Consider the following 144,179-nt stretch of genomic DNA (forward strand, 5'->3'; position numbering starts at 1 on the left):
CACCTAAAATTTCCTAAATCTGGAATTGTAACAATATTTACAAAATTCTGCAGATAGGATCAAAGCCTCTCCAACATATTCTACATCATTGAGTGGGATAATCTCAACTCCATTATTGCAAACTAAAAGGGGCAGTAGGTGTAAAGGTGCTGTAGCAACTGAAAAGGGAGTTGTAGGTATGGTGAAACATGAAGTGCTGGTGGACACTGTGTCAGGAGCACAGAGAAAGTAATAGGCATTGGCTCTGGGCAGCAGTCGGCTGGAGCTGAGTGTGGGCAGGTATGCAGCAAGTAGCTGCCATGTTAGACATGAAATATGTCATCAAGACAATATCCCATTAGCGCAGGAGGTGTAGCGCAGTAGATGGGTTGCTGTGAGAGCAGCAAGGTGCTGCTACAGGATGGACATGAAGACTGGTTCATAGTGATAATGACAGCATCTGATGTTGTGTATGGGTGGATGGGTTGTGATAAATGAAAGCAACAGGTAGTGGAAATAGTGGAATATGCGATGCATGATGACAGTTGTGTGTAACAAAGGTTCCAACATTGCTCAAAATGCCAGGATGGCGGCTACAGCAGTGGTTGTCACTGCTATGAGTGCTAAGAAAAAAAAAAACCCACAGCCAGCACTGTTATAACCTGTAGGGGGGTTACGGATGTCATACTGTAAATACGGAAGATTCAACAGTATGGTATAGGTGCTAATGTAATGGTGGCATATTGATGGATCACGGCAACTGTGAAATGGTATGGATGGAAATTCGATTTGGCAGACGCAGTGACAAATGGCACGATAATCGTGGACCATCGTCAAGGAAGATTTCTTTGCAGCAACTAATTTACTTGCAGGGGCTTTGTGAAAATGCACCTATATGACAACGAAGAAGTATAAGTGAAGCTGTAGCCAGGAGTGTACATAATGTAGTAAATCAACAAATGTGCATGCAGATGAAAGAAGGATTGTTGTAATGAAATGCAAGTTAACGTAGTGAATTGAGAATTGAAAATATATACGTGCTGAATCATGATTTGTTGTAACATAACAGGAATAATAACAGCACATATGCCCCCAGAGAGTATAAAGAGAATACATACCTGTAGATGTCTTCTTTCAAGGAAAGAGGGGCAACCAGACCACAAAGGAGATGTAAATGGCTTACCAGTGAAGTCTGGTAATTCCTGTTTAGTGAATTCCTCCCAATGTTAATTTATTTCTAATACCAACCAGCTAAGCAGCCACTAGTCAGCGCATGGATTTCCAACAATATAGCAAAAGTGTTTATCAGTCTCTCAAACTGGTTATGCATCACATATCCTAATCCTTTATACCATTCACAACAGCTTTACCATGTAATGGGTCCTTGTTGAGTAAGTTAATCCTCTCTGTTTGTTTGAGGGGTTAAACCTTCCAGATGTGCACCTTCAAGTCGCTGTTTATCTTTCACTGGTAACTCAGCATCAACATCTTGGAAGGATTCAAACTGCAGTCGAGATCTGTTGACGAGCTGCTAGGTCTATCTGCTTTCCTTTCATGTGAATCATTTGTCATCATGCCTTTGGTTATTATCATTTAGAGCATCCATTTCTGGTGAAATTTTCAACCAATTTGTTTATAGACCCCGACGAGGAGGGATTCTCTTTGTCAGTGTTTATCTCACCCTGTCCAACAAAATTCAGCAGAGTTTCAATAGATTCAGAAGAAGTAACTACAATCAGAACATTATTCTATAAGATTTTTCGGCGCTCACACCAAAGTTTATGTTTTGAGAAATTGGATTTAGCCCTAGAATATTGCTATCTTCTCTTGAATGGTCTTCGACCAGTGATCTTCAGTTTTATTTGGGACATCAATTCATTGTCATCACCTCTTTAGATTTAGGAGGAGGGGGAAGTGTATGATTTTTAGCAGGACACATGATGCTGGAGATGATATGCACATGCTAGCCCAAAAAAAAAAAAAGAGTTGCAGAAACAGAAAATGACATCAAACAATATATTGAAAACAAAATGCAGCTAATATATTATGGAAAGCACGAATTGTAATAGGGGTGACGAATGAAACTTTCACTCGTTGGTCCTTCAGCAATTCAACGAGTGGATTTATAAACATTCAGTGATAACTTCACATACCTCATAAATCTGGATTTGACCTTTTTGAAATGCCATTGCCGGCAGTGGGCTTCTTCCTAGTGCTTCTTTGCTTACCATCATTGAATAGAGCATATTAATAACTTACTCATGCGCAGAATCTGGTCCTTTCATGGATTCACCGTTATGGATACTAATGTGCAGGGACCAAATGCCATGGATATTTGAGATTAAAATCACAATATAACAGGAATATGAGAGACAAAATGGATGCTTATGATGGGCAAGTGGAATTTACCATAAATTGCAAAGAAATCAAAGAAACATGAAGATAGGGGAGATGTTGTCTATGATGCCTCAGAGGATGAGGTTAACCCGCAAGCAACATTATAGCTCATACCCGACTATTCTCTGCTATGTTTTCTTGATCTTCCAAAATATCTTCAGATTTCAGGAACGTCGACAAACTCTTCTCATGGCCTTATTAACCGGGAATTCATGACCCACATTAAACAAGAACTTAACCATAGATGACCGAAGATGAACATTATATGCTCCATTCCCCTTTATACAGCCTTGGGGATTTCATGAGTCGTCATATATCCTTTAATTGAACGGGCAAAATTGATATTCAATACTACTGAAATTGGGAGGTCGAGTGACGAATCCACAAATCAATATAGATTCCAGAGATAAATGGAAAATCCACAGAAAAGGGGAATATGGTATAAAATAAAGTGGAGGCACAGAGTTAACTGATATTCAAATTACTTAAATATAAAGAAATTTTGGAAAGGAAAAGAACGAAAATGTGTTAGAATCATAGATTCAGTTGATATTGCATGTCCATCGACTGAAGCTGCCATAGGCGAATCAGTGTGATGGGGAATGCGTTAACGGGGTAAAATGAAGGAGATCAAAAGGGAATATATGCATGAAAACAATAAATAAATAAATAAATAAATAAAAGAAATGACAAAAGGAAAAAGAAAGGAAAACCAGCAGATAAAATCGGCAAAAACAAGAGAAAATATAATGAAGAGGGAAGAATTCGGTAGAGAATCCAAGAAGGAAGAAGTGCTTACTTACCTGTAATTGCAGCAGAGATAGTTGATTTAAACCACGGATCGTTTGCCACAAATCGACCTCCTTATTTGGCAATGATTTTCAATAGATGAGAGCTCGGCTGTGGAACTCTCTTTAGAATCAGAGTGGAGAGGAAGGAATCCTGGAAGAGAAATGCCATGGTAGGATGATAACGGATGGCAACATTGGATTCACCCAGAAGCTAGGAACGCTGCAGAGATTTGGGTGAAAAGGGGTGGAGGTTTTTCCCCTTCAACCGCGAGGCCCTTCTTGGCGTTGTGGGATGATCAGTATCCTTCCGCTGTGCAGGGGAAAGCCAGGGAAGCGAGAAGAAATGAAGGCAGGTAAAAAAAAAAAGAGAAATCGGGAAGTAGAAAAGAGGGGGAAGAAAGGATGCGCGAAGCGATGGGGAGGTGAAAAGCGATGATTCTAGGGTTCCCTCGAGTGCTTCTCTTAAAGGGGAAGAAGGAGGTTCGAGAGGAAGGGGTTCGGTTGAGGATTAAGGGTTGAGGAAGAGGCCATCCCTGATCGAAGGGTGGATGGTGCGATGGAGGAGAGAGGAAGAGAGAGGGGCGAGGAAGAGAGCGCGGCCATCCTCTTCCGAAGTTTTTTTACCAAGAGAAACCCTAAGAGGGTTTCTTTTGTAAAAATTGCTGGTTTTTCCAAAAAGAGGCTCCGTTTAAAAAGATTTTTTATAAAACGTTTTTAAATTGATTTTTTTTTGGCAAAATTGATTTTAAAAAGCTAAAACCCCTTTGTTTTCCTCATAACTTTCCTATTTTTTTTTGGTTTTTGCATTATCTTTTCTATTTTTTTTTTTGTATTTTTAGAATAAAATCCTAAAGTTTGTGAGAAAACAAAAGTTAAAACTAATTTTTTTGTGTTTTTGCAAAAATATTTACAAAAAGGAATTTTTCTGAGAATTTAAAAACTATTTTGAGAAAATTTCTTCAGAAATGGGTTTTGATCTGAATTTTTGAGAAATAATCAAGGTTTATAACTTCGAACTGAGAAATATAGGGTCGAGGATCCAACAGAGTGCCGGACGAGCTGCCCGAGCCTTTCAAAATCATTTTTTTGGTATTTTCGTGATTTCATTTTGGAAATCGGACAACGGGGCTCAGATTTGGATTTAAAATACTGAGTTCAGACCCGGAACTGAATTTGAATATATCAATGTGGCATTTAATCCAGAAATCTGAAGAAAGACTGAAATTTAGCTTTTAAATCACTTTGATCTTCTCAGAAAATAGAGTCAGGGGCAAAAAAGGTCATTTTGTAAATCTTTGAAAAATTTGGGGTGTTCACAGATGCCCCTATTTGCTACTAAGCCGGTTGAAAGCCGAGCTTGGTGGCAAAGACAACACTCCAAATTTTGAAAATGCCCCAGTCAGCAGGTCTGAACTGGGTGTGGAAGAATTATTTTGAAAATATGATTTTTTAGGCTTTGAAACATTATCCTGAATGGTTTTGGGGAGACGAAATCCTCGAAGATGATATGATTGAGTAGAAAATGAGGAAATCGTGATGGGACTTCAGATGGAAATTCTGAAATGGTGGGAAATGAAAATTTTGATCAGGTCTTATGGGTGAGACAAGATACTCTCTGTGGAATGATTCGGGTTTAGCCCTTAACCTGGATGGGACGAAAATATATCAAGATGAATTTGAATTGAGGAAAGGGATACACGGGGACCTTGATGGGACATTTTGGGAAACGCCTCGTGAAATGAAGCCCGAGTATGATCCTTTCTTTGGATGAATGTATGAAGTATGGATTCCTTGATGGGAAGAGCCATAATGGGACTGGGAGAAATCAAAAAAACGAGGAATTTTGTAGGAACAAAACTCAGGTTTAACCCAAACCTGCAAGGAAGATACCTCGCGAGGCGAGGTTCCGGGTTAGCTTTTAACCTTGATAGGAAATCTACCATACGGATTTCTCAAATGGAGAAACCATAATGGGACCTTCGGAACTTGGATGAACAAAATCCGAAAGAGATTTTACGAGAGGAAGAAAATATAGGATTCCCTAAAGCTTTGAAAAGGGGAAGAAATTGGGCGTCTCTTTGCTGAGACTGAAATAGCTTTTGAAATCAAAGAATCTTTCGCAAATGGTTCAGGTTTAACCCTTATCCTGAGTGGGTCATCCATACGGAATTCGTTAATGAGAAAACCGTGATGGGACAGGAGGAGATACTTCTCCTGAGGCAACTCTTTTTGGGAAATACAAACAACGCTAGGTTGCATCAAAATGGATATTGAATGTTTATTTCATTCTTTGAATAGCTGGAAAATTTTGCCAATAAGATAAAATTATAGTTGATTCAAATGTTTGGAAATGTGTACGTATGTGCAAAGAGATTCCCTCTTTTACCTAGAGTATTTTCTCCAATGAGGTTAACTCATTAGTTCTAAGAGTCAAATTCAAAATTTTATCGCTGATGGTTTCCTTTAAGGAAGCTATCCATTTCCTTGATATGAGAAAAGAAGAAATATTCTTAATTTCATAAAAGCAGGAAATGAAGAGATATTGATAAAAGAATTTTGCATGAGAAAAGATGACTTCTGGCAACTTTGGCAGTTTGATATCTGGGTGTTTTCCCACTATGATCTTTTTGCACTCTTTTTGAGTCATTGGGCTTTCTCGATTTTTCTCATCATCCTTTATTTGGATGGGTCCTGACTTTTCTCTCTTTTTCAGGGAAGGGGACGTCACAAACTTCTTCATCTTGGAGATGTTCCGATCCTTCTTTTATCTCAGGGATTCTATTGATGATGTTTGGCTAAAAAGGTCTTTAGATAATAGCTAGAATCAAATATCTTTTAGGGTTTGTTGGTAGGTTCATCGCACTCGCCTTCATCTCGACGGTGATCCAAACTTTCCCTGAAGGATCCGTCACAAACTCCGTCATCTTGGAGATGTTTCAAATCTTCTTTGGCCCCAGGGATCTACTCGCTTAATTCGCCTTCATCTTGACGACAATTGAGAGATCCCTTTTGCGGATGTTTGATTGCAACTTTTTAAACGAAAATGAGAAGAGATGGGTTGAGTGGATTCTTTTTATAGCTCAAGATAATTCCACTGCCTGATTGCCAGAAAGTCATTTTAAAACATGCGTCATAGCTACGATCAATATCAATTTACTTCTGGCTTTTCAACATCATTGAAGATTTCTTTCATTGATCATATCGAGGACATTTCTTACATCCTTTTGGTTGATCAACAGAAAAAGATTTGAATTTTACCTCTTTTTCGCAAAAGAGTTTCACCTTCTTGGAAGGAAATACAGGAGATAATCTAAGGAAATTCTTTTTGTGTAGCAAGAATATTAGAGTCAATAACTGTTTTTAGCAAATTGGCATAATGTTCCAGAATTCCTTTGTGAAATAATCACTCAATATAGATTTTGATGCATCCTTTGGCTGAAATTTTGGAGGAAATAACATAAAAATATTGGTTTTATCACACAACATTGGCTCAATAGGGACTCAACCTAGGAGCCGTAAAGAATATTGGATCTATAGGGATTCATCCTACAGATTGAAATTTTGAAAAATAAAGTTTAATTCAATAGGAATTCAATTTAAGAATTTTGCAAAAGAATTTGTGGCAAGTAAGAATTTATCCAGATTGAATTTTCGAAGAATGAATTTAGTTCAATAGGATTTCAACCTAAGAACAGCAAAAGAAATATGGATCAGTAGGAATTCAAACTACAGATTGGATTTTTGAAAAATGAATTTTGGTTTAATAGGATTTCAACAAAAGAATATAGATCAGTAGGGATTCAGCCTAAAAAAAATGAATTTTTTTCGATAGGAATTCGACCTAAGAACTACAAGAGAATACATGTTAGTAGGAATTCAAACTACAGATTTGCTTTTCTAAAGAATGAATGTGGTTCGATAGGAATTCAGCCTAAGAACCGAAAAAAAAAACATGGGTTAGTAGGAATTCAACCTAAAATTTGGAAAACTGAATTCTGGTTTAGTAGGAGTGCAACCTGAGAACTGCAAAAGAATATAGATTGGTAGGAATGCATCCTACATGTTTACTTCTTGAAAGATGAATGTGGTTTGATAGGAATCCAGCCTAAGAACCGTAAAAAGAATATGGATTGGTAGGAATTCATCCTACAGACTGAAATTTTGGATAGAAATGAATTGTGGTTTAGTAGGGATTTGACCTAAGAACCTGCCAAAAATATGGATCAGTAGGATTTCAACCTACAGATTTACTTTTTAAAAGATGAATTTGGCTCAATAGGAATTCGACCCAAGAACTGCGAAAGAATAGAGATTAGTAGGAATTCAACCTACAGATTGACTTATGAATGATCTGAAGGGAATTTAAAATGAGAACTGCGAATTAGTAGGAGTTCGACCTGAAGATCGTGAATCAGTATGAGTTCAGCCTAAAGATCGAGGGAAGGAATGGTCCTAAAGGATTTCAACCTAAGGACTGCAAAGCAGTAGGTGTTCAACCTAAAGATCGCTGATCAATAGGGGTTCAACCTAAAGATTGAGGGATGGAATGGTCCTAAAGGATTTCAACCTAAGGACTGCGAAGCAGTAGGTGTTCAACCTAAAGATCGTTGATCAATAGGGGTTCAGCCTAAAGATTGAGGGATGGAATGGTCCTAAAGGATTTCAACCTAAGGACAGCGAAGCAGTAGGTGTTCAACCTAAAGATCGCGGATCAGTAGGAGTTCAACCTAAAGATCGAGGGAAGGAATGGTCCTAAAGGATTTCAACCTAAGGACTGCGAAGCAGTAGGTGTTCAACCTAAAGATCGCGGATCAGTAGGGGTTCAGCCTAAAGATCGAAGGAAATGGTCCTAAAGGATTTCAACCTAAGGACTGCGAATCAGTAGGTCTTCAACCTAAAGTTCGCTGATCAGTAGGGGTTCAGCCTAAAGATCGAAGGAAATGGTCCTAAAGGATTTCAACCTAAGGACTGCGAATCGGTAGGACTTCAACCTAAAGTTCGCTGATCAGTAGGGGTTCAGCCTAAAGATCGAAAGAAATGGTCCTAAAGGATTTCAACCTAAGGATTGCGAGTCAGTAGGACTTCAACCTAAAGTTCGCTGATAAGTAGGGGTTCAGCCTAAAGATCGAAAGAAATGGTCCTAAAGGATTTCAACCTAAGGACTGCGAATCAGTAGGACTTCAACCTAAAGTTCGCTGATCAGTAGGGGTTCAGCCTAAAGATCGGAAGAAATGGTCCTAAAGGATTTCAACCTAAGGATTGCGAGTCAGTAGGACTTCAACCTAAAGTTCGCTGATCAGTAGGGGTTCAGCCTAAAGATCGAAAGAAATGGTCCTAAAGGATTTCAACCTAAGGACTGCGAATCAGTAGGACTTCAACCTAAAGTTTGCTGATCAGTAGGGGTTCAGCCTAAAGATCGAAAGAAATGGTCCTAAAGGATTTCAACCTAAGGACTGCGAAGCAGTAGGTGTTCAACCTAAAGATCGTTGATCAATAGGGATTCAGTCTAAAGATTGAGGGATGGAATGGTCCTAAAGGATTTCAACCTAAGGACTGCGAAGCAGTAGGTGTTCAACCTAAAGATCGCTGATCAATAGGGGTTCAGCCTAAAGATTGAGGGATGGAATGGTCCTAAAGGATTTCAACCTAAGGACAGCAAAGCAGTAGGTGTTCAACCTAAAGATCGCGGATCAGTAGGAGTTCAGCCTAAAGATTGAGGAAAGGAATGGTCCTAAAGGATTTCAACCTAAGGACTGCGAAGCAGTAGGTGTTCAGCCTAAAATTCGCTGATCAGTAGGGGTTCGGCCTAAAGATCGAGGGGTTAAGAAAGAATTTTGGTTTGAGAAGGGATGTAACCTACGAGTCCTATTGGTTTGACAGGGGTTCGACCTATGGGCTTTTGATTCTATAGGAATTCAACCTAAAGAAAGGATTCAACTTGTGGATTGAAATAGACCATCATAGTTAAGCTGTATGTGGCCTGGTTTTCAGGATTAAACCCTTATTCTGAATGGGGCAGAAATAAAATTTTAGCAAGAATTGATAAAAGGTATGATAAAGGAATCAACGAAGCTTGAAAATTTGATAAAGAAAAAGATTTGGCAGAGATTAATGAAGCTCTAAAAGAAGAGGAAAGACATTCAAGACTATCCCTTGTTTTGAAGAAATGAAGACCTCGTAGGATGAGGTTTCAGGTTTATCCCTTAACCTGAAAGGGGAGGAGAAAGTAATAAAAATAATACCTCATTGAAAGGAGGCATCAGGTTTATCCCTTATCCTGAAAGGGTAATTTTTGAAATAAGAATTTTGACAAAAGAAATAAAATGAATGAATAAAATAAAATTTGATAAAGATGAATAAAACTGATAAGACTGAAAAGAAGATTTGATAAATGAAAATTTTGATAAAAGTTTGAAAAAAAATTTGATCCTGCCTGCATGTGGGATCTTCAAAATGAGAGAAAAATACGAGAAAATCATTTTTGGAAAAAAAGATTTTCTGCGAGAGCTGATCTTTTGAAAGAGGATCATTCATGAGAAATCATCATGAGGGTTAACTTTTGAAGCAATGATTTGAAAATCAATTTGTAGAAAATATGATCAACACGAGGGTTGATATTTGAATGCAGATGAAATCAATTTTTTTGGAAAATGACATCAACACAAGGGTTGATGTTTTGAGTGCAATGAAATCAATTTTTTTTGGAAAATGACATCAACACAAGGGTTGATGTGTTTGAATGTAATGGTTCAAAACTATTTTTTTTTTTTTGAAAATATGATCAACACAAAGGTTGATCTTTGAATGTAACGATTCAAAGTCAATTTTTTTGAAAGTATGATCAACACAAGGGTTGATCCATGAATGTAATGATTTGAAAACCAAATTTTTTAGAAAAAATGATCAACGTAAGGGTTGATCTATGAAATGTAATGGCTTGAAAGACCATTTTTGGAAGATATGATCATCTCAAAGGTCGATCTTTGAAATGCAATAATTTGAATTTAATATGATCAACACAAGGGTTGATCTGTGAAATGCAATGATTCAAAATCAATTTGTAGAAAAATATGATCAACGCAAGGGTTGATCTTTGAAAAAAAGGTTGTAATAAAATATTTGAACTAAAATTTTTATGATTTTCGAAAGACCCTCATAGGTAATATCATTTCTCTCATGAATGATGTCAGGATTGTCCCGTATTTTGAAAAAGAATAGGAATTTGGTGGCAAAAGAATACCTTGAAGTGTAAATGAAAATAAAAGGTGCCCCAATATTGCGAAAAGAAATAAGAATTGAACCTCAAAGAAAGGAGATTGACGTTTCATTTATAAGCAAAACTGATAGAAAAGACTGAAATATTTACAAGTATCTTTGACCAAAAGGTCGTAAAAAGACTCGGGCTGACTTGCCCTTACAGAAAAGAAAATGGAGGATAACAGAAAAGACTCTAGTGTCATCAGCCTTTTGAACGATCTGAAAGAGGTTATGCCAGGATGGCGGGCTGCTCTTCAGTTTTCTCCTCTATCAGAAGGTGTTTATCGATGCAGTCTTGTACGATATTTTTCAGAACGAAGCAGTGCTCTGTGTCGTGCCCCATTGCTCGATGATACTTACAGAACTGTTCCTTGAAGCTGCCCAAGACTACTGAAGGATCGCCAGCTTTTGGCAGACGAATCATATTCTTTGTGAGCATATATTCCAGAACTTCATCGAGTGTCTGCTCTAAAGGGGTGAATTCGCGGTCAGAACTCCAATCCTTGCGCTTTGGTTTTTCCTGATTCTTTTCTCGCTGCTGAGAATTAGGTTGGGAAGGCTTATTGTTGTTGGAAGACCATCCTTTTTGACCTCTGAATTGCTGACATGATCATCCTTGTTACCCTTGTTGTCGGATGAGGGACCAGCGGAAAGAGTGAAATGGGCTTTCTTCTTTGCATCTTGATTGCCCCTTGCCAGAGTGGTGCCATCATAGACTCCGTTATCTATTCCCATTTCAAGCCATTCAGCTCGCTCAGTCAACTCAATAAATGTTTTGGAAGGGTATGGGAAAATGAGGCTTTTCAGAGGTTGAGAGAAGTTATTGAGGATGAGTTGAAGGGCATGTTCCTCTGAGACGGGGGTTCTCATCTTGTTGCAAGTATCTCTCCACCTACGGATGAAATCTATGGCCTTTTCGTTGTCATCCTGCCTCAAATTGCATAAGTGATTGAGGGTTGGCGGTGCCTCAGTATTGAACATGAATCTCTCTACAAACAGGTTGACAACTTTATCGAAATCACGCAGCTCGACAGGGTTGATGTGCTCTGCAAACCACTTAGCTGCTACGCTCTCCAAACTGCGAGGAAAGCATAAGAAGTGGGTCTGATTGTCTTCACTGAACTTGGCACATTCGGCAAAGAACATTGCGAGATGGGCCTTTGGGTTGCCGGACCCATCGAACTTAATAAATTTTCGAGGGAGATCTTCCAAGCTGTTGTCCCCATCTAAACCAAGGTAGAAGTCTTGCCTGGTATATACTCTCTTTCCCTTATCTCGAGTCTGCAGGTCTTTGACCATCTTTGTCAATATTTGAACTGAGTCTTCTGCCGGAACTCCATCTTTAGGCTTGTTGACTGATTCAGGTTCCTCTGCCACCTTCTTGACTTGTCGCAGATGTTTCGGGATGAATACGAACTGCTCTTCTTCGGAATCCTCTCCTCCTGACTCTGAACCCTCTGAGGTGCTGTCTTGCTGGACCTTCTTCTTGCTGATCCTGACATGCTTCTTCACTGGCTTTCTCTTGGTATTGCTCTTAGAGGATGTCTTCTTTGAACTTGCCCCTCCTTGCTCAGACATCATCTTTGCCATCATTTTTTGAAAGATCTTATACATCGCAGGGTCAACATCATCTTCCTCTGAATTATGTTTTCGAGACAATCTGGAAGAGTTTACTTCGTTGTCATTGTGCTGCTGAGCTGCTCTTCTTCTTGCTCTCGTTTGAACCATGATGAAACGTTGACGTTTTCACTGATGAATAAATGGAGGGTTTTTTAGAAAAGATCTAGGAAGGAAATTTTAATAAAGGAAGAAATCACAATTTGACAATGAAAATATCCCATTACGAGGGATCGGGTTGTCACCCAAAATTTGCGACAATCGCATTGTTTTTCTGAAAAAGTAAAATATGAACAAAAGATTAATTTCGAAAAGGACATCTTCTGACAAAAGATGTTTTATTGTAAATGAGGGTAAGAAATAGAATATAGAAAAGGATTTCAAAATTTTTGAAGAATTGCAAGCAGGATCAAAAAGATTTAGAAGAAATTAAGAGAAGAAAAAGGAAAATACACCTGGGTTTTAAAACAAAGAGGAAATTTTGAATAATAATATACCTAGGGTTTTGGAAAATATAGGGAATATAAAATATCATACAATCATAGATATACAAACAAGGATGCACAAACAGCACTCCCTAAAGGCTGACTCTAAATGCAATATTTGAAAATGGCTTGTAGGACCTTAATCCTAACTCTAAGGTTCAAGTCATCTGATTCCAATCAAGATACGCCGATATACTCAAGCCGAAGCTCGAAGTACGTGGCATAGAAATATTTCTCCGGTTCTAAGGTAATGGCTTCCCAACATCCTTGAGCACCTACCGATATACCTCGGACTATGGCCCTTAGGTACGTGGTAGGGGGCGCGAACCCAAATAAGTGGCCCAGTTGTGAGGCTCTCTCCCAAACTATGGTTCAGTGAGACAGCCCAGCAACGTGAAGACTGGGACAATATAGGTAAGGGTTTTTTCAAAATATGCTCAACATACAAGAAATCAGATGGCTCTAATGTAAGTCCTAAAGAGATAGATTAAAATGAAGAGAAGCATACACTTGCATACATTGTTTTGCATTCAATCTCTAAAATTGAGGAGAGTTGTGTTTAAGACATAAGTCTAATGTGAACATGAATAATCTCCTCAATATGGTCCTACCAAACCATACTTAGATCCTATATGCAATGATGTCAGCTTAGGACAGAATCTAGGCTCCTAAGGTTTGCATGGAAAATGTAGCTGACATATGTTAAAATAAAGACTTAGATTATATAGAGACAAAGCAAAGGCATAGATCCAACCGGACGAAGACGAGTCCCATCACGGTCGCCAAAACTGTGATCATCGCAAAATTTTTCCTCTCGTAATGTTCTCTCTCTTCCTTCTCTTTTCCTTTTCAACCTCGTATTTTCCTCCTTTTTGAAGGGAGAAAAGATAAAAGACGGAAAGAAAAGAGAGAAGAAAAAAGAAAGAAGAGAAGAGAAGAGGAATTCTTTTGCGGGTCTCACTTGACCTTAATTTTTAAAAAAAATATTTGAAATAACTCGACTCCGTTTTGAAATATTTGCGGGAAAATTGAGAGACGGGATCCGCTCGTCGGTACGAGGTTCGACCGTTCCTGGCGCCTTTACCAGGGGTAATCGAACCAAGGGTCGAATTTCATGCCTTTTGCTTTGCTAAGGAATTATCTAAGTATTTATCCTACGTCTAAAATGCACAATGAATCATGTTTGTGCAAATGCAAAGATGTATGCTCCTTTTGAAAATGTTTTGAAGAAATCCCAAGTGAATCCGAAAAAGTGAAGAAATGTTTTCTAACTTAGAACTTAAGATTAAAGTTCTAAGTTTTTTTTTTTTTAGAATAATCAGGAGCTTGGGAAAATGAATCTAGATCTGGAAAGAGATGGTTTTTGAAGTTTTTGAGATAAAAGAAGAAGAAAGAAATCTTCTGAGTCATAAATGGACTTTGATTCAGAATAGAAATGAAAATGGAATTGAATCAGAAGGAAAGATAGAGTTGGGAAATTTGAACAAAATTGAGAAATGGAATTGATTTAAAAGTTGGATTTTTCAAGATGAAATCTGAATCCAATATCTGGATTTTGAATAGAGTTTTCAGTTGATTTTTAGGATCCAAAATAGGGACTTGGTTTGAATGAAATGGAATTGGCTTTAAGAATTGGAATTTAAGTGGAATTTTGGATTTGGAATTTTGAAGGGAATTGGATTTAAGACTTGGAATACGAGATGGTATTTGGATTCTGAAATCTGAGATCCAAAATAAGGTTGGACTCTGGATTCTAAGATAGAATTGGATCTGAAATCTGAGATCCAAAATAGAATTGGGTTCTGGATGAATTTGGATCTGAAGTCTGAGATCCAATGTAGGATTGGATTCTAGATCCTAAGAATTGGATTTTGGATCTGAATCTGAGACCCAAAGTAGGGTTGGATTCTGGATCCTAGGAATTGGAATTTGAATCTGAATCTGAGATCCAATGGTAGAATGAAGATCTGGATCCTAAATGAAATTTGGATATGTGATTGGAGATCCAAAGTGAAATAAGGGTTTGGACTCTAAATGGAATTTGGATCTGTGATGGGAAATCCAGAATAGAATAAGGATTTGAATTCTAAATGGAATTTGGATCCGTGATTGGAGATCTAAAGTGGAATGGAGTCCTATACTTGGAAATCTGGATCCAAGTTGAGACTAGGATTTGATTTTGGATTTGAGTTTTGAGAAGTTCAAAATAGGACTTTTAAAGATGGATCTGGATTTTGAAAACCCAGATGGAACTTTTAGGAAAGTTTGGATTTTGAGATTCAGAATCAATCTCAACTTTGATTTAAAACTTGAAGAAAACTTGATTTTGAATCAGAAGATGGATCAGAAACTTCAAAGTTAAATTGAACTTTGGAGGTTGAATTGAGTTGGAATTTTGGAATTTCAAAATTGATTTGAGAATTTTGAATTTATAAATGAACTTCAAAGTCAATTTGGACTTTGAATTTGGAGCTTGAATTTGGAATGAGTCAAGAATATAAAGATGGAATTTTGAAATTTCAAAGTCAAATTGAACTTTTAACTTGGAATTTAAATTTTTGAGATGAGATAGAAGAATGAATTTAAACTATAGACTTGAGAAAGATATTTGAGATCACTTGGATTTTGGAAAAGAATTTTGAAAAATATGATGTAATTCTATCCTATATGATGAATGAATTTGAATAAGTTTGAAATTGGAATTTGAAAATCATATCTCATTCTTCAAGTGAATTTAAACAAGACTAATGATATAATACATTCCTGACTATGGTCATTGAATGCATTATATAATAGTCATATCTAAATTCAAGTGAAGGATAAAATACCCTTTTGGTGCTTTTATAGAATTTAAAATAAAATTAACTCTCAATATACCCTGACTATGGCCCTTGGTATATATTTTGAGTTAATCCTAAGTTAAATTCTGATAAAAGAAAAAAAAATATTTTGAGAAAATATGATGGATTTTGAAAGTGGATCCAGTGTGGATCCAATGTTATTTCGTAAAAGATAAGAATTCTAAGTTTTGTTCACACCCCGACTATGGCCGTTGGTGTAAATCGTCAACTTAGAATTAACTTACCTCTTACGAAATGGTGCACGTGCCATTCGTGTTTCACCATTGTGGGGATTTTGAGAAATAAAGGAAAAATGCATGGAATAAACCATTCATGGTATTCTATAATGCTCATTCATTCTACCTAAAGCAAGAAATGTAAATTCTTATTCCAACCTAACTATTACAATGGATAAAATCAAATATACAACCCCAAATAATGATATCTTTTACATGTTTCCTGCAAAACAACCGGGTTAGTATGAAAAGGGAAGAAAAATCTACACATATCATGTGGATATCGATGGTAGAGAGGCCCATATAGCAAGATATTTATAATAGGAAGAATAAAAATGACATATATATCAACATGCCTACATATATATGTATATGTTTGTATATGACAATAAATATGAGATATATGAAAACCTTGCAGCTAAAACACCTAAAATTTCCTAAATCTGGAATTGTAACAATATTTACAAAATTCTGCAGATAGGATCAAAGCCTCTCCAACATATTCTACATCATTGAGTGGGATAATCTCAACTCCATTATTGCAAACTAAAAGGGGCAGTAGGTGTAAAGGTGCTGTAGCAACTGAAAAGGGAGTTGTAGGTATGGTGAAACATGAAGTGCTGGTGGACACTGTGTCAGGAGCACAGAGAAAGTAATAGGCATTGGCTCTGGGCAGCAGTCGGCTGGAGCTGAGTGTGGGCAGGTATGCAGCAAGTAGCTGCCATGTTAGACATGAAATATGTCATCAAGACAATATCCCATTAGCGCAGGAGGTGTAGCGCAGTAGATGGGTTGCTGTGAGAGCAGCAAGGTGCTGCTACAGGATGGACATGAAGACTGGTTCATAGTGATAATGACAGCATCTGATGTTGTGTATGGGTGGATGGGTTGTGATAAATGAAAGCAACAGGTAGTGGAAATAGTGGAATATGCGATGCATGATGACAGTTGTGTGTAACAAAGGTTCCAACATTGCTCAAAATGCCAGGATGGCGGCTACAGCAGTGGTTGTCACTGCTATGAGTGCTAAGAAAAAAAAAAAAAACACAGCCAGCACTGTTATAACCTGTAGGGGGGTTACGGATGTCATACTGTAAATACGGAAGATTCAACAGTATGGTATAGGTGCTAATGTAATGGTGGCATATTGATGGATCACGGCAACTGTGAAATGGTATGGATGGAAATTCGATTTGGCAGACGCAGTGACAAATGGCACGATAATCGTGGACCATCGTCAAGGAAGATTTCTTTGCAGCAACTAATTTACTTGCAGGGGCTTTGTGAAAATGCACCTATATGACAACGAAGAAGTATAAGTGAAGCTGTAGCCAGGAGTGTACATAATGTAGTAAATCAACAAATGTGCATGCAGATGAAAGAAGGATTGTTGTAATGAAATGCAAGTTAACGTAGTGAATTGAGAATTGAAAATATATACGTGCTGAATCATGATTTGTTGTAACATAACAGGAATAATAACAGCACATATGCCCCCAGAGAGTATAAAGAGAATACATACCTGTAGATGTCTTCTTTCAAGGAAAGAGGGGCAACCAGACCACAAAGGAGATGTAAATGGCTTACCAGTGAAGTCTGGTAATTCCTGTTTAGTGAATTCCTCCCAATGTTAATTTATTTCTAATACCAACCAGCTAAGCAGCCACTAGTCAGCGCATGGATTTCCAACAATATAGCAAAAGTGTTTATCAGTCTCTCAAACTGGTTATGCATCACATATCCTAATCCTTTATACCATTCACAACAGCTTTACCATGTAATGGGTCCTTGTTGAGTAAGTTAATCCTCTCTGTTTGTTTGAGGGGTTAAACCTTCCAGATGTGCACCTTCAAGTCGCTGTTTATCTTTCACTGGTAACTCAGCATCAACATCTTGGAAGGATTCAAACTGCAGTCGAGATCTGTTGACGAGCTGCTAGGTCTATCTGCTTTCCTTTCATGTGAATCATCTGTCATCATGCCTTTGGTTATTATCATTTAGAGCATCCATTTCTGGTGAAATTTTCAACCAATTTGTTTATAGACCCCGACGAGGAGGGATTCTCTTTGTCAGTGTTTATCTCACCCTGTCCAACAAAATTCAGCAGAGTTTCAATAGATTCAGAAGAAGTAGCTACAATCAGAACATTATTCTATAAGATTTTTCGGCGCTCACACCAAAGTTTATGTTTTGAGAAATTGGATTTAGCCCTAGAATATTGCTATCTTCTCTTGAATGGTCTTCGACCAGTGATCTTCAGTTTTATTTGGGACATCAATTCATTGTCATCACCTCTTTAGATTTAGGAGGAGGGGGAAGTGTATGATTTTTAGCAGGACACATGATGCTGGAGATGATATGCACATGCTAGCCCAAAAAAAAAAAAAGAGTTGCAGAAACAGAAAATGACATCAAACAATATATTGAAAACAAAATGCAGCTAATATATTATGGAAAGCACGGATTGTAATAGGGGTGACGAATGAAACTTTCACTCGTTGGTCCTTCAGCAATTCAACGAGTGGATTTATAAACATTCAGTGATAACTTCACATACCTCATAAATCTGGATTTGACCTTTTTGAAATGCCATTGCCGGCAGTGGGCTTCTTCCTAGTGCTTCTTTGCTTACCATCATTGAATAGAGCATATTAATAACTTACTCATGCGCAGAATCTGGTCCTTTCATGGATTCACCGTTATGGATACTAATGTGCAGGGACCAAATGCCATGGATATTTGAGATTAAAATCACAATATAACAGGAATATGAGAGACAAAATGGATGCTTATGATGGGCAAGTGGAATTTACCATAAATTGCAAAGAAATCAAAGAAACATGAAGATAGGGGAGATGCTGTCTATGATGCCTCAGAGGATGAGGTTAACCCGCAAGCAACATTATAGCTCATACCCGACTATTCTCTGCTATGTTTTCTTGATCTTCCAAAATATCTTCAGATTTCAGGAACGTCGACAAACTCTTCTCATGGCCTTATTAACCGAGAATTCATGACCCACATTAAACAAGAACTTAACCATAGATGACCGAAGATGAACATTATATGCTCCATTCCCCTTTATACAGCCTTGGGGATTTCATGAGTCGTCATATATCCTTTAATTGAACGGGCAAAATTGATATTCAATACTACTGAAATTGGGAGGTCGAGTGACGAATCCACAAATCAATATAGATTCCAGAGATAAATGGAAAATCCACAGAAAAGGGGAATATGGTATAAAATAAAGTGGAGGCACAGAGTTAACTGATATTCAAATTACTTAAATATAAAGAAATTTTGGAAAGGAAAAGAACGAAAATGTGTTAGAATCATAGATTCAGTTGATATTGCATGTCCATCGACTGAAGCTGCCATAGGCGAATCAGTGTGATGGGGAATGCGTTAACGGGGTAAAATGAAGGAGATCAAAAGGGAATATATGCATGAAAACAATAAATAAATAAATAAATAAATAAAAGAAATGACAAAAGGAAAAAGAAAGGAAAACCAGCAGATAAAATCGTCAAAAACAAGAGAAAATATAATGAAGAGGGAAGAATTCGGTAGAGAATCCAAGAAGGAAGAAGTGCTTACTTACCTGTAATTGCAGCAGAGATAGTTGATTTAAACCACGGATCGTTTGCCACAAATCGACCTCCTTATTTGGCAATGATTTTCAATAGATGAGAGCTCGGCTGTGGAACTCTCTTTAGAATCGGAGTGGAGAGGAAGGAATCCTGGAAGAGAAATGCCATGGTAGGATGATAACGGATGGCAACAGTGGATTCACCCAGAAGCTAGGAACGCTGCAGAGATTTGGGTGAAAAGGGGTGGAGGTTTTTCCCCTTCAACCGCGAGGCCCTTCTTGGCGTTGTGGGATGATCAGTATCCTTCCGCTGTGCAGGGGAAAGCCAGGGAAGCGAGAAGAAATGAAGGGAGGTAAAAAAAAAAGAGAAATCGGGAAGTAGAAAAGAAGGGGAAGAAAGGATGCGCGAAGCGATGGGGAGGTGAAAAGCGATGATTCTAGGGTTCCCTCGAGTGCTTCTCTTAAAGGGGAAGAAGGAGGTTCGAGAGGAAGGGGTTCGGTTGAGGATTAAGGGTTGAGGAAGAGGCCATCCCTGATCGAAGGGTGGATGGTGCGATGGAGGAGAGAGGAAGAGAGAGGGGCGAGGAAGAGAGCGCGGCCATCCTCTTCCGAAGTTTTTTTCCCAAGAGAAACCCTAAGAGGGTTTCTTTTGTAAAAATTGCTGGTTTTTCCAAAAAGAGGCTCCGTTTAAAAAGATTTTTTATAAAACATTTTTAAATTGATTTTTTTTTGGCAAAATTGATTTTAAAAAGCTAAAACCCCTTTGTTTTCCACATAACTTTCCTAATTTTTTTTTGTTTTTGCATTATCTTTTCTATTTTTTTTGTATTTTTAGAATAAAATCCTAAAGTTTGTGAGAAAACAAAAGTTAAAACTAATTTTTTTGTGTTTTTGCAAAAATATTTACAAAAAGGAATTTTTCTGAGAATTTAAAAACTATTTTGAGAAAAATTCTTCAGAAATGGGTTTTGATCCTAATTTTTGAGAAATAATCGAGGTTTATAACTTCGAACTGAGAAATATAGGGTCGAGGATCCAACAGAGTGCCGGACGAGCTGCCCGAGCCTTTCAAAATCATTTTTTTGGTATTTTCGTAATTTCATTTTGGAAATCGGACAACGGGGCTCAGATTTGGATTTAAAATACTGAGTTCAGACCCGGAACTGAATTTGAATATATCAATGTGGCATTTAATCCAGAAATCTGAAGAAAGACTGAAATTTAGCTTTTAAATCACTTTGATCTTCTCAGAAAATAGAGTCAGGGGCAAAAAAGGTCATTTTGTAAATCTTTGAAAAATTTGGGGTGTTCACAGTATTGCTACTTACATGAAAAAGTGCTGAGTTAACGGTTGTAATTATTTCCCATTATGAATAAAATAAACATCAAATCATGGAGGGAAAGTGCCATGCTGGCATAAGTGAGCTATAGTTTTTTCACCACTTATCACTTTCTATATATAAATCAATTCATACATTCCTTTAATGAAAACCTTTCACATGAGCTGAATTGGCAGGATTTTTTTTAAATCTTCATTCATTCTCATGGGAGAGAATCGTTTAGGGTGGTTTGGACATATTCGGCGAAGGCCTAATGATGCTCCAATTAGAAGGATGGATAAATGATAAAATATATTAGTTAAAAGAGGTCGGGGTAGGCTTAAGAAGACTTGGATGCAAATGATTGGAAAGGATTTGAATGCTTTGAACCTCACCGAGGACATGGCATTGGATAGAAATGATTGGAGGAGAAAGATTCATGTGGAAGACCCAAAATGATTTTCTTTTTTGGTTCATATCGCCGACCCCAATTGTTTTGGGATGAAGGCGTGGTTGTTGTTGTTGTTGTTGTTGTTGTTTGTTGTCTTCATTCATTCTCATACAAAGCCTTTCTTTTACATTGTAACAAAACAAACGAAATAACAAAGCCTAAGACTTTGTTTGTTTCATGCAACTTACATGCAAAAATGCTGAGTTGGCAATCCTAATGTAATCATTTTCCATCATGAATGAAGCAAACATCAATGCAAAAATGCTGAGTTGGCAACCCTAATGTAATCATTTTCCATCATGAATGAAGCAAACATCAAATCATCATGGTGGTAAAGCACACACAAGTGGACTTTAGTTTTTTCTCTCACCTATCACTTTTTATAGAAATGAAATATACGGCAATTATGATGCATTTTTTGAAATGACCTACAATTGATGCTATTCTTCTCATATCCAAAATCACAAATATCTGGTTTTAAGAAAACATTGTTACGTTTTGCACATGCGGTTTCCTAAATATATGCAAATTTTCTCTCAAATATATGACTACTTTTTGCAGAACAATTTTTGTTTTCAAATCTGTATCGCTTTGATTCGATATAAAAAATTTACATTTTTATAATCGTTGAAAAGCTGAGATATATGCCTATAACTTTTCTGTTTTGAGTCAGAATCAAAAACTCCTTTAAGGTTCTCGTTTCTGCATTCCAAAACCGGAATAGAAGCATGCTCTGTTGACTGAAATATGTACAATTATGATTTTTTAACTGTTTTATGCTATTTTTCAGTCACATGCACTAAAAATCAAGAAAAAAATAAGGATAAAGATAGATCAGAACATTAACTTCTCAACGCCACTAAGATCACCTTGATCTGATGAACGGTTGAAGAGAAACATTCTCTACAAGATAGACTGTTCAGTTTTTCCAGTCTATAGAACATGCTTATATTTCGATTTTAGAGCTAAAAAATGCGAACTCTAGAGGGGTTTTCGGTTCTGACTCAAAACATGAAAGTTATAGGCCTATGTCTCCCTTTTCCAACGACTATAAAAAAAACAGGTTTTCGATGTTAGAGAGAAGAGATATAGACTTGAGAACATACACTGTTCTAAGAAAATATATGTACGATTTTTGCAAATATTTTTTTGTAACTTTCTCTTAAATATATGTGAAGTTCCTCCTATATATGCGTTTTTTCTACTTTATATGTGATTTTCTTCCTAAATATATGATTTTTGCATATATTTTCTATGATTTTTTTAAAATATATGCAGAGTTCCTCATATATATGTGATTTTCCTCTTATATATGCTATTTTTTCCTAAATATATGTGATTTTCTTCTAAATGTTTATGGAGTCCTTCCTATATATGTGATTTTTCATTCATAAAAATCATATATATTTAGGAAAAATTACATATTTAAGAGAAACTCACATATAAAAGAGAAAAATCACACATATTTAGGAAAAAAATCACATATATTAAAGAAAAACAACATATATTAAAGGAAAAATCGCATGTTTATGGAAAAAATCACATACAAAAGAGGAATCACATATATTTAGGAAGAAATCACATATATAGTAGAAACTCCACATATATTTAAGAGGAAACCAAAGAAATATATGTGAAAATTGCATATATATTTTCTGCATAATAGTCTCTCTTCTTAGGTCTGGATCTCTCGATTCAAAGTCAAAAGCCTGCATTTTTATAGTTGTTGAAAAACTAAGACATATACCTATTACTTTTCTATTGTGAGTCAGAGCTGAAAACTCCTCTAGGGTTTCGGATTGGAACAACAAAGCAATCTATTTTTCAGACCCATTTCTCTCAAACTGCTCATCAAATTAAGGTGATCTTGGTGGTGTTGAAAAGCTAACGTCCTGATCTATCTCTGTCCTTTTTTATATATTTTTAAATTTCAGTGAATGTAGTTGAAAATAGTATAGAATAGACAAAAAAGGTGCAACCACGCTTGTTCCAGTCTGCATAACATGTTTCTCTTTCGATTTTGAAATGCAGAAATGAGAATCTTAGAGGGATTTTCAGTTTTGATTCAAAATATAAAAGTTATAGGCTTATATCTCAACTTTTCAAAAACTATAAAAATATAGGTTTTCGATGTCAAACTGTTTTGTAAAAAGCAATCATATAATTGAGAGAAAATTCATATGTGCGAAAGATAAAAAGGTCTTTTTACATCCAAATATTTACGATTTTAGACATAGAGAGAATATAAAAACTTATAAGGTTTTTAGAGAAATGCATCAAATTATCAATAGAGTATGATCATTTTTTGTAAATTTATTCCTCCTTGTGAAAGCTTTCACACGAGCTGAGCAGAATTTTTAAAAATCTGTGCCCATTCTCATGTAAGGTCTTTCTAAGAATAAAACAAAGAGGCCTAATGAAAACCAGCTTTTTCTTATTTGAGAAACATGTTTCTTATTAGTTTTTCTAGTGTTTTCCTTTCATGGGGTTCACGTTTCTCATGTTTGTTAATTTTTTTCTTCATGTTAAACGTTTGCATTGGTTTCCCCCATTCGTTTTCAAGTTTGTTTTCCAATTTTTTCCGTTTTCAGTTTCACGTACACATGAAAAACCTCGTTTCCCGTTTCCCTTTCTCAAGACGTTTCCGGTTTCCGTTTCCATTCTAACAACCTTCAAATACATGACGTGACCGAGGTTATCGGGAGAATCGCAGCCGCTGGATCGCACGGTTCCTTCACCAAACTTCCCTTGTTATATCCTAACCTCTGGTCCGGTCGCTTCCATCCCATCTCCCCACCAGTGAGCCCCAGGGAGTCCGGCGAGCGGGCAGAACAAAGGCACAAGAATCGAGGAGATTGATGGCCAAGCGAGGCTTTCTGGATCGTTTGATGTTGTGGGTCGTCGTCCTTTTGGCCGTTGCCGCGTCCGGTGATTGCATTGAGGACAAATGTGGAGCTTGCAATGCCGTGGCGGTAACCCATCCCTCTCTTTTCCCATGTTTTTTTTGGGTTCTTCGTTCTTCTGGTTTTGTTGGGGATGCATATGATCTTGTTTCTTAGATGGTGTGATATGTTGGTTATTTGACAAGTGTTATACTTTTCAATTTCTGAAATTTTCTTTGATCCCCAAATGGGTTTTCATGATGATGTTGGTATCACCGTGGTGAGAAGCTGTATATAAAGATGGGGAATGCATGATGGGCCTCATTTGGTGGTTGATATTGGTGGTTTGTTAGGTATACGTGGTGCTGTATTGTAGGATTTGTTTGGAATGATAAGGATGGTGTGATTCAATGTCACATTACCCTCTTGATTCTTCAAATTCATGCTGATTGTTGTTGCTGAACTGCTTTTACTGTCACCACCTTGTGCATGTGCATCGAAAACTACATCAAGATCCCTTTGAACTTTGGAGAGGGCCTGTATGGACTCCTTTGCATCCAAATATTCGTGATATTCTTTGTATGTTATTAAAGGATGATCATGAAGTGTTTATTGTCTGCGGAAGTGCGTCCTGAGCTGCCAAGAGTAGCATGAATAGTAACGTCCTTCTATTGATAAGTTCTGTCATGTACCATGTATGGCATTCAGATCATGGGTAATTCAGCATTCAGCAAAGGTCTGCAGTTTATAATTGGGCTGCTATATTCGAATCATGTGGTCATTTCTGAATTTCCAGAGATGTCTTTTCATTATAACAATCGATACTCACCCAGTTTCTGTACTAAAGAACCGTTTTCAAAATTTGGCGTTGCTTGATGTGATTGTTTCTAGCTCTAGGTTTCTTTGCAGATCATGGTTAATTCAGCATTCAGCAAAGGTCTGTAGTTCATAATTGGGCTGCTACATTTGAGTCATGTGGTCATTTCTGAACTTCCAAAGATGTCTTCTCATTATAACAATCGAATACTTGCCCAGTTTCTGTACTGAAGAACCCTTTGCAAAATTTGTGATTGTTTCTAGGTTTCTTTGGTTTTCATTCTAGAATCCTTTGAGTGGTCTGGAGTCTCTGGACCCAGCATATCCTTAGCATTAGAAAAATGTATTATCCTTAGCCTTAGAAGAGTCATATCCAATGTTTGGAAGCATGCCACTACGATTACATCATCTTTTATGTTTTGTATGGAAGAAGATAGTCCAGTCATGTTTTAGGTTTCCTATATATTTGCAATTTCTTTTTGCATATTATTTTTCATTCATGATGATAGTTTATGCTACATTGCTATTAAAGCATGAGGTTTATCATCAGCATTATCTTTCTAGCTTAGTAGTTTGTTTTGATGAATTTTGAAGCATACTTTATTTTCCCTTTTAGTTTAAACTATTATTTTCTGGTTGATAAAGTTGTTTAATCTGAGTTCTTATTTTGAAATTCTGTGCAGGCGGAACTAGAGATTGGTCTTTCCAATGTAAGGGTCCCTATGCTCTACATATTCTTTATCGTAATTGGTGTCAGTTGTTAAATGTGGTTTACTCCATTGTGTTATTTACTGTTACATTTTCTTGTCCCTTTTGACAATCAGAGAGCTGCTTTCTTTAGTCTGGTTCTTCCATCACCATATGTCCTTTCGGCACTTTGGTGCTTGGTGTTTCATGAAAGCTTCTTATAGTAATGTTGAATAGGGATTTTGACTATTTCTTCACGTACATCCATGCATAGATAACATACATAACATATATATGGGCATACACACATATACAAGTCAAACCGCCTATTCAAATGGATAGGCTTGAAAAGGACATAAACTCCACATACACACACACCACACACACACACACACACACACAATTGGGAAAACTGAGATAAAAAAAACAAAAGTATGAGAAAGAGGAGAGAGAGTCCAATTAATCATGATTATCAAAAGGATCAAAGCATACTTTTATCTCTTTTCCTCTCCCTCTGGCCCCATAACTGCCTCTGTTAAAAGTGGGGTATAGAAAAGCTTGGACTGTTATATGTCTCTTTCTCATTGTGCATTAGACCCATTCATGGTCCTAAAACATTATAAACACCAGAAGTCTGAAAGTAAATAAACTCATAGATAAACATGTTTCTTTCTTATTTTTAAATTTCCCATAAATCAAATGAGATCTACACCAAACTGCTCTCACTTCCAACTTTAACAAATGCACGTGTGTGTATTTCTTCTCCTGTGACACTGTTTGGAATACTGCCTTTTCAGCTGTAGGATTTAAAGTTTTAAACAAGATCATATGGCTAGAGAGATGTAATGCCGCATCAACTGTACGTCTTCAATTAGTATTTACCTTCCTAGATTATGGAAAATAATATAATTTGATTCTAGAAGGTAGTAAAGGAAGATTTTTTTTTCTTTTTCTCACTTTCATATTTGAGGAACCAACAACCATATCTAATCTAAAAAAGTAATATACAAGAATCTCTCTCTGTCTCATGTATTTCAAGTTTCAACCTGGATATACATCATAAGTCAAAATGGATGAATTTGAAAATTGAGTGACTAGGTCCAAATCAAATTTAAGAAGTTTTATATTAAATCTATGTTACAGAGATGCAGGTGTGTGTACATGGTTTCATGTGTGTACTGCAATTATGACAGAGGTGGTTTTCATGAAAAAGAGTGTAAATAAAAAACAAATATGATGACACAAAACATGTATAAAAATATAATGTGTGTGCATGCATGTTTTTGTGGTTGTATGTACATGTGCCGGCACCAGCACCTTGAAGTGTTAGCGTTGACAAGTGTATTCTAGGTACTTGAAATACCTGTGTTATAAATATTAAAAGGAGGTTTGTTTGCATTGGATTTGTGTGGGTCAAGGTTAAATATAGATGGGTAGTTGAAACCCCACTTTGGTGTTTAATACTTGCATGCATATGATATTAGGCTTACGGTTGAAGACTTCGTTGTATACGATTTACATTTATGCTTGACTTAGGTGAGATTAGATGTTAGCTTGCATGCATTAAAATTAAGTTGGCTCTATGTCCTCCAAAACCACTATCCATACCAGAAATCAACCTCCAAATGTTATCCACATAGCATAGTTGGTATGAAACTATAGCAATGATGCATAGAATTGACTGAGCTTTTAAGGATAAGGATGGCGTTGATGTTGTTTTTGTGGTGAGGCATAGGAGGATTGGCATTCCTGATTGTCAACTTTCTTATGAGAACCACTTTCATGGGAGTCAAAGTCACAAAGTGTGTGATGTGACTTTGAATTTCATGATTTTCTTATTGGCTAGGATCCTATTTTATTAGTTAGGAAAAGTCGATCCTAAAATTGAAGGCAAACTTAATTAGGTGAGAGTATTCACTTTCATATGAAATTGGATCACTTGCTCACATTTCAAAGTTGCCCTTAGTTGGGTCATTGATAGCTGTGTTAATTATTAAAATAATGCATCACCAAGGCATTTTGGGTTTGAATTCCATTAAAAAGCCTTCTTTTAATAGGCTGTGGGAATTACTTATAGCTTATAGATTTCTCATTATCTCAAAATTCAAAAAGGAGTGAGATGGATTGACAGATGACCAGTTGGATAACCGGTGCAACTTTGCTTTCTGAATCTGATTAAAGCTGTAGGTACTAGCTGGTCTCATTATGGGAAGAATGAGAGGCAAAACACATACCAGAGCTGCTTCATATTGGGGATGCAGTTCTGCTTCCGAATAAATCGTCTCTGATGGAGAAGTTTTTTAAATGTTATATAAGTGCTAGTTGCTTTCTTTATTTGTTGGTTCGTTACAAGAAGTCTAGCTTAACATCTTCTTGAAATAAGTTAACCTGGATTTACAACTTAATTGTTCTTTAAATATATTTGTTGGTTATTTTGTCGCTGATTGATACTCTTGGTGGTCTCTTTCTCTCTCTCTTGATTGTGTCCTATATTTTTTAGGAAAAACCAAGAAATCATTTAGATATGCGGCACCGTTTGGATTCCAAGGGCCAACGAGAAGGAAAAATGATCGACTACAGGTACAATCAAGAATAATGCAAACTAGCAGCACTAATGCATTGGAAGACCAGATAGGCTTAGCTGTTTTCTTGTTACTAATAATAAATTTTAAGGCTCTTGTGCCATACATCAGTTTTGATGGCAAAATTTAGCTTATATTTTACACAATTAGTGCATGTAATAAAATAGTATATGTATATTTAGCATAACATGATATTCCATAAACATACTTGTCCTCATGATTCAATATGATCTGATTATGCAGTATTGCTCTAGTTTCCTGCTCTGGTTTCTTGCTTCTATGAATCTGTTCATTTTGCGATAACTTCCACAAAATGCCTCTGAATTTTTATGCAACATTTGATACACTCGTTACAATGTTATTTGTGTTGAAGAATCTAAAACTACTGAGTTCAAGTTGCCCTACATAGCCTTTATGTTATGGTGTATATTTGGTATGTATAATAGTATTGTTTGGAATTTTTTATAATTTTGCGTTTTTGTCAAGGCATATTCTTATTTTCTAATCACCCTTATGTTGAAATTGTTGTGTGAAAGTTGACTGGACATTTCTTTTACTTTCATACTTGAATATGACCAAGAAGTTACTTGAGAATGGATGGAAACTTGTAAGTTCCTGTCATTTTGAGATGAAAGCTGAGAAAGAGAAATGACAGTCCATTTGAATGGTAGGTCCCACTGCTATATCCGGTGCTAATTATTTTTCTACACAGTCTACTTGCGCAAACTTTTCATTGAGTTCTCTTTTTTGAGTGAATTGCGTAATTCAGGAATTTTTAAATGTTCTGTATTAGTAAAGATTTTCATTTTTACACTGTTCTGTAATGTGGCAACTTTTAAATATCACATTTATTGAATTTTAGAACAATACTCTGTGTTTCATGTGGTTTAGCAAAGTATTTAGATAATTCAAATCTTTATAATTTTTTCTCCATCTTTGAATGGTTAACTATTTATCTTCTGATTTTTTTTCTGAATAGAGTCAGCGAGCTCAGAATAGTTGAACTCTTGGATGGGCTCTGTGAAAAAGTACAGGACTACACTTTTGAGAAGGTAACATTTGCAACATTTAATGAAACCCAAACTTAACTAAGATCAATGATTACTCAATTCCCATGCCTGTATGCTCGTGCATGCTTTCAAGCACACTCACACTACACTAGTGCACCTGCATAAGCGCACACACACACACACGTATATATATAATCTATGGTGACGAGAACATGCTAAATGAGTTTTTTTTGGTTTTCCGGTGCTTTTTTTTGCAATTCTGACCCCATATGTGTGTTTGACATGATTAATTTACTAGGAATCAACACCTGGATAATTTTTTAATGAAAAAAATGATATTTAGATCCTCAAAAAATTATGAAGATTTTGGGCTGTTGATTTTTCAAACCTTATAAAAACTTACCCATGTGTCGTATACAAAATTTTCAAGAGCTGGTCCTTATAAAATCAAGCATGTAGATCACATCTGTATGGTCAAAATTTAAAAATAAAACAAAAAAGACCTGAAAAACTCATTTAACATGTTTCATTTAGGATTTTTCATTTAACATATTTTCCTCTCTCTCTCTCTCTCTCTCTCTATATATATATATATATATATATATATATATAGAGAGAGAGAGAGAGAGAGAGAGAGAGAGAGAGAGAGAGAGAGAGATCAAAACATGCTAAATGGGTTTTTTGGGGTTTCTGGTACATTTTTTGCAATTCTAACCCCTTAGATGTGTTCAACATGGTTTATTTACTTGGAATTGACACCTGAATCATGTTTTCTCAATGAAAAATGACAGTTGGAGCCTAAAAAATTTACGAAGATTTTGGGCCATTGATTTCTCAAAACCTTATAAAAACATACCATGTTTTGGAATCAATCGCTCCATGGGCTGATCTCTATAAAATCAAGCATTTTGATCACATCAGTACGGTTAAATTTAAAAAATAAAACAAAGAAAAAACCAACCTAGCATGTTTTCATCTCTCTCTCTCTCTATATATATATATATATGTGTGTGTGTGTGTGGGGGGGGGGTTGCCATTATCCTTTTTGTAGTGACAAATCTTGTATATGTTCCCAAGAAAAGAAATTTGTGCTTCGAGCTCTCTAAATCATGTTAAAATGTATTATATACAATTATAATATATATATATATATATATTTGATTGGTTATGTAATTTGGGTATATAATCAGGGGTATTTTGGTCATTTTGCACATGTAATAGGTGTTGTCTATTAGGGACAGTCTTGGAATTTTCTTATATTTTTTATAATATGTATTTTTTCATTTTCCTTTAGGGGCTCTATGGTCAATATGACCATAGAGCTGTTGGGGCTCTCCAACGGTCATAAATATGACCGTTGGGGAGCTCCCAATGTCTATATTGGGAGCTTCCCAATACTTCCTCTTGCATATAAAGGGGCTGTTGGCCCCTCTTTGTAACTATGCTTGTTCTAAGCATATTGAAATATATTTTTATTTTTATTTGTATTTTTCCTCTCTTTTGAGAGGTTTATGTGTTGGCCCTTGGTGGCTCTTGTGTATTTGGCCCATAAGTGACATTTATATTTGTGTATGTATACATTTGTAGCCTCTTTATGGCATTGTGATAATGCACTTGTTGTTTCATTACATGGTTTCGGAGCTAGAAGCTCTTGAAGCCTTGTGGATTCAAAATGAAGAGGTGTTGAAAGCTCAGAACAAGTAAAGAAGCCTACGATGCATCTACATCAACTTGGGACATCTCCTCTTCTCTCTCTTTCTCTTTCTCCTCTTCTTATTCGCTATGGCTGATAAAGAAATTGTAAAGGTTGTTCCCATCAAATTTGATGAGAAAAACTACAATATGTATGTCACGGCGCTTAAAAGAATTCTCATGGGTAAAGATGTGGCAATTTATTGATGGTTTTACATTGGAACCTCAATCAATTCTCATAAAAATAGTTGCTGGAGAAGTTGGTGAGTTTAAGGAGGAGAGCCTTAAAGGAGTTGAAATAGAAAAGGCTTTGCTTGAATATAAAAAAACTATAAGGTGTGGGAAGTTAGCCATATCAAGGTTCTTTCCCTCTTTATGGGTAGTATGCATGAGGAGCCATGCTATGATATTCTTGAATTTGAAAGAGCCGATAAAGCTTGAGAATATGTTAGGCAAACATATACCCCAAAAAGATGTGGCTCACAAGTGAGATCTCAAAAACAAAATACATAGTTGCAAACAAGGTGATAAAACTGTGGGGGAATACTATAGTACCCTCAAAAGGCTTTGGGATCAATTGGCTAAGCTTGAGCCTATATGAGAGACTCCTAATGATGTTAGGATAAAGACCTCTGGGAGGGGCTGCACACTCGACTTAGAGGGCTGGCTTGCAGGGTGAGGCAATGGCGTGGAAAGGGAAGGGGGGGTGCGTGGAAGTGAAGATGGAACGTGAGAGAGGGGGAGAGAGGGAAGCGTGAGAGGAAGAGAGATCTCTTTAGGCAAGAGTCCTAAGGAGCCAATCTTCTTCTAGATGGAAGAAGCCAAATCCTGCCAGAGAGGTAAGCCAAGAAAACTTTTACTAATCAGATAAAAATGAAATAATAACTTAAATAGAAAAGAAACCATAAATGGAGGACTCCAAGCTGGTCGACCCTATCTGTAGGGGAGATATTCTTCTTCATTTTCCCCATTTGCCCCTAGGGTGGTGCCAATACTGAAAGTAGACATATATGCCCCCCTGGAAACTCGATAATGCATGAAAGACTGTCTATTTTGCCCCTGCATATTCTCTTAATTGTTTTATTTATCCTCTTATTTGAAAATGACTTGAATATCCTTTACCTAACCCAATTTCCCGCTTACACTCATATGAATCAACATACCCATTTATCTAATTAGGATGTCCAAATCCAAACACCTAAGCTAACTGGGCCGGGATGCTATCAATCCTCCTGTTCAAAACGACCTTGTCCTCAAGGCCGGTTGATGCAATTTTTCTCAAAGGTATTTTTAAAAGATTTTTTTTATGAAAAATTGTCAGTGTAAACCGTGCATCAAATTATAAATAACCAGTTCACACTAGTGGTGAAGTCCGGATCGAACACAAATAAACGGGTCAAAACCTTGTAGTCTAAACAAAACACATTCTTTATTGCCTTGAAAATAAACAAATGTGCAATGAAACCTATTACAAATGTTCGAGCGAAAAAAAAATTAATACAACCCAAAATAAATAATTGGCCTAATGCCCTACTAAAAAAATAACAAGTCTTTGTCTGCTCGCGAACTAGCTCCTATTGTCCTCGTGCGTACGGGTGTGCCTCGATATGTCCACCTTAGCCCACCCTCCACCTAAACTCGATCAAGCTCACACCACCTGCAAAACAGGAAACAAACACAAAAAACAAAGACAAATTAGACTATCTAATCTCGCTACGGTTAGTGTTAGAGATTGAAGGTTCTGAGGTTCAGCCACAAGAATAGAGAGAGAATGGAGGGGAGAACATGTGCTGCTGAAAAAACCCACAATAGGGATCAACGTGTTAGGCTTTTCTTTAAGTACATGTAATACAAATATTAGGGTACTAAAATACCCTCTACACAATAGACTAAAATACAAGTGAGCCATTAATGAACATGTGACATAATGAACTTGAGTTGGGTCTGGATCTCAAATCCAAACCCAAACCCAGATAGGAATGACGACTTCTTTTTACCCTCCCTTAAGTTTTACATGGTTTTGAACCACGAACAACTTGCCTTTCAACATCCAAAATCTGTCCTTGATGAGTCTTTTTGTAAACAAGTCAGCAACTTGATCAGTAGTCCAAACAAATTCAGGTTCAATTTCCTTCTCTTCAACTTTCTGTCTTACAAAATGGGGATCTATTTCAATATGCTTGGCACGACTGTGGTAGATGGGATTAAAGGACATGTTAATGGCACTTTGATTGTCACATAAGAGAAGACATCGAGATATCGATTCTCCTACTTCTGTCAATAGGTGTCTGATCCAAGTTACTTCGGTTGTGGCAGCTGCCATTGATCTATATTCGGCTTCTGTACTCGACCTGACAATGGTCTTTTGTTTCTTACTGCTTTAGGAGACTAGATTTAGGCCAATGAAAACACAGTATCCTGAGACCGACCTACGCTCATCTGGATCTCCTGCCCAATCTGCATCTGTGTAAGCAAGAAGTTCATGCGCGTCATGCTCATTCATACCCTTTCTATATAAAAGACCATCTCCAATAGTTCCCTTCAAGTATCGAAGAATGCGTTTAACAGCTTCCATATGCCCAATATGCGGCTCATACATGAACTGAGATACCTGATTAACTGAGTAGACAATATCAAGCCGAGTGAAAGTGAGATATTGAAGCATCCCTTCTATCCTGCGATATCCTGTAGGGTCCTCGTACAACTCTCCATCTTGGGAACTTAGTTTCTGATGGAGTACACTGGGTGTGCGTAGAGGCTTGCAATCTTTCATACCTGCCTTGCTGAGAACATCAATGGTATGCTTATGTTGAGTAAGTGTCGTGCCTTCAGTGGTCCTGTCAACTTCAACTCCAAGAAAATACTGCAGTTTACCAAGGTCCTTCATCTTAAACCTGTGATTTAAAAGCTCTTTGACCTGCTCAATATGCTCATTAGAGTTACATGTAACGATAATGTCATCTACATATATCAATAACAGTGTAACTATATCTTTGCATTTGAATATGAAGAGAGAATGATCAATAAGAGATTGACTAAAACCATTTTTCTCTACTTCAAGAGAAAAACTGTCAAACCAAGATCGAGACGCCTGCTTCAAACCATATATAGCTCTCTTTAACCTGCACACATATTCTTTGGAGTTTCCTTCTGCATATCCAGTGGGTTGCTCCATGTATACTTCCTCTTTTAGATTTCTATATAGAAAACACATTTTTGACATCCAGTTGACTAACAGTCCACTGTTGCTCAAAAGTCAATGATAATATAATTCTGATGGTGCCTATTTTTACAACCGGACTGATAGTCTTGTTCTTGCTCCTGTATGAAGCCCTTTGCAACCAGTCTAGCCTTGTATCGCTCAATAGTACCTTCTGGCTTGTACTTTATTTTATATACCCACTTTGATCCAACAACATTTTTATCTTGTGGTCTGAGAACAATATCCCAAGTACCACATTCATGAAGAGCCTCCATTTCTTCTTTCATAGCTTCGATCCATCTTTTAGAATTCGTTGCTTGATAAAATGTTGTGGATTGATCTTCCTTACTTTAAGAGGTTAAAAAGAACTGGAAGTCCATCGTGAAATTCTCATAACTAACCCACCTTTCAATTAGATGTCGAGAGCGAGTGGATCTTCTGGGAACATAGGATGTAATAGAAACAGAGGAAGAGTTCAACCCCTGATTAGAGATAGGAGAAACCTCCTTTTCTCGTCGAGAGTAAACAATGCCTTTATACCTTTCGGGAGGCAAGAGTGGTTCCGATACCACGCTTTCCTGAGTCCTTTGTGTGGCCATCAAGCATGATATTTCCCTCATTCCTTTGATCACGTTCTGAAGGACAAATATCATCAGTACTAGAAAAGAGACCAGAGTTCAACCAAGGACGATAAACCTCAATTTCAGAAGTATTAACATTATGATCAAAGTTTGATTCATCAAAGACAACATTCCTGAATATTTTGATGCGCTTACTCACGGGATCATAACATCTCTGCCCTTTATAATCTTCAGCGTATCCTACAAATCTGCACTTCAAGGCCTTATCCTGAAACTTGTGCCGCATTGAACTGTCAATATGAACATAACATACACAACCGAATACACGCAAATCATGATAATTTGGATGAACGCCATACAAAGAAAAATAGGGTGATTTATTTTTCAAGATATTCATGGGTAATCGGTTTATGACATATACTGCTGAATGAAAAGCTTCTGCCCAGAAGGTAACTGGAAGATTACTATCATGCATCATGCTCATAGCACTCTCGACAATATGGCGATGCTTTCGTTCAGCAATCCCATTTTGTTGAGGTGTATGGGGGCAAGACACCCACCTACTTATTCCATTAGTTTGGAAGAAATTAATAAAATCATTTGAGGAGAATTCACCCCCTCCGTCATATCGTAAACAAAGAATATTTTCAGAGAATTGATTCTTAACAAAGGAATGAAAATTCTAAAATAACTTGAAAGTTTCATATTTGCATTTCATAAAGAAGATCCATGTGAAGCGAGAATAGCTATCAATGAATATGAGATAATATCTAATTCCAGACATAGAGAAAACTGGGGCAGGACCCCAAACATCAGAAAAGATAATTTCAAACTGTCTTGAAGCTCTTTTATTAATAGAATGAAATGGAAGAACATGACTCTTACACTGAAGACAGCTAGAACATTTTTTATTATCAACACTTAATCCTAAACTTGACTTGGGAATAAGACTGTTTGAAACAAGCTTTTCAATAAAATGACCACTACAATGACCCAGACGACCATGCAAAAGATTCGACTCAATATATTCGGAAAGACTAAAGACATTCTTAGGAAGTACTGAAGAGGACGGTGCAGTGAGTTTGAAGGTGGAACCAACAAGCCGAACACGAGTAGAAGGATTTTCTTGGAAGACATACATATTGCCTTGTTGTTTTCCTTCAACGAACGTTTTCCTCGTGTGAAAGTCCTTGACACGAACAGAAAAAGGAGTAAACTCAACTGAAGCATTAATATCATCAACAAGCTTAGAAACAAAAACAATATTTTTTTTGATGTTAGGGGCATGGATGACATTCGAAAGAGTGAGCGAGGATTTTGATATAGGAATAACAAAGTTTCTAATGTGAGAAATGAGGTGGTGAGATCCATCCCCAGTGACTATACTATTTCTACCAACATAAGGAACACGAGTTAGGAGCTTACCAAGTGCCCTGATTATTCTCTTTTAGGTTTAATTCAGCTAAGGCGGACAATAACAACTCCTTGACTTCTCCATTGTTCCTCAAACTATCTGTCCCCTTTCTTGTCTCTGATTGCTTTCCTCTATTTTGAGGGTTGAACCAACAATTAGCTTTGATGTGCCCTCTTTTGTTGCATAAAAAACAAGTAGGTATTGTCCTTTGTCTCTGCGGATTGGGAGGAATGTTGAGTGTAGGTAATATGCCACGACTTCCTTGTTCATTCCTTCCTTGACCACCCTTCTCTCTAAAATCATACCTACTACGTCCTCGCCCATAAGCAACCCCTGTGGCAAGCACGTTTTGTGCTCCAATGGGAATGAGTCTCTTCAGAAAATCCTTTCAAAGTCATTTTTGTAACGCCCCAAAAATTTTAACCTTAATTATAGTTCAAATATTGAAATTTCGAGACTATTTTTTTTGATAAGTATAAGTAAATCAGATCTTATAATGCAGAAACGATTTTAAAAAATGGTTAAGACTTTGGGCGCGGTTACGTTAAAGATAACAATCAAATAAAAATGTACGGGATATACACATTTCAAACCACGTACAATATAAGACTGAAATATGAAGAGTTTTAATTTCATTTCAAATCAGAGTATGAAAACAATACTTCAGTCTCTACATAATCAAGTACTTAAAACAAAAAGATCATGAATACCAAGATCGCAAGGTAAGAGTGAACCCTCGAGGATGCAGCTCGACCAACCCTTCGCTTTAACTACTCATCATACTTTACCTGCATTACCTGTCCCCCATAAAACGGGGTCAGACTCGCTAAAGTCTGGTAAAGCAACCCAAATTCAAACTTAAAGAAAATATATCAAGCATTTAAAGGTAAATATATATTATTCATCCATCATCAAGTGATAAACAAGGGAACAACGTCCTATGAGTCATTCATTTCAAGCATTCAAACATAAAACATTTAAAAATATTTCATCACTTAATTTTCTATTCAACCTTAACTTACGTAATAAAGCATAATCTATATGCATTCAAGTCATACAAGTCATCGAATAAATAAATAAATATATATATATATCTAAGATATTCAGATCATTGTATCATTTTCATATGCATTCATAATTCTTATAAACAATAAGTCAAATCACATTTGACTATTCCAACGCGAAACACGCGCACATATAAGAGTCATGATAATGAGAATTTGGAGAAGTATATGATAGCAAAGAAGGAAGCTAAAAAAGTAGTTCGAAACGTGAGGGATAAGGTATATAAAGAGGTTTATGATAAGTTGGATACCAAAGAAGGCGAGAAAGATATTTATAGGCTTGCAAAGATGAGAGATAGGAAATCAAGGGATCTGGGTATGGTTAGATGCATCAAAGATGAAACACAAAGAGTTTTAGTTAAAGATGAGGAGATTAATGAGAGATGAAAAGATTATTTTGATAAGCTATTTAATGGAAGTCATGCTCAGGATCTTGGGGACTTCTCCATCCCTTTTCATGAGATGAATCGTGACTTCATGCGCAAGATTCAAAAGAAAGAAATTGCAGAGGCTTTGAAGAAAATGAAATCAAGAAGGGCAGTTGGCTCAGATGGTATACCTATTGAGGCTTGAAAATGCTTGGGAGAGAAAGGTTTAGAATAGTTGACAAATCTTTTTAACAAGATTTGGCGGACAAATAAGATGCCTAATGAGTGAAGGAAGAGTACTTTGGTGCCTCTATATAAGAATAAGGGTGATATACATGATTGCATAAATTATCGTGGTATAAAACTCATGAGTCATACTATGAAACTTTGGGAGAGGGTGATTGAGTCTAGGTTGAGGAAGGTTGTCATGATATCAGAGAATCAATTTGGTTTTATGCCTGGAAGATCAACTATGGAAGCTATACATCTTCTTAGACAACTTATTGAGAGATATAGAGAGAGGAACAAAGATTTGCATATGATTTTTATTGATTTGGATAAGGCATATGATAGAGTACCTAGGGACGTTCTCTGGTGGACAATGATGAAGAAATGTGTTTCTCTCAATGAAGGAGTAGTAACCAATGTCCGCACTTGTGGAGGGGTGATAACCAATTTTCCTATAACGGTTGTGTTAGATTAAGGATCTGCTTTAAGCTCTTTCCTATTTGCTATAGTGATAGATGAGCTTACGAGATCAATTCAAGAAAATGTGCCGTGGTGTATGTTGTTTGCTGATGATATTGTTTTGATTGATGAGTCAAGAGTTGGGGTTAATGCTAAGTTAGAATTATGGAGACAAACATTGGAAGCAAGGGGTTTTAAGTTGAGTAAGAGTAAGACAAAATAAATGGAATGTCGATTTAGTAAGCAACGAAGTAGTGATGGCAATGTAGTGAAGCTTGGTGAGCAAGAAATATCGGTGGATGATTGTTTCAAATATTTGGGATCTATCATTCAAAAGTATGGAGAAATTGATGGAGATGTAAATCATAGGATAAAGGTTGGGTGGATTAAATGTAAAAGTGCAACTGGAGTGTTATGTGATCGTAGAATGCCATTGCGGTTGAAGGGAAAGTTTTATAGGACGACTATTAGGCCCGCTTTGCTATATGGTACGGAATATTGGGCTGCCAATAGACATCATATTAAAAAAATGAGTGTAGTTGAGATGCTTATGCTTAGATGGATGTGTGGAAATACAATAAAAGATAAGATTCAGAACGAGGAGATACGTAAGAAGGTAGACGTTGCACCCATTGAAAATAAGATGAGAGAAAATCGTTTACGGTGGTTTGGACATATTCGATGAAGGCCTAATGATGCTCCAATTAGAAGGATGGAGAAATGGAAAAATATATTAGTTAAAAGAGGTAGGGGTAGGCCTAGGAAGACTTGGATGGAGATGATAGGAAAGGATATGAATGCTTTGAACTGTTAAATTATGTAAATAATTATGTAATGTAATATATATATATATATATTATATATATATAAGGTAATACATATACATATATTAATATATATGTATACGTATCTACCTATTATATATATAAAATATATATTTCTATTTGTTTAGCTGTAGGGGTAGTTTAGTTTTTTCCACTGTATACCTTCCTGGTCTTCGCGGGCTACTCGGATGATTTGCCTGGTCTTGGACAATACACTTCCTCACAGGAATATACCGTCTTCGCGGGCTACTCGCTCTTGGATAATACACTTTCTCACAGAGACTTACCGCTCTAGCCGGATTACCTGATCTGGTCATGCAGACCCTCACAGAGAATCCTTTGGGAACAACTCCTCAACGGGTACCATATCCAATGAAAACTATTGTGATACATCTATTAATACAATTGGCCACTCTTAGGGTCGATAGCCATCAACACGGGAATAAGCATGTATACAATCAAAGCATCACTTCATATGACATTAAAATTATAAAATCACATATTTAACCAATAAGGCTTCATGAACCAAAGTCCACTATTGAACTTAAACATTTATCGCATGTATTCATAATTTCATTTCACGTGGCATTTAAATCATATCATATATAAGCATATTATCCTACGCATCATATCATCGCCATAAAACACATTTCACTTCGTAAATTGAACCTCGAAGCATGCGTAAAAAAAATGAGTTCTATGCATGCATACGTGAACATACACATTTTATAATACGAAGCAACTAAACCTCAACATACATAACTCCTACGTAGTTTGAGATTTGCACACACGATAAAAGTCATATGCATTTTTTTACCACATGAATCGATATATCACCTTAGATATAATTGTGTAAGGGTTGGTCAAAATCTCATTGATCATCCTACCGTACATCATACGTATATATTTTTCAAGCAAACAAGACATACACGTTCAAAACAATTTATAACATTCGCATGCATTCTTCTATACAAGAATAAATGAGTCCATCATATGACAAGACAATATATATAACATTCACAGTATGCATCGAACACGACTTATACATATCCATAGTAGTTATATGTGCACCATATATCAAATTCATATAAACGCACAAAGCAACATAGTATGCGCAAACCAAAGTATGATGACACACATTGCGTATATATTATACATTCATAAGTGCACGGGCATTCAAACTCACACATAGGTGTACCTGCAACAAACACATTCTATATTCCGCTAACTACAAACATGACAAGCATAATCTCCGAATTACAATCACAAGAGTCCTAGATATCAATAACTAAGTGAAGTGTGTGGGCATAACTTATATTTGCAATTCATTTAAATATTCAGTGAAACGACAACGCACTTACACAATTAGTGCCTAAACATGCTCTTTAAAAGTTCAGTTAAGGTATCTTACCTTAATAATATGAAGAACAATGAATCGAAACTCAAAAGATTGAGAAGTTTCAAAGTCCGCAAAGACTGCTACCCAAGCAATACAACGAACCCTTCGTGTGCGATCGCAAATGCCAAAAACTCAAAAAATGCCAATTATAACAAGATTAGCCAAAAATAACAAATTACCTTATAAATCATTACCAAGAGCCAAATAACACACAAATACACTCCAATAATCTTCATCAAAAAGTATATTTAAAATATATATATATATATATATATAAATAGTGATTTATAGCCCAAAATAGTTCTACAAATGCAAATTATACCTTGATTGGCTTGAATGAATAAATGAATATGTAATAAATAAATAAATAAAATTCAAAAGCTAGAAACACATCTCTAATTTGGAGATAAAAAAATGAGTTCTTTATTTATTAATAATCCTTAAAAATTACGGGTTTTACATCCTACCCCCCTTAACAGAAATTTCGTCCTCGAAATTTATACAATTATTTAAACAGGTAAGAGTATTCATCAGGTCATTGACCCTTCTTACCAAAACCATCTAGCAAAGAAAAAATCACAAAATAATATGAGTCTTAGGCATATTTTTAAGTTAACATCAACAACATTTCAAACATCACAAATCATACAGGATTTAGAAACGAATACCTTACTTGCGACGGTCGTCTTACTCGCATCTCGTGGCCACTGTTACCAAACTGCTCTGATACCATTTGTAATGCCCTAAAATTTTTAACCTTAATTATAGTTCAAATATTGAAATTTTGAGACCATTTTTTTTGATAAGTATAAGCAAAGTAGATCTTATAATGCGGAAACGATTTTTAAAAACGGTTAAAACTTTAGACACGTTTACATTAAAGATATCAATCAAATCAAAATGTACGGGATATACACATTTAAACCACGTACAATATAAGACTGAAATATGAAGAGTTTTAATTTCATTTCAAATCAGAGTATGAAAACAATACTTCAGTCTGTACATGATCAAGTACTTAAAACGAAAAGATCATGAATACCAAGATCGCAAGGTAAGAGTGGACCCTCGAGGATGCAGCTCGACCAACCATTCGCTCCAACTACTCATCATACTTTACCTGCATTACTTGTCTCAATAAACGGGGTCAGACTCGCTAAAGTCTGATAAAGCAACCCAAACTCAAACTTAAAGAAAATATATCAAGCATTTAAAGGTAAAGATATATTATTCATCACAAGGGAACAACGTCCTATGAGCCATTCATTTCAAGCATTCGAACATAAAGCATTTAAAAACATTTCATCACTTAATATTCTATTCAACCTTAACTCACGTAATAAAGCATAATCTATATGCATTCAAGTCATACAAGTCATCGCATATATATATATATATATATATGCATCTAAGACATTCAGATCATTGCATCATTTTCATATGCATTCATAATTCTTATAAATAATAACTCAAATCACATTTGACCATTCCAACGTGAAACACACACACATACTTTATAAGTAATTTAGTTAGATATTCATGATACATATCAATCATGATACATAGGTCTGATATATTTACTCAGATAATTATAATGCAATCATTTGCAATGAAACTATGTAGGCGTGATGTATCATTCACCTAATAAGTCAAAACTAGTCATTTGTAGGTGTGATGTGTCATTCACCTATACGCTAACATAAGCGTCGCAATCATAACCTCATATCAAGATCTAAAATCAATAAGGATCTGATTATCGTATCTGAGTTCAATATATAATCATGCTATAATAGAAAAGCCAAATCTATAAATTCATAAGTGGCTATCTCAATCAACTTAGAAGATCATCACGATTCATCATAACATTTCATTTATTCATAATAAAGATTTACAAAATCCACGCCGGATCACCTGGTCTAGGAAATGTACAACCTCACAAAGAGTTACCGTCCTAGATGGATGGTTTGCCTGGTCTTTGTGAACACCCCAAATTTTCCAAAAAATCCGAAAATTCTCTTTTTGCCCCTGACTCCCATCTTTTGAATAATCGGATCAACTTCTGACCAAAAATTCATTCATTTCTCGGATTCATTGGAATCCAAGTTCAATTTTTATTTTTTTTGACCAAATTTCTGATCCAAATCAGATATCCGGATCCCATTTTGATCCCGGATCTTTTATTGTTCAAAAACTCAAAAAAATCAATTCTTTGAATCTTCTCGGATATTTTATCTAAATCCAATCTCAATTCGAGATCCAAAAATCCTTATTTTCTCAAAATCTTTGATCTAAATCCATTTTGAGGGTCATTTTCTGAAATAAATCATGTATTTTATAAAAAACCCTATTTCAGAAAAACTTACAAATTCAAAGCGAATATTTTATAAAAATCTTTCAAAAAACTCGTCTGGATCCCATTTTTTTAATCCCTCTTAGATTCCTCGTAGATTTAAGTTTCTCTTTAAAAAATGCAAAAGAAAAATGTTATAAAATAGCTTCATCCCCTTTTCTGAAAAAACCTCGTAAATATGACCACCTTTTTGAAAAACTTTAAAAATTAACCCGTTTTTGTAAAATACCAGCAACGACTTTCTGTTACGAAAGTCGTTCGCTCTCTCTCTCTCTCGATCAAACTCTCTCTCTCTTTCTCCCCCTGGAGCTCTCTCGATCGACCCTTCGATCGATCTCCCTCTTACATACACCATCGATCCCCAACAACATCCTCCCTTCCCGAATCTTCCTCCCCCTCTATAAAAAGAGGCACAGGGGAAGGGGTTCAACACCGCTTCTTCACTCCACCATATTCTTCTTCTTCTTGATTTTTTTTCCCTTTTGGGGAATCAGAGTAAGCTTGCAGTGAGACCAAAGGAGTGATAGCCTTCACCCCTCCACATCGTATTACTTCTGATCCCATTCCCTTCTTCCCAACCTTCTCCTTCTTCAGGTTTTGAAGTCCCACAACTGCAAACAAGGTAGGAACCCCTCTTTCTTGTTTATGATTTTTTTGCGATTTCCTTCATTCCTGCCCCATTAGAGCACTACCGTGATATCAGTTTTGCATATAGCAAACCTTGATTCACGCACATTATGCAATATCAAATGGAATCCTCAGATTCCCACATCTAATTTCTTTAATTACAAAATTTTCTTTAGCCTTAGACTTCTTATTTTTTTTACTGTAATTCATGGTGTTAAGATACTCTTCCTTTCTGGTATTAATATTGTCTGCTGTGTGTTATGTACGTTGCATCAACATCCTTCACTTCGCATTAGCATTTCTATCATTTGATTAAAGTTCTGTCGCATTCCTGTTATTTATTTCTTATTACGTTTTTTTTATTTTTATTATTATTATTATATCTTTACCTATGTTTCATTCACATTTCCTGTTATATTCTAGTTAGTTTCCATTCTCCTTTATATTTGATTGATTTCCTGCTATGAATCCTTATTTCGGTTTCTTGTTTTCTTGATTTCTACAATCCTTTTGAGTATAGAATTTCCCTGTTTCCCCATTTCATAGATTTCCTGTTTTCCTGATTTTTGATTTTTTTAGAATCTTCGTCTCGATCTGAATTGATAAGGGAAGGTAAGTCTGTATGTCCGGGTGCTTTGGTACTCGAGCAGATGGGCTTTGGTTTTGTGGTTTTTTATTGCTATTGTTATCAATGGGGAGGGAAGAGATAGCCAACCAGTTTGATCAACGGCCGAAAGATATAATAGAATCTGCATATAGAGCGTGGGAACGGGAGCAGAGAAAAGAGTTGAGTTCAGATGATCATGATGGGAGCTTCATACTACCCTCGGTGCCATTAAATGACTGTTGGACGAATTTGAGAGGTATTGTGTAGCTGTGGAGAAGTTGGGACTTGATCGGCAACTTGATCCTCATGCCTTGAACCATTTTAGTGAATGGAAGCAAGTCCCAAGTCATATTGATAAGGACCTCATTGAACGTATTGAGCCAATTGGGGGGGGGGGGGCTGAAATGCCAGTCACATATGAATCTGAGCTATTTTGATGAAACTGCTAAGATATACATGGAAAATCGTCTGCTAGAACAAAAAAAAATCATAGTTCTATTGAAAATTCCTGCAACAGAAGGTGTTACTATATACTGGTTCTCTCTGTTGTGAAGCGTAAGAGCATTTCAGGAGAAGAATTGACTTCAATGAAACTGGATGAGACACAACTATTAGAAAGCATCTTGTTAAAAAATTTTGGAGGTGCTGAAGATACGTTTCTTGGAGAGCTGCAGTTTATCTTTGTTACTTTTCTGATGGGTCAATATTTTCAAGCATTTTTTATTATTGAAAAGCTTTAGTTACTCTTCTCCTCAGCTGTACAGATGCACCACCACCATCCAACGCATCTTATTCATTTGCTATATTCACTGTATATTCCCCTGTCACCTACACATTCCACCATGCTTTTCACAGCATCAACACTCATTTTGTATATTATCTCTGCACCTCACACTGTATGCCTTCACATCACATCCACCATTTCCTGTGCACCTATAGTCACTATTCACCTCAGTCACCTCTATCACTATCTATCCATTAACACCCATCACCTTTTACTTTTACATATTAAGCAATGCATTTGCATGTGTCGAATCTTTGAGTATCTCACGGTATATACATTGGTAATGTATGCGTACTTGCCAACCACTGAGCCTTCTTATTTTATACACATTTTCACCTGTTAATTGTTGAGCATCTCGTAGATCATATATTTGCAATACACTTGTATCTTCCAAAACCTTCCCGCATCTAACATCCTTTAAACACAGAATTCATACTTCTGCACATACACTCTGGGTTATCACACCCCCTACATATTCCATCTCATGTTACTTTCACAAGGCACCTTCCCTGCTCATCCATACAACAACCTACTTCTGTACTCACCCTTCTGTCTTTCTGCACTTTTGTCTTCTCACCTTCTCACAATAACTCCCCTTCTCCTGTGCACGGTACCTTCAGTCCCTTCAGCCCCAGCACGTCCATTTACTGGGAGCTGGGTGATGAACCCAATTACTCGTGGTCACCCAGATTCATTTTGTGTGAATCTCACTCAGTCTCATAAGGTGTGCCTATTTGGATCGGCTATAAGCAGTTCAGTTGCTCATACTGGATCGAATACGAATCAAGGGTCTTCAGCTCAGCTCGTGAAAAAATGTTAGAAGTAGGGTGTATGTTAAAGAGAGAGAGAGAGAGAGAGAGAGAGAGAGAGAGAGAGAGAGAGAGAGAGAGAGAGAGAGGAGCCGTCCGGATCCTAACCAACATATCTCAACCTGTGATTTTGCCTCTCTTACCTGTGCATTTCTGTTATTTTCCCTTCACCTTTTCTTTTCTCTCCTTTAATAGCTGGGCTACATTATCACAAAAGAAATGCATATTGTATCTGTTGTAATGTTTACAATTCATATGACATCTATGATAGTCTTTACGTTTCATATCACATGTGCCATTTAGCTACAGACATGCCACCTGCCACTATAGTATTTGCACAACACCCACACTTATGATACCCTCCACAGCAGGTCATTTAAGTCTCTCATAAACATGTCATTAGCTAGTTAGCTTGTCTGCCATTAATTAGTATAATGTTAGTTAATCTCATATACGGGCTAGTTCACAACATCTCACCCTAGTTGGTTCACCAACTATGCATACACATTAGTCGTGTCTTTACAAATTCATTTACTTATGCAACATGATAACTCACCCATCATATACTTAGATATAGGTCTCACTTGTATGCTGTCATTTCCTGCATGTTCATTACCATATATTGCATTAAAAACCTCCCCTCAGCACCTATTACACAACACATCATAACCTTCTCCTTCACTGTTTTCACACACACCTCACCTTCAGCCTTTATATCATTTGTCAATTGCATCATATAGCACTTTCCTCACCACCTAACACCTGTTAGACACCCCTTCCACATGTATAGAACAGCTGAGTTAGGAGCACCTACAACCTTCCTACACATGCACCTTGCTGCACACTGTCATCCACCTGCACATTCCTGCAAACTGTACTGTTCACCACGCAACCACACTGTTACATCACCTGCACCCCTTGCTATATAGTTACAACAACACCCCTCATCACTGTCTATGCCTGTATATATCTAAGCAACCATAATCCACTTCTACACATTCCAGCATCTCCTTCGTAACCTCACTGACACCTTTGCTTGCTATACAGTCTTTTCCTCACTTCACCGCATTCCTTCACAGCACAGTGTTGTTCCACCTCTTCTCCACTTCCAATGCACAACATACCCATACTTTGTCCTTCATTCTAGCCTCAACCACTTCAAGAGGGTCCAACGGCAACCATTCTCATATCACCCAGCCCATACTACCTGCTGCAAAGACCATGAATCCAGCAAATCCCTGGAAGTGTTGTTACTCAGCCACAGGCCTAGGCATCGGTTGAGATGATGGCTGCCCCATTAGTTTCAATTTGCTTGCTTAATCCTTTTGATTTCAGCATTGCTTCTTTTTGAGTTGATTTAAGGATTACTGGGTTGTACTTCCTCTCATAAGAAATGTTGGATTAGCAGTATGGATTCCTTCTATTGCAAACTAGTCATACTATTCAATATACTTTTTATCTGACAAGGTATTTTATTAGTACTTTTTATATATCTAATTCATTCATCATTCTATATATATATATATATCATACCATTTAGGCATCACATATGCTTCGTAATAAGTAATTTTCTCATTAATTTGATGCATCTCATACGCATTTTAAGTCCATTTCATCATTTGTGTTCCAAATCCAGTATGATATTTACCATCTCTCTCTGTATTTATACATCATGCTAACCCCTTTTGCAGGAAAATATATGAAAAATGTCATTTTCTTCCTTAGTTTAGAAATCGTAATTTCAATTCCATTTTTCAAGTTGTAATAGCTAGATATCAATGGGAATTTTCCTTTTCAGTACTAGATTATAATGGATGAGCATGTAAATATTATCTGTTTCATTATTTTCTTTTATTTCTGAAAATCCACAAATGGGAACACGAATGACACATGCACCATTCTAATAAAAGGTGATTAAATCATAAGTTGATGATTTGCATCAATGGCCATAGTCAAGGTGTGAATAAAACTTAAGATTTTCATCTTTTATGGAATAACATTTGATCCATACTAGATCCTCTTTAAAAAATCATCATATTTCCTGAAATTTTCTTCCTTTATCCGAGTTTAACTTGAAATTAACTTTATATATATATATATATCAATGGCCATAGTCAGGATATATTGAGAGTTAATTTCATTTTAAACTCTATAAAGGCATCAAAATATATTTTATTCTTCATTTGAATTTAAATACGATTATTATATAATACATTTTATGACCATAGTTAGAAATGTATTATATCTTCAATCTTATTTCAATTCATTTAAAGAATAAAATATGGTTTTCAAAATCAATTTTCAAACATTCTCTTTTTTTTTTCTTTTTTATTTCATCATTTAGGATAAAATCACATCATATTTCAAAATTCTTTTTCAAAATCCAAGTGATTTTGAGATAATTCTTCAAAATACCTTTTTCATTTCTCAAATCAATTTTCATTTATAAACCCAAACTCATATTCTCAATTCTATCTCATTTCAAAGATTCAAAATTCAATTTCAAAGTCCAATTTGACTTTGAAATTTCGAATTCACTTCAATTTCCAAATTCAAATCCAAATCCATTTTTGAATTCCAGATTCCATATCCAATTTGAATTCCTGATTTCATATCTATGTTTTAACTCCAAATTCATATTCCATCTGGATTTCCCAAATCCTATTCCATTTCTAAATTTCATTTGGATTCCTCAAATCCAATTCCATTTTCAAAATTTAATTTGGATTTCCAAAATTCAGTTCCAAATTCCAAGTTCCATCTGGATTTCTCAAATTCAATTCCATTTTCAAAATCCATTCTCAGTTCTGGATTTCAAATCCAATTCAAGTCCATCTTCAAATCTCATCTGGATTTCTTAAAATCCAAAATTCTATTTCCAAAATCCCTTTAGACTTCTTAAATCCATTTTATTTCCAAATTCCTCTGATCTAAACACCTGAAATCCAGAATTCAGTTCCATTTTTTCATCTAGATTTCCAATTTCACCTTTCAAAATTCAAAGTCTAAATCCAATTCCAAAGTTCCAGATTCAATCTCCACTTCAAATTCCATTCTCAGTTCTATTCCAATTTTTTTTATTTTTAATACTGAATCTTCCTTCTTCCAAAACAAACCTGAAATCATTTCAAGTCTTTTGATCCCAGATATGATTCTAACTTCAGAATTTTGAAGTTGTCTTTCTCAAAACTCAAGTTGATTCTAAACTTTGAGTTTATATTCATTTCAAGTCAAACTTCAACTTTCAAAAACCATTTCTTTCACCGTATTCTCAAGTTTATTTCAAAATTACTTGGAAAATCCCAAAATTTCTAAACTATTTTCTCAAAAGCATACATTTTTGCATTTACGTTGCACAAGCATGATTCTTTGTGCATTTTAGACTTAGAATAAATTCTTAGGCAATATTTAGGCAATGCGAAAGACATAAGTTCGATCCTTGGTTCGATTACCCCTGATAAAGGCGCTAGGAACGGTCGAACCTCGTACCGACGAGCAAATCCCGTTTCTCCATTTTCCCACAAATTTTCAAAACGGAGGCGTGTAATTTCAAAACATTTTCAAAATTAAGGTCAAGTGAGACCTTTGCAAACGAGTTCCTCTCTCTTTCTTTCTTTTCTCATTCTCTCTTCTTTTCTATCCTTTTATTTTCCCCTCCAAAAAGGGAAATAGAGGCTAGAAAGGTAAAGAGAGGAAAAAAGAGAACCAAGAGGAAAATTTTTGCAATGATCACAGTCTTGAACAATGCACTTCCTCACAGGAATATACCGTCTTCGCGGGCTAGCCGCTCTTGGATAATACACTTTCTCACAGAGACTTACCGCTCTAGCCGGATTACCTGATCTGGTCATGCACACCCTCACAAAGAATCCTTTGGGAACAGCTCCTCAACGAGTACCATATCCAATGAAAACTATTGTGATACATGTATCAATACAATTGGACACTCTCAGGGTCGATAGCCATCAACACGGGCATAAGCATGTATACAATCAAATCATCACATCATACGTCACTTCATATGACATTAAAATTATAAAATCACACATTTAACCAATAAGGCTTCATGAACCAAAGTCTACTATTGAACTTAAACATTTATCGCATGCATTCATAATTTCATTTCACGTGGCATTTAAATCATATCATATATAAGCATATTATCCTACGCATTATATCATTGCCACAAAGAACATTTCACTTCGTAAATTGAACCTCGAAGCATGCGTAAAAAAATGAGTTCTATGCATGCATACGTGAACATGCACATTTTATAATACGAACCAACTAAACCTCAACATACATAACTCCTACGTAGTTTGAGATTTGTACACACGATAAAAGTCATATGCATTTTTTTACCACATGAATCGATATATCACCTTAGATATAATTGTGTAAGGGTCGGTGTGATCATCGCAAAAATTTTCCTCTCTTGTGTATTTCTCTCTCTTCCTTCTCTTTTCCTTTCCAACCTCTATTTCCTCCTTTTTGAAGGGAGAAAATAAAAGACGGAAAGAAAGAGGGAAGAGAAAAGAAGAAAAAAGAAGAGGAATTCTTTTGCGGGTCTCACTTGACCTTAATTTCGAAATTTTTTGAAATAACTCGCCTCCGTTTTGAAATATTTGCGGGAAAACTGGGAGACGGGATTCGCTCGTCGGTACGAGGTTCGACCGTTCCTGACGCCTTTACCAGGGGTAATCGAACCAAGTGTCGAATTAATGCTTTTTGTTTTGCTAAGAATTTATCTAAGAAATTATTCTAAGTCTAAATGCAGAAAGAATCATGTTTGTGCGAAATGCAAAGATGTATGCTCTTTTTGAAAATGTTTTGAAGAATTCCCAAGTGTTTCTGAGATGAATCTGATAAAGTGAAGAAATGATTTCTAATTTAGAACTTAAGATTAAAGTTCTAAGTTTTTAGAATAGTCAAGAGCTTGGGAATAAATCTTGACTTTGAAATAAATGACTTTGGAATTGAGATAAAGAGATAAGGAAAGAAATTTCAAAGTCATAAATGGATTTTGAATTAGAATAAAGATGAAATGGAATTGAATTCTTACTTTTGAAGTTTTGAAATCAGAATGAAAATGTGGGAAATCTGAATGGAATTGATTTAAAAGTTGGAATTTCATGGAATTTGAATCCAAAGTTAAGATTTGAGTTGAGATTCGAATTTGAATTCTGGATTTAGAATCTGGAAATTGGATTTGAAATCTGGACTGGAATTTGGATCTGAAATCTGAGATCCAAAATAGAATTGGATTCTGAACCCTAAGATGGATTTTGGACCTGAAGTCTTTGAGATCCAAGGTGAAATTGGAATCTGGATCCTAGAATGGATTTTGGATCTGAAATCTGAGATCCAAAGTAGAATTGGGTTTTTGGATCCTAGAGTGGATTTTGGATCGGAATCTGAGATCCAAGATGGAATTGGGTTCTAGATCTTAGAATGGAATTGAATTGAATCTGAAGTCTGAGATCCAAAGTAGAAGTGGAATTCTGAATCCTAGAATGGATTTGATCCAAGATTTGGAATCCAGGATAAAAATATGGATCTGAAGTCTAAGATCTAAAGTGGAATTGAATTCATACTTGGAAATCTGGATCCAAGTTGATATTAGAATCTAACTCTGGATTTTTGGATTGATTTTGAGAATGAATTTCAAAGTCAATTTGGACTTTGAACTTGAATTTGGAATTTTATAAAATGAATCAAGTTAAAATTTTAAACTTTGAATTTGATTTCAAAGTTTGGATTTTAAGAAATGAGATAGAATTGATAAATTGAAATAAGAACTTGAAGAAGAGATATTCAATCACTTGGAGTTTTGAAAAAGGAATTTTAAAAATATGATGCAACTCTATCCTAAATGATGAATGAAATTTGAATAAGTTTGAAATTGGATTTTGAAAAGCTATTCCATTCTTTAAATGAATTAAGAATGAGGTTGAAGATATAATATATCCCTGACTATAGTCATTGGATATATTATATAATAACCACATTTAAATTCAAGTGAAGAATAAAATACATTTTTTTGTGCTTTTATAGAATTTAAAATGAAATTGACCCTCAATATACCCTGACTATGGCCATTGGTATATATATTGAATTAATTTTAAATTAAATTCTGATAAAAGAGAAAAATATTTAAAGAAAATATGATGATTTTGAAAAGGGATCCGGTGTGGATCCAGTGTTATTTTATAAAAGATAAAAATACTAAGTCTTGTTTACATCCCGACTATGGCCGTTGATGTAAATCTTCAACTTAGTATTAAATTACCTTTTATGAAATGGTGCACATGCCATTCGTGTTTCACCATTGTGAGAATTTTAAGAAATAAAGGCAAAAATGCATGAAAACAAACAATTCATGATATTTTACAATGCTCATTCATTCTACTCTAGTGCAAGGAATGTAAATATTTTCATTGATATCTGACTATTTTAATGTTTCAAATTCCTGAATAAAGATTAATTCCTGTAAGATTCCAAGTTAACATAAAGCAAATGAGAAACGTTATGTCAATATCCGAATACATACATCTATATCCAACCCCCTGTAAGATGTACATACAAATCACTTGTTATTGACAATAAATACTTATTGTAAAAGTCAGCAATCAAGGAGAGTAACAGGGCATTGAGAACCATTATTGGTGCTGTGTATAACACTGTGTGTAAGCAATATGCAGGAAGTGAAAATGCAGTGGAAATGATAAGTGCAGAGTGATAGTGGAGTGCTGGGCTGAAAGTAAGTGAATGCCATGGGTGTTATATGCTTAGTGGGATGATGGAATGAATGTGAAATTGTAGAAAATGAGAAGTGGAGGAAGAGCTACTAGATGTTGGTTGTCATAGCAGGCAAATAAATGAGTGAAGTATAATGTGCAAGAATGAGATATTCTTAAGCAAAGGTAATGCACATTCAATATTGTGAGGGTATAATTCAACTATTGATAAGGAGATGCTTAAATAAAATAAAAAATCCAGAAGATATAAGACTGACAGGAGAAATAAGGTAATATATGATTGAAATCAAATTACACCTAAATTTCTGTCTGAATGGATAGCCTGCATTAAAAAAAATATATATATATATATATATATATATACAGGCATGGAACGCTGCCTTAGTCCTATCATCTTCAAGAATTGCGACCTTCCAGCTGCACTTTCTGGATCAGAGATCGTCCAGGCACATCCAACTAAATGATTTCCAGGATTAGCATTCTCTTCAATGCCCAGGTTCCATTCTGACAAATACTCTGTGCGACAGGCTGCAGCAATGCTTGGCATTGCTGCAGACGCCTAAAGGGGAAGGAAAGCATGGCGATGCCTTGGCACTGCTGCGGGCGGGTGGCTGCTACAGAAAAGTGATGAAGGAAGCTGGTTCTACCAACATTGGTTTGAGTAAAAAAAAAAGTCAACATTATTTTATTGGAATAATCCCTTGATGACAACATAGCAATGCCTCAAATAGGACAAATATTAACAAAAGCCTCAGGTAATATTCAATATCTATGATGGAATGCTTGACATACCTGTGATCAGAGCTTGATATAATGGATTGAACTCTGTTGTTCAATAATTCAAGAGGATTCTGCACTAACTAGTATTTCAGACGTTTGACAAATTAAGACCCCCGATCCTTGAATCGAGAATGGGTGACACAGGGGCCTTTAGTTGCTCTTCCTGTGCATGCGCGAAGCAGAGCTTGTTAGACACAATAAAAATATATCTCAATGGATGATGGACTTCCTTCATCAATCAGCTGAAACATTTATAAAACAACAGGAAGTGGGGAAACTTCTGGACAACAGAACTCATTAGTGATCTGAGAACTAAAATTTCTGACAGAGTTGCTTAAAACAGGTTTCATTAGATAATCACGTTCTTCATCAGCACTTTCCTAAACATGGTGAAGTATCACCTTCCCCATCCTCATTGACAATCGGGAGCCGAAGCAGTCTAAGCTGTCACACTTGCTTTACCAAGGCTTTCAAAACCATTTCCATCAATTTGCATATATGTTGAGCAAAAAAAAAAAGATACAAAAATTACCAATGATCACATACATGTAATGCGAATGTATAACCTGAGATAAAAAATCAAGAATAAATTAGAAACTAGAACTTGATGATATCAACAAGAGATCATACGTGATATGTGATTTAAACTAGAAACAGGGGATTGACAAATATATAACAAAAAAAAAATGTAACTAGACAATTTTAAGATCACCAGAAAGGTAAAATAATGGAGGAAAGAGAATGAAGAGGACTATCATAATGAAACGGACAGATCAGGGTTAGATCGACAAACAAAACAAAAAAATGAAATCGAGTGAAACCGTAAGTGATTGAATAAACGGACTGTTGGATCCATGGTTTTAACGCAATTAATGCTCCAGCCCATGAGGAAAAGACGCCTGCTGAAGTTCTGATTTATCTGTAGTGATAGCATTGGTACAGGAGATCCCTTCATCATCATCAGGCTAAAGTAAATTGACATCTCGGTGCATAGGATCCAGCCAGCTATTCGTGGGCCACCACAATTACCCAACAACATTAGATTCTAGCACTTTCAGTAAGAAATAACTTAAGTAAATCAGGGTGAAAAGGCTGGAAAAGGGGAAAATCTTAATTTAACAAGATTGAACCAGCATATTAGATAGATCGATAATGAAGTAAGTGAACACATAAAGTAAAGCATCAAAATGACTAAAAGAAAAAAAAAAGAAGATGAGGATAAAAAAAAGTGCATCGTGGGATGCTAAAAAAATGTAACAAACACTCTTGTGATGCAGAGATTAGTGTACAGTAACAAAAAAAATGAAGACAAGTGCGTGCAAGAGCATGAGGCACGAAAAAGTATTAATAAGCTGATATAATGGGGATGGCAATGATAAAAACAGAAGATGATACATTGCTATAGAACAGTTTTGGATTTAGGAATATAAACAGGGATTATAGGCGAAAAAGGAGTTTTGAAAATAAAAAAAAAATAAAATCAAAGAAATGTAAGGACATGGTGATCCCTTTGATCTTGCACGAGAGGGGTCGGTGTTGCTACAAGCAAACCGAAGCCCTCAGTGGTGCGTTAATGGGGAAAAACTCAAAAAAAGAAAAAGAAAAAAAGAAAAGAAACGAGATGCTGGAAGAAGAATAAAACAACAACAATATAAAGGAATATCTGCAGAAAAATTGGAGGTGAGCAAGGGGTTTTTACCTACTTTTTGCAGAGGAAATGGTCCCTTTCGAGTAACTGCTGCGTTCTTACAGAGAAGTCCCTCTTTTGTTCTTGCAGGGGAAGCTCCAAAGGGATGAAGGAAGGGGATAAGGCACCTACCGTAATGGGGATCCGGTAGTCGACTTCGGTTATCTTTCGTAGCGATTGCCGGAGGTTTTGATTTCCTTTGTCCAACCAGAGGGAATTTTCTCAGAGTGTTATGATTGCTGGAGATCCTTGCAAGGATAGCCAACCTTCTATAGCTCACGGGAAGGCGCCAGAGGGAAAGAAAGATAAGGAAGGGTTTGGTGAAAGAAGGGTGCTGGGGTGGAGATGGATCGTCGAAGGAGAAGAAGATGGTAGGGTAGAAGACGGTTCCTTTACCCCTTCTCGATACCTGCTTATATCGAAGCAGGAGAACCATCGAGAAGGGGGGGTTCGTTCCGGATGGAAGGTGGAGATGAGGTGGAGGCCGTTGGGCAGGAGGGGCTCGATGGGGAAAGAGGGTTTCGTGAAAGGGAAGCCTGAGAAGGGAAGAGAGGCGAGAGTGAGGGGGCGGCGGTCTTTCGCCCCTTCCTCGTTTACGAAGGGTTTTCAAACCCTAAAACGAGTTTTTACCTATGTCACATGGGTGCGGGTGCGGGTGCGGGTGCGGGTGCGACACGGGTGCGGCGCAATTTTAAAAATTTTGGACACGGGGACTCGGCTATATATATATATATTTAAAAAAATATATATATATATATATATATATATATATATATCCAGTGTGTGCATATGTCTATATAAATTTTGGACTCGGCTCGTGACTCTTCCAAGTTGTCTCAGATCCTCAACTAACTGAGTTAAAATAGTAGTATAACTGGGTTAGAACCAAACTAGGCTGAGTTTATCATTGACTCAGCCGAGTCTTAGCTACCATGGGAATAAAACATCATCAAGGTATTAATTAAAAGCATTAACTAAAAGCATGTTCTGGTAAATGCATTAAATATCTTTTGCTAAAATTCATAACATTAATTAAAAGCATTAAAAGCTTTTAATTTTTCAAAGCTAGATTTGAAAAAGAGAGAGAGAGAGAGAGATCTCGGTGGATGAGAAAGTGTTGCTACTCGTGGATGAGAATTTATTAGCTTTTATAAGAGAGAGAACTTGGTGGATGAAAAGTGTTGGTACTCATGGATGAGAATTTATTAGCTTTTAAGATTGAGAGAGAGAATTAAATGATAATATTTAAGAATAATTTTTTTTTCTGGGCCTAATGTTTAAGACTCATGCTATATATATATCTTTTTAAAAAATATATAAAAAGATCTTTTTTTTTTATTTTTTGTACTAAAAATGGGCATTTTTGGACTCGGTCAACGTTGACCGAGTCCAAAATTAAGACGGACTCGGCCTGGACTCGTTGACCGAGTCCGACTCGGCGTTGACCGAGTCCAGGCCGTGTCCGAGGCCGCACCCGTGTCGGGGCGTGTCGACTCGGGTGCGGCACCTCCCTAGCCGAGTCCGTGTGACATAGGTTTTTACAGAAAAACCCCTTGGATTTTCAAGATTTTACAAAGAGGGGCTCCCCTTTTAAAAAAAAAAAGCTTTAAAATCATTTTCTCGTAACTCTTTCCAATCTTTTGTTTTTTTTTGTGTTATTTTTTTCTTTTTTTTGTACTTTTAGAACAAAATCCTAAGATTTGCGAGGAAACAAAGATTTAAAATTGATTTTTTTTTGTATTTTTGCAAAATATTTACAAAAGAGAGTTTTTCTGAGAATTCAAAGCAATTTCTCTGAAAAATTCTTTAAAAAGTGAATTTTGACCTTAAACACCGGGTTCGGCTTCGAAATTAAGTTTAAATGGAATTTTGATCCCGAAAATCCGAAGATCAAACCGAAAATTAGCTTTGATTTTCTCAGAAGACGGAGTCAGGGGCAAAGAAGGAATTTTTGGATTTTTGCAAAATTTGGGGTGTTCACAGTTGGTCAAAATCTCATTGACCATCCTACCGTACATTATACACATATATTTCTCAAGCAAACAAGACATACACGTTCAAAACAATTTATAACATTCGCATGCATTCTTCTATACAAGAATAAATGAGTCCATCATATGACAAGACAATATATATAACATTCACAGTATGCATCGAACACGACTTATACATATCCATAGTAGTTATATGTGCACCATATATCAAATTCATATAAACGCACAAAGCGACATAGTATGCGCAAACCAAAGTATGATGGCACACATTGCGTATATATTATACATTCATAAGTGCACGGGCATTCAAACTCACACATAGGTATACCTGCAACAAACACATTCTATATTCCGCTAACTACAAACATGACAAGCATAATCTCCGAATTACAATCACAAGAGTCCTAGATATCCATAACTAAGTGAAGTGTGTGGGCATAACTTATATTTGCAATTCATTTAAATATTCAGTGAAACGACAACGCACTTACACAATTAGTGCCTAAACATGCTCTTTAAAAGTTCAGTTAAGGTATCTTACCTTAATAATATGAAGAACAATGAATCGAAACTCAAAAGATTGAGGAGTTTCGAAGTCCGCAAAGACTGCTACCCAAGCAATACAACGAACCCTTCGTGTGCGATCGCAAATGCCAAAAACTCAAAAAATGCCAATTATAACAAGATTAGCCAAAAATAACAAATTACCTTATAAATCATTACCAAGAGCCAAATAACACACAAATACACTCCAATAATCTTCATCAAAAAGTATATTTAAAAAATATATATATATATATATATATATATATAAATAGTGATTTATAGCCCAAAATAGTTCTATAAATACAAATTATACCTTGATTGGCTTGAATGAACAAATGAATATATAATAAATAAATAAATAAAATTCAAAAGCTAGAAACACATTTCTAATTTGGGGATAAAAAAATGAGTTCTTTATTTATTAATAATCCTTAAAAATTACCGGTTTTACATATTTCATACCGAAAAAGTTTGGCACGAAGATCACGAAGATCTTCAAATGTAGGTAAGTCTAGTAAACATAACAAGGAAGTAACTATCATATGGTAATCTGGTCCCAGCCCGCTCAAAGTTTGCTGCACCATATCCTTGTTACTAACTGCACACCCCACGATGGCTAATTGATCTGTAATAGTCTTCATTTTATTCAAGTATTCAATGATAGTCATAGAATCCTTTTTCAACATTTGAAACTCCTTTAAGAACAGTACTCTGGCCTGAGAAACTTGAGAATATGTCTGAACCAGTCGGTGCCATAACTGTATAGCGGAGCAGTCATATGGAATTGCCACAAGCACTTCTTGCGACAGAGTAGAAGTGATATAGGCCACCAATGCCTGATCTCGCTTCATCCAGGATACATATTCTTGATTTCTGATATATGTAACATTAGAGTCTCCCTTACCATTCTTGTCTTGTGATATGAACTCTGGAGGAACTGGGACAAAGCCATCCATATGTTTGGAAAGATCCTGACTTCTTATGAACGAAATAATTTGTCTCTTCCAGGTTAGGATATTGGAGTTGTTCAATTTCTCAGACACGAGTTGACTGAGAAAACTTGAAGAAAGACCAGATTGAGGAGGAAATGAATCCATACTCTAGAGATGAAGGAAAAGTAATAAGAAACAAAGGAGAAATATGATTTTAGAACAAGGTGGCAAGTAAAAGTTTGACTCAAGAAATTCAGAACAAAAATTAGATTCCAAGCAAATTCTGCTTCACTCTTTTTTTTTTTAATAATTCAGACGATTTGCACACCAGAAGCAGTAAATCAGATTTTGCTGTAAAATCTGTTTCGAATAAGACTCAATCAGTATTGAGCACGTCACTTTGAAAATGACGTGTTTTTTGAATTAGAGGAAAAGAAAAGAGAAATTCAAGAGATTGATCAACAAAGAGAATTATGATTAATTAAAGGGAAGAGGAGATCATGCCCAGATCAAAGTTTGGCTTTGCATCTATTTTGGAAATCAGAAAAACAAAACAAAACTTTGACGTGATCCTTTCAATTTTGAAATCACGCCTAGATCAAAAACTGATCTTATGCGATTATCGAGAATCTTGTTTGTGAAAGATCACATTCAGATCAGGAAGACAATCAAGAGGAAAACAGATAATCGAAGGAAAGAAAAAAAAGCACGCCTAACAAATCCAAGATTGTATTTGAAAACCAAGAAATGAAAGAAAGGGTTGATAAAATTGATAAGAAGAGAGAATACATGAAGGAGATTTGAGATTGAATCGAAAGCTACCTTAGAAGAAGACGGGAAATTAGATTTTGATGAACACAAGAGATCACGATCTTCAATGCTGGATCTGCTGCTCTGATACCATGTTAGAGATTGAAGGTTCTGAGGTTCAACCACAAGAATAGAGCGAGAATGGAGGGGAGAATGTGTGTTGCTGAAAAAACCTACAATAGGGATCAACGTGTTAGGCTTTTCTTTAAGTATATATAATACAAATATTAGGGTACTAAAATACCCTCTACACAATAGACTAAAATACCAGTGAGCCATTAATGAACATGTGACATAATGAACTTGAGTTGGGTCTGGATCTCAAATCCAAACCCAGATAGGAATGACGACTTCTTTTCAGTTAGTCCCAATAAAGCAAATGATTGAAATAAATCTAATTATGACAAATGGCTGCAACTAAATCTAAGAAAAGAAACAACTTTAACTAGGAGAAAAAAAACTAGAACACGATTTTGCCAAGAACCACTTTCAAACATGTAAAACTCGGTTTTATGAAAACTGCACAAAACCATATTTTTTTTATCAAACTCACGTGGATCTTTTGCAAAACCGTTACCCTAACATGCTGACCACTAACTAACCTGCTAACTTAATATAAAAATTAGTAAAACTAATAATCGACCACTAAAACTAATAAAAAATCAACACAAACCAGGTCTGGCCAACCGTTTGTGGCTGATCAGACCTGGCCGACTGGCTCCCCTAGCTGCCGGTTTTCAAAAAACAGGTTTTAGCAAAATTTAAAAAAACTACTTTTAATGCTGAAATAAATGTAAAAATCCCTAATCTATATGCAACAGAGCTAAAGAAGAGGTAAGAAATAACATACCTTTCGGCATCTCCGAGGAGCTTGGGGGAGAAGAGAGCGGTTTATACCTGTTCACGCACCTGGCTACCTTGCTTTTGAGTCGAAATCCATAAGGTTTACCATTCCCTCGATCGCACATCGCCTTCTTTGCAGAGCAACGGATATGGGAGAAGTGTACTGGAGAAAAGAGGATACCGGCTAGGGAGAAAGAAAGGCTCGGCCAACATCATGGTAGTATCTAGGCTGGAGAGGAGGCTCTGATGGCACGATCGAGGTAGGGCCTTGGGTGAGAAGGGGGAAGAGCAAGAAGGAGGGGGCGGCAATTCCAAGGCGGCAAAGACGCCTCTCCCATGTCCCATCATAGCTTAAATAAGCTAATTCTAGGGTTAGATGGGTAGTTTTATAAAATTATTAAAGAAAGGCTTGTTTTTTCAAAATTTACAAAACACCTTAACTCAACAACTATTTTTTTAAAACAATGTTAGAACCTACACTAATTCTAAAGGGTGGTTGGCGCCCCACTAGGGGTGTTTAGGTATTTTAGGTCCTCTAAAGAATGGATCGAATCTCAAATTTTGGATTTTGACGGGTACTTACCTCAGGATTTGATCTGAATATCTTCAAACTGCTCCAAATTGCTTGTTTTAGCTCCGTTTTTCGTGAAATTTGAACCAAAGCTTCCCTACCTAAAACACACGTAAAACAACTAACCATGGGCATTTAAACATTAAATATATGCACAAGATCATGCATAAGAATGTATAAAAATATGCGTAAAATATGCATGATCACGAGTGATTGGGGGTGTATCCCAAGTCTTTGGTCCTTTACGTCCTCCTGTATCAAATATCATTGTTGACCCTTCTCTCTGTTTGTAGCGGCAACTTTTTTCCCTGCATAATCTGTTATCTTTTAAGTTGAGGGGACATGTAGTGAGCCTTTTGTGTTGGCTTCGTTTCTTCCTCTTATGTGTTGCCTCGAATTCCAGGGCTTCTTCAGGTGGGAGCTCAGTTGGTCCTTGTTGCATAGGGTTGATCGTGGATTGAATCCCACGATCTCTAGATTGGGTTGGGGGCCAATGATCTTAACCCACTTGTCTCCCTGGTCGAATTTCATGCCCATGGATTTGAAATCCCATATGATTTGTCCTAGGGTCTGCAACCCTTGCTTTCCCAGGACTAGAGCTGCCCCTTTCATGGGTAGGACGAGGGCATCTATTTGAGAGTGGGTGCCTTGGATGTTGATGGCCAAGTTTGGGCACTTGGCTTGACACCGAAGCTTGCTCCCGTTACCTACTATCACACCGAATGGGACATGTGAATTGGCTGGTATGTTTGGGCACATAGAGAGTCGTGTGTGATGCTTGTGTCAATGAGGATAGCTATCCGAGTGCCTTTGAGAGTTCCTAAAACTCGCTTTGTTGGTGGCACATCCACTCCATCAGGTGCATGGGATGAATTTTTCATGACTTGCTCTTGTGGCAGTTCCTTATCTTCTTCCTCCTCCTCTACCTCCTTTTCAATTTTATTTTCACTATACATATGCAAGGTCTTACAATTGTGGCCGGGGTGCCATGTTTCCTCACAGTTGTAACATAGCCCCTTGTTTTGCTTTTTGACCATTGCATCATTAGAGGCCTTTTTTACATTTACATGTACATTGAAATAATTAAAAGGTAGATTAGAAATGGGCTTGGCCCAACTAGTGTCAGCTATTGCACTTGATCCGCTCTTTGAAGGAGGACGAGTTTGACAGGGCTGCTTCAGGTGGTTTCCCTCGTTGGCATGACCAGATTGGTGATCAAGAATTCCAGGTATGCGTTCGAGGGACCCTTGAAAGAATGTAGCAATCCCTAACAAGGATTGTTTCTTCAACACTCACAAAGAGGATTTACGAAACAAAGACATTCACACAAAAGAGCTCACACTCATACACAATACCCCAAAAAAGGGTATACATAAAATGAAGAACAAGATTTCATAAACTTGGGAGAGAACTCCCACAAGAACAAAGAACAAAGAATTACTTTACAAGGGGAAACAACCCCATATTTATAGAAGGGAAGAGGAGCCTCAAGGGAGTCATTGGACTCCCAACGGCTCCCTTGGAGCTGCACCTTTTTGACTTGGTCAAAAAAGCCTTTTTGACTAGTAAAAAAGGTGAAGCCTAAAGGTGTCCTAAAATTGGGTTTTAAGTGAGTTCTAGTTGGGTTTAAGCTAGAACTAAACTAACTAAAAGAAAGAAAAACATTATAAGGGATTACATGAGCTGTTTATGAGATTACATATGAGATATGAGCTGTCTATGAGATTACATATTTTAACAACCCTCCAAATGTTCCAAGCCCTCCGCGGGTCTGGAACTCACGCATCATCGCTACTAATTCATCCAATTTTTTGTTCACCTCGTCGACTTTGCTGTTTGTCACCCTCGGGTAGTGTTGGGTTTTAGTCTATAGATCGTCTACAAGCTCTTGAGCTCCACGAGTCACCATAACTCTAATTCAGGTGCTGTCTGCTTGCATGACAGAATTCTGCCTGTCCGAAGTTCTGCTGGTGTAGAGGTTTAGGCTAGGTTTTAAGGCTGGTTCTGGGCTTGGTTGACCAGTGGGAGGTCTCATGTACGTAAAACATATTTTTTGGAATTTTTCAGGGTTTTAGGAGATAAAAAATAATTAATTTCCAGGATTGGTCAGGTGGTTACAGGTTTAGTCTGGGATTTGGGTTCTAACAGGTTCCAAAGCTAACAGGTATGCACTTTTATGGTTAAATTTTTAGATTTTTTGGCTGTGGGGTCTGGCCTAGGGAATTTTTGGAAGTAGACAGTCGAAACCTGGTCAGGATCCTGACGCTTTTTTCGTTAGGGTTCAGTAAAAACACGATATCTACAGATTGAAAATTGATTTTCACGATCTGTAAATTGGGTTCAGTCAAGGTCTGGTAGGGCTAGCTACGTTAAGTTTTTTTTAATGTTTAGGGTTGTCTAACTATATAAACCCAAATTTTGAAAGCCAGACTGGTTTGCCGGCTTGTGTTGAATCTTCCTGTAAAGAGGCCAGGTGAGGCCTGTCTTCCAGATGTCGGATAAGGGAGATCCGATATCGGATTCTAACAAATAAATAGTCGATTTAGATGTATGGAATATGAAGAACCTGATACCGAAAGCACAAATGCAGATCTGATCTCTTGAGATCAGAGAGAGACGATCCAAACTCTGGTAGCCGCGATTGGCGAAGAACACCTTTGGTGGCAGATAAAATTGAACGGACAAACACGTGAAGGGCTTGGGCCTTGTTGTAGAGGTTGTACGACATCTCCGAGGTCTAGAGAAGAACCTACTCTGATACCAAAGCAATGGCGTGGAGAGGGAAGATGGAACATGAGAGAGAGAGAGAGAGAGAGAGAGAGAGAGAGAGAGAGAGAGAGCTAAGGAGCAATCTTCTTCCAGATAGAAGAAGCCAAATCCTACTAGAGAGGTAAGCCGTAAAAACTTTTACTAATCTGATAAAAATGAAATAACAACTTACAATAACTTAAATAGAAAATAAACCACAAATGGAGAACTCCAAGCTGGTCGACCATATCCGTAGGGGAGATATTCTTTCTCATTTTTTCCATTTCCCCCTAGGGTGGCACCAATACTGAAAGTGGACATATATGCCCCCTTGGAAACTCGCTAATGCCTAAAAGACTATCTTTTCTGCCCCTGCATATTCTCTTGATTGCTTCATCCATCGTCTTATTTACAGATGACCGAAATATCCCTTATCCTAACCTAATTTTCCATTTACACCCATATGGATCAACATGCCCATTTATCTAACTAGGATGTCCATTTACAAACATCTAAGCTAATTGGGTCGGGATCAGAGTTACCAGAAGTGCCCCTATAGTAGGGGAAGCACGCTTCCCTAATACGCGCTTCGGAAGCACGAAACATCGCGCTTCCGAAACGCGTGGGAAAGCATCCCCTTTTTTTGGGAAGCGTGCGTCCCTTTTATGGGAAGCGTGCTTCCCCCACGCTTCCCTCTTTTTTTCATTTTATTTTTTATTTTTTATTTTTTTCTTCTTTTTTCGCTTCCCCCTCGCTTCCTAGGTCGCTTCCGAGACGGTTCGTGACTCACTTCTAAGTAGTCCCACGCTTCTCGCTTCCTAAATTTTTGAAAGTGCTTCGCTTCCCGCTCCGCTTCCTCAACTGGCAACCATGGTCGGGATGCTATCATGCTCAAGAATGGAAGAAATACAAGCATGAGGAACAATTGTTCCAATTTTTTAGAGGTCTTAGACCCGAATTTGAACAAGTTCGGGTCAATATCATTTATAGGGAAAAACCTCTTCCCTTATATGAAGTCTTAACTTAAATATGTATGGAGGAAATAATATTGAAATCTATATCCGATTATAAGGAGATTAAGGATAATGTTTTAGCCGTTTCAAGACCGGTGCCAATACAAATGTTTACAAACTACCACATTTTTCAAAACCTTACTATGGGAGACCTAGATATGATGACAACAAGAGAAAAATATAATAACATGTCATAATTGTGAAGAACCGAGACATATCAAGCCCTATTGTCCTAAGCTCAAAGGAAGAGAAGATAAAAATGTGGCATCCGTGGGAATGTCTCACAAAGAAAGAAGTGGAACCAATGAAGATTCAAAATCTATTATAACCATGTTCTCTCGAATCATAGAGACCCTTCATCCACTAATCAAGAACTCCTCTTCCTCTCTTTTGGGAGCCACAGTCTCTACATCTTCACCTCCTGTTTAGGTTTATTGGCTTTTAGATTTTGGAGCTTCATTTCATATGACTCCACATATCTCATTGTTTTCTGAATGTTGCACTAATTCAACGCAAAATAATGTTTTTACCAAGGTTACTGGAAGTGCCATGGGGCATGGGGAAGCGCGCTTCCCCGAAGCACATTTTGGAAGTGTGAAACGTGTTGGGAGGCAGCAAAAAAAAATGGGAAGTGCGCTTCCCAATTTAGGGGAAGCGTGCTTTCCCTTCTTTTTTTATTTTTATTTTTTTGTGTTTTTATTTTTATTTTTTTTCTCTTTTTTCGCTTCCTAGCTCATTTACGGTTCGCTTCCTAGGTCGCTTTCAAGACGATTCGTGGTTCGCTTCTAAGTCGTCCTGCGCTTCTCGCTATCTAAAATTTTAAAAGTGCCTCGCTTCTGCTTCCCGCTCCCGCTTCCCTGACTGACAACTTTAGTTTTTACTGTTAAAAATTGTAAATATATATAATTATATATATATATATATTATGTATATTTATTTATATAAATATATATTTTTTAACTAGGTTAGAATAGTTAGGTTAGTTTTTTATTTTTGGTCTTTTTTGAACTAGTCAACACTTGTTGACTAGTCAACAAGAGAGTCATTGGGAGGCCCAATGGCTCTATTGCCGTTGGGCCCTCCCAACAACTCTCTTGGAGCCTCTCATGTTTGTGTATGTATAGGGGTTGAAACCCCTCTCAAATGTAATGCTTCTTGCATGAAGGTTATCAATAAAATATTATTTATTTTTAAACTTCTTATTTTGCCCCTTGTGTGGGTTTTGTGAGAAAGCTCATTTGTGGCCTTTTGGTGTGTTTTGTGAGTGAGCCCATTTTGTAGCATTGTGGTGAATCTTGTTGGTGGCTTCCGTTTACTTTACATGGTACCAAAGCAAGGTTTGCTCTTGACTCTTGAGGATTGCATATTGTCTCATTTGTCTCATCTTTCTCATCTACTTCTCTTGTTCTTTTTTCTTTTCTTCTCTTTCTCTCTACTTTGTAAGGATGGATGACAATGAGTCACCATCGTACACATGAAACTCAATGATACTAATTTCGTAATGTAGTCTTCAATTACGAAGCACAACATATGGGGAAAAAGATTGTGGGGATTAATTGATGGTTCCGATCAAAAGCCTAAACTAGTCCTCACAAAGGTAGAGAACAAAAAAGCGGTGCCTTTTATGGATGGGGAGAAGACTAAGGCTCTAACCACTTATGAAAAAAAGTGAAAAGAGTGGAGAATGAGGCATGCCAAGATCATGTCTTGGTTAATCAATAGCATTGATATTAAAAAATGCTCCAGTCTTGCAAAATTTGAGCATGCTAACAAAGCTTAGGAATACCTTAAGAATATATACTCTTAAGCTATGTCACAGACTCTTCTAACAGGGCATTGCACCTGCACTGCGACACTTGGACACAACTTCCTTTGTGTTAGGTGAAGTCAACCACACTGAGGTCCATTTCTATCTAAAAGTATATTCAATTAACCCTAATCATGTCAATTTTTATCTATATTATATATATAAATACATAAATGCACACAAATATACGTAGTGTTAACTTAAAACTGTTAAAAATTATATATATATCCTCCCCGCACCCCTTGTACCCAAGTTTTTTTAAAGTGCCGCATTGCCGCACCCACACCTATGTGACAACTCTTAAGGATATTGCTCATGTGTGCAATCTTCAAAATAAAGTTTGGACAATGACTCAAAAAGACAAAAGTATTAGTGAATACTACAATGAATTGTCCGAACTTTGGGAAGAATTAACTATTCTTGAGCCTAAGTAGCATTGCGGGAAAGATATAGAGTTTCGACAAAAGTAACTTGATACGGAACATTTCTATCAATTTATAAATGACTTGAGACCGGAGTTTGAAAGCACCAAATATGCCCTTCTTCATTGAGGAAAAATACCCTCTAGTATTGATACTATTAAAGAGTTGAGTATGGAAGAAAATAAGTTAAAGGGACACTCTTTAAAAAATGAAGATGACTCAGTTTTAGCTGTCTCTAGACTGTGAAACTACATGCCCCCTTACAAACCACCTCATTGGAAGCAAGAAAATGAACATGATAACAAGCCTTATTTGGAAACAAGGCAATGATTATGACAAGAGAAAAATTATTTGTTATAACTGTCATGAAACCGAGCACACTAAGCCTCAATGTCTAAAGTTTAGAAGTTCATACTAGAAGGTCATCTAAGATTTCAAAACCACATGGAAAGTTTGTATCTTATGATTTTTTTTCTCCAAAATACAAGGCATTTATTGCATTAATCCATTCATATGTCGAACCTTTAACCTATACCCAAGTTGAAGAACATTCTGAATGAGTAGAAGCCATGAGAATAAAGTTAGAAGTTTTAGAAAAGGCTAATACTTAGACAAGAGAAGAAACCTATAGGTTGTAGGTGGGTATACAAAATTAAAACAAAGAGTGATGGAACTCTTGAAAGATATAAAGCCAGATTGGTTGCCAAAGGATATTTTCAAGAATATGACAGATTACGAGAAAACATTTGCCCTAGTCGCTAGAATGACCACAGTTCGAACTCTAGTAGAATTAGCCTTTGTTAAAAAATGACCTATATTTCAAATGAATGTTAAAATTGATTTTCTTAATAGAAACCTAATTGAAGAAGTTTATATGGAGGCATCATAATAAGTGTTCTTAAGGGTAAAACTCTTTGTTTGGAAAAGGCTCTCTATAGACTTAAACAATCCCCAAAGGTTTGGTATGACCGGTTTAGTCGAGTTATGTTTGATTTTGGATTTAGAACTTATTTGACTGATATTGCATTGTTTGTTAAGATTTTTAATGCATGTATTCTTCTTCTTCTTCTGTATATAGATGACATGATCATCACCAGAGGAGATAAACAAGGAGTTGAAAATATTAAAAAACTTCTCAAAAAATATTTTGAAATAACTGATTTAGGCTTCTTAAAATATTTCTTAGGAATCAAAGTTGTTTACTCTCATAGAGGATATTTATTATCTCAGTCTAAATTTGCTTTTGACATTGTTTTCAGGTCTGGTGTCACAGATGATAAAAAAAGTTGACACCCCTAAGATTGCTAACACCACAATGTGAATTGATGATGGAGAACTTCTCGAAGAACCTACTCCTTACATACAACTTATTGGAGCATTGTCTTATCTTTCAATTACTAGACATGACATAACACACGCTGTACACACATCTAGTCAATTTCATCACGTTTCCACTTCTATTCACATGGGACCGTTTTGCGTATTATTTAGATATATTAAGACTTCTTTTTCTCGGGGCCTCTTTTTGTTTGCTTCATCTTCTTTAGATTTACTTGCTCATACTGATGTTGACTGGAGAGATGATCTCAATAAAAACACTCAACCATGGGTTTTTGTGTTTTCTTAAGTGAATCTATGATTTTATGGCGATGCAAGAAGCAATAGAAGATTTTGCTTTCATCAACTGAGGCTGAATATCGAGCCATGACAACTACAACAATAGAGGTAGTCTGGCTCAGAAGGTTGTTGGCTAATATGGGAGCTCAAGTGACAGAAGCCTCCCACATGTGTTGGGACAACAAGAGTGCAATCTATATTGTTAGTAATCATACTTTTCATGAATGTACTAAACATATCGAAATTGATTGCCACTATGTTCGAGAGGAGTATCTACATGGGACCATTGATCTGCCTTATGTTACATTAGAATACCAGTTAGCAGATTTCTTCAACAAAGCTCTCGTTGCTCTCTGTTTCCACTTCTTATCAGACAAACTTTGGGTTATTGTGCCATAAGTTTGTGGGAGAGTGTTAAAAAATGTAAATATATATATATATATATTATGTATATTTATTTATATAAATATATTTTTTGTACCTAGGTTAGAATAGTTATGTTGGTTTTTATTTTTTGGTCTTGTTTGAACTAATAAACAAGAGAGTCGTTGGGGACCCTCCCAACGACTCTCTTGGAGCCTCTCATGTTTGTGTATATATAGGGGTTGAAACCCCTCTTAAATGTAATGCTTCTTGCATGGAGGTTATAAATAAAATATTATTTATTTTTAAACTTCTTGTCTTGCCCCTTGTGTGGGTTTTATGAGAAAGCTCATTTGTGGCTTTTTGGTGTGTTTTGCGAGTGAGCCCATTTGTGCCTTTTTGTGTTCACTTTAGCATTGTGGTGGATCTTGTTGGTGGCTTGGATCTTGTTGGTGGCTTCCATTTTCTTTACATTTACGACCGATGGGTCCTCTCTTAATATAAAAAGCATTGAAAATCTTCTGTTCTAAAAGTTAGACATGTCCCAAGATTAAATTTAAACCTTCTCTCTGTTTCTCAAATTACTGACATGGGTGTAGTGCCTCATTCTCATCTAAGCAGTGTTTGTTGCAGAATCTCCTGTTCAAGAAGGAGACTGGGGAAGGACATAGAGAAGAAGATCTCTACTACATGGATCGTCTTCTTCTTTCGAAAAACAATTTCTGTTATAATGCTCAAAATGTAGACTTAGTTTTATGGCATAAAAGATTAAGACATTCTAGTTTATCAAAGTTATCTCATGTACCTAATTTGAACAAATTTTGTAATAAAAAGTTCCATTGTGAAGATTGTATTTTTGGCAAAATGAAAGCTCCTTTCTTACCCAAAAGGACGTTCTTTTCTTCTAAATCATTTGAATTGGTGCACTTTGGATGTATGCATACCTTTCCCTATCTTATCTAAAGGTAGTTATTGAAATGAAATGGGGATCTTCGAAACACGAGCTTAGATTAACAAGGGCAAGTGTCAAGAATGACACTAAAGCATAACCCTTAAAAAGGGTATAACTGGAAACAAAATAAAAATAAAAATGTATTCTTTATTGATATGAAAAACCAATTGCTTAAGAAGCATTGGAGTAAAATACAAGAGGGGCTGCACCCCTTTATATACACAGCTGAAAGAGGACTCAATAGAGCTGTTGGGCACAGTCCAACAGCTCTATTACGAGCTGTTGGACTGTGTCAGTCCAACAGCTCTATTGCTAGTCAAGTCTGGACAGGACTTGACTAGCAACAGTCATTCTAGTTCAAACTGAACTAGATGACATAAAGACAAAAAATAAAAATAAAGGAAAAAAATTACAGAAAAGAAAGAAATGAAAAATGTATTTATATATATATATATATATAATAATATATTATTATTATATATACATACATGTACAATTTTACATTTTAACACTGCCCCTCAAACTTACGGTACAATGAGCGAAAGTTTGTCTAAGAGAAAGTGAAATCGGGGAGCAGCGAGAGGCTTTGTAAAGAAGTCTGCTAACTGATATTCTGAAGTGACATATGGCAGATCAATTATCCCGTGTAGATATTCCTCTCTGACGTAGTGACAATCCATTTCGATGTGTTTGGTGCGTTCGTGGAATGTTCTGTTACTGGCAATGTAGATCGCACTTTTGTTGTCACAACACATTTGTGAAGCTTTTGTTGCTTCAGCTCCCATGTCAGCAAGCAGTCGTCGGAGCCAAACTACTTCCATGGTCGTGGTTGCCATGGCTCTGTATTCAGCTTCGGTGGTTGAGAGAGATACCTTCTGCTGCTTTTTACACCTCCACGAGATTAATGATTCCCCTAAAAAGACACAAAAGCCAGTGGTTGAGTGTCTGTTATTGGGATCACCTCCCCAATCAGCATCAGTATATGCAATTAAATCAAGAGAAGAGGAGGAAGATAAGAAAAGTCCTCGTGAAAGAGAGGACTTGATGTATCTGATAATACGCATGACTGCTCCCATATGAACAAAAGTAGGAGCATGTTGAAATTGACTTGCTGTATGAACAGCATGTGCTATATCTGGTCTGGTAATGGATAGATAGGAAAGTGCCCCGACAAGCTGTCTATAAGGAGTAGGGTCTGCAAGAAGTTCTCCATCATCAATCTTCATTTTAACATTAACAACTTCTGGAGTGTCAACTTTCTTATCATCAGTAATACCAGACCTGAAAACAATATCAAAAGCAAATTTAGTCTGAGATAATAAATATCCTCTAGGAGAATAAGCAACTTCAATGCCTAAAAAATATCTCAACAAGCCCAAATCAGTCATTTCAAAATGAGATTTAAGAAGTGTTTTGATTGTTTCAACTCCCTGTTTATCGCTTCCGGTGATGATCATATTATCCACATAGAGAAGAAGCACAATGATCCCTGCATCAGAATTCTTAATAAACAAAGCAGTGTCAGTTAAATAGAATTGAAAACCAATATCAATCATAACACGACTAAACCTATCATACCAAGCTTTTGGTGCTTGTTTAAGTCCATAAAGAGCTTTTTCTAAGCGAAGGACTTTACCCTTAGGAATACTTAGACCAGGAGGGGGTTTCATATATACTTCTTCAACTAGCTTTCCATTTAAAAAAGCATTTTTGACATCCATTTGAAAAATAGACCATTTTTTGATAGAAGCTAAGGCAATTAAGGTTCGGACAGTAGTCATACGAGCCACCGGAGCAAAGGTTTATTCATAATCAATCCCATATTCTTGGGCATAACCTTTGGCTACTAAACGAGCTTTATATCTTTCAAGAGTACCATCACTCTTGGTTTTAATTTTATAAACCCATCGACATCCTATAGTTTTCTTCCCTGGAGGAAGATCTTGAATATTCCATGTAGAAGCCTTTTCAAGTGCATCTAATTCAGCTTTCATGGCTTCTATCCATTTGATATCATTTTTTGCTTGAAAATATGTGGATGGTTCTTCATATGAGTGAATTAATGCAATAACTGCCCTATATGTGGGTGAGAAAGACTCGTATGATACAAACTTTCCTGGAGGCCTCGAGATTCGGGATGATTGTCTAGTTGGAATGTTAGAATATTTCTCAAGTGCACATGGAGGATTAGACTCTTGTCGCCTGGAATATTGAATACTAGTATCTCTATGAACTTCTTCATTTTCAACATTAAGATCAATAATTCTTTGATCATCATCAAAGTTACAGTCAAGGTCATATTCATCAGATGTTGATGTTAGATCTAGCAAAAAGGAGTACTCAGTGACGTCTTTTAATTTTCTAAAATCAAAGAAGCTCTCCTTTTCAAGAAAGGAAACATTTCTAGACACATATAGTTTATTATTTTTGAAGTCAAAACATCTATAACCTTTCTGGTTTTCAGCATATCCTAAAAAGGCACAGGGAATCGCACGAGGTGAAAGTTTATCATTTTTGTCAGTAAATATGAAACATTTGCACCCAAATATTCTTAGTCTAGAATAGTCTGGAGAAATGTTCATAAGTTTTTCAATGGGAGTGATATTTTGTAACGAAGAAGATGGCATCCTATTAATGAGATAGGTGGCAGTTAAGGCAGCTTCTGCCCAAAAGTCTTTCGGGACTTGATTTGCTATTAATAAAGTCTTAGTGGTTTCTATAATATGACGATGTTTTCGTTCTGCCAGTCCATTTTGTTGAGGTGTATAAGGACAAGATTTTTGATGTGTGATGCCATGCAATTTAAGATAATTTTGAAAATCTGTGGATAAAAACTCTCCCCCTGAATCTGTGTGAAAAATAGTAATATCATTTTGAAACTTGTTTTTAACCATATTATGAAAAGTTTGAAAGTATGAAAATACTTCAGACTTATGTTTGAGAAAGTACATCCACGTATGTCGGGAGAAATCATCGACAAAAATAACATAGTAAACAAATCCTCCTTTAGAAATTACTGGTGCAGGACCCCAAACATCCGAGTGTATTAATTCAAGTGGTCTTGAAGAGAAAAAGGTTCTGTTCTGAAATGGTAATCTTTTCATTTTGCCGACAATACAATCTTTACAATCAAATGATTCAGAGTTACAAAATTTCCCTAGATTTGGAAAATGTTGGATTTTGGCTATATGTGGGTGACCAAGTCTCTTATGCCACAATTTCAACTCTATTTTTTGAATATTATAACAAAAAGCTTTCTTCGGCATTTCCAAAAAATCCATGTAATAGAGTCCTCCTTCTCTATGGCCTTCCCCAATCAGCTTGCCTGACTGGCGATCCTGTACCCAACAACCATGAGAAGAAAAAGAAATATTACACCCATAATCAGAAATTTGAGATACAGATAAAAGATTTAAATTTAATTTGGGAACATGTCTAATTTCTGGAATAAATTTTTTTTTGTTTTATAAATTTTTTCAAAATTTCCTATTCCTTCTATTTCAAGAGAAGTCCCATCAGCAGTAAAGACCTTTGACACACTTGTTTTATTTTTAACACATTTGGATAGACTTTGATTATTTGGGGTCATATGAAAAGATGCACCAGAGTCAAGAAGCCAAGAAATTTTACCTAGATCAGAAAAAGATGAGGCTGCTGCGCCGGTTGAAGCTTCAGATGAGGAAGAGGCACCTTTGATGAGAGGCTGAAGAATTTCCATTAGTTGGGCCAGGGAAACTGGTGCATCTTGATCTTTAGGCTACGATCCAGCAATTGCAGCTCTTTTGTCTCTCAGCTCCTTAAGTTTGGGACATTGTGGCCTGTAGTGTCCCAGTTCATGACAGTGATGACAAATAACTTTCTTCTTATCATAGTCACCATTTTGTCGGTTAAAGTGAGGAGGCCTATATGATCGAACATGATTCCCTAGTCTAGACACGGCTAAAACGGAATCATCTTCAATTTTTAAAGAACCTTTCCGGAGACGATTTTCTTCCATTGTTAACTCTTCAATAGTTTCAACAATAGAAGGAATTTTTCCCCGGTGAAGTAGGGCCGATTTAGTGGTTTCAAATTCCGGCCTTAATTCAGTGATAAACTGGTAAAAATGTTCAACATCGAGTTGTATCTGACGAAGCTCGATGTCTTCGGCACAATGCCACTTTGGTTCTAAAAGGGAAAGTTCTTCCCAAAGTTCGGACAACCCATTGTAATATTCACGAATAGTTTTGTCTTCTTGTGTCATTCGAACTTTTTCTTGGAGGTTGCACACGTGTGCAATATCTTTAAGGGAATACATATTCTTAAGGTATTCCCATGCCTTATCGGCATGATCAAATTTGGCAAGACTTGAGCATTTTTTAATGTCAACGCTATTGATAAGCCATGACATTATCTTCGCATGAGATATTCTCCATTCTTTCCATTTCTTCTCGTATGAGGCAATAGCCTTGATTTTCTCTTCTTCCGATAGAGGGACCTCTTTATCTCCCTCCTTTTTAGTAAGAGATAGCTTAGGTTCCGAATCGGAACCATCCATAATCTTCCATAAGCCTTTTCCCCATATATGGTACTTCATGATTGAAGCCCATGTTACATAGTTCGTATCGCTTAGTTTCATAGGCATGATGGTGACTTTATCATTGTCATCCATCGATTACAAGGAAAGAAAGAATAGGGATAGAAGAAAAACAAGAAGGAAAATGAAAAAGAAAGAAAAAAAAAAACAATACAACAAGATGTGAAATCTTCTCCAATGAAGTGATAAAACACTTCTCTTCAAGTGGCGAACACTTTTGCAAATGGGCATGGAAACCGAGGCAGCTTTTTCTCAAGATTTAGTACTTTCGCGGCTCTGATACCATGAAATGAAATGGGGATCTTCGAAACACGAGCTTAGATTAACAAGGGCAAGTGTCAAGAATGACACTAAAGCATAACCCTTAAAAAGGGTATAACTGGAAACAAAATAAAAATAAAAATGTATTCTTTATTGATATGAAAAACCAATTGCTTAAGAAGCATTGGAGTAAAATACAAGAGGGGCTGCACCCCTTTATATACACAGCTGAAAGAGGACTCAATAGAGCTGTTGGGCACAGTCCAACAGCTCTATTTAGAGCTGTTGGAATGTGTCAGTCCAACAGCTCTATTACGAGCTGTTGGACTGTGTCAGTCCAACAGCTCTATTGCTAGTCAAGTCTGGACAGGACTTGACTAGCAACAGTCATTCTAGTTCAAACTGAACTAGATGACATAAAGACAAAAAATAAAAATAAAGGAAAAAAATTACAGAAAAGAAAGAAATGAAAAATGTATTTATATATATATATAATAATATATTATTATTATATATACATACATGTACAGTTTTACATTTTAACAGTTATTCTTATTATATGATATTTGTTAATGAGTATACTAGATTTTCTTGGATATACTTTCTTAAACACAAATATGATGTTTTTGAAAACTTTAGAAAATATCATAACCTTATCAAAAATCAATTTAACGCTGAAATTTCTATCTTTCGCTTGTACTCTTGGGGAGAGTTTATGTCAAATTATTTCAAAACTTATTTTGAAAATAATGGAATTGTACACCAAAGATCATGTGCTTATACACCTCAACAAAATGGATTAACTGAAAGAAAATATAGACACATAATTGAGACCACTAAAACTCTTTTAATTTCAAAAAATATTACAAAACATTTTTGGGCTGAAGCTTGTTTAATTGTTGTGTATCTTATTAACAGACTTTCATTATTTAAGCTTCAGAATATTTCTCCTTATGAAAAACTCTTTAAAATCTTTCTTGATTATCTTAAATTAAGACTTTTTGAATATAAGTGTTTTTTTCTTACTAATAAAAATGATAAACTCTCTCCCAAAGCTTTCCGTGTTCATTCTTTGGATATGGGAAAGTTAAAAAAGGATTCAAATGTTTTGATTTAGAAAGAAACAAACTATATATATCAAGGAATGTTTATTTTCTTAAAAATCAAAGTTTCTTTCAAAATGTGCCTAAGAAGAATTCTGAGTATTCGTTTTTACTTGAATTATTACTCAAAGTAGCAATGCCTCTTTATTTGAGAATGTTTCTAATGAAGAGCCTCATGATGGTGAAAATATTGAATCGGAAAGACATAGTATAATTCAATATAAAAGACTTGAAAATAATAGACAACCAAGTACTCTAGAAAATTACTCTACCTTAGAAACACAACAACTAGGAGTTAGAAGATCAGATCGGACCTCTAGATCCCCTGATAGATTTGTTTCATATGAATCTTTTTCTCCACTTTATAGATCTCGTTTAGCTAAAATTCTGTCCTATTTTAAACTTGTCACATATAAACAAGCAAAGGAATATCCCGAATGAATAAAAACTATGAATGGAGAATTAGGGGCACTCGAAAAATGTAAGACTTGAGAAATATTTGATTTGGCTAGGGATAATAAAACTATAAGTTGTAGATGAGTTTATAAAGTTAAAACTAAAAGTGATGAGACCCTATAAAGAAACAAGGTCAGATTAGTTGCCAAGGGTTACACACAAGAATACGAGATTGACTATGATGAAACTTTTGCACCTGTAGCTGGGATGACTTCAGTTAGGACCCTCATAGCTGTTGCTAGAGATGCACATGATCTGAGATCGAGTCCAAGCTTGGCTTGCTCACTTAACCTAGTGTTCAGGCTCGGCTCGAGCTTGAGCTCAGTCCGAGCTTGAACTATGGTGTTCAAGCTCGGCTCGTGTTGAGTTTCGAGCCGAGCCGAGCTGAGCTTGTTTAGCTTGTCTTGAGCAAAATGGGCTGAGCTAGCTCGGGCTCAACTCGTGTACAAGCTCGAAAAATCATTTTTAACCCATTCGATTGGGACCACTGTTGCACCAAAATGAGTTTTGCATTCTCTGTAAAATGATAAGACAGTCCCAAATGAGTTTGTAATAGAGCACAAGAACCCAACACATTACATAGTTTCTGCTAATTTTGGTGAAGTTTGGACAAGGAAAACAATGTTTAACCAAAAGAGCACAAAAGCCCAGAACATTAGCTAATTTTGGTGAAGTTTGTACAAGAAAAATAATGTGTAAGCAAAAGGGCACAAAAGCCCAGAACATTACATAGTTTCTGCTAATTTTGGTGAAGTTTGGACAAAAAAAACATGTTTAAGCAAAAGAGCAAAAATAAGTATTCTCTAGCTGGATGGACAGCAAAGACAAGTTCTATGCTTGAGCTTTAGGAGGTTTTACATGTGCATCAAACTTGTAAAATAAAAAAATCAAAAAAATCTTTATCAAGAGGAGAGTAGAACAAAATCAAGAATATATACGAGTTCAAGGGGTTGGAAAACCTTCAGCAAGAAAACACTATAACAGATAATCAAGTTAGAAAAGAAATGATACAAAGAAAATTTCATATCAACAGCCAAAGCCTTGTATTCATAAACTATATCATTCAACCTGAAAATATCATTTGCAGCCTTCTCACTCATTTCAGAGAGCAGTTTTGTCTTATAACATGCAAAAAAGAAGTGAAAAAGAAATATCTGCAACTAAAACAGTCTTTTCAACTTTCAAGAAATAGGAGGATGCAAAATCGCAAATGCTTGGTAGCAAGTGATGTAAACAAAAACTTGTGTCCTGCAGCCAAACACATTAGTCATCTCAAAAAAATTATTAGGTCATTTGTGTAAGAAATGACTCATTACATCAGCTTTTGTACTCCAGTTACTGTGAAAGACACACAAGCACATGCATGAACACACAGAGAGGTATGCACAAACACCTATCACCTCTGCATGCACAAACTCGACATTTCTCTTGATTATTAATTTGTGCAGAACCCACTAAAATGCTTTTGGTAAAATTGTGTTGAATGATTGTGAATATAGAAGTATTGTTGGACCTTTCAATATTTAGCACCAAGGCTCATTACTTGGGTCATCAATCAGGCAAGTAAATACATGGATGAACCTAGAGCAGAACATCTCCACTGTCAATAAATATTAAATAAATTAAAACAAGCCTAATCATAGCCTAGACTATTTAACAAATTTGATAATATTTCTCTTTTGGTCATAGCTATTTTCTGATCTCAATTGTGTCGCAGATCATAATACAAGGAGATCTACTTCACGTTATTATGCACTATCGGGTCACAATCTCCTTAATGTTAAAGTTGAAGATAACTACAATGATGGCAAAATCAAGGTCGAATCCTAGCACAAGGACATATACTACAGGCTAGTGGTTCACAAACTCCCTTCCTTTGATAGCAAAAGGCGGGCAATGGTGGCAAAATCAAACACAAACTCAAAATATAGAGGAAGCACAGAAACTACTACCAAAATATTTGGACTAAATTTTTTTATTGCTTCAGACAAAGTAGGTAATAAGAGTCATTGCAATGTAAACTAATCCATTATTCATTATAGATGCAAACTAGACCATCATTTAGAATATGGCAAAGTGGAAGATGGTGAAATGAAGTTCATTCAAGTGGAACAAAAAAATCAGTTCAAATGCTGACCCCACCAATTAGTGGCTAATAATAGTTTTCCCCACCTCCTCCAAAAGTGTATCTCCCAATCGTTACACTCACACAGCATGGTGTCAATGACTAGGATGCTGTACTGCTGGACATGATGAATTGATGCAGTGCGAGTGGGATAGCAACGGTCACGCATGGATGCCGACGTGGTAGGTTGGAAAACAAGGACGAGATCGGCACGGTACTGCTAACTGCTGTGTTTGCTGCTTCGCCAATGCACAGTCGGTGGGGGGGGGGGGGTCGGCTGCAAATCACCTGTTGGTTGAAATAGCTGACACGACCCTTTGATCGTGCGATGTGTAGTAATGAGTGGGAGAAAAGAAAACCACCCAAACTGTGGGTGCTGTATGTTTTCTTTATTTCAATGGAACTTCAAATAGACAATTGATGAAATAGTTGAAAAAAAAAGAAGAGCGAATGTGACGTGAATGAAACAAAAAACAACAACGCTAGCAGTGAAGAAGATAAAAGGAATATCAACAAAAGGTAAACTGCTGAAAGGCAAAAAAAGAGGCGGCTGCAATTGTCCATCTGTCCCTGCGCATGCAACCCTAGAGGGGCTTTTAAAGGCTTCAGTTGGATCTAGGTCTCGGGTCCGGACCCGCAACAACGTCTGTGTGTTGGTGGGTCTGTGACGTCTGGGATGTCCCGGACCTGCTCTGCATCATTCTCCCCGGGTTGGGAAGAAGTCGGCTCTGACGACTTATGTTTTCCGTAAAATCCTTACAAAACCCTCCTCCATCTATACCAGCCTTCTTGACTCCAAATTCCTTGACAAATGTCACCCGGATCATTCCCTTAAAATCCTGTTAAGACAATAGGCTCAACTGACTAAATGTATCTTCAACAATTCGATCACGTCTTATTCTCAGTCGATGTCTAGTGAAAACAGCATGAGCCCCATTTGACTGTTGTATAGCTCCCAACTGGGAAGTGTAAATTCTGAAGCTACTCATAAATGGCTCTAGAAAAGGAGATTGCTTTAATATGTTATTGGCTCCCGGGTTTTCAATTACAACCAGAGAAAAGAAAATTTTGCTGATTGCTTCATGAGCATGAGAATCATCAGGTAATATAAATTGCCGCCTGCTACTCCAATCTTGCAACTGTGCCAAAAGCTCAGATGTCACCATACTAACTCTTTTGTCAATAAATTCACTCGAAAGCCGCTTGCGACTATAAAGACTTGCGATTGTGATGGATGAGCTTACGAGATCAATTCAAGAAAATGTACCGTGGTGTATGTTGTTTGCTGATGATATTGTTTTGATTGATGAGTCTAGAGCTGGGGTTAATGCTAAGTTAGAATTATGGAGACAGACATTGGAAGCTAGAGGTTTTAAGTTGAGTAAGAGTAAGACTGAATATATGGAATGTCGGTTTAGTAAGCAACGGAGTAGTGATGGGAGTGTAGTGAAGCTTGGTGAGCAAGATATACCAGTGAATGATTATTTCAAATATTTGGGATCCATCATTCAAAAGTATGGAGAAATTGATGGAGATGTAAATCATAGGATAAAGGTTGGGTGGATGAAATGGAAAAGTGCTACTGGAGTGCTGTGCGATCGTAGAATGCCATTGCGGTTGAAGGGAAAGTTTTATAGGACGACTATTAGACCCGCTTTACTATATGGTACGGAATGTTGGGCTGCCAAGAGACATCATATTCAAAAAATGAGTGTAGCTGAGATGCGGATGCTTAGATGGATGTGTGGAAATACAATAAAAGATAAGATTCGGAACGAAGAGATACGTAAGAAGGTAGGTGTTGCACCCATTGAAAATAAGATGCGAGAGAATCGTTTACGATGGTTTGGACATATTCGGCGAAGGCCTAATGATGCTCCAGTTAGAAGGTTGGAGAAATGGGAAAATATATTAGTTAAAAGAGGTCGGGGTAGGCCTAGGAAGACTTGGATGGAGATGATAGGAAAGGATATGAATGCTTTGAACCTCACCGAGGACATGGCGTTGGATAGAAATGATTGGAGGAAAAGGATTCATGTGGAAGACCCAAAATGAATTTTTTTTTTGGTTCATATCGCTGACCCCAATTGTTTTGGGATGAAGGCGTAGTTGTTGTTGTTGTTGTTGTTGTTGTAGAGTTCTTTATAGGAACCACCCACATGAGATGCCATAAAGCCTCATTCAAAATGATTATTAAGGTCTCGACACCCTGCAGAGTCAGTGGGTTCTGTTGTTCATAAAACTCTTTGTTGACTATTATCATCAGCATGTGCCTCATGACCTGCTGAGGGCATCGATCTCTATCGTCCTGTGATGGGCGCTGTAGGCGCGCTGGCTCACGTTGTACCTGTACTATGGCTGCTGGAGGCGGTCTCAGTCGGTTCCGAGTAGGAGGAGGAACTGGTTGAAATCATTGCTGAGGATCTGGTGGGGGAGGTGGTCCCAACAAAGGTGGATGGACTGGGTATTTAATAGAGTTAGGGTTTGGATTTGGATGATAGGTTTGGTTTGGGTTGCGGTTTGGGTTCAGATAATAGTTTGGGGTTGGATTTGGATAGGGTATAGGGGTTGGACTTTGGATTGGAATAGGGGTCTGGTTTTGGGTAGAATAATGGGTTTGGATTTGGGTTTGGGTAGGGATTTTGGATTTGGTGTTGATTGTAATTTGAATTTGAACCCGATTGGATTTGGATCGGGTGTGATCCTAAAGTAATCGCTGGACCCAGATTTGGATAGGTTGGATCGGGGACCGAGTTGTGGGGATAAAAGGCTTGGTTTAAACTCGATCCACGATCCATATGATTATGGGTCTGGTTTTGACCTGGCTCAAATTCAAACTGGAGCTCTGTCCGGGTCCGATATGGGTTTGGGTCGGTATTGAATCCATTTTGAGACTCAGAAATAGTGGGTTGTGTCTGATCCGGGGCGAACCGCGAACCAAACCCAACTGGGTAGGTCGGGTGAGGGGTTTCGAAACTCGGACCCGCTCTCAGGGACCCAAAGGATGGTCCTCGAGATCCGGGTCCAGGTCCCGTTTCCACGAACTCGGGTCTGGGCCCTCTCGGGTCCGAACCCGTCCAAAAAGTTCCGCTGGCTGCCACTCGTGGGTTGGCTGCCTTCTTGCTTCCACGCACGGGGTCATGGGGAAAAATGACTCCCTTCCCGGGTCGGGTTGACACACCTGGGTCTGCAGCAAGGCCCAACAAGACGCCGGGGCCCTGCAGGTCCGACCCACCTTGTTGTGCGATTCCCCTAGCGCGAGGCCACGAGCCCAGGCCTGGGTCAGGACCCAAGGTAATGCTGTGGTCTTGCAGCTCGGGCCCGGCCTGCGATACAGTCGCAGAGACTTGCTGCCACGGTTGGGGTACACATGCACCTTGAAGGTTTGGTGGGAGGATACCCAGAACTGGGCGACCCATGATCATAGCTGGTTCAAGTTGGAGGGTCCTTCTCGTTGCGCTGCGTGTTGGAGTGTCAACGGGGCTGGATCGACGACCGTAGTATCAACGGGGTTGATCGCGCGTGTGCTTGGCTTATTCAATAGCACCGCGTGCGCATCCACCTTAGATTCAAGCACATCCATCCGTGCTTCGACCCCATCCATGCGCTTCGACAGACCGACTACCTCCTTTTCCAGGCATAACATATCTTTCTGCATCTCCGTCAACTTGTTGAGTAGTTGCTTCATGATCTCCTCTTGTGCCTTTCCGCTCATAGGACCGTTCTTCACTTCTTGCGTAATGTCGTTGACGAAGGAGGAGGGGCTGAGCTCTGATACCATTTGATGCAGTGCGAGTGGGATAGCAACGGTCACGCATGGATGCCGACGTGGTAGGTTGGGAAACAAGGACGAGATCGGCACGGTACTGCTAACTGTTGTGTTTGCTGCTTCGCCAATGTACAGTCGGTGGGGGGGGGTCGGCTGCAAATCACCTGTTTGTTGAAATAGCTGACACGACCCTTTGATCGTGCGAAGTGCAGTAATGAGGGGGAGAAAAAAAAACCACCCAAACTGTGGGTGCTGTATGTTTTCTTTATTTTAATGGAACTTCAAATAGACAATTGATGAAATAGTTGAAAAAAAAAGAACGAACGTGACGTGAATGAAACAAAAAACAACGCTAGCAATGAAGAAGATAAAAGGAATATAAAAAAAAGGTAAACTGCTGAAAGGCAAAAAAAGAGGTGGCTGCAATTGTCCATCTGTCCCTACGCACGCAACCCTAGAGGGGCTTTTAAAGGCTTCAGCTGGATCCGGGTCTCGGGTCCGGACCCGCAACAACGTCTGTGTGTTGGTGGGTCTGTGACGTCTGGGATGTCCCGGACCTGCTCTGCATCATGAATAATACCAAATCAACACCAAGAAACAAATGTATATTGAAGCATTCAAAGGGTATGCAGTCCCGGTACACCCCACTAACATGATACCACATGGTTATTAGAGAAAATGATTAACCAATAAGTATTGACAATAATATAACATTGTATACTCCAACTCCGCTTTCACCACTAAACCTTAAGCATGCAAAAAAGAAAGAAGAGAGATAGAAAGCCACAACCTCATTAAACTCCCTTGCAGTTAATATTTAAATCAATGAACAACAATCAAAAGTTATATATACAGATGAAGAACCATAAGAAGGAGAAGGTGAACAAAAAACTATACTTGTATAAGAAAAAATAAGGAGGAAATCAAACTGTATGCGTCGTAGGTAGTGTCTGCCACTGCCAAAGACATTGTCTGGCTGCCAGCAACGATATGAGAGGTGGAGGCCAGAGGGGAGCGATTGCGGGAAAGGAGGGGAAGACCTAAAAGGGGAAAGGGGGGACAAAAGTGAAAGTGAAACCCTACTAGTTTCACTTTCAAAAATCAAAATAAGGTTGTAATGTGTGGTGGGGCGGGGCAGGGCGGGCAAAGCGGGTCAGGTCCTAATACCCGGTCCAGCTTGAGCGGAGCCTTATCGGGCCCTATCGAGCTCGGCTCGATAGCTCGTCCGATCTTTAGCCTACTGTTCATGCTCGACTTATTTAAAGAACAGACAAGCCCGAGTTGAGCCTTAACCAAGCCGGCTCGGTTCGTTGTGCATCCCTAGTTGTTGCTGCTGTTAAAGGCTGAGACGTAGAAAATGCTTTTTTAAATAGATTTAAAACAAGTTTATATGGATACACCTCTTAGATATGAAGCTCCTCTTGGTAAGGTGCTTCAATTGAGAAAGACTCTTTATTGGTTTAAAAGAGGCACCCAAAGACTGGTATGATCATTTTAGCTCTGTTATGCTAAAACTTGGTTTTAAATCTTTCTACACCGATTCTGTCATATTTACTAAGAAATTTGATGCAAAGATTGTAATTCTTTTTCTTTATGTTGATAACATGACAAACCGAGAGTAAAGCATATTAAATGTATTCTTAAAAAATATTTTGAAATAACTAATCTTGGATTTCCTAGAAATTTTTCTAAGAATTGAGGTTGCATATTCTCCTAGGGGATATTTACTTTTTCAAATGAAATTTGCTAATGATATTATTGATAGGTCAGGAATTACTAGTGAAAAAATGATAGATACCCCTGAAGTTATTAATGCCAAAATGAAGATTGATAATGGGACACTTCTGGATGATCCTACTCTATATCGCCAAATGATTGACAACTTATTTAACTATTACTAGGCCTGATATTGCTCATGCAATTCATACTGCTTGTCAATTTCAACATTCTCCCACCATAGTTTACATGAGTGTTATGATGAAAATTGTTAGATATTTGCAAACCTCTACCTCTAAAGGTCTCTTGTTATCCTCCTCCTCTTCTCTTGAGTTGATTGCTTATTTTGACTTAGATTGGGGAGAAGATCCAAATGATCAACGCTCAACTACTTTTATGTATTTTTAGGTGATTCTCTTGTGTCGTGGAAGAAAAAACAACAAAAAATATCTTTATCCTCCACTGAAGCTGAGTATCGTGCAATGACTACTACAACATTAGAGATTGTTTGGTTGCGATGATTACTTGAAGATATGAGTTTTGTCTACAAACACTCTCCAAACTGTGTTGTGACAATAAAAGTGCAATATTCATAGCTGACAACCATACATTTCATGAGCAAACCAATCATATTGAAATGGATTGTCAGGGTGAAGAGTACCTGAAAAAGGCCATCATCTTACTATATGTTACTTCTGAGTATCAACTGGCGAACTTCTTCACCAAGGCGCTTTCGTCACCTCGATTTCATTTTCTTCTTGACAAACTTTCGGTAATCACACCGTAAGTTTGAGGGGGGTGTTAAAATGTATTTTTTATAATTATATTTGTATCTATTAGGTATCTTGTTATCCTCCTCCTCTTTTCTTGAGTTGATTGCTTATTTTGACTCAGATTTGGGAGGAGATCCAAATGATCGACGCTCAACTACATTTGTGTATTTTTAGGTGATTCTCTGGTGTTGTGGAACGAAAAAAACAAAAAAATATCATTATCATCCACTGAAGCTGAGTATCGTGCAATGACTACTACAACATTAGATATTGTTTGGTTGCGACAATTACTTGAAGATATGAGTTTCATCTACAAACACCCTCCAGACTGTGGTGTGACAATAGGAGTGCAATATACATAGTCGACAACCGTACATTTCATGAGAGGACCAATCATATTGAAATGGATTGTGAGTATGCGGTGAAGAGTACTTGAAAATGACCATCTTATCATATGTCATGTCTGAGTACCAACTGGCAGACTTCTTCACCAAGGCGCTTCCGTCACCTGGATTTCATTTTCTTCTTGACAAACTTTAGGTAATCACATCGTAAGTTTGAGGGGGGTGTTAAAATATATTGTATACAATTACATTTGTATCTATTAGGTCTCTTGTTATCCTCCTCTTCTCTTGAGTTGGTTGCTTATTTTGACTCAGATTTGGGAGGAGATCCAAATGATCGACGCTCAACTACTTTTGTGTATTTTTAGGTGATTCTCTGGTGTTGTGGAAGGAAAAAAACAAAAAAAATATCATTATCATCCACTGAAGCTGAGTATCGTGCAATGACTACTACAACATCAAATATTGTTTGGTTGCGACAATTACTTGAATATATGAGTTTCATCTACAGACACCCTCCAGACTCTGGTGTGACAATAGGAGTGCAATATACATAGCCGACAACCATACATTTCATAAGAGGACCAATCATATTGAAATGGATTGTCAGTATGCGGTGAAGAGTACCTGAAAATGACCATTATCTTATCATATGTCACTTCTGAGTATCAACTGGCATACTTCTTCACCAAGGCGCTTCCGTCACCTCAATTTCATTTTCTTGACAAACTTTCGGTAATCACACCGTAAGTTTGAGGGGGGTGTTAAAATGTATTGTATACAATTACATTTGTATCTATTGGGTCTCTTGTTATCCTCCTCCTATTCTCTTGAGTTTTACTTATTTTGACTCAGATTGGGGAGGAGATCCAAATGATCGACACTCAACTACTTTTGTATATTTTTAGGTGATTCTTTTGTGTCGTGGAAGAAAAAACAACAACAAAAGTATCATTATCATCCACTGAAGTTGAGTATTGTGTAATGACTACTACAACATCAGAGATTGTTTTGTTGCGACGATTACTTGAAGATATGAGTTTCATCTACATATACCCTTCAGTTTGTGTTGTGACAATAAGAGTGCAATATATATAGTTGACAACCGTACATTTCATGAGAGGACCAATCATATTGAAATGGATTGTCAGTATGTGGTGAAGAGTACCTGAAAAAGTCCATCATCTTACCATATGTCACGCCTGAGTATCAACTGATAGACTTCTTCACCAAGGTGCTTCCATCACTTCGATTTCATTTTCTTCTTGACAAAATTTCGGTAATCACACTGTAAGTTTGAGGGGGGTGTTAAAATGTAATGTATACAGTTACATTTGTATCTATTCATATATATATATTCAATTGGTTATGTAATTTGGGTATATGACCATGGGTATTTTGGTTATTTTGTACATATAAAAAGTGTTGTCCATTAGGGACAGTCTTCGGATTTTTTTTATATTTTTTATAATATGTATTTTCATTTTCTTTTAGGGCTTTATTGTCAATATGACCATAGAGCTGTTGAGGCTCTCCAACTATGACAATTGGGGAGCTCCCAACATCTATATTGGGAGCTCCCCAATACTTCCTCTTGTATATAAAGGGGCAGTTGGTCCCTCCTTGTAACCATAGTCACAAATGTTAAAAATGGCAAAATCTCATTTTTCAAAAACTCCCAAGAATTTATTTTTTTCATAAATCTTGCAGTTTTCGTCAAAAACTCGACAATAAAATACAACAACAACAACAACTACGCCTTCATCCCAAAACAATTGTGGTCGGCGATATGAACCAAAAAAGAAAATCATTCTGGGTCTTCCACATGAATCCTTCTCCTCCAATCATTTCTATCCAATGCCATGTCCTCGGTGAGGTTCAAAGCATTCATATCCTTTCCTATCACCTCCATCCATGTCTTCCTAGGCCTACCCTGACCTCTTTTAACTAATATATTTTCCCATTTCTCCATCCTTCTAACTGGAGCATCATTAGGCCTTCGCCGAATATGTCCAAACCACCGTAAACGATTCTCTCTCATCTTACTTTCAATGGGTGCAACACCTACCTTCTTACGTATCTCCTCGTTCTGAATCTTATCTTTTATTGTATTTCCACACATCCATCTCAGCATACGCATCTCAGCTACACTCATTTTTTGAATATGATGTCTCTTGGCAGCCCAACATTCCGTACCATATAGTAAAGTGGGCCTAATAGTCGTCCTATAAAACTTTTCCTTCAACCGCAATGGCATTCTACGATCGCACAACACTCCAGTTGCACTTTTCCATTTCATCCACCCAACTTTTATCCTATGATTTACATCTCCATCAATTTCTCCATACTTTTGAATGATAGATCCCAAATATTTGAAATAATCATCCACCGGTATTTCTTGCTCACCAAGCTTCACTACACTCCCATCACTACTTCGTTGCTTACTAAACCGACATTCCATGTATTCTGTCTTACTCTTACTCAACTTAAAACCTCTTGCTTCCAATGTCTGTCTCCATAATTCTAACTTAGCATTAACCCCCGCTCTACTCATCAATCAAAACAATAGCATCAGCAAACAACATACACCACGACACATTTTCTTGAATTGATCTCGTAAGCTCATCCATCACTATAGCAAATAGGAAAGGGCTTAAAGCAGATCCTTGATGTAACCCAACCGTTATAGGAAAATTGGTTGTCACCCCTCCACAAGTGCAGACATTGGTTACTACTCCTTCATACATATCCTTAATTATACGAATGTACTTGAGAGAAACACCTTTCTTCATCATTGTCCACCAAAGAACGTCCCTAGGTACTTTATCGTATGCCTTCTCCAAATCAATAAAAACCATATGCAAATCTTTGTTCCTCTCTCTATTTCTCTCAATAAGTTGTCTAAGAAGATGTATAGCTTCCATAGTTGATCTTCCAAGCATAAAACCAAATTGATTCTCCAATATCATGACAACCTTCCTCAACCTAGACTCAATCACCCTCTCCCAAAGTTTCATAGTATGACTCATGAGTTTTATACCACGATAGTTTGTGCAATCTTGTATATCACCCTTATTCTTATATAGAGGCACCAAAGTACTCTTCCTCCACTCATTAGGCATCTTATTTGTCCGCCAAATCTTGTTAAAAAGATTTGTCAATCATTCTAAACCTTTCTCTCCCAAGCATTTCCAAGCCTCGATAGGTATACCAATAAAATAATAAATTAAAAATATAAAAATTATTTTTATAAGAAAATATTAATATAATTTATTTTAAAAAAATACACAGTTTTTCACGATAAATAGCTGTCTAAAACGTAAATATCGCGTTTAAATCACGGTATTTATGTTTTTTCATAAATCTCGCGATATTTTGGAAATATCACGAGAAATTGCCGTTTTAAACTTTCATGCAATTTCTCGAGATATTATCGCGAGATTTTCATAAATCTCGCAATATTTGTCACTATGCTTTCTTCTCTTTTGAGAGGTTTATGTGTTAGCCCTTGATGGCTCTCGTGTATTTGGCCCATAAGTGGCATTTATATTTGTATATGTGCACATTTGTAGCATTGTGGTAGTGCACTTGTTGTTTCATTACAAATCAAAAGACATGGAAACACATAATAACTCAAATGGAAAAATTTCAGTCCAATATTTCAATTTGGACCATTTTGGAGCATGTTCGCCTGAGTCTATCTTGAACTGTTAATTTTTCACTGTTTCCAAATAATGAACTTACAACTTAGTGATCATGATCTAGCCTATTGGAATAGTGAATAGAACGTGGAAAATATATTTGTAAGGATAACAGCAGTTTTTGGTGACTTCCATGCAAACAAGAGTCTAGTACCATATAATCCGTAGTGGACTCCGTGTGTGTTTGTGTGTGTGTGTGTTGACATTCTTATTGATATTGTAATGATCATGCTTTTACCTTCTTACAGTTGGACTCAGGCAAGCATGCATGGATCAAAGTTGTGGACTGGGATAATTACACCCTCAAGATTGGTAACTTTTCCAATTTGATTTAAATTTCAAGAGAAATATAATTTTCTTGCATCATTTATTAGCTATTTCTCATGTTTCACGTTAAAAAGCTCAACCTTTAGCTGCATGCAATTTGTAAATGCCAGAGCATAGTATCATAAACATGATCAGATTCACTTTTGAGATTGCCATATCCAATGCTTAAATTGATTACAATTATTCCTCCAAAAAAAAAAGATTGCAAATATTGCCGAACGGAAATCAAATGGAAAATCTGTATCTTAATGGATCAGTCAAAAAGAATCATTTGACCTTAAATCAATATGCACTTCAGCATAAAACTTGAGAATGACAACTTATCAGTTGATTCCTTTGGGAAAATGGCCACCCTGCTCCATAGTTGTTTTCTCTTTTTTTCTAAAGTTTTCTCTCCATGTGTCATAAATTTATCCTGGCCATTCTTATTTGACTGGGCATGGATGAATGGATGGTACTGATTCAGTACTATCTTTCTCTCTCTTTCTTGCAAGTATTCTGATTGCTGCCTTTTAAATGTGATATTAGACAAGCAAGAAGCTCGGGCTTATTCAAAAGACATATCCTCCTATTGCGGAAGGTAAGTGGTGGAATGATTTCAACTTCCTATAGCCAGTCATTCCTTTTTTCTGTTTTTATGTTCCTGTTATGATCTTGTATAGCATGTCCACTCATTGAATGCTGCCAAGTTTGAAACTTAAGAAATTATGGATCACTTCAAGTTTGGTTCATTGAATAATAGGGGAAACTAAAGAACATATACATGCCTAAAAGAAAATTTGCATAAAGCTTGATTATGTTTTCCTTTAATTCTGATTGTGGTTATTTTGTTTACTGAATTGAAAGTGAGCTTAGGCTTCAGGTCTTAACTCTCAAGATATTGGCTTCTATTATTCATACAAAGATCATTTCGAACTATTTGTTGGTGACTTTTTATGTTATTATGTTTAATGTTAGTTCTTGATTTTCACAGGTTGTTGGAGGAAACAGAAGATGAGGTTAGTCAACCAGATCTTTGCTCTTTTTCAGAATAGTTATCTTGAATTACCTTCGGAAGATGGGGTCACTTTGGTGTCAAAAAGTTAATCTACTTGTGCAACAATAATTTTTCTAATTTGTAGATGCAACAAAAATAAAATGGAAGATCTCAATAACTACTTAACCTGGTGCAAAGCCTGGAAATCTCATGAGGATTTTAATACTCATAAAATGTTGAATATCTAACCCTTGAAAAATGTTGCAATATCTAGAATTTTTTTTAGGGAAATTAAACGAAACAGAAAAAAAAAAGTAGCAGAAAAAGAGTCAAAGATATCTAGGACTGTAGTTGGTTGGGATATCTTGAAATATGGTTGACAGAAAAGGGGCAAACCTTAAAGTATCTCCTGCTGCTGATACTGGTTCATTCTTCCAGTCCTATTGTATGTTGTGAGAACCGAATTACCATCAAGATTGTTTTTAGCCCCGTACATCATGTAAAGAATAAACATATTTATATAGATCAACATTTCACAAGAGAGAAAGTACAAGACAATGAGGTTGAGATTTAGTAGGTTAGAACCAAAGCCATATTGTTGGCATATTTACTATTGTTTTTTCTCAAAAAGAAGTTATTCATGATAAAGAATGATTTGCAACTTGAGAAAGGTCATCAGGAGATGTTTATCTTTTTGGCAGGGAAAACAATACTGCCCCCACCACAAATGGTTCTGGTCCAAAGGCAAATGTGGTTGCCTACTTTAACCTACTCATGTTTTATATCCATCTATATGGAGAAAAATATGAATTACATTGAACATTACCCCCTTGTATGATAAAACATCGATATGTCTAATGGATGGCCATCAGAATCTCCTCCTACATGACCTATTTCATTATATGACCAGTCTCTACAACATACCCATGCGGTTTTATGCATTCTTCTCATTGATGGTTTTGTTAGTGCTAGCGATTCAGTTTTCTGCCAAGAACTTGTTGCTTCATACCCTTGTGGTCATGGAAATCAAAAGCTCAAAGTTTGTTACAGAAAATACAGTTGTAATTTTCTGTCTACCCTCATAAGTAATTTTGTTAAGGGGAACACAAACATTATTTCATATAAATTTGCCTGTCAGATTATTTGTGTAGCACATCGTCAATGTGTTTTGTATCTTTAGGTTTCAGCCCTTTGGTATATCTGGATGTGATGGATTTTGACCCTTTTTGATATATTTCTGTTAGTGGTTGATCTTACATTATGGTAACTAGCAACTGCTCATGTGGACCTTGATCACACCATTTTAATGAGGTATCTAAGCATATGGTATGATAGTTTTAATTTATATATACAGGAAATACAAAACAAGAATTTTGTTTTTAAGTGATGTAGATGAGAATAATTGTCCCATAACTATTTGAATTGATGGATTGCTTCTACATGTTTGATCGTCTTGTTTGCTATGTCTTCAAATTTTATGGCAGTTGGCTGAGATGATTAAACGAGGATCTGTAGGGTCATCGGACATAAGAAGAGTTTTATGTGAAGATCTAAGCAAACATTGTAGAAAGTCAAGGTATCCTTTGATTAACGCGTGGAATGTGACAACCCTAAAGTTCACTTATCTTTCGAAGTTAAGCATGACTGACTATTAACTTTTTCTTTTCACATTTTCAATCTACATGAGAACCAGCAGTGAGTCTGAGTCATCAGATGGTGGGTTCGATAGAGAAGAACTCTGACATCAATGAGAAGAGCCATTTATTTTCCTGCCAGACATGAGAAAATTTCTCCTGTTTCCATGACGGGACTCATCAATCATCATACCATCTTATGATTAATTTTGCTCAAGTTGAATGGTGAAGCCTTCGGATTAGTAGCACCGAGTCTTGGTTTTCAGTTTTCAAATTTCCAATTGTTGAGGAGGAACTCTCTCAGTTCTCTGACCATCTTGTAGAGGACAGTTTCATACTACAAAGGAGATTTTGCATTATCTAATTTATTACACCAAAAATCTCGTTCTAAAGTTATTAATGCTATTATTTACTAGCGTAGAGGCATTGCTTTTCATAATAAAAAACAGCCGTCTTTGAATGGTAACTGCAAGTTTCTCTTGGGACTTTGGTAATTCATGGAAGATATTAGTAGGTAGCATAGCGACCATAATCGTAATGCTGTGGACTCCTTGAGATTTTTACTTCAGTGGATTACCGTCGTTGATTTCCACTGGGTTGTAGTCTCTAATGTACTTCTCTTTAGGTGACATTTGGTAAGTAAGCCTTATCAAATACAGGAATATATTATCTGGGATTTCTGCCAAATGGAGAGACATGATGTATTGGAAATCCGGTGTTCGTGTTGCGGACACAACCTTGGGAGCATTGCCCCATGTGCTTGTAGTCATTGTTAGTGCTCTATAACAGGTAAAAAATTATCACCATGGAATGACAACATTTCTGTGATAAGGAGGGGGTTATTTAATCCCCCACAGGATTTATTGTCTGTTAGGCCATAAAATGTGGCCGCTCTTTCCCGATTAAATGATAGGGCGTCCTTACAACCAGAACGAGAAATCAAGCTTGAACTTGGTAGCGTTCTAGGGATTAACAAATAGGTATATGATGAAAAAACAGTCATGGCTTTACATGGGGTACCGGATGGTTGTGGGACTTTATATTTCAAACTCAAAATATTGCACACACATTCGCACACACACACACACACAGCAAATTCCAAGTTTCCAACCAACCGCACTACTGAGTTTTGGTTTTGAAAATGAAGAGAACATTGATTATCTCAAGCTGTGTTCCTCTCTTCTATTTGAAATGCTTTCCATAACTTTTTGACGTGAAAAGATGGAGGAAGAAGGGCACATGAAACCACCTTCTGTAAAAGAAATGGCAGTGTTTTTTAAAAAGAAAAAAGATGGTGCTTCCTATTAATACAACAATGCAACCTCAGATGTACAATGGTTATTTCCACAAGCATTTGGACCGAAAAAATTACATCCCACAAATTTTACTCCCACTGGAGCTGAATGTCAGCCAGGCAAGAGCAGGAGATGACACCATCCACAATCCCCCTTACTCAAATTTTATAACTAAAAATGGAAATAAATGAAATGAAAGCAGTAGTAATTCAACTGTTTTCAGTGTGTCATCTCTTTAAGCATTTCTGTCCAAAACTCCCTTGAGGAAATTCAACCCCTCAGCTGATATACTTCTCCTCACTCGTGGTTTTGGTATCTCAACTCTAGGAGGCGGATCAGCTGAGAAACACACGACGACTACAGTCAAGTTGTCGCATGTATCACGCTTCAGAGCTTCCCTCACCAGTTCCCTTGAGCATCTCTCTGGATCATTATGTAGCATTAGCTCCTTCCTAGCTATTGTTACTGCACACTGGCTGCTCATCACATCCCAAAGTCCATCACATCCTATTATCAAGAACTCGTCTTCATCTGTGAGTATGGCCTCTTGCAATTCGGGCTCTGCACTGAGCGGGCACAAGGAGCCTTTTGGGCCTTTCATATACCAATCCCCTAGAGCCCTTGCAACTGACAACTGACCATTCAAATATCCATCATAAACAGTTCCACCTAACTTCTCTATTCTCTGTTTTTCAATGCTGCAATTGGGTTTGTGATCTCTTGACAATTCAACAGCTCTACCTCGTCTCCCTAACACAGCTCGGCAGTCACCAGCATTGGCAACAAGCAGGGTCCTATACAGCAGAGGTATAGATCAAATGTTAGACAAACCTTTTGGTTTCATTGGAAAACCATAGGCTCCATAAAATGGCTTCCATGCAGGTGTATGTAGAGAGAAAAACATTGGCACTTATCAGTTATATGTCAAGGAGATTGTACCTTCCAAAGATGAGTGTAGTCAGTGCAGTTGTTCCGGAGGAACCGTCAAGAGAGAAGGCATCTAACAATGCATGATCGGCTTTCAGAAATGCATTACAAATAGCTTTATCTATACAAGTAGGGAACTGTGCATCCTCAACTATAAACCTGAGGATGTTCTTTCGAATAAAAGCTGCTGCATCAGAACCACCGTGTCCATCAAATACCTGCCCACATGACTAACATGTCAAAATTGCAGAGGGTGGTTGTTTAAAACTGCCGATAGAAAATCAATCCACTGAAGGGAATATGCTCATGCGCATGTGTATGCATGTGTGCCACATGCACAATCAGGATTCCACTTTAGCAACTGACAGAAATTGTATTTATCTTGGTCCATGGGTATGCAAGTGAAATGATGCTATCCAATAACATGGCTCAAAGCGTTAACCCATCAGCTCATAAGGTGTCTTCATGAAAAGCTAGCATAGAAGATCATTTCTTCAGAGATGGAAGTGCACTTCGTGCCTCTTCCTTCCAACCCACAGTTGGAAACTTCAACGCAACCAAATGAGTAATATCACTAAAAAAAAGATGTACATGAGCAGATATGCACTGACCTTGCAGATTCATGCAATCAAGAAGATTAATTTTAAGTTTCTGAAAAAAGGTTTTTCATTAGAAATCTGGGAATGAAGCCACACAAGCAATCTTAAGTTCCCTAACAATTGTTAATCAGTTGGATAATCATCACAACCGAAAATACATTAGTTCAGCAAAAACTCATCGGAAGTGTTAGGGTGGAGGAAGTTGTCAATGGAATTATCTTAGGTCTTAAATAATTTTCTTTATATCATTGAAAACAACTTTCAGTTATACACAAAACAGTGATGATGCTTTGTCACGAGTAAATGATATGATAACAGTAAAACTCTAGTTGCCTGCTACAATATAAAAGATTTGACATCACATTCTAACTTAGTCCCTCATCCTTTCTATACTTGTCCTGGGTTAACATAGGGTTTCATCTTGGCATGATTAGGATGATGAAATGGTTCTGCCTTCTCAAAATGTGTGATAACTTTTCAACCATGTGAACTGCCAGCAGATTGAGAGAATCCACCTTTTGGAAACTTACTGCCATCTTCATCACCTACCATGAAGTCACGATGGCAACAATAACAATTCAATGGACAGCTATTATTGCACATTCTAAGAAACAATGTTTTTCAGAGGTCCCAAAATTTGTGGTTGACTGATACCTTTACACGAACCACAATTTTGTGGTTACATTAAAGGCCTGACCTCCCTCAGATTTTATGTGATAAGGATCATCTTGCCAATGCCTAAGCCAACTGGAACTGTTCTTAACCAGTTCCAGATGGTTTGAGCCAAGCTCTCTAAAATTACTAAACATGATAGGAAGGAAGAAATTGATGTGGGATTGCCTCCATCTAAGGCAAATAATTGTCAGCCTGCGGAAACTAATTATTAACATAAACATGATAAACTGCAATTTTAGAAGTCAGAGAATCACCTATTTTCCTACTGTCATTTGCAGGTTCCAAAGTGACCTTTATTAAATCATCTATTTCCTACTGTGATTTGCAGGTTCCAAAGTGACCTTTATATATGTTAATGGGACTTCTCTTTGAATCTTCAACTGCCTTCATGTTCTGAGAGTCCAATACCATCGTCTCCATTTATCCCCTAAAGAATGTGGAAGTTCTATTTTTCTTTCAATACCAGAAATTTCATAGACAAAAATAGCTCACTGCAGAACAGGACTATGAGTGTGTCTAGCACTTTGACTGCATAATTGTAAAGGTGGACTAAAGTGATGCGTATGCATGGGTAAGGAGCTGAACCTTCCTATCTAAAATTCTAAAGCCGCCCATGAAACAAAAGAGGAGGAAAGGCATTCCAAGAAAGAATAACCCTTTTGATAAATATTTCTTCACTGCAAAATGTACATAATGTTATAGAGCAGATTGTGGCTTTGGTATATGACCATTCAGAAAAAGTGCATTCCATCTTCAAAGCAAGGATATCTACATGAATATTCTTGAAGTGTAGAGATTTCCAATCCCAGCAGAAAAAGGGGGTAAACTGATAGAAGACATTAGTCTTCATCCAAAATTATCCAAATTTTGTTTGTCATCTTACTTCTATTGAATCAGATCAAACTCTGGAACCATTCTTCTAAGCATACACTCAATTCTAGATGTTTGTCATTATGCTAGTCTTTCCTAAACTCCCATACATCTTCCCTTAAGGCCTCTCATCCTTATTGGAACACCAGAGGTTGTTCAAGAGTTACAATTTGTTACATTGGACACTTTCCTCTTAGGTTACATGGACTTTGAAAAAAACAGGAAAAAAAATTAAAAGATCCAAGTAAGATGGTTTATGCGTTCATTTGTGTATTTAGCTTAATACTATCAGATATTAATGAATAGAAATTCTATTTTGTACCTTTTCTTTCTTGGTTCTGGATCCTTCTAAAGTTAATCAAATATACCTTTTCTCCTTATGAAATTTCAGAGACGACTTATTGTTCTGATTCAATTATTCAAACAATGTCAGCTATTGGCAAAAGAAAAACTAATATGACATTAACTCACCCCATAGAAAGCACCTGAGCATGGGCAGTCCACTGCAGTTCCTAGATGCTCCACTAAATTATCAATACAGATATACTCATCTTCCATATATGGTTTTGGCCCTGCCTCACTACAGCTCCCAGAACGAAATATAGGTAGAAAACCACCCTTCTCATCAGATGGTGACTTCAAACTCAAATTTCCAACATCTGCATCCTGCAAGAAAATGATCTGAATTATTTGTTTGATTGTTGACAAGTATAGCTATAGATAATTTGACAAGAGGGGAAGATCTGGAACTGGATATGTAATTCATAGAAATGCTTTATCACTTTCATAGAAACAGAACATAACTGTAACTTCTCATCAAAGTATTCAGTTAATGTGTCACCGGAAAATATTCAACACCACCCACTTAAAATATCATGGACTACGTCACATGGGCACTACACTTAGCATGTGCATCTCGTGTCGATACGACACGACACTTGGACACCTCATAGATGTGATACGACCAAGGTTGTAAAAAACATATCACAACCTGTATCGGTCAGGCCCAAAGTAAGATACATATCGTATTGTAAAAAATCGTATGTTTTAAATAAAAAAAAATCAGAAAAAAATCTAAAAAAATTATAACACAAGAAACAATGATGAATTGTATAAGATAAAACTATAATGTCACATATCAAAACAATTATGTGCTATGAATGACATGCATAAGACATTGAACATTCAATAATCAAGATAATATGCTATAAATGGCATGCATATCTTACAAGAAAAATGCAAACTATGAAATAATATGCATATTAGATAATGAATCTATGCTAATAAATCACAAAATTCATAATAATGTGTTTACATAAACAAAAAAAAATCATAAAGTGTTTTTTCAATACATAAAATTTTACATAACAAAAAATTTTCAAAATTCAAACAAAAATGAATTAGATAACGTCAATTATGAGTATCATCATCATCTTCTTCTTCCTTTTTTTTGCAAAAAATCTCCCTAAATCACTCTTAAGCTCTTTAGGGATGAATATGAACTAGCCCCAAGAGGCCTTATATGTTTTCGAAAAAAAATTGGAATGAGTGCGCTTAAACTGCATTTATAGTGTATCTTAAGATACGCCCCATATCAGAGTGTTTTGTAAGATACAGGAGTATATTGTAAGATACACACCTGTATCGAGATGCATGTGTGTATCATATCGGAACACCCCATAGAGACGATATGTATCATAGCCTATCATATGATAGGCTACAATACTTACAACACTGGATACGACACTTCATGGACACAGTAAAACCAGTTTCATGCATAGCGAGCATTGCATCATTAACTTTATCTTTCTTTTTATAATCCTATTTACTTATTTCTTATGTCACACGGACTCTTCTAACAGGGCACCGCACCCGCGTCACACCCGCACCTAGGCGGGTGCGACACTTGGACACAACTTCCTTTGTGTTAGGTGAAGTCAACCACATTGAGGTCCATTTCTATCCAAAAGTAGATTCAGTTAACCCTAATCAAGTCCATTTTTTTTATATTATATATATATATATATATATATATATATATATATATATATATATATAAATACATAAATGCACAGAAATACACATAGTGTTAACTTAAAACTGTTAAAAATTATATATATATCTTCCCCGCACCCTCGCACCCAAGTTTTTTTAAAGTGCCGCATCGCCGCATCTGCACGCGTACCCGCACCCGCACTATGTGACATAGCTTATTTCATATTCACTTGAGTTCTTTTTCTTTTAAAATTTTTCATCAATTACATCACATTTCAGTTTCAACTTAGTTTTCATTATTTGATGTTCATAATTATAGTGATTTATAATTGTTATTTTACACATACATCTATATGTGTGTACAGCCATATCCCCATGTCCTAATTTTTTAAAATGATTTACCAAGTGTATCCCCCTTCAGCATCCGTATCCATGTGACATAGACCATTGATAGTACCAGTTGCATCTACTTAAAGTGAAAACATGTAAATCTCAGTGCTTGCCAACAGTAAATCATAAAATGGAACCCATTAAGTTACTCTCTACTGGGAGCATAAAAGCTGCCAAACTTCTATTTAATCATTTGAGGTTCTGATTTTAGCAAGCTTAATATTCTTCTTTTATTCGTGTCTATTTAGTATATATCCATCTTAGGAAATTTTTTTATTTTCCTCAAACCACAAAAGTTCAGTCTCAAAGACAATTACATGAACCAAATAAGTGAATAGAAAGAGGAAAAGCATTAATATCCAACCTATGCCTCAGAAAATAAGAAAGAAAACCAAAGCAAGCACAAAGTCCTTTAAAATATAACCAAGATGATAAATTTAAACCAGAAAAAGGAATGCAGTCAATCCACAACTCTTCTCATCACTAGTAGAGTTGGCGAAGCATGTCTGGAATTTCCAAATCAATATCAGAAGAAATAGTAGAATTGATATGAGGCTTGTCCTTCAATTTATTTATAGTGCCTTAGAAAAGCATTATAAAGAGAGATATAGGCTTAAGCATTTCCTGGAATTTTCACAATTTCTTTTACAAGGATTTGAATGTGAATAACAAATTGTATAGCACTCTGAGAAAATGAAGAGTATTTGGGATCCATATAGCCCATAGTTTAAAAAAAAGTGGGAAGAAGATCACAGGGGTGTGGGAAGGCTGATAATACATTGAAAACTCTCTTAAAGATCCAACCCTTCAACAACAATTCATAAAGGAGCCCATCATTACTGTATCTGGAGGACCAGAAGTCAGAGGAATAAGAGGCCGATTGAGAATGTGGATGTTATCTATCACTGCTATTGGCCCTTGACAACATCTGTTATTGAATGACATTTCTTTACTGGATTCAGAGCCTAATTTGAATCTGTCCAACAGGATTCAATTTGAATTCGAGACAAAGTTAAGGGAAAAAATACATACATATTTCCTGGGTAGATAAAGAGAAGTTTAGGAAAACGGTGCAGGAAAAGGAAACTGGATTAGTTCCCTGTTCCATTAAATAATTATAAACACCAATAAGCAGCGATGAATAGCTAAGAAGATATCAATACCAGGAGAAGTATATATTGAAAATTTAAATATGCAATCCATCCGATAGAAATAGTAACTAATCTAATGAGAGATATAATCCTGAAGCAGTTCAGATCAAACATATCAGGAAATAAGAGCATACAAATACTTACCAAGTCAGCTGAACTAGTCAGGCGGGCAGTGCTCACGCAATGCCGGATGGCCGGAAGACAGCGGGGTGGCTTTCCAGCCTTTGATTGCCTCACAGTTTCCTGATTATTCGAATTCGAATCTTCCATAAAAGGTCCATTCTCTTTGCCATACCCACTTTCCAAAACCGTTAAAGGTGGTGACAGACCAGCACCAGCAGCCATTTCTCTCTCCCAAACATAAATTCCTCCTCACCCTGGGTTACGAAAAATGCGAACAAATTTGAATACCACAGAAACTCAATCTGCTGAAGATATTCCGCTTCTCTTCAAGCTTCAACAGATGCCAAATAAAAAAGATAAACCCTAGAAATGGTGTTAACAACAAACAGATCCAACCAACACTTGGTCCGGATTCAACCAAAACTCAGCCAAATTCCGCACAGCAGTGTATAGCAATCAAATCAAAATTTCACCAACTCGCCAACAAACCCAAATTCCTCAAGATCTCCAAATACCCACCAAGTTCCTAATCCAAAGAACCAAGCTGCTCCAGCACTAGAGGAAGAACCAGAAAGAACTTCCAAATACAGGAATAAAAACCAATTGAACACAAACCAAATACCCCAATTCAGCAAAAAAAAAAACTCCCCTCGTGACCAAAAAATCTACCAATTACAAGAACCCAGCAAAATTATCATCAAACCAACCGAATCCAACCATGAAAACCCAAAGAAAATCCAGAATTCAGACAAATCCAAACTTTCCCACAATCAAACTACCCCACAAGAACCACAAGATGTCAAAAAACATAAACTAAAACCAAATCCCCAAAATCCCAAACGCAAGTACAAATCTTAACCAAATACCTCCAAAACAATCAAAATTCAGACAAGAAAACCCACGGATGTAGATCCTGAGACACCAACCAATGATCTGAAAATTCGAAGAGAACAGTACCAATGAAAACGAAGCGAAATTTCTTCTGATTTTCCGGCAAGGATGGCTTCCTGTGTTTTCCCTTCTTGGTAAATTTTGAGCTTTTATTTTTTGTTAAAATAATATTTTATTGAATAATTTTGCCGTGCGTGCCGCCACCCTTCCTTTTCGCATCCACCCATTTTAACTGCCGCTTCCTACCCTCATCATTGATCGCTTCTGGCTGGACACGTGGCAGACCCCGCCCCCCTCTAACCAAACCCCTTGTTTTTTTTGAAAATTCCATACGTATCCCTTCAGTGAAGTCCTGATCCGATCCACAACCACTTAACCGTTTCGAGTTGGATCCCAACCTGGATCATCTCAAACTCAAGCCCAATCCGTTTTTGTAACGCCTTCCTAGACCGTGTTTGCAAATTTTTCCTGGACCCGACCCGTTTGATGCTGAGTGTTACAAACATCATGATATCTTCAAAAATACGGCAACAATATCAAGATATCTTGTCAGCTATATAAAATGTTCAAGATATTTTGAAATATCACAATATTTTTTGTTTTTTAAACTCAGAATTTTGTCATGACAGTTGTGTTTTTATCAGCTATTTTTGGATTAAAAACAGTCTCTTTTGTTATTTATATATTTTTAACATTTATTCTTTTTACACATTTTCAATTAAATAATTAATTAATTAGATAAAATTGTCCAGATCAAAAGGCGAGAAAAAACCAAAAATCTCAATTTCTCACAAGAATTTGGCTGCTTTTTCTGTGGGTATGACAACTTTCGAACCTTGGTCCTACAACCTGGTTATAGATCTGAACCCTCAAGATCCGATCCGTGTTTAGCTTGGTTCCATAAGATAAGTAGTGGGGGCAGTAAAGATATTTGCTTGATAAAGTTGGACCTGGACCATGTCTCGTCGGTTTAAGACCGGACTTGGGCCCAGTTGTCTGCACCAGATCCACTAAGGGTCCCTCAATGTTTTAGGTGGGGCCCATCAGTCCACAAAGTCAATATGCATGGTTATCTCTGTACCTGAAAACAGGTAAACCCAAGCGCCCAATGTTTCGATTAGCCCTTAGTTTCTCAAAAGTGAACAATAAAAAACTGTTTTGGGGAAAAATCATAAGAAAATAATGGTATTTGTAATATTTAAAAATATAGAAAATTTATAAAATTTTAATATCACGTTAAATCAGACCATAAAGATGTGATCCAAATAGTTTTTTTAATAGAAAAAAAGTTTTGAATTTTCAAGGGTTTTAAAATCAACGGCTACAACGTGCTAAAAAATTAACGATAAAAAAAACAAGTTCTTACATAAAAAAAACATAATTTAAGGTATGAACTCTATCAAATAAACCCTGTTAAATAGATTAATGTGGTTAGATTAAGTCAATACAGCTTGCACCTATAATTTCTAGCTCATCACTAGGGGTGGCAATCGGGTTGGGTCTGCGGGTCAGCATACTTCAACACGAACCTGAGCCGTTTATTAAATGGATAACCCGACGACCCGGCTAACCCGTTTAATAAATGGGTTGGGTTGGGTAAACGGGTTGGCGGGTTAGCGGGCTGGTTGGCAGACAGGTTGGGGTCGGGTAAACTGGTTGGCCGGTCGGGTTCGGGAAAACGGGTTGACCCGCCCGCCTAACCCGTTTATTAAACGGGTCAGCCGGGTTGGCATACCCCTAACACGAACCCGACTCGTTTAATAAACGGGTTAGACGGGTCAACCAGTTTATGACACGAACCCGTTTAAGCCAAACCCGAACCCGCCTAAGAGGTGGGTTGGTGGGTCGTGTCAGGTTTTGCCACCCCTACTCAGCGCACTATCGTACCTTCAATAATACCAAACATTTAACTATGTGTATGTTTAGGGATTGCAGTGGACCAAACATACCCCTTCCCGTTTGAATTGGAGACTGAGGACAAAAAATGAGTATAGAGGTGGGGATGAATGTTAAAATCAAAACCCATGGGCGAAGAAGTACTTAAGCTTTCTCTTGTCCCGCCTTGCCTCGCCCCATCCTTGATCACCATTAGCAAACCTTCTTTTCTTTCTTTAGGAATGGCAATGGACTGAGGGGAAATGGGGTCCTGCCCCGCCTTGTCCCGTTTGGATCAGAGATGGAGGACATGAAACGGGGATGAGGCAAGTAATGATGGTTAAAATCAAAACCTTTGTGGGGATGAAGGCAGGAATTTTGAAACAGGGCAGGGTTGGAGACCTTGTCCCCCACCCTGGCTCCGATCCACTGCCATCCCTATGTATGTTAAACACACAAGTGTAAGGTTGGATTAATATTTTTTGTTGGATCTGGATCAGGAAATTCAAAGCATAACCTGCTGCTTACATATGGTCAGTAACATTCAACCCATAACCCAAACCTTTCTTTTGTATCAAGTGGCCATTTTTTTTTCCCAAAAAAAAAAAGACTAGAAGAACATGCTATTTGATCATTAATATTCATAAGATTTAATTGGAATAAATATTTTACAAAATTTTCTTTTTCATTTTACTTGGGGTTCCAATGGCTGATAAAAGAGTAGCAACAGTAGTTAGTAAAGCTCATGAGAAAGAAATACAAAGGTTTATGGAAGCAAGAAGCCTTGACTTTTCAAACATGTCAAGCTTAATGCGACCAAGTTCATGAACTAGTGCAGAAACGTTGAACTCAATCATGATTTTGGTAGTGGTAACATTGGACTTATGACATTGGTGATCATGCTGCACTTAACATTTGGCCTAGAAGGAGACTTGGAAATATAGCCACAAATCTTGTTCATTATGATAAAAGAGACAAATAGTTTTAGGGAATATAGGGATGAATTCTTGGTAAATCTTAAAAAATAAAAACAAAAGTTATAAGAATATTTCATTTAAAAAAATAAAGAAAATGATAAAAATAAGCCAAAAGCATATTATATTGATGAGAAAATGTTTGCTACCCTCAAGGGCTCCAAACCCTCTAGTGAAAAACTTTAATATTTTTATTTTTTATTTTGCACACACCTGATCTTGTAGAATTAGGTATATTAGATGTTTGGTTTAGTAGAATTAGGTATATTAGATGTGATCTAAACTTTAATATTTTTTATTTTTTATTTTGTGTTTTCTAGAATTTTCAAGAGTTGAAAAATCAACAACATGCAATATACCAATTTTTGAATCTTAAGATTCCTATTATGTTGATTAGGTTACACACATCTCTATAGGGTGAGATTTGTCAAAACTACCTCTTCCTATGTGTTCCAACTAAGGGGTTGAAACTCACTAGAATATCCAATATTTTCCCAATATTGAAAATAATAAAAAAATCTAATGCAAGGAAATGAAAATCGGGATTTCACAACACAAACGGAACAGTAACACAAGTCCAAAAACGGTTCCCTCTTACTCCATGGGGCATCCCAAATCAGGTTTATCCATCCCCTAACTAATATGGATTTGGATCCATACCCACTCATATCTAACCCGTTCAAGGGGCCTATGTCACGGGTGACGTCATTAGTGACACCAAAGGCTTACCAAAACATGCATCTGTTGGAATCAGATTGAGGGGAGAAATGGTTCAATTGCCACTTGGAAAGCTGCCATTGGTGGGCAAAGTATATCCTTAGCACATAGGAATCCTCCAATGCCAGCTCAGCAAGGCCAAGTTGGGTTTACCTGCGTTAGGTAATGTGCCTACAAATTGGAGTTGGTGCAGTTTTGTTTCTTCTCTGGTGGATGATTTTTTCATGTACAAATACAATAACCTAATTCTGGATGGTAGAGTGGCACTATCTTAAAAAAAAATCACGTGCATTTGTTTGTTTTGGTGAGGCGTTTGATGCCCTGTCCACGGGATGCCCAGCACTTGGGCCCGGTGCAGGTCGACATGACCACGCAAACGCCCTCTTGGTGCGTCCAGTGGGCAGAATAATGGCATCCACTGCCGTTCTGTGCCCCCTCCCAGAACAGTGCAGCACAGACGCTAAAAAAAATTGCTTTTTTGGGATGTGTGGAAGCTGGAAAGGGCGGGACAGCGCATCCTGTCCTGTCCTCTTCTGTCTGCGATTCAAATGCCCTCCTACGGGCACATTTGAATTGCCGTCCATGGGCGGACAGGACAGGATGCTCATCTCACTGGTGGCCCTTAACATGCAAGTGCCATGTTTCATTGGAGGCCCAAATGGTATGGTTGTATAACTGGTAGGGGTCTGCCTAAACCCAAGTTTCTCTGTAACAAAAAAAAAAAGCCTACAACGCAGCACTATCCCTCAACCTCGATCACTGGATCTGCTCCACTTACAATGATTCATTATGACTTCAGAGTTCAGACCCAATCACCACCTGACTCACTATTCTTAAACATTTTAGTAACAATGCTCATCTTTTGATTGACAATTTTTTTCCTTGGATACTACACCAATAATATTAGTTCTTCTATGCAGTTCCTATTCTGCTCTTTTTTTTAGGGGGGTAAGGAAGAAAACCAATGACTTTTTTGTTAGCAGGTACTGTCATTTAACGAGCCCTATCTTCATATAACTTCAGCCTAAAACCCATAGTTTCCAGGAAACTAAATGGATATGAGAAACAATGCAAGAAGAGAATGTGAGGAAGCAAGTGTTAAAAAGTAATATGAAGCAGGGTAGGATATGAAGCGATTATGCAAGTGCATGAAAAAAATGAAAAGAAAACACATAAAAAGCAATATAAAGCTAAAAAATCACATGAATACAAATATAAATAACAATATAAAACTGTTATAAAGAAATTATAATTTTCAAATATGAAAAACAGAAGAAGTGAGAGGAAAGTGACAAGAAGCAAGAGAAACTTTATGGAAGTGAAAAGGAATAGATTGGGAAAATGAAGAAGCATGCTTTCACTAAAGGCAATCTAGTTTTTTTATATTTTAGAAGTGTGTTTCCCAAAAGGTTCCCCTCCTCTGGTAGAAGCAAGGAGTTTCTCTCTTTCTAAGCGAGCTTTTGGGGAAACAAGTTTCCCCATGTAACAATAAGTGTTTTGTAACTATGGTAAAAAACCCACGAAACACCTTGCCTATTGAGTGGAGACCTTAATGAGAGAGATCCAGGGATCTTTTAAGTGTTTGCCTATGTGACATAGATCAAAGACATGACAACATTTTGAGTGAGGTCTGTTGTAAGTGTAAATTCATTTTTTATTGTAAGTCAAAGTCAAGCGTTGAATTTGTTATGTAATTAAGAATAATGAGTAGTTTTGCGAATGTGTGGTGTAAAGAGGTAGGTTATTTACCCACATAGTGGGTAACTCTGAAGTTATGTAATGTATATAATGAGTCGTGTCAAGTGTAGAGCAATTGAGATGGCATGTGAAGAATTGCGATAAAAGCTATATGAGCTATGAGTTATGTGAGTTAAGGCATGCAAATATTGGTCATAGTGGTGCATGTCATTAGTAGCCATTAAGTGAGCTATTAAGATAAAACTTTGTACTTAGATATTAAGCACATTAAAGGGAAACCAAACTCTATATATATCTATGAGTTATGTATTTTGAACATGAGTGAAGAGTATTATCTAATAAATTGATGTTTTTTTAGTGTTTATGTAGCATTTTTTTGTAAGATTGAGAGCCCTTGTAATATTTTGACTTCCTTGCATTCTGATTGATATGTATCACATAGTCAGGCACTTAACCGATCCTTATATCCCCGCACCCTAGGCAAGAGTGCGGAGCACTCATGTGCTATTCTAATATAATATTAGTGAAACAAGTAAAAGAAAAGTTACTTGTTGGTACCCTGCATTTCTTTTTAGTCAAATAAAAAACCCAAGTTCGTTGCGTTTATTTGATGAAAACGTGGAAATTTAATATAATGTGGAAGATAAATTACTACATGAAGGGCATCTGTTGAAATTTAAGGGAACTGATTCATTTTGGTTCTACTTTCATTTGAATGAAAAGTCATTAGTAGACTCAACATAAAAAGAGTGATTAGTAGAATTTTGAAAGCATGCGGCAGCCTCATGATACATGTCACCTACTATAACCAGCACACGTAAACCTTCAAAATATTAGAACACTTATTGTTTGATAAATATACATTATGCATACATTCTCCTAACTTTAATCAGGTTATTTTGTCATAATTCCAAATCTAGTAAGGGTTTATAAGTGTTTGATGCCTCAAATATCACCAAGTTGACAAGACATCACAAGTTCAAAACTCACGGGTGACGTCCCTTGACGTCGAAACTCCCCAGTGGGTACGGGGTGCTCAAGGGTTTTACCAACTGGAGGTCAGCCGATGTGTGGCCAGTGATGGTTTTTTTTTATTGGATTATAAAAAAAGAATGTCTCAACTCTCAACCCAAGTCCTGATCATATATCCAAATATATTTAATCTAGTTGTGTGTGGCCCATAGTGACAAATATCGCGAGATTTATTAGAATCTCGAGATAATATCACGAGAAATTGCATGAAAGTTTAAAACGTAATTTCTCTCGAGATTTTTAAAATATCACGAGATTTATGAAAAAACATAAATACCATGATTTAAACACAATATTTATGTTTTAAACGCCTTTTTATCATGAAAAAACTGTGTATTTTTATTTTTAAATAATTTTTATTAATAGTTTCTTATAAAAAATATTTTTTATATTTTTTAATTTATTTTTTATTGCCAAGATTTTGCCAAAAAACACAAGATTTATAAAAAAATTCAAATTCTCACCAGTTTTTGAAAAACAAGACTTTGCCGCTTTTAACGTTTGTCACTATGGCGTGGCCCCAAACTGAATCCAAAGCATTATGTTTGTAAGTTATCTTTTACATGCTAAGGTGTAAAAGCTAAACTCACTTATTATATTGAAAGGGTTGTGTAGGCGATAATTTTGCATCATACTGCTAAGGATTTGAACTCAAAACCAACATTTAAGTCAAGTTAAGTGGGGCTTTTAGATTTGTTAATCTCTAGGCAATTATCATGAATAGGCACAAAAAAAGGATCCATATTGCATCCAAGGCACTAGTTTTTGGAATTAATTTTAATTAGATTCTTCAAGGAGGTTATATTAACACTAGCATAATTAAGTTCAATATTAATACTTAATCAAACAATGACTACTATTTTAAAGAATAGCTTAACAACAATATAACAAATTTTCAAATACACAATTTTAGGCGATAAAAAAAACACAACTAAGTTTTCAATGTTAAAAACACAAACTTTTTTATGGTCAAAGAAAAAAACACTAGTTTAATTTCGTCAAAGTTGTACCAAAAGTTAGGTATTTTCTATCATTGTCAAAACTGTAGGTGATTTTTTTTGAAATTTGTCTACAAAAGTTGAGAGTAAATTAGCAACTTTATCCTCTTAACTCAACTTGGCTTAATGGTAACCCAAGTTAAATTGAGGAAAGTGTATTTTTGATAATAGAACACAAATTTAGGTGTATTTTTACTAATATAAAAAACTTAGATGTATTTTTAAATTTTTTTTGACAGAGAAACCTACCAGTTATACAAATATACCATTGGGATTCGAACTTGCATCGTCTCAACACAAGGTGGCGTGTACTAACTGCTCCTGCCAGACAAGCGGAGCTCCCTTTGGTATGTATTTTTAATTATTGCCAAAATTTTACATGTGTTTTTAAAAAAAAAAAATCTTAATCAATATATTGATATTTTCTAATTTTCTCTGCAAGTGATTCAACTTTCATTTTTAAAATTCATTTTAAACTCTTATTGTTTGTTATTTTCTGTTTACCAAGTTTTATGAGATTTTCTTGCAGTCCTGAGAAAGATCCTTACTGGCATTCTTGTGGTGGGACTCAGTATTTTTGAAATGATGCTGATAGACTGTTTATGATGTGGCCACTCATACACCTTTATTTTCCACTGGCAATAAAGAACCCTTGCTGAGAAAAGACAAAAGAAAAAATATTGTTGCCAAATCTCGTGTAATTGAATAAGGAAAATGCCATTTAAAGGCCTTTTTTGCCATTAATTCTGAAAAATGTGACCTTATTTTTATTTTGAACTAAAGTCAACATCCATCGTATTAAAAAAATATGATTCTTCTTTGGTTTCCTGTATATATATATTCATTCAACCTTATAAAGAACAAAAGGGTAAATATTTTAAATACTTGATTGGAAAGGTTAATATTGTAATTTGACTCAAAATTTAACCTTAGTTAATACACAATAATAAAGGTAGTCCTCCGGTGAGCAGTTTTCAAGAAAACAGAAGTATATATCAAGAATTTCAGAATGCCCATTTTGTGAAATTAGGGATAAAGGGTTAACCCCTATACAAAATTTTCCCGAAAAGGAATAAAGCCAAAAAAAAAAGAAGAACCAAACAGTATAACGAAACCACCATTTGAGGAAAGAATCAGAGAAAGGTCATTGATCCCATTGAAGAAAAATTTATGCTACTTTGCCTTTCAAAAAAAAAAAATTATGCTGAAGCAAAGGGTGCCCGGCCGTTCTTTTGGAAAAGTTTGTTTAGGAAAATCATATACGATACTGATGCCCATCATAAAGATATTTGGTTGTATTTACATGAATCACCTCTTTACCAAAGAAGTGAGACAAAATATAAAGAGATTGATTGTGGGTAGGTATACATTCTAATCCATGATATAACTTTTCTCCGCTTTTGTGCCTCTTTGTTTGCTTCAACTTTTTTCCTAAGGGGTCGTTTGTTTCACATTGCAAACCGAGGTCGGCAAAACCCAAAATCGCCCCCAAAGCCTGCAATGCGGGTTTTCGCTGAAACCCATTCTTTTGGGTGTGTTTGATTACCTTTTTCGGATTTATAACCCGAAGAAACCACACCCAACACAAAGACCTGGTCGTGCTAGCTCAACCTGTCATACTTATGGTCTTCGTGCCGGCAGCGTAAAACCCTGATGCTAGGAGCCCTGTTCCCGAAGTTTATGCTACCAGTTGCCTTGCGCAGAAGGGCGACGCCCATGGGAATTGAACATTGATTGCCTATCAAGCCGCCAAGGCCCCACTATGCCTAGCCTACCCCCCTTGGGGCAGGGGTCCTAACCCAACAACCCCAGAGTTTGGCATAAAATGGGGATCTCCAAACCCTCGAGATCTTTTGTTTGTAGGGAGGTTGAATCAACAAAGCCTTTTTCAACTCAGAGATTACACATTTCCCTCTCTCATAACGGGCAAAAGCCCCCTCGTGGCATAAAGCCTTTGAACCAAAGAGATGCTCCCATAGCTTTCAAACATAAGCGCTCTCATCAATTTGGTAACGTTCACGAGAGTCGGCAGGTGAAAAGACGTGCAATATGATTGCACAAATATTTGTGCATTCAGCACGTAAGTAGGAACTTAAATGACCCACCGTGTGCCTAATGTCAACAGTACGGATTTGGTTTGGATATTTGACTGCCTCGGACCCATTTGATCAGGTTGGGTATGGAATTTTGCATCTGATTGCAGTTTTGGGTCAGATTCAGTTAAATAGCAAAATATGCTCAGGTTCGGAGTTGGATTCGGTTTTTTATACCGACTCGATCGGGTTTTTACAGCTTACAAATGCTAGATATTGGAAATGTATGGTAAGGTCTGAAAATGCGTTTAAATAACATGTTTGGCTTGTGAGACACAATGAGTACGTCCTTGCCAATGTCAAATAACAATATTACCCTCATGCATTTCAATATATTTAAATGCACACTTTTTTTAAAGGCAAGATGGAGTTAGGCTTGCCAGATGTCTCTTAAGCCCCATGTGGCAGAGGGATTCGAACCTGGGAGTTCAGCTTGGCACAGGACCTATTGGGTTTGGGTTGGGCCCATCCTCGTTCGAGAGACCCACATTTTTTTGCCTCTTTTGCGGATAGTCAAACTTGCTTTGAGTCATGAAGGTATATTTCTGTCCATATTGATTATTCTATGTCTTGTCTTAAATCCTCTATAATTGGGAAAAAGATCAATTGTGATTGCACAAATATTTGTGCATTAATCACCTCATCACCCTTCCGAAGCAGGTTATATGTTCCCCCCCCGAACAGGGCAGTTAGCTACATCTCATGCTCGGGGGTCCCAAAGAGCACCACGTATGTAAGCATGTGTGTTTCGTATCCCCATGTTTGTCAGCATTAATTAGCATTGGAGTTTGATGTGATTGCAAAGACTTAAGTACCCTCTCCTCCATTGGTGCAAAAAAAAATGACGATTCTTGAAAATGAGTGGTTGTAAAGACTTAAGTGCCCTGAAGATGATTATTTAAGACCCAGTCTCTGCACTGCAGGATTATCTGAGAAAGAAATCTTCCTTGAAAGAGGCCATGAACATCAACCCTCTCACACTCTCTCTCCCTTCTATTTCTGCTTCTATGCACATCCAACAGAATATCTTACATTGCTCCATCAAGCACCGACTGACCTGCACATTGACTGTTGTGGAGCCTGATTCAGAGTTTTTACCCTTACAGGAGGAGGGTTTGGGGGTTCATCCCAGCATGGGTAGCATCATTCAACTAAATGAGTTGTAGATCCTGATTCAGAGTTTTTACCCTTATAGGAGAGGGGTCTGGGGGCTCCTCCCAACGTGGGTAGCATCATCCAACTTGATGAGTTGTGGAGTCTGATTCAAAGTTTTTACCCATTCATATTTTAAGGCATTAGATCTCATGTTTGAACATCCACGCATGTGCAGTTTGCTTTCATCATGTTCAGTTGCTTTCTAGATTATACTTTAAATTCTGGTGTATTTTAGATCTATCGATTTGTATGTAACCAGAGCTCATTTTAATCTGAATTTTTTACTGCAACTTCATGCATATGTCTTCATGCTCTCCATCAAAAATCAGATCATTCTGAGTTTATTTGACTCACTTTAAAAATCAAGATTCAAAACCTGTTATTTTGCACCGTCAGGATTTTAGCAGAATCAGGACCAACTTGCGGGAGTGATTTTTCCCTAACCAGAGATGATCTTTCCAATCCGTAAAAAGGGTTGTTTTCTAAATTGAATCTAGTTTGTTCATACCACATTTCAGTGATTTCTATGGTGTTTTCATACCAGTTTTGGGTAAAAAACCATAACCCTGTCACCCTGTGTCATTTTAATGACTCAGATTTTGATCCATTTTGTTTGAATTTTATTTTCCTAATGGAAGATCATTTTTCAATTCTGTAAAACGGGTTCTCTTTGTTTATGTGTCTAGTTCATCCCTGTAAATTTTCAGAATTTTTCATGGTCAATTATTATTTTATTTTGATTAAATACCAGAACCTTATATCCAGATTTTATAAATGTTCTGATTTTGGCCCCCATATCATGACTGTTGTAGCACTTCTTCAACAAATCGTTATTTGATTGGCAATATTCTTCAGCAAATTATTGTTATGATTTTTTTGAGTCTCTAATGAGTCCCTACTATGATTTGTAGTATTTTTGGGTCTCCAACGAGCCTCACAATATTTATAGTGTTGTCCGGTCTTTTAACTATGATTTATAGTGCTTTGGGGTCTTTAACGAGCCCCACAATGATTTGTAGTGTTTTTCGGTCTTTTAACTATGATTTATAGTGTTTTCGGGTCTCTAACGAGACCCACAGCGATTTATAGTGTTATTGGACCACGCTATAGCGATTTGTAGTATTTCTCGCTAAACACTACAACGATTTGTGATACAAATCGCTATCCGAATCAGGACCAACTTGTCAGGGCCATATCTCCCTAACCAAAGATCGAATTTCAAATAAGTAAAAAGTGGTGTCTTCGTTATGAAGTCTAGTTTATTCCTGTAAATTTTCAGCGATTTCTATGGCCATTTGATACCCAATTTGGATCTAAAACCAGACCCCTATCAGTCTGCCTTATTTGAGTGACATAGGTTTTTATTTCATTTTGTAAGAGTCATATCTCCCCAACGGAAGATCATTTTTCAAATCCGTAAAAAGGGTTTTCTTCCTCTATGTGTCTAATTTATATCTGAAAAGTTTTATAACTTTTTATGCTCATTTGATATTTCAAACCTGTTAAAAACCGAGACATGTTATAAAACGTTATAAAACTTAAAAGTTTGAAACTTCCTCTATGTGTCTCGGTTATTAACAGGTTTGAAATATCAAATGAGCATAAAAAGTTATAAAACTTTCCAAATATAAACTAAACACATAGAGGAAGAAAACCCTTTTTACGGATTTGGAAAATGATCTTCCGTTGAGGAGATATGACTCTTACAAAATGAAATAAAAACCTATGTCACTCAAATAAGGCAGACTGATAGGGGTTTGGTTTTAGATCCAAATGGGGTATCAAATGACCATAAAAATCGCTGAAAATTTACAGGAATAAACTAGACTTCATAACAAACACACCATTTTTTACAGATTTGAAATCTGATCTCTGGTTAGGGAGATATGACCCTGACAAGTTGGTCCTGATTCGGATAGCGATTTGTATTACAAATCGCTTTAGTGTTTAGCGAGAAACACTACAAATCGCTATAGCGAGATCCAGCAACACTATAAATCGCTGTGGGTCTCGTTAGAGACCCGAAAACACTATAAATTATAGTTAAAAGACCAAAAAATACTACAAATCGCTGTGGGGCTCGTTGGAGACCCCAAAGCACTAAAAATCATAGTTAAAAGACCGGACAACACTATAAATCATTGTGAGGCTCGTTGGAGACCCAAAAATACTACAAATCATAGTAGGGACTCATTAGAGACTCAAAAAAATCATAACAATAATTTGCTGAAGAATATTGCCAATCAAATAACGATTTGTTGAAGAAGTGTTACAACAGTCATGATATGGGGGTCAAAATCAGAACATTTATAAAATCTGGATACAAGGTTCTGGTATTTAATCAAAATAAAATAGTAATTGACCATAAAAAATTCTGAAAATTTACAGGGATGAACTAGACACATAAACGAAGAGAACCCGTTTTACAGAATTGAAAAATGATCTCCCATTAGGAAAATAAAATTCAAACAAAATGGATCAAAATCTGAGTCATTAAAATGACACAGGGTGACAGGGTTATGGTTTTTTACCCAAAACTGGTATGAAAACACCATAAAAATCGCTTAAATTTGGTATGAACAAACTAGATTAAATTTAGAAAACAACCCTTTTTACGGATTGGAAAGATCATCTCTGGTTAGGGAGAAATCACTCCCGCAAGTTGGTCCTGATTCTGCTAAAATCCTGACGGTGCAAAATAACAGGTTTTGAATCTCGATTTTTAAAGTGAGTCAAACAAACTCAGAATGATCTGATTTTTGGTGGAGAGCATGAAGACATATTCATGAAGTTGAAGTAAAAAATTCAGATTAAAATGAGCTCTGGTTACATATAAATCGATATATCTAAAATGCACCAGAATTCAAAGTATAATCTAGAAAGCAACTGAACATGATGAAAGCAAACTGCACATGCGTGGATGTTCAAAAATGAGATCTAATGCCTTAAAATATGAATAGGTAAAAACTTTGAATCAGACTCTACAACTCTTCAAGTTGAATGATGCTACCCACGCTGGGAGGAGCCCCCAAACCCCCCTCCTGTAAGGGCAAAAACTCTAAATCAAGCTCCACAACTCATCAAGTTGAACGATGCTGCAGTTAGTGTGCAGGGCAAAAACTCTTGTAAGGGTAAAAACTCTGAATCAGGATCTACAACTCCTTTAGTTGAATGATGATACCCACGCTGGGAGGAGCCCCCAAACCCTCCTCCTGTAAGGGTAAAAACTCTGAATCAGGCTCTACAAGAGTCAATGTACAGGTCAGTCGGTGCTTGATGGAGCAATGTAGGATCTTCTGCTGGATGTGCACAGAAGCAGAAAGAGAAGGGAGAGAGAGAGTGAGAGGGTTGATGTTCATGGCCTCCTCCAGGGGAGATTTCTTTCTCGGATAATCCTGCAGTGCAAAAACTGGGTCTTAAATAATCATCTTTGGGGCACTTAAGTCTTTTCAAGAATCCTCCCTTGATTTCTTCTCTAGAGAGAGAGAGGATTTTACAGTGTTTTACGGAGAAAGAAGAAGAAGACTTTGAAGAGTCAACATCATCCTCGACTTTCTGGATGGAGGACATGTTTGTCCTTTTTTTGAACTGTTTGTTTTTTCTTTTTTGAATGAAAGGCATTTTTGTCATTTTCTCAAACCATCACTTTATGAGAAGAATAGCAAGAAAGGGTACTTAAGTCTTTGCAACAACACCAGAGTCTGATGCAAAGTTATGTCAACATACACGGGAATACGAGCCCCATATGCTTGTATACGTGGTGCTCATTCAAAGCCCCGAACACAGACGTGGGATTCAGTGAATCATCGGGGGGGAACATACACCACCCTCTCCTTCATCTTGGGGACAGGGCATGTCAGTTGTGAGCTCAAGGCCTGATGGAGGGCAATTAGGTGCTTCATGCACAAATATTTGTGCAATCCTATAATTGCATGAGACATGGGAAAATGCGAGTTTTTTTTTAAAAGGCTGCGAGATTCCTTTTATTTGTGAGAAAAATAGATTTATGATTTTTTTTACCATCAAGGGAGCACAAATGAGGGATTCTTGGAAGCAAAAAGGTTGTATCCTCTTGAGAATAAAGCTGCTTTGTAACTCGATTTCCTATAGTGGATTTATTTGGGTGATGTTTTTTTTTTGAGAGGGTTTTTCATGAAAACGGGTTCCCTTTAATTTGATTTCTTGTGTGTTTTTATTCCTATTGGATTGTATTTTGCTTTGATGGAGGTGATTGCACACTATTTGGTATAGTGGGGGTCATGATTACATGTTCACTAGGGAACTCTGATTCTCCATATGCATACCTTACATTTGTATATCCCAAGTGTGATTACTTGCTTCGATGCTGGGCAGAGAGTCACTTTGTGGGCACGTATTCACCCTGACTTGAGAAATTTCTCAAGATGACAATTGATCGGGAGGGGGGCAGGGGACAAGGTCTCATCCCCCACCCCATCTCAAAAACTGGACCTCTATCCCTGCCTTCATCCTTGCATGTGTTTTGATTTTAACATCCATTCTCGTTTCATGTCTTCTATCCCCGGTCCAAACAAGGCAAGGCAAGGCAGGGCGGGGCCCCATTCAACTCGGTCCATTGCCATCTCTAAAAAAGGATTGGGAACATATAGAGTGGGGCAAGGCAGAGATTGGGACGGGGATGGGGCGGGATAGGGGAAAGTGTAAGTCCATCCCTGCCTTCGTCCCCATTTCATGTCCTTCATCCTCGATCCAAACGGGGCAAGACGGGGTGTAAAACCCACAAAAGAAAAAAAACCTTCAGACCCGGGTCAGATCCGGATCTGACCCATACCCACTAGGGTTAAAAACATCTGGGACGAGGGTAAGATCATGTATTTTAGTACTTAGTCATTTTATGAGATTTTCAAAAATTTGGCAAAGTCTGAAAGAAAAATTGTTTGATGCTCAATTTTTAGATTGATGTCTTTAAGTCTGGGCTTGACCCAGGTCTCATCGATAAGGTCGAGGCGAGCTAATCGAAACGTGGTAAATAGTTTTATTTTCAACCTTTAAATTTGAGCGAAATTCAGGTTATTTTTGAACGAAATTCAGAATTTGGCATCATGTAATATATTGTTGGATGCGCCTCGAAATTCTAAGCGCGATGATACTTTACGTTTCTGAATTCGAGTTTCGGTTGGCCCAGAAATCATAATTTTTCAAAAAAGCGCAATTTGTCGAAATGGATCTGGGGTTGGATCGAATTAGAATCAAGGCCTAGGATCTGAATTTCTATAGGTTTGGGTTCTATTTAGGTCTTACTTCAAATTTGGATTAGATCCAGGTCTTGATCCATTTTCGTTTTGCGTATGAGTTTGGATCTTGGATCCCAGTCTGAATCCAAATCCAAACTCAATATCTTTCCAGCTTTAAATTTAATTTAAAGCCTTAAATTAGGGTTTATTATAGTTAAGAAGCCTCTAGGGTTAATTTGATTATTTTTGAACATTTTTAAATAATTTTAAATAATTAATAATAATAAATAAATAATAATTATTCCAAATTTGTATTGTTGGGCTGAGTGAGACTCTCTAAAAGAGTCCCTATTCTTACCTAAGAGGGATTAAGAGAGTTTTAGAAAGTTTGAAAGTTTTAAAAATAAGAAAAGTCAACTTTCTTTTAAAAGTTTCAAAAAATTAGAAAACCAAAGGGGGAGAGAGAGTTTTCATCTAGAAACTCTCATAGAGAGAGGGCTGAAGAAGGGGGAACGTCACTCCCTCTCCCACCCTTTATTTAAAGTAAAAAAAAAAGGGGAAAGGAAAGATAGAAAAGAAAGAAAGGAAGGAAAGAGAGAGAAAAGAGAGGAGAAGAAGGAAGAAGGAGAAGAAGGAAAAGGGAAGAAGAAGAAGAAGAAGAAGAAGAAGAAGAAGAAGAAGAAGAAGGGTTCACCTTCTTTTCTGATCGTCCAACACCTTTTCATCTCAATTTTGAATAAAAAAAAGAAAACAGGGTACAAGTTCTTTCTTTTGAATCTTGTGAGAAATCGAATTTCGTTTTGATTTCTATGCATTATTTAGTGCAAATCCATGAAAAAAGGGGTGAATATATGTGTTCACCCTAGATTACATGGATATGAATTCTTAGATCCTTCTTTATATGGGTATTTTCGGTTCTTTACACAATTTTTTTTTTGTGTATGAGGTTTTTATTCAAAACATAATTTTGTTCATGATAGGTGGATCTTTCATGGATCCGTTTTTGCTAGATATTAATATTTCAATGGTGGGTTCGATTTGGACTATGTGAAAATATGTTAATACATGGTGCGATCGTGGTTTACACATGCATTTGAACCATGGCTTTGTTAATGCATGCAAGTACAAGTTTTTTTCTCTAATTTCAAATAGGAAGAGAGTGCCTCAATATGATTTAGGCGATATTTGGTTGGTAGGATCATAAATCTGATCCATCTCCCATGTTTAAAATGAGAAAGAAACCAACAAATGTGCAGTGCAGTTCTATACTTGAATCTTTATAAAATATCATATGTTTATGCAAGTGTATGGACACATACGCACGCGTGCACATGAAAATATTATATATGGAGTTGCATCACATGTAGGAGCACACACATGTATATACATAATATATACATACTTAAATCTGGACCGGTCTGTCCAGGGAGATGTCGTCTAAATCAGGACCAATCTACTCATTCTCAGAGTGGTCAGAATACTGAGACAGACAAGACAGATCTGTCCCACTGTTCTACCGCCCAATCTGGACAGATCTGTCCACTACTGTGGTGGACAGATCTATATAGATCAGAAGTCTAGACTTTATGAAAAAAGGTAAATGTATGTATGTTAAAAATTTATGGGACAGAATGGACAACCATCCAGTCCCGGCCTGGACAATCGTCTGGGACATGATAGTCCACTGTCCAGTGTAGGGTTGGACGACTATCCTTGAGAAAGAAGAAGATTTTTTATATATGTTTACATATGTAGTCATTTACCTGGACATAATGATATTCATGTATAGGTTCACATGTACATGGATTTACGTGTATATATATATATATATATATATATATATATATATATATATCTTGATATGCATAAGTATATTTTGATATACATATATACAAATGTGACAACATGTGGCACTCCAGTAGACCGTCGACTGGGGCCAGCATGCTGTCAAACGCAAGATTTAAGGAATGTGTAACCTAGACAGTTGGCTAGACAGGCAGTCACAAGTTGAGGTTGATTGGTTGTTCTATACGTAAATACAAAATTTTCATTTAACCGGTATAGTTTCATATGCATATAAAGTTTATGATTGAATGCAGATTTTTTATTTAATCGGTATAGTTTCATATGCATATAAAATTTATGATTGAATGCAGAATTTTCATTTAACCAGTATAGTTTCATATGCATATAAAATTTATGATTGAATGCAGAATTTCACTTACCTGTAGATGTTCCTGTTAATACCAAATCTACGTAGCATCTTCACTTAACCTGTATAGTTTCACATGAATACACAGTTCACTTATAAATAAAGTTTACTGGACTGGGTAGGTTTTATTAATGGTTGACACATGAAGGTAGAATGATACATGACATTCAAAACCCCACATAAGTGTGAAATTACACAGGAGAGCAAAAGTATTCACATAGTTGGCTGGGGTTATGCTTCAACAAAGATATATTGCATAGATGCCTCATGTGGAGGTGTCTATTTGAATTAATTCGGGGACACATGTATGCAGTTGCATGGGTGTTGACATGCATTGATATGAATACATATCATAAGGAAAAAAATGTAATGGATATGATTATATGTGATGAATAGGCATATGAAATTCTTTTGAAAGTATGCATAAAATGGAAGCATGCAATGAATATAAAATTGTAAAGTCATGCACATGCATATGCTTATCATTGTTCTATGCGCATCTTTAATTGGCATTCATGAATGTGCATTGTGAAGCATTCAAAAGTAATGCATTGTGGTATGTTATTGATGATTTTTGCATCTGATACATCGATGATCTAAATGAATCATCGTGGGTCGGGTGGGCTCCGAGCTTTGGTTTGCTCTATCTTTATATATTTTAAATGCATCGCAAAAATCACATTTATGTTTTGATTTCACTATATTGCACTGTTTTATGTGTTTTCACAGGCGGGAGTCTTGTGATGGTTCTCGCAGGGGTAGATGCAAGCTTTTGTCTTTTCTTTGCATGCTGAATTGCAAAACTCAATAATTGACTCTTAATAAAAAGATAATAAATAAGAATAGTGTAATATATATTTTGAGATCTTCCATCGAAAGAATGAAAATCTTAGAGATTCAGTCTTGGAGAGACTACGAGGATACAAAAACTTCATGTGCTTATATTGAGGTTCTTTCTCCTGGCTACAATTTTAGGGAGAGTCCGCCACTTGACCTGAGAGTGGTGTGTTAAACACAACTGTTGTTTTGGTATACCAATAAAGTGACGTCAGTGGATGCTGATTTTTATGGTGTCTCCAACATTGGATGCTGATTTTCAATATTTCGATAGATGGTGTTGATTATTGATATCGGTCGAGGGCTAAGTTTGGAATCCAGTAATAAAATACAACTTGTGTGTTAAGCTATCCTGGGAACCTAACTTGACCTCAAGGATTATACCCGTTTGGTGTATCCTCAGGCAATGATAATTAATTAAAAAGAAGAACTTAAATTGTACGCATTTAATAGGGCATGCATACGAAAAAGTAAAACTTTAATAAAAAATAATAAAGTATTCATGCATTGCACATAAATCATGCATAATCCTGCTATGCATTAGAACATGCATATTCTACCTATTCCTTTAATTGTTACATGATGGCGAATGCATGAGGTTTAACTTTTAATGCATGCTAAATGTCCTGCTTACTTAAATTGTGATCCATGCTATTGCTTAATGATTCTTCATGCTTAGAAATTATTCCCTGTTGCATGAATGCTTAATTGAAATTATGAAGTTATCATAATTGCTTCCCTTTAAATGATTGCATGAAATTTTATTTGTATTTGTTATACTCACTTATTTAATTAGAAGTATATGTGCTCAGGATTTTGGTTCTGACACCCTACTTCTATGGTTTTTCGCAGCCACAGGTGATCAATGAAGCAACCGACTTCTAGAAGAGTTATGAGTGTTACATTCTTGCTGGACAGTTCATAGAAAGACAACATGACTCAGTTTTTTGTTATTTACTTTTATGTCATTTAAATAACCCTGATATATCTCTTGCAATTATTGCTTAAACATTTTTTCTTTCAAATAAATGAATAATGGTTTGGTTTGGTGGATAATAAGTGTAAGCTCTTCTGTGGTGTGTTTGGTTATCCAATTGGGAGTGAAACTGTAAAGGTCTCGGGTTTCTGGGAAGATTTTTGCAATGGTTAAACAAGAAAAAAAATATTTTTCAAAAGGTATGAGTTGGGGTCATTACAGGTTTGGTATCAGAGCCACCACAATATCTTATACTTTTATCATTCTTTTTAGCATTAAGTTTTAATTTTGGTAAGTGAGCCCTATCCTGAAGTGTCATCAAGTCGTGCCTCGTACTTCAGAGCAGTCTCCTTCACTGGTGAGGCTATTTAATACTCTTATTTAAGCATCAAATTTTTTTATGCTTGTTTATATTCCTGAGTAATTCTCTTATGGGGTGCATTAAGAATTTTGATGTAATTGTATGAACAAATATTGTTCGAGATCAACCCCAAGGGGGTAGGATCGGTAAGGGTCTAATTTTGTATGAAAAATATGTGCATTGTAGATGTCGTATTCACGTAGAGGTATTTTCTTTTTCACCTGTACTCCTACAAACTGGCAGGAGCAAAGGGACTTTATGATAAAAGCCATTCACACCCTGACCGAAACCATGATGGCTCACGCGACACAGACGACACAGGCGTTGCAGGCGGCTCAGGTCATACAAGTGGCACATGTTGCGCAGGCAGCACAGACGGTGCAGGCAGCATAGGCAGTGACGCGTGATCTTTCTGTTGAGGTCATTTTGAATGCAGGCGTAGTCTCCTTCGAGAGGTTCCTGAAGTTGGATCCACCAACTTTTTTAGGCAAGGCCAACCCAGAGGCAGTTGAGAGTTGGGTCGAAGAGATTGAGCGGTCGTTCGATGTCCTACTTGTCCCTGAGGACAAGAAGACACCTTTTGGCACATACCATCTGAAGGACAATGCCAAAAAGTGGTGGGACACCCTGCGAAGGGTGAAGTTTGCTTAAATGGACGTGATTCTCTAGGAGGTGTTTTAGAAGGAGTTCCTAGACACGTATTTTCCCTCATACGCCAATGAGCAGATGCAACAAAAGTTTCTCGACTTGACCCAGAGGAGCATGAGCCTGGTGGACTACACCACTAGATTCTGAAGTCTCGAGAGGTACTGCCTGAACCTATTCAAGAATGAGAAGGCGAGGGCGATGAAGTATGTGTGTGGGCTGAATGAGAAGGACATCGTGGCTTAATTTTTTGTTATTTACTTTTATGTCATTTAAATAACTCTGATATGTCTATTGTAATTATTGCTTAAACATCCTTTCTTTCAAATAAATGAATAACAATTTTGTTTGGTAGATGATAAGTGTAAGCTCTTTTGTAGTGTGCTTGGTTATCCAATTGGAAGTGAAATTGTAAAGGCCCCAGGTTTCTGGGAAGATTTTCGCAACGGTTAAAAAAAATCTGCATTTTTCAAGGGGTATGAGTTGGGGTCATTACCGGGAGGGCTTCCATCACCTGTGCCTCCCCCCTCCTTCTTTCTCTCTCTCTCTCTCTTTCCCTCACTCTCTGCATGCGACAGCACCAACGACGCCGATCGACGATGCTGACCCCCTCCCATGTATGCCCTTCTTCTTCTGCTTTTTCTTCTTCTTTTTTGTTTGTTGGAGCTCCAACAGGAGGCCAATGACTCCTTGTCGTGCCCTCCCCCTCTCTTCTCTCTATCTTCTTCTTCTTGGATTTTCCCCTATTCGGCAGGGGCCTGGACCCCTACTGCTTGGATTAGTAGAGCGCAGGGCCTCAACTTGCCTCTGTTTGGTTGGTAAGGGCTTTGCCCCTGCCACTTTAGTCTTTCGGCAGGCAGGGTGAAGCCCTGCCTCCCCCTCTCTCTCTCTTCCTGTGTTTGTCGAAGGCCCGACAACTCTTGCCGTGCCCTCCCGCTCTCTCTGTGCCTACCGAAAGGTCGGCAGGGGACCAATGGCCCCCTGTCGCACCTTCCCCCCGCCACCCACCCCCCTCTTTTTTTTTTGCGCTGTCGAAAGACTGGTGCCTCCTGCCACACTCTCCTCCCTATGGAACTCCCATATGGCAGGGGCCTCGACCCCTGCCACTGGGGTTCCTTCTTGTAGGCAGGGCGAGGCTCTGCCTCTTCGTTTAGGTAGAGGCCTTGACCTTGCCGTTTGCGCACTCTGACAGGAAGGGTCAGGCCCTGCCCCTTCCCCATCCGACAGAGGCCTCAACCCCTGTCGATTAGACCTTTAGGATCGCCAGAGCGAGGCCCTGCCTCTATCGATTTTTCGACAGGGGCTTCGCCAAGCCCTGCCATCCTCTGTTCCTTTAACAAATCGGCAAGGGCTGAGTCCTTTGCCCTATTCCTTGAATGCAGCAGGCCAGTAGGGGGCCAAGCCCCTGCACCTGTGGTGTCCTGGCGAACCGGCAGGGGCAATGCCTCTGCCACCAGCGACTGCTCACAAGGCAGGGGTTCAACTCCTGCCCCTTGCGTGCTATCCGTCAAGGGAGGGTACACCACCTTCCCATTTTGTTTTCCGTGTTAACAGAGGGGTGCTGCGTCCGGCGTGCAGAGAAGGGTTGCTGCCCCTTCCTTGTTATTTTCACTTTACTAACTTTTTATTCTTCGCAAATTATGCAACGGATCTCATTTATGCCCCACGACCTGAGTCCTGCATTACCTATACTTGTAGGCACTCACAGTGATGCAACCTCTCAAGGTAGGGGAAAGTTGCACAAGGACTTTGGATGAATTAAATAAAGTATTTGGATATTGAGATAATGACAAGTGATATTTACATGCATATGACTTTGTGATCTCTTCTTCTTTATTTGTCATTATTTCTCTGAAATTTACATGTTTTTCATATTCTACATGCATAAGCTTGTTCTATAGTAAATTTCTGTTACTACTTTCTTGTACTTGCTTTTTGTTGACGTCGCACCGTAGATACTTAGTTTTGCTAGTACATATTTGTTCTTTTACCATCCACAGACAAGCCTCGTAGGGAATGCTGCTGCGCATACAACATTTCACACCTTTTAAAAGTAGTGCAAAATTGAGTATAGACACTATAGTGTCGAGAAGAGGATCTTCTTGGTGCAAGGTTCAACTTCTCAAGCACGAAAGACTACTTTTAAAGCTAGTGTTCTCTCTCTATGAGTTGTTAGATACAATTATCTGCACCCCGAGTTGGTTACTCAAGAGAGATACTCAGATCTATGGTGATCCTGTGACTTGTGTTATTGTTTCATAGAAACTAAGCTTGCTAACTAAAATCACTTATACTACATCCTATGAAACATAGCGTTGGGTTATCCTTCGAGAAAACCATGATCTACCATCATAACTGGATCTTTAGAGAGGTACAGTACATACACTACAATGAGAAGTATGAGAGGTCATTGAGCACCTCGAACTGTGCAATGAGTACTCTCTTGAAATAAATAAAGATGATGTTTGCCTCTATAGGCCAGATGCTCAAAGAGCAATGCATGTCAAATTGAAACCAAATGAATTGCAATATATTAATTGTTACCATCTTATCATAGTTGTACTTTTAGATAGATACAACTGTACTTGTGAATAAGTATGTCATATTGGTGTTACGATGTTTGGATGATGAGGTGGTGACAACCTCGAAGCGTGCACATAGCACAATACTGAAATCACATAAATGGTGACAACTCGGCTTCACAGGCAAGATGCTCGAGTGGGTCTAATAGACCAGAGTATGTAGAATGGAGAGATGGTTAAGAAACCCCCATGGTGCCCATTCGACTCTCACAGTTCATCAAGGGAGAGGATGGATGGTACAAAAAACTCTGGTGGATAGGTTGTTACAACCACCTCACGGGCAAAAGACTCGGCTTCCCCAGTCACCAGAGTTAGGAAAAATGAGACTACCATAAATTATCATAGGTGGTAGCTCCCAGGTACTTTTGCAAAAGTTGGATGCATCCATGGGCCATGAATGCTTTTGGTGTTTTACTCTCTTGGTCACTGACCCTTTTCTTAGGGACATATTCAGTCAGCTATTCAGCTTAATGAAAAACAGTTGACATAATAAACCCCTGGACCAGTCTCGGCTATTTCTACGTTTCACGTCTGTGCGTACCCACGCGCCAGTTAATATCAGAACTTAAAGAATATCCTGTTCACAATAGTTATAGACTAATGAGATTCATATTGCTTACGATGTTACTTATATCTTATGATGAATATCTCTTTCAGTATAATAGTTCTTTGCATATGTTGCTCATGCTAGAATAGATTTACCTTCTCGTATTTCAATTACATATTTTAATTACTGCTTTTAATGAAATAAATTATTTATCTGATGAATGTCCTACTTTATTTATTCTACATTGTCTATTCGTGCACCTACCAGTTTGTTATGAAAGTGACCAATTTCATTAGAGGTGATGAGTAGAACCTTATAGACGACCGATGGCACAATGCAACTTGACTCAAGATTTTTCTTCTTTCTGCTGGCGTCTTGGATCAGTGTTTTGAGTTTTCTTTAGATTTTTGGATTGTGTGAGAAATGCTCATTTTTGTAATAAACTGTAAATTCTATTAATAATTTATGATTTTGTTCCTCACTTTCTTTGAGTAGTTGTTTTATGGATGATGATGATTTTAAAGCTAACGTACCCAAAATTTGTCAACTTATGCTTCTTTCTAAATTGCTTCCACTAACGATTTTTAAAAGTCAAAATCCTAAACTTTGAAAGGTTTTTATCAATGTATTTCAAAATCACAAGTTAAAATTTTGGGACATTACAACTTAGTATCAGCGCCAGTTTAGAAAGAGGTGAATCTTGACCATTGAGCATCCCATCGCGCTGTAAGTATAAGTCTTTGGTATTTTATAGCATGCTTAGATTAAATTGTATTCTTGTTTCTGGTTGTAGTACGGTTTGAAGGATGAATCCGTTTGCTGGTCCTTGTGGTAGTCACGGTAGAGCCGCGTAGGTTGAATGGTCGTTCTGTAAGGAGAAGAGTCTCCTTCATGGAAAGGGGTGAACATGTGAGGTTCGGGGCTGGTTACTGGGCCAACCACCCACCCACCTTTATGGATGATCAAAGCTTCTCACTACCGGTTGCCTACCAGATACCCTTAGCCGCGATGTGGGCTAAAATTTATGCCAAAGAAGGTGGATGCATGCCTTCACATGTTCTGGTGCACCAACAGGCACCACAAGAGTCATCAGAAGAATACATTCCTCCTGATGTAACAAAGAAGTGTGTATTTTGCGAGAACTTAGGACACACCATGAATGCCTATCTCCTCAAGGCAGAGTACAATGACGAGATCACAATATCGGTTGCAGGCGAGTGGTGTATCACCCACATACACACCCGTAACTGACTCGTCAAATTATAGTTCTGGCTCACCAGAATATACATCGACGATGCCCCTCTACGGGCAAGAGGCCTCCTACGAGGAGTCACCTCCATACACCCCTAAGCACAAATTCAGGCGCACAGGTAAAAAAAGAGAATATCTTAGACAATACTCTAGCTATCCCTGAGGAGAGGTAGTGCCTGCCAAGTTTTGATGGAGTTTGCAAACTCCTTTATCTTTGCTGAATAAAACATTTTTGCTTATGTACCAACACTACTAGATTTTATATAAATGACTTTCTTAATAAAGACTTATGTTTTTTTGTGTTCCCTCGGCATATTGACCTTTACTCTTGATTACTTTTCAAGGATGACGAAAATCTCGAGCAACAACATAGCTAATGAGTGGTGCAAGCAGAGGGGATTCGTGATGGATTTTCTCAACACCCTGGCTGAGGTGATTCAGAGCCAGGTTCATCCACAGCAAGACCAGACTCCCTTTACTGAGAGGACATCGACCACTACTTATGAAAAGTTCTTGAAGCTCGATCCTCCGACCTTCACGGCCAAGGTTGATCTAGACATGGCTGAAAGTTAGGTCAAGGAGGTAGAGCGAGTTTCAGTCCTTCCGTACCTAACAATAAGAAGACCATGTTTCAGTCCTTCCAACTGAAGGACGATGCACGCGAATGGTGGGACACAACTCAAGACGTGTAATTTTTGGATGTCGAGGTGATTCTTTGAGAAGCCTTCAATAGGGCCTTCCTAGGAAACTTCTTTCCTCCTCATGCAAGGGAAAAGAAGAAGGTGGAATTCCTAAAACTGTGTCAGGGAAGTTTGAGTTTAGGCGAGTACATCGCCAAATTCTAGCGGTTAGAACTCTATTGTCCCAACCTGTTTAGGGATGACCGCGAGCAGGCTGAAAGTTTATTCATGGATTGAAGAAAGAACTCAAGCATCGGACCCTCACCAACATGCTTGCAACCTTTTTTGTGGTTGTAGCGGCAACCACCCTACTGAACGAGGATTTGGAGTGCTCAAAGAGCGCTCAGACAAAAAAAGCCACCTACGACAAACGGTGATCAGAAGAGGGCCTACTCCAGTGGCCAAGTACAACAACCACCCTTACCTGTGAAGACCGAAGGAGGAAAGAAGCAGTTTCCTCCAGCGACGCATCAACGACAGCAGGGCCACCCACTGCCTAGACAACCTTTTGAAGATAGTTGTCCCAAGTGCAAGAGGCCCCATGGAGGACAGCCCTATCCGCGGGAGACTGGTGGATGTCTGTATTGTGGCAAGATGGGCCACTACATCTACGACTGCCGAAAGAAGGCAGCTGATGACCTCAAGCGAACTGGTAGCGTACCCCAACTCCCTCGACCACCTCAGTAGCAGCAACATGCACAATCAAGCAGTGTCAAGAAGGCACCATGTCGAGTTTACACAGCCACAGTCGAGCAATTGACCAAAGGAGATCTCGTTCAAGGTACCATTCTAGTTGCTGGTCAAGTAGCTTTTGCACTTTTTGATTGCAGTGCTACACACTTATTTGTTTCGTTAAAATTTGTAGAACAATTGCATAACTGTAAAACCACTTCACAATGCTTTAGATGTGTATAACCTTATTGGAAAGAATGCGGTTTTGCGCCATATACATACCAGAGTTGGACGTAGTGGTGGCTGATTGACAATTGCCTGCTTGTGTCATTCTGCTTGAAATGACAGAATGTAACATCATCCTAGGCATGGATTGGTTGCACAAGTGTCATGCTAAGATCTTTTGCTGAGATGGCAAGATCATTTTATTCTCTCCAGGCTTTCCGAGGGTAAAATTTAGAATTCCTAGACCTGTGCGAGCAAGTCGGATGATCTCAGCGCTAAAAGTGTAGAACTACATACGGAAGGGATGCACTGCCTTCTAAGTTAGTGTCATTTAATTAGATCTGACGCCTATTCCCATCAATGAGTTGGATGTAGTTTGCGACTATCCTGACGTATTTTCCAAGGAGCTACCAGGACTTTCGCTGCCTCGTGAGGTAGAATTCAACATTGAATTGCTACCGGGTACAACGCCAATCTCCAAAGTGCTATATAGAATAGAACCAACCGAGCTCAAGGAGCTCAAAAAGCAGTTGCAGGAGCAGATGGATCAGGGGTTCATTCACCCCAGCGTATCTCCCTAGAGAGCTCCTGTACTATTCGTGAAGAAGAAGGATGGGTCCTTACGGTTATGCATCGACTATCGAATGTTCAACCAGGCCACAATAAAGAACAAGTACCTGTTGCCGCACATCAAGGATCTATTCGATCAGTTATAGAAAGCGAAAGTTTTTTTGAAGATCGACCTTAGGTCTGGGTACCATCAACTCAGAATTAAGAGAGACGATATTCCTAAGACGACCTTTCATACCAAATATGGGCATTATGAGTTCACGATCATGCCTTTCGGACTCACCAATGCTCCAACAGCTTTCATGAACTTAATGAATAGGGTGTTCAAGCTATTTTTGGACACCTTCGTGATCGTGTTCATTGATGATATCCTGGTGTATTAAAAAAGTTGAGAGTAGCATTGAGAACACCTAAGCATCGTGTTGGAGACCCTACGAAAGAAACACTTGAATGCCAAGCTCTCCAAATGTGAATTCTGGCTAGAAGAAGTTATGTTTTTGGGACATGTTATTTCTAAGAAAGGAGTGTCTGTGGACCCTGCAAAGGTGGAAGCCATGCTTAGTTGTTAGCAACCGAAGAACGTGTGTGATATCAAGAGTTTTCTCAGATTAGCTGGATACTACCAAAGATTTATCCATGATTTTTCTAAGATTGCGCTACCTTTGATGAAGTTTTTGAAGAAAGCGGCCAAGTTTGTTTGGGACGATAAATGCAAGGCTAGTTTCCAGTTGATGAAGGAGCCACTTACCAGTGCTCCAAATTTGGCCTTACCGTCTAGTAAGGGAGGATTCGTGATCTATATTGATGCCTCTAGGTCAGGCTTAGGGGCCGTGATGATGCAGAATGAGAAAGTGATCGCTTATGCCTCACGACAACTTAAAATTTATGAGAAGAACTATCCGACTCATGATTTGGAGTTAGTTGCAGTTGTGTTTGCATTGAAGATGTGGTAACACTACTTATATATGAAGCAGTTCGAGGCATTCACTGATCATAAGAGCCTCAAGTATTATTTTTGTAGAAGGAATTGAACATGAGACAACGGCGTTGGCTCGAATTCCTTAAGGATTATGATTTCACCCTCTCCTATCACCCAGAAAAGGAAAATGTCATGGCTGATGCCCTCGGTCACAAGACACCCGAAGTTTCGATTAGTGTTTTATTTGCTAGATGAAAGCTGATCGAAGACCTAGCCTCTTGGGAACCTTTCCTGATCACGCAAGGTTCAATCAGTTTATCCAATCTGGTAGCTTAACCTGAGCTATTGGCTAGGATCATCAGTTGACAGAAGATGGATGCATGCTATAAGAAGCTGAAGGCTCAAGCACTGCTGGCCGATACCCCTTTTCAGCTAAAGGAGGATGAAAGTATATGACTGAAGGAGTGCCTTTGGGTTCCTGATGACCCGGTCTTGATGAACAAAATTCTTGCAGAATCTCACAAGTTCAGGTATACTATTCATCCTGGTGGCGTGAAGATGTTTAAGGACCTACAACAGAGTTATTGGTGGAGCGGGATAAAGTGAGACGTGACTAAATACGTCTCGAAATGTTTGACGTGCCAGCAGATCAAGTTTGAGCACCAGAGACCCGGTGGGGTCATGCAAGATATGGAGATCCCACTATAGAAGTGGGAGGATATTACCATGAACTTCATAGTCAGTCTTTCAAGGATGCAGAGGAAGCATAACACAATTTGGGTTATTGTCGATAGACTCACCAAAATCTGCTCACTTTCTACCTATCTGTCTCAATCAGTTGCTGGACAGTCTGACAGATCTCTATATTAGAGAGACTGTGAGACTGCATGAGGATCCAGACTCGATTATCTTCGATCGTGATCCGAGATTCACTTCAAGGTTTTGGGGGCAGCTTCAGCTAGCTTTGGGCACAAAGTTGAGGTTCAATACTGCTTTTCACCCTCAGACTGACATGCAATCTGAGCGTATGATTCAGACCTTAGAGGACATGCTCCGAGCCTATATGATGAACTTAAAGGAGGAATGTGATTCCCTCATCAGTCTGGCAGAGTTTGCATATAACAACAATTACCATGCTAGCATCAGAATGGCTCCATACGAGGCTTTGTATGGGAGGCCTTGCTGATCACCTGTCTACTAGGACAAGATCGGCGAACGAACGCTAGAGGCACCTATAGTTCTGCAACACTATACTTAGCAGGTGCAAATGACTCAAGAATGACTCTGTACCGTTCAGAGTCGGTAGAAGAGGTACACAGATAGATGTCGATGAGAGCTTATCTTCGTAATTGGTGAGATGGTTTTCGTTAAGGTATTCTCAATGAAGAGCGTATTCTGGTTTAAAAAAAAAGAGGAAGTTAAGTCTTAGCTACGTCAGACCGTTCAAGATCTTGGAACGAATTGGAGAAGCAGCTTATTGTGTGGCATTACCTCCTCAGTACGCTCAGATCTATGATGTTCTTCATGTGTCTATACTGAGAAAGTACGTTCATGATCTGTGGCACATCATTCACTATGATGATGTGGACATTTTAGGGGACTTGACATTCGAAGAAAGACCGGTGAAAATCATTGATCATCATGACCAGGAGCTGAGATCAAAGACCATTTTTTTTTGAGAAGGTTCGGTGTCAGCATCATGGGATTGATGAATGTACTTGGAAACTTGAGAATGATATCAGAGAAAAATATCTTGATTTTTACTTTAAGTCTTGAATGCAATAAAATTTCGTGGACGAAATTCTTCTAAGAAGGGTAGGATATAAAACCCACACACAAAAAAAATCCTTCAGACCCAGGTCGGATCTAGATCCGACCTGGACCCGCTAGGGTTAAAAACCCCTGGGACGAGGGTTTCATTAAAACCCTTCTCCCCTACCACCACACCGCACGCCCCCTTTTGCCTCTTGCGAAAACAGTAAACCCCCTTCGGGGTTTCCCTGTTGGGCTCCCCCAGATCCCCTTTAAAACCATACTGAGGGGAGGGAGGGCTCCCATCGCCTGCGCCTCCCCACTCCTCTCTCTCTCGCTCCCTGCATGCGGCAACACCGACGATGCCAGCCCCCTCTCAGGTACACCCTTCTTCTTCTTCTTCTTCTTTTCTGTTTGTCGGAGGGCCGACAGGAGGCCAACGACTCTCTGTCGTGCCCTCCCCTTCTTTTTCTGTGTTCGTCAAAAGGCCAACAGGAGGACGACGGCCCCCTACTGCACCCTCCCCCTCTCTTCTCTCTATCTTCTTCTTCGATTTCCCCCCTTTCGACAGGGGCCTAGACCCCTACCATTTGGATTAGCATAGGGTAGGGCCTCACCCTATCTCTGGCTGGCTGGGAGGGGCTTCACCTTTGCCACTTGAGCCTTTCGGCAGGCAGGGCGAAGATCTGCCCCCCCCCCTCCCCCCCCCTCTCTTCCTATGTTCACCGGAGGGCTAGCAGAAGACCGACAACCCCTGTCGTGCCCTCTCGCTCTCTTTGTGCCTACCAAAAGGTCGATAGGGGACCGACGAACCCCTACCATGCCTCCTCCCCCCCCATTTTTTTGCATTGTCGGAAGGCTAGTAGGAGGCCGGCGGCCTTCTGCCATGCTCTCCCTTCCTCTGGAACTCCCGTATGGCAAGGGCCTCGACCCCTCATGCTAGGGTTCCTTCCTGTAGGTAGGGCGAGGCCCTGCCTCTTCGTTCAGGCAGAGCCCTTGTTCCTGCCATTCGTGCACTCTGATAGGCAGGGTCAAGCCCTGCCCCTTCCCTATCAGACAGGGGCCTTAACCCCTGCCGATCGGATCTTCAGGGTAGGTAGGGCGAGGCCCTACCTTTATCGATTTTCTGACAGGGGCTTTACCAAGCCCTGCCGTCCCCTATTCCTTTGACAAATTGGTAGGGGCTGACTCCTCTGCAGTATTCCTTGATCGCAGCATGCCAGTAGGGGCCAAGCCCCTGCACCTGTGGTGTCCTGGTGAACCGGTAGGGGCAATGCCCCTGCCGCCAATGACTACTCGCAAGGCAGGGGTTCGAATCCTGCCCCTTGCATGCTATTTGTCAAGGGAGGGTACACCACCCTCCCATTTTGTTTTCCGTGTTAACAGAGGGGTGCTGTGTCCGGCGTGCAGGAAAGGGTCCCTGCCCCTTCCTTGCTATTTTCACTTTACTAACTTTTTATTCCTCGCAAATTATGCAACGGATCTCACTTGTGCCCCACTGCCTGAGTCCTACATTACCTACACTCGCAGCGATGCAACCTCCCAAGGTAGGGGAAAGTTGCACAAGGATTTTGGATGAATTAAATAAAGTATTTGGATATTGAGATAATGACAAGTGATATTTACATGCATACGACTTTGTGATCTCTTCTTCTTTATCTGTCTTTATTTCTCCAAAATTTACATGTTTTTTGTATTCTGCATGCATAGGCTTGTTCTATAGTAAATTCCTGTTACTGCTTTCCTGTACTTGCTTTCTGTTGATGTCGCATCGCAGATACTTAGTTTTGCTAGTACATGTTTGTTCTTTTACCGCCCGTAGGCAAGTCTCGCAGGGTGTGTTGGTGCGCGTACAACATTTCACACCTTTTAAAAGGGGTGCAAAATTGACTGCAGACACTATAATGTCAAGAAGAGGGCCTTCTTGGTGCAAGGCTCAACTTCTTGAGCACGAAAGCCTACTTTTAAAGCTAGTGTTCCCTCTGTGAGTTGTTAGATACAATTATTTGCACCCTGAGTCGGTTACTCAAGAGAGATACTCAGATCTACGGACACTATTGTGTTATTGTTTGGTAGAAACTAAGCTTGCTAACTGAAATCACTTATACTACATCCTATGAACACATTATTGGGTTATCCTTCGAGAAAACCATGATCTACTATCATAGCTGGATCTTTAGACAGGTATGATACATATACTACAATGAGAAGTATGAGAGGTCATTGAGCACCTCGAACTGTGCAATGAACACTCTCTTGAATAAATAAAGATGATGTTTGCCTCTATAGGCCAGATGCTCAAAGAGCAATGCATGTCAAATTGGAACCAAATGAATTGCAATATATTAATTGTTACCCTCTCATCGTAGTCGTACTTTTAGATAGATACAACTGTGCTTGTGAACAAGTATGTCATGTTGGTGTTACGATGTTTGGTTGATGAGGTGGTGGCAACCTCGAAGCGTGCACATAGCAAAATGCTGAGATCACATAAATGGTGACAACTCGCCTTCACAGGCAAGATGCTCGAGTGGGTCTAACAGACCAGAGTATGTAGAATGGAGCGATGGTTAAGAAACCCCCATCGTGCCCATTCGACTCTCACGGTTCATCAAGAGAGAGGATGGATGGTACAAAAACTCTGATGGACAGGTTGTTAACAACCACCCCACGGGCAAAAGACTTGGCTTCCCCAGTCACCGGAATTAGGAAAAATAAGACTACCATAAATTATCATAGGTAGTAGCTCCCAGGTACTTCTGCAAAAGTTTAATGCATCTATGGGCAACAAATTCCTTTGGAGATTTACTCTCTTGGTCACTGATCATCCCCTTAGCGGCGGATTCAGTCAGCCATTCTGGTTAATGAAAAATGCTTGACATAATAAACCCTCGAATCAGTCTCGGTTGTTTATACATTTCGCGTTTGTGCGTACCCACAGGCGAGTTAATATCAGAACTTAAAGAATATCATGTTCACAATAGTTGTAGACTAATGAGATTCATACTGCTTACGATGTTGCTTATATCTTGTGATGAATATCTCTTTCAGTACAATAGTTCTTTGCATATGTTGTTTATGCTAGAATAGATTTACTTTCACTCATTTCAATTACACATTTTAATTATTGCTTTTAATTAAATAAATTCTTTATCTTATAAATGTCCTACTTTATTTATTCTACATTGTCTATTCGTGCACCTACCAGTTTGTTATGAAACTGACCCATTTTATGGGCAGGTGACGAGTAAGACCTTGCAGACAGCCGATGGCGCGATGCAATTTGGCTCAAGATTTTCCTTCTTTCTGTTGGTGTCTTGGCTAGGTGTTTTAGGTTTTCTTTAGATTTTTGGATTTTGTGAGAAATGCTCATTTTTGTAATAAAATGCAAATTCTATTAATAATTTATAGTTTTGTTTTTCACTTCTCTTGAGTAGTTATTTTATGAATGATGATGATTTTAAAGCTAACATGCCCAAAATTTGTTAACTTGTGCTCCTTTCTAAATTGCTTCTGTTGACGATTTTTAAAAGTCAAAATCCTAAACTTTGAAAGGTTTTTATCAATGTGTTTTGAAATCACAAGTTAAAATTTTGGGACGTTACATGGGGTGGGGCGGGGTCTCATTTCCATCCGGTCCACTGCCATCCCTAATGGGTGTTTATCCTAACTCGGAGTGCAGGTGGGCAGTGCCCCCAGTAAAGGTGGGCACAACTCATGCCCGACCCAAAGGACAGATTATGACCCACTCTAACCTTGAATGGCTGAGTCCCGACCTCTATGTGTGTGCACCCCCTACCCTATGGCTCCACATGCCCACCTCACTCGAAAGGCATATTGAAACACAACCACTTGAGAGACTAGGCTCTGATCATCACTATTTGGATGCAGCTTTTGACGCATGGCACACACCATTGTTACCACCGTCACACATAGGTCTCCCACCCTCTCTCTGCTGCTCAGATTGGTGCCTTGCATTCCTTCGTCCAACGTTCCTTACAATATGACATACAACAAGATTTATTCTTCTTCTTCGTGTGCCTTTTTTTGGGTTAGGGTTGTTGGTGATTTTTTTATTGTCATAATAATTATTATTTTTTAATGTGCATTTGTACCCTAGTTTAAATTCTTGGCTCAGCCCCTAGTTGGAATTTATGTAATTGTGCCAACCAAGTGTTTGCAAAAAATTTCTATGTGATTCACATATAAGGAAAGTGTTACCGCTTATTTTCACTACTCTTGGTTTATCTCCAACAAATAACACCAATATGAAATCTTTGTTTAGACAATCTTGTCCATTTAGTAAATGCATGAATGCCACATCATTCATTAATCTTTTTTTCCTTGAACATTGCAATTCAAAAGTTAAAAAACATTTTTTTTGGATTTAGTCAAATTTGAATCTCGATCGAATTTCAAATTTCACTATACTAGTTTTTTTAGGAATGATAATGGGGTTACCCCTGATTTCTATTAATAATAAGATAAAGGATTACATACTGTAACACCTTGAGATTTTGAACCACTTATAAAACACGTAAAAATTAAAACTTATTTTATTAAAATAATCATCAACAAAAGCATTTTTTATTTTTGTTCAAAACCTCAGGCGTGTTACATTCTACAAAAAATGATTATATTGAATTTTAATGCGGATAACATAACTCATTTAAAATACTTCAATTCCAAAAGACTAGGCTATTACAAAACCAACATAATAGTAACATTTATCTGAATTCAGTATCTAAGAAAGAAAAATGATTAGCTCATTGATGTTGTAGCAGTATTTTGCATTCACTCCACAACTATACATTACATAAAATCCCATAAAAAGGGTCAGACTCGTGAAAGCTTGGTAGGTCTACACCAGAATACATAGTGAGTATACAAAAGTAATACATGTAGCACATTAATTATAACATAATCTATTTAATCAAATATCCATAATATACATCCATCATGATACACATAGGTGATATATGTCAATCATAAAAACATAATGCATTTATTATCAACATAACTAAGTGAGCATGATATGTCATTAACTTAATAAATCAACACATTAGTTTATAAGCACAATGTATCATCCACCAAATATATCAACATATTCATTACAATCATATTGTGATTTATAGTTGATCCGAGTTCAACATATAATCATGCTACAATAATATAGTTAAATCTATATATTTACAACTGGCTATCTCAATCAGCTCATTCGATCATCATGATCAATATTTTCAACCTATTTACACTCACAAAGATTTATTGCATATTGAAATAGTTTTTTGTTAGATTACCTAGTCTTGAAAACTTATATCCTCACATACTCGTCCTTGCTGGACTATTTGGTATTAGACCAATACACTCTCACAGAATCGTCCTAGCCAGGTTACTAGTATTGGACATATACAACATCATAAAATTATTTTTGTCAGACTACTATTGTTGGACTTGTATATCCTGACAGGCTCGTTCTAGCCGAATTATCTGGTCTTAGATATATAAAATCTCACAAGATTGTCCTCTTAACAACAATTTCTCAACTAATTATTTTATCAAGTGGATTCTATTATTATACATGCATGAACACTGTTGACCACTCATAGGGTCGATGGCCACCAATTTGGGCACAAACATGTATACATTCAACATGCATTACATCATAAATTCAATCATATAGCAATGTAAATCATAAGATTGTCACCTACCACTTTGAGGTACCAACACATCAATTCAATCGACCACTCATAAAGTCATGAGCCATATGTTTGGGCTCAAATATTAAATTGATCTCAAAAGATCTATCATATATTTCATTTCATGTATCATTTATACAATAATGCATTTAGCATAACCAATAGGGTTTCATGAACCATAACTCAATCTTAGGCTTAGATATTTATCGCAGACATTCATAACTATACATCATGTAACATTTCAACATCATACAAAAATATATCATCTCATGCATTGTCATCATAATATAGCCACTAGTAACATTGCATATATTATTCATATATTCTTAAATTGAACCTTAAAGCTTGCGTATATAAAACAAATAAATCCAAATCATACGTACGTGAATCCAAACATGCATATATAAAATATGATATTTCATACTATGAAACATCTAAACCTCAAGCATACATATTTTTTATGTACGTCATTCAAGTCATGCACACATAATTCAAAACATGTATTTTTAATATTATATATATATCTTTTGTTATTTACATATTTTTTATGTAGTTTTAAATCCTACATATACATATACATATACATATACATATATATATATATATACATGTATTTTAATATTATATAATTATCGAGTAATTAGCACAAAATCCTATACTTATATGCATGCATTAGAATCGAACAAACATCAGAGTTAGTGTAGATTTTTTATACTTTAACATGCATGCATTAGAATCATACAAATACCAGAGTTAGTGTAAATTTACCTTACCTACAAATTTGTAAGGAGCAAAAAATCTTGAAAATGCCAAATTTCTTTAATAGTGAACTTCCACATTTGAGAACTATCCCAATTTTATGAATTTAGAGAGAGCCTAATTAGAGGCTACTCCCAAAATCATGAAAATAATGAGCTCTTTTACTTCAAGAAAATAAGCACCGAGGGGAGAAAAAAAAAGTGTGTGTGTGTGTGTGTGAGCTATTTTATAGGCAAGAGCATGGGAGAAAACAAGAGGTGAAAAATCATGGGAGGAAAACCATGGAGTTTGAGCTTTTGTTTTGGATTTGGTGAGACTCATTCGAGTCTCATAAATCCCAACACATTATATAAATATTATATTTAATATGATTCTTTTAGGTCCTGAATGAACCCAAATTATTTTTACTTTAGTGAGATCCATTTGGGTTTCAAATGAATCCAAAACCTTATGTAATTTTTATGAGATCCATTTGGGTCTCAAATGGATCTAAATAATCATTTAGTATTAGTGAGATCCATTTGGGTCTCAAATGGATCCAAAATCTTATTTACCTTTAGGAGATCTATTTGGGTCTTCAATGAATCCAAATCCTTAGCAAGACCTATTTGGGTCTCGGATGGATCTAGAATTCTTCTATATCCAGCTTAAACTTCAATACGGGTTTAAACCCTACTCAAACCCATTTGGGTTGACCCGAATCATTTGAAGATCCAATTTTAGATAACTTAAGATTCAGTGCATCCAATGTGCTTATTCAGATAGTTCAAACTTGCATCAATGTGGGTGAATCATCTTGGATCTCTATTGAAGTTCTGTGAACACCTCAAATTTTTCAAAGTTTTGTAAAAATGTCCTTTTTGCCCCTGACCCCGTTTTCTGAGAAAGTCAAAGCAATTTCAAAGTTAAAATTCAATTATTCTTCAGATTTTCTGGATTGAATTCCATTCAAACTCGATTCCGGATCCGGACCTAGTGTTCAAAATCCAAATTTGAGCCTTGTTATCCAAATTTTCAAATTAAAATTTCAAAATACCAAAAATAAATTTTGAAAGGCTCAAACAACCCATCTGGTATCCTGTTGGATCCACAACTCTGCATTTCTCGATTCGAGGTTCTAAACTACAAATATTTTTTTAAAAATTCGGATATAAATTCGCTTTCTGAAGAATCTTTCAGAGAAATAGCCTTGAATTCTCAAGAAAACCATCTTTTGTAAATATTTCTCAAAAAATTCCAAAAATGATTTAATCTCTCATTTTCCCCAGTTCTAGAATTTTTATTCTTAAAAAAATATAAAAAAATGTAGGAGATTTCAAGAAAAGAACAAAAAAATAAGAAAATCAAAAAGAAAAATACAAAAAAAATAAAATAATAAATAAATAATAAACCATCTTTTTGAAAAATCATCCTTTTGATAAACTCCATTTTTTTTAAAAAGGCTCGTTTTTTAAATTTTCGATAAAATGAAGGATGTCCCTGGAAAAAAAGGAAAAAAGGAGAGAAAACCCTAAATCAGTTTTCTCAGGAGAGGTCTCTCCCTCTTTCTCTCGAAGCTTACCCTTTCGCAGGCCCTCTCGATCCTCCTCCGCTCATCTCCAACCGACTACCTCTCGAACCCTCCTTCTCCCCTTTTAAAAGGAGCACACAGGAGTCGATGGAGACCATCCACCTTCATCCTTCCCCCTTCTGGCCTCCGTTACGGTCCGCCTTCACCTTCTTCTCGATCACATTTTCAATCTTCTTCCTTCTTCCCCCTTTCTCTCTGATCCCCCTTATATCAAGCTCTCCCCCCCCCCCCCTCGGTTTCCATTCTCCGACAATTGAAAGAAGAGAACCTCAGCAGCAAGGCTACAAGTGAGTCATTATTTTTTTTTTCATTCGGTTCTCTGTAAAAGATTTTTTTTTCTTTCCTTTCTTTTTACTGCACTCCTTTACTTAGATTCCTTCTCCTTCGCTTTACTTTTTTTTAAAGAGCCAACGATGCGATCGACCTGCCTATAGCAGGATCGACCCATCTATGGCTATATTAACGAAACATTCTAGTTTCAACACTTGTTTTCTATTTCCTGCAAATTATCCTTGAATTTGCCTTCGGTTTATAGAAGCTTCCTTTTGTTTGCAGTCTCTGCACACGGTTTTGATTTAACTCCATCATTGTCATTTTTCCCTTTTCCTATTTGTTTTCTACCCCACTTTTGTTTGTTTAAAAAAAAATGGAAATGGACGATATGTCTGGCATCGCTGGCAATAGGATACATCATCAGAGTCTGGTTCTTAGTGAAGAAAAGCTAAGGAGTCGTTGATATAGAATAATACCTGCTGGATCGTTGCCTTGAATTACATTTTGCGTACAGGCTGCAACCAATATCAGGATATTACTCGATGACAAGCCTTTTTGGGGAGGTATTAATTGTTAATAAGAATCAAGTTTACTTTATAAACTCAAGATAACAATGAGGTCATCATCAGCATTCAGAACAAAGGGTATTTAAAATTCAGACATCAAGGTAAGCAAGTCCCAGTCGTATCTCCTCCCAATTCTTGTTCTTGGGGTAATGTAGCGCAAACCAGAAAAATTATTTCGGTAACCAGTTGAATCAATGACACAGGGGTAAAATGAAGATCATGTGCTGATCATAAGAATTTCCCTGTATGAATATACATGAAGTTGTTGCAGAGGAAAGGATATGAATTAAGGGAAGTGATTTAAATTGCTAATAACCTGATGCTCATTCTGTTTGCTCTTAAGCTGTCAAATGAACCACCAAGAACAAACGTTACATTATTAATCCCATCAGCGTCAATGAAACCCATTAATGAATGGGCGGGTAATGACAGTAGAAAGACGATGCCCACCAAAAATGTTTCTGGACTCGATATAAAAAAAGGGTGGGGCTCAAAATGAGGCCGGAATGGACAGGGTTTTCTTTTTTATCATATAGCACAAGTTTCATCCTGAATACTACCTCTCCGTATGTAGCCTGCTATTTAAATTCTCCACACTCATTTAGCATCATTAGCATTCCATTTGTTTTGTGATATTGTCTGCTTCTACTAATTATAATGAGATATCTGTGAGATTGAGCCTCCTATGTTTGAGCATTGCATCATGGCTTCATGATCATTTATATTCGTTGCTTGTTTTATGCCTTCCCTGCATCAAATAGCTGACACCATCAATTTTCTGATTATAAATTGGGTCAGGGGGATATATGTTTTACATGGGGGTAATGGTAACACCTATCCTATGACTAGAATTTCTATACATTCGGGTCATGGTAGGAATCAGATGGTACAAATCCTATGTGACTACATGAACAAGTTGATTGTCTCACAGTGTAAACCAAGGAAATTGGGTAAATTCAATTGGGCATTCACTCATGCGACATGGATATTGCCCATGAAGCATTCGTTGGCGCAAAAATCAGTTGAAATTGAAAGATCTATGTAAAAAAAAATAATAATTTATTGGCCAGATTATCTCTTTCCAGGCTATCAGATATTTTTAGACCTCACGCTGACATCATTAGTTAGCTTAAATGAAACTAAATGTTCATATGAACAACAGTTATCTCAGCGGATAAATCTCAGGGTTTCTATATCTGTTATTAGGTAAATGCTAAACCTGTCTAAAAGTTCTTTCGTTTTTTTTTTTCTTTTTGAATTCTATCTGTTGACAGGTTTACTCTTTCTTTGAAAAGTCAGCAAATCAATTCGCTGGGGGAATGAGGCTGGCCTCTTATAATGATATGATGAAATGGCTAAAATGAGGCCCCAAAAGTAATCTTTTGGGAGGGACCTGTACCAGGTTTGGGCACTATATCAGACTTTGATCATTTAACTCTCGTTTTTTTTTTTTTTAGTTTGAAAATCATGAAATATTATTTCTGCTGAAATCCTCTGCATTAATCTGTTACACTTTCTTTGCTGATGTAAAGATCTAGATATGCATTTGCATATTGTAAATACATAGGTTGTATTATTTTATCATGTGTTTTATGAGTGTATAGACTTCTATCGTTTTATCGGATAGGAGATTAGTGAAGAACATTCTTTCATGTGCACAACACTTCACAGTGGCACCCTACATAGTTCTGTTATACCATCCCCCTGCAGCACATGTACCTGCTAACAATTCCAGCTCCACCAATATGCCACCATCAAACACACACCTGCTGCATTTCTGCAGTATAATTCTACCTGCAGATTGCACTATTCACATTGCATTAAATACCCATCTCCAGCATCCTGTCATTTTTTTTTATCTTTCATGCAATATCATCCTCATTCTTTTATTACTGATATCATGACCTAGAAATGCTATGAAAATTTTAATTTATATTAATCTTAGGACATTTCTCTTGATAAATTTGAAACAGTTAGTTGATTTAGCTGCAACATTATTCATATTGGTTCAATGACTCCTTAGTCTGGTGTAAGTACATGCATCCCTTTGTTTTAGCAACAAGTGTGTTCTATAGGATCTTTTGTCATGATTTTAGGAAATCACAAAGGAGATTTTTGTTGGTATCGTGTGCATAGGATAACTTTCTTTTATTGATATTTTTCAAGCACCCGCATATGTTCATTGTTATCAATCTTTTGCAAACTCATACTTCCCAACCTTGTCCCAGCTCCATCCATGTTATGCTCCATTTTGCAACAGTTTGGCACCCACTATAGCAAAGTCGTACCTATCTATTGGCTGTGTATTACAACTCCAACATCCTCCGCACCAGCTGTCATAATACACAACACCCATCCCACTTGTTATGTTGTTACCTACTTCATAATGGCCCTGCCTACCTTCCACAACACTATCCCTGCAGTGACGTACCGTGCTGCCATCTCTTTTACAACAGTCCTTCCCTTTTCCATCACCTACATCACATATTCACCGTGTATTATATATAGCATAGGATTTTTTTTTATTTTAATAGTGATCATGTATATATCATTTCCAGCATGATTTTCTCCTATATTTCTATACTTTGTGAATATCATAACTTGTTAACCCTGTTTTTCAGAATTATAGATTTCTTTTCAAAGTTAGACGCTTTTCCATCCCTTCATCAGCTTTCATTCTCATCTATCTACATTAAGTGCATGATATATATGATATATATATATATATACACGTATATATACACATATATACATGTATATATGAATATATATGTATGTACCCATGCGTATGTAAGTACATGTATAAACTCTCATGTATGTATATATACTTATATATATATAGGTATGTATGTCACTTCCCATCCTTCTTCATCATCTATATCTTGACATATGAGCATTTCACCATTGATTTCTATGTGATATGTGTGATTTCTTGCTATTTTTCATATTAATCAAGTGTTTTGCAGGAAATATATGGAAGATATCATCATTGGGAGTTGTAAATTCAATTTTATGTATTGTAATAGTTAGATCTTAATGAGAATTTACATTTCCAGCTTTTAGATAGAATGAATGAGCATTGTAAATGTCATAAATTGCTTGTTTTCATACTTTTGCCTTTATTTCTCAAAAATGGCAACACGAATGACACGTGCACCATTTCGTAAGAGGTAATTAATCCTAAGTTGATGATTTACATCAATGGCCATAGTCAGGATGTAAACAAAACTTAGTATTTTTATCTTTTACAAAATAACACTAGATCCTTTTAAAAAATCATCATATTTTCTGTAAATATTTTTTCTCTTTTATCAGAATTTAATCTAAAATTAATTCAATATATATACCAATGGCCATAGTCAGGGTATATTGAGAGTTAATTTCATTTTAAATTCTATAAAAGCACCAAAATATATTTTATTCTTCGTTTGAATTTAGATATGATTATTATATAATACATTCAATGATCATAGTCAGGAGTGTATTATATCATTAACCCTATTTACATTCATTTAAAGAATGAAATATGATCTTCAAATCCAATTTCAAAATTATTTAAATTCATAAAATTGCATCATATTTTCAAAAATTCATTTTTCAAAGTCCAAGTGATTGTGAATACCTCTTCTTTAATTTCTATTTCAATTTATCAATTCTGTCTCATTTTCAAAATCTAAAACTTTGAAATCAAATTCAAAGTTTAATTCAACTTGATTCATTTTCTAAATTCCAAAATTCAAGCTTCAAATTCAAAGTCCAATTTGACTTTGAAATTCATTTATATATTCGAAATTTAATTCTCAAATCAACTTCGAAATTCCAAATTCAAAATCTAAATTCAAAATTCAAATTAAATTCAAAGTTCAATTTAAACTTGGAAACTTCTGAGTTATCTTCTGATTTCACATTCGAAATCAAGTTCATCTTCAAAAATCAAAATCAAAGTTTGAGATTGATTTTGAATATAAAAACTTGACCCTTCTTAAATTTTTAATCTCGGTTTTCAAAACCCAGATCCATCTTCAAAAAGCCCCATTTGGGCTTTCAGAATCCAAATCCAAAGTTAGATCCTAATCCCAACTTGGATCCAGATTTTCAAGTACAATTTCTACTTTGGATCTCGAACTTCAGATCCAAATCCATTTTAGGATCCAAAACCCAATTCTACTTTGGATCTCAGACTTTAGATTCAATTCTATTTTAGGATCCAGAATCCAACTTCACTTTGGATCTCAGACTTCAGATCCAAAATCCATCTTAGGGTCCAGAGTCCAACTCTATTTTGGATCTCAGACTTCAGATCCAAATTCCATCTTGGATTCCAAATCTTGGATCCGATTTCATTTAAAATTTCAGATCCAAATTCCATTCCAAATTTCGGATCCGATTCCATTCAAAATTCAAAAATCCAATTTCCTCTTGGATCCTAGATTTCAGATCCAATTCCCATTTCGGATTCTAAATCCAGAATTCAATTTTAAATCTCAACTCTATTTAGAATCCAGACTTTGGATTCAAATTCCATCTTGAAATCCAACTTTCAAATCAATTCCATTTCTCAATTCTATTTAGACTTCCCAAAATCTCCTTCTAAATTCAAACTTCAAAGCCAGAGTTCAAACTCCATTTCAAACATTCATTCAGATTCAAAATTCTAAATTCAAAGTCCACTTATGACTTTTAAATTTACCTTCTTCTACTCAAAATCATTTCTCTCAAGATCCAGATTTATTTTTCCAAGCTCTGATTATTCCAAAAACTTAGAACATTAAATCTTAAGTTCTAAGTTAGAAACCATTTCTTCACTCCCTTATCAGATTCATCTCAGAAACACTTGAGAAATTTCAAAACATTTTCAAAAGAGAGCATACATCTTTGCATTGCACAAGCATGATTCTTTGTGCATTTAGACTTAGGATAAATTTTTAGGTAATATTAAGGCAAAGCAAAAGGCATGAATTCGAACCTTGGTTCGATTACCTCTGGTAAAGGCGCCAGGAACGGTCGAACCTCGTACCGACGAGCGGATCCCGTCTCCCAGTTTTCTCGCAAATATTTCAAAAACGGAGGCGAGTTATTTTCTCAAATATTTTCAAATTAAGGTCAAGTGAGACCCCGCAAAAGAGTTTCTCTCTCTCTTATTTTCTTTCTTTTCTTTTCTCTCTTTTCTTTCTGTCTTTTATTTTCTCCCTTCAAAAAGGAGGAAATAGAGGTCGAAAAGGAAAAGAGAAGGAAGAGAGAGAACATTACGAGAGGAAAAATTTTGCGATGATCACAGGTTCAGATCTAAATACCTCATACAAAACCTCATAAATTTTAATTGAATTTGCTAATTAATAATAAGTTACCATAAATAAGAATAACTCGTTAAATAATTAAAATTCATCAGTGTAGATTGATATCCGAATAGGTAAATCCTCAATATTTTAGTAAAATATTTGATAAATTTTTTGGATATT

The 144,179-nt window shown here is 37.1% G+C and overlaps 2 protein-coding genes across 5 annotated transcripts; one reads left to right on the forward strand and one right to left on the reverse strand.

Annotated features, from left to right (window-relative positions):
* Window positions 1–23,663: 23,663 nt before the first annotated feature.
* On the forward strand, window positions 23,664–91,333 carry LOC149832672 (uncharacterized). 3 transcript variants are annotated; one of them, XR_016433126.1, is made up of 10 exons: window positions 23,665–23,936; window positions 25,346–25,372; window positions 27,850–27,929; window positions 28,911–28,983; window positions 88,265–88,328; window positions 88,872–88,923; window positions 89,317–89,341; window positions 90,564–90,630; window positions 90,804–90,895; window positions 91,016–91,042. XR_016433126.1 is itself a non-coding variant. In XM_090012551.1 (9 exons), exons 1-9 carry the CDS (start codon window positions 23,823–23,825, stop codon window positions 91,059–91,061), a joined length of 573 nt encoding a protein of 190 aa, XP_089868677.1. In that variant the 5' UTR covers window positions 23,664–23,822; the 3' UTR covers window positions 91,062–91,333. The 3 variants fall into 3 exon arrangements, 2 of the variants coding, with proteins under 2 accessions (XP_089868677.1, XP_089868676.1); XM_090012551.1 differs by lacking the exon at window positions 90,564–90,630 and having other exon boundaries at window positions 23,664–23,936; window positions 91,016–91,333; XM_090012550.1 differs by lacking the exon at window positions 90,564–90,630 and having other exon boundaries at window positions 91,013–91,333.
* Window positions 91,334–92,135: 802 nt separating this feature from the next.
* LOC149832673 (putative protein phosphatase 2C 27) lies at window positions 92,136–100,020 on the reverse strand. Of its 2 annotated transcripts, XM_090014640.1 has the most exons (5): window positions 99,936–99,997; window positions 99,000–99,232; window positions 95,791–95,985; window positions 93,188–93,393; window positions 92,136–93,042 (listed from the first exon to the last, which is right to left on the reverse strand). In XM_090014640.1, exons 2-5 carry the CDS (start codon window positions 99,198–99,200, stop codon window positions 92,484–92,486), a joined length of 1,161 nt encoding a protein of 386 aa, XP_089870766.1. In that variant the 5' UTR covers window positions 99,201–99,232; window positions 99,936–99,997; the 3' UTR covers window positions 92,136–92,483. The 2 variants fall into 2 exon arrangements, with proteins under 2 accessions (XP_089870766.1, XP_089870765.1); XM_090014639.1 differs by having other exon boundaries at window positions 99,000–100,020.
* Window positions 100,021–144,179: the final 44,159 nt, after the last annotated feature.

The sequence above is a fragment of the Nuphar pumila genome, chromosome 7 (assembly GCF_984573655.1).
Source record: "Nuphar pumila chromosome 7, dmNupPumi1.hap1.1, whole genome shotgun sequence".
Taxonomy (NCBI): domain Eukaryota; kingdom Viridiplantae; phylum Streptophyta; class Magnoliopsida; order Nymphaeales; family Nymphaeaceae; genus Nuphar; species Nuphar pumila.

What these genes read in the sequence shown, in the direction of transcription:
- LOC149832672 (XM_090012550.1), top strand. Translation starts at nt 23,823, where the DNA reads ATGGCCAAGCGAGGCTTTCTGGATCGTTTGATGTTGTGGGTCGTCGTC. An exon ending in GAGCTTGCAATGCCGTGGCG is followed by an intron (nt 23,937 to 25,345) that starts GTAACCCATCCC and finishes AATTCTGTGCAG; the next exon opens with GCGGAACTAGAGATTGGTCT. An exon ending in TGGAGGAAACAGAAGATGAG is followed by an intron (nt 89,342 to 90,803) that starts GTTAGTCAACCA and finishes ATTTTATGGCAG; the next exon opens with TTGGCTGAGATGATTAAACG.
- LOC149832673 (XM_090014639.1), bottom strand. Translation starts at nt 99,200, where the DNA reads ATGGCTGCTGGTGCTGGTCTGTCACCACCTTTAACGGTTTTGGAAAGT. An exon ending in TGACTAGTTCAGCTGACTTG is followed by an intron (nt 95,986 to 98,999) that starts GTAAGTATTTGT and finishes ATTTTCTTGCAG; the next exon opens with GATGCAGATGTTGGAAATTT. An exon ending in ACTACACTCATCTTTGGAAG is followed by an intron (nt 93,043 to 93,187) that starts GTACAATCTCCT and finishes TCTGCTGTATAG; the next exon opens with GACCCTGCTTGTTGCCAATG.